At 38.3% G+C, this 144,179-nt stretch overlaps 2 protein-coding genes across 2 annotated transcripts; one reads left to right on the top strand and one right to left on the bottom strand.

The window, feature by feature from the left end:
* Positions 1-12,057: 12,057 nt before the first annotated feature.
* Positions 12,058-18,195, bottom strand: UTP23 (UTP23 small subunit processome component). The gene is made up of 3 exons (XM_082433237.1): positions 17,887-18,195; positions 13,900-14,074; positions 12,058-12,619 (listed from the first exon to the last, which is right to left on the bottom strand). The coding sequence occupies exons 1-3, from the start codon at positions 18,072-18,074 to the stop codon at positions 12,239-12,241; spliced, it is 744 nt and encodes a 247-aa protein (XP_082289363.1). The 5' UTR covers positions 18,075-18,195; the 3' UTR covers positions 12,058-12,238.
* Positions 18,196-31,943: 13,748 nt separating this feature from the next.
* On the top strand, positions 31,944-119,533 carry EIF3H (eukaryotic translation initiation factor 3 subunit H). The gene is made up of 8 exons (XM_082433227.1): positions 31,944-32,104; positions 53,105-53,261; positions 104,900-105,067; positions 106,600-106,699; positions 107,933-108,082; positions 115,303-115,423; positions 117,426-117,558; positions 119,309-119,533. The coding sequence occupies exons 1-8, from the start codon at positions 31,973-31,975 to the stop codon at positions 119,404-119,406; spliced, it is 1,059 nt and encodes a 352-aa protein (XP_082289353.1). The 5' UTR covers positions 31,944-31,972; the 3' UTR covers positions 119,407-119,533.
* The last annotated feature ends 24,646 nt before the right edge of the window (positions 119,534-144,179 follow it).

Here is a 144,179-nt window from a genome sequence, read left to right as displayed (position 1 = left end):
AAGGAAACTATGTGGGACTAAAAATAACTGCATGCATGCAGCAGTTAGGGCAAATTCTGGACAAAAGATAGAAAGAGACCAAAAAACCCAACTGCTACTTTTCAAGAGCTCGGAGCAAAACACGGGGTCAGCAGCAAAAGCAGGGTCCTGCGCATGCCCCCTGCACACACCACCACCTAAGGGGTGGGCAAAGCCCCTGAGCCACCCTCCAGCCCGACCCCTGGACACACCCCTACCCTCACCGCATATAAGGAACAAGCTTGCCCCCCCTCGGGGAGCAAGCAAGCAAGAGAACCTATTGTTTGATCTCGCTCCCCGCTGCTGCAGCAGGGGTCCCAATAAAGCCTTGCCTGAATTTCTCGTCTGGCCTCTGATCAATTTCTATTGCCTAAGGAGGCAAAGAACCCTGGTCAGTAACACACCTAATCATAAAACCCAGTGTTGAAATAAATTTCTAGGCCCAAGATGGAGTGGCTCCTCCCCAGGGTGCCACGTCAGCAAACCAAAGCTTAGATAATTTTTGTGTCCCTGTAAATGCTCTGCTTGACCAGAAACGCAGTATATCCAATCAGCCAAACCGCAACTCCAAGCCAACTCTGGGCTCTATACGTATTTCCTTGTTCCTTCTCACCCCAAACAAGGTCGACTAAGTGGTCCCAGCCAATCAGATGTTTTCCATTTTTCTCTTCCTTGTTCCTTATTCTTTATCCTATAAATGTTTTCTGCCTTTCACCCCATTTTGCAGTTCTCTAAAAGGGGACTGTCCACTTCATGAGGTGTTAAAGTTTGTTTGTATCACCTAAATTATTTTCTTTAAACGTTTAACACCAGAAACATAAAGCACAAAGGTTATATTTCCTAATATAATTAAACTGATTGCCCCAATGCTACTTTAATAAAAAATAATTCATATAACTCACTAAATACTTATGTGCCAGACACTCACTGAAGAACACTTGTGCCTGCATCATTTTGTTTCATCCTCAAAAACAAACGCCATAATTCCATATTCCCCTCCATATTTGTAGGGGATGGCTATGTTTTTATCTAACATTTGTTCCCCTTGGTTTGGCAATGTCACCAGAGTTTCCTTAGAAGACCCACTTCTCCCTTATACTTACTCCTTGTGCTTTCTCTGGCTCTAGCCTCAGACTCCGGTTCCCAGGTTGGACATTTGAAGTCTTGGTGACCTTCCCAGATTCCTGGTGGAGGCCTTCGTCTTGCTTTGGCGTTCTCTCCTCATCTAATGCGTGGTTCCTAAAGTTTACCATGGGTTAGGATCACCTGGAGAGCTTGTTACAGAGATTCTTAGACCCCACCCCCAGAGATTCTGATTGGTAGTTCTGGGGTAGGGCTCTTCAATTTTCATTTCTAACAAGCTCCCAGCTGATGCTGATTCTCCTGGTCTTAGGAGCCGAGAGTTTGTTAAAAATGCAGATTCTGAGCCCTACCCCAGACCTACTGAATCAGACTCTCTGAGATTAAGACCCAGAAATCTGAGTTCTAGTAAAATCTCCAAATGAGTCTTATGCACACCAGAGTTTGAGATCCACTGTTCCATTAAGTGCTTTTGAACCCTGATTTCATATTAGAATCACTTGGGGAGCTTTTAAAATATTCAGAAGCCCAGGCACCTCCCTTAGAGATTCTCATTTGATTTTCTGAAAGATCTCATGAGAAAACAATTTGCAACCAAGAGATGAGAAAGACTGCTCTGAATTGTGTTGTCCTTAGGAAGGAAGGTAGGACCTAGGCATGTACCTGCAGAAGTTGGCAGTGCAGGAAAAGAGAGAGAATGGGGGCAAGGGAACAAACATTTGTTTTCTTGGATCATTAAGTAGCCATCGAAAATACGAGTTTTATTGGCTGCATGGTATTCCATTGTAAGCTGTGCACTGTTTATCGAACATATACTAAGGGCCAGACACTATCTTATTTACAATCCATATTTACCCTATTTTACCCATTAAAAAAACTGAGGCTGAGAGAAGCCCCATTTGATTGGACCTAGAATTGCCTGACTCCCAAACCCAAGTTCTTTTTTACGCCAGAGGTTCTCAATCTGGCTGCACATTAGAAACACGTGAGGAACATTTAATTTACACAAATGCTTGGATCTCTCACCTGACTAAAGGAATCTAAATCTCTCGGGTGGGATTTGGGCATCTTTCATTGTTTTTACTATTCCCCATGATTCTGATGCACAGTCAGAGCTAAGAACCACTGCCCCGCAGCATTCTGCTTCTCGTCCTGATTGTGTATATACATATTTCTGAATTCCCTTTTCCTTTTCCAGTTTTAGCGAAGTCACTTTCTTCTGCTCCTTTTGTTACTTCTCCAAAGTCACCCCCAAAATCTCAGGTGGTCCAGAGTGTGTTTAGCCAGAACATGGTAGGGACCAGGTAACAATACATGATGAAAGGACATTACATCCAAAGAGACTAAAGTACTTTCTCACTGCAGTGAGAAATAATGAGGGATGGTACGAAATTGTCTTTTCAGGATGTCAGAGCAGAGTGTGTTTCAGTGCAAAAGATAATGACAGAGTAGGAAGGACACTGAATCAGACAGCACCTTTGAATGCGGTTAGATGAATGCTCCCTTACAATCGGCTTTTCTTTTGGTTGACAGAGATGGAAAAGAAAGATATAGTGTATCTCTGTCCTCTGGGAATTAGCGATGTCCTCTAAGAAACAGAGCTTCAGAATAGATGAATGGGCCCCATAGGTAGCCGTGCACTATAACCGCACTTTTTCTAACAAAGAATGTCTTATGTGCAACAAAGTGCGCACACTCAATGCGCCCCAGACACATACATTGTCACTTTAGAATAATTCATAACAGAGTGATGGGAAAAGTAGTCAATAACTTTTAGAGGTATATGAAATTAACAATATTTCAGTTAGGATACACGATATTTTGCCAAACATATTTCTAAATATTTCTTCCTTTTCACCAAAATGTTAGATTCTTTATTCTAACTACTGGTTATTTCCAAATGCCAAAGTGCTCAATGGAGCACTGTATGTGCTATAATGGCAAGTAAAGGTAGATGGGCCCTATTTTGTCACATGTAAAAGAAACAGCGTGATACTGACAGTCATGAGTCAGGAAGGCTAGAGACCCTGGAATACAGGTGATAATAATAGAATTCATTTCATCCAATTTGATTCATTCATTCATTCACTCACTCACTCACTCAACATTTAGTAAGCACCTAGGTGCCAGAAATGACATCAAGTACTGCTAGAAAACAAGGGTAAAATATGATCATTTTCTTTGAACTTCAACCAAAGAAAAGCCTAGGGATAGCTCTACGTGTCTAAATGCATTGTTTGAGGGAATGATGATGAGACATAAGAACCCGGAATTCTTCACGATCAGGGATGCTATCTACCTGCCCAGCTGTTTGGGCTCACCACCATTTTAAGGGACACCAATGTGGACAGCACATGCTAACAACAAACATGGCTCTTCTAAACGTCCATGCCACTCCTGGACAGTTTCCTTTCATGCCCTCCTCTTTCTGAATGTAGAAAACTCTCTTAAGTGCCAGTATGAACATTATTACATCATACAGCTAAACGGCACCATGCCCGTGTTGCTCACCATGTAAAATACTGACATTTGCTAATTCAGTTTTGGAGATTAAAAATATTTCATTACATGGGGATTGTCATTTTCACATCAGGTTGAACTAAATATCTTTGTACAATAATGTGCAAAGTGATGAGCATTTGGAAGATGTACCTTTTCAGCATTTACTACCTGTGGAAAGGTTTAGATAATCTGTAACATCTTGGCAACTAAAGGGCACGATGGCATCTTTCTGAATACGTCAGGGAGTGGACAGTGGGCATGAGCAAGCTGGCAGAGAGCCACTAGGGGTTAATTCACCGGAGAAAAAGAAATGAAATATCAGCACCCAGAGAGCTTGTCAGTAATTTTTTTTTCCTTTAAAGAAATTGGAAACAGTTCGTACATTTTCTTTTTTTCTTTAGCTGCCCCTTAAAAACATCTAGAGTGCAGAAGTATATTTTGTTCAATCCACTTGGTTGTATGACTAATTCATGAATAAGTATGTATTGTATACCTACGGTGTATATATACTTTAACAGCTTTATTGAGATATAATTTACATAACACAATTCACCCATTTAAAGTATACAGATTCAATCGTTTAATATATTCACATTATTGTACACCTAATCACCATAGTCAACTGTAGAATATTTCATTACTCTAAAAGAAACCTTGCACCCCTTACCCCCTATCCGCCTGTCATCTCTTCTAGCCCCTAGGTATCCACTTTCTGTCTCTATAGATTTGCCCATTTTAAACATTTCATATAAATGGAATCACACAATATATGATACTTTGTGACTGGTTTCTTTCACTTAGCGTATTTCCAAGATTCATTCATGTTGTAGTATGTATTGGTATTTCATTTCTTTTTATTGCCAGATAAATTATATGGGTATACCACATTTTATTTATCCATTCATCACTTAATGGATATTTGGATTGTCTCCACTTTTTGGTATTATAAATAATGCTGCTATGAATTTTTGTGTTCAGATTTTGTGTGGACATATGCTTTCATTTCTCTTGGGTATATACCTAGGAAAGGAATTGCTGGATAATACAGTAATTTTATGTTTAAGCATTTGAGGAACTGCCAGACTGTTTACCAAAGCAGCTGCACCATTTTACACTCCCACCAGCAATGTATGTGGGTTCCAATTTCTCTGCATCCTTGACAACACTTGTTATTTCTTGTCTATTTAATTATAACCCATCCTAGTGGGTATGAAATGGCATGTAATTTCCATTTGTCTTTTCATCTTCACAATAATTTTATTTGGGCGGTCTTTGTAGGGGAGAAAAAGGTTGTGAAAACTTCTTCTTTTATAATCTTTAAAGATTATGTTAATGCTTAGATGTGATTTTTTTGCCTGATCCCTTCTCACCTCTCTTTATAATAGTACCCCATTTTTTTCTTTGATAAGGACTATCCCTTATCCACTCTCAGTCTATATAATTTGAGTAGAGCTGACCTCCTCCCCCCTAGTGCCAGAATGAACACCTGAATCAGGCCTGGCTAATTGGAAACGTTGTATTAGAACAGGGCCTAGTCGGGGGCGGAAAACCACACCAGTCATGTGAAAGAGATAATGTAATATAAACATGTATTAATTAAGTATCAAGTTGTTAACCAGGACCCTAAATAGGTAGAAAGAGAACCCTAAAGCTCCTGGAGGTATAGCAACTGCAGGAAGCAGCTTCTGCCCTTAAAGCAAGGGGATAAAATGGAAGAGGTGAGAATTACTAAAACAGAAGTGTGGAGAAGCAGCCCTTGGAGTTGAAACCTCGGAGAAGGTAAACTCCAATCCATTGGTGCAGACGTCTCTCAGCTCAGAGGAGGGGCCCCATGCATCTGGTACCCACACACATCTCAGCAGAATGGGCTCCAGCCCCTTAGTGCTGGTGTCTGGCTCTCTGGTGGGGGGACAGGGGTGGATGCAATAAAGCTGTTTCTGCAAGTGTTGCAAATTGGATTCAGGGACCGTGTTAGTAAGAAACTGCAGCTGCTAGAGTGAAGAAGTGACACTCGCAAGAACCCCAAGCAGTCAGGGAGTCTACAGTAAGCTCACAGGAAGAAGCATGTCCTGTCTTCTTCCCTCCTCTTTCCAGGTCCTGCCTTAGTGCCCCTCAGTGGCAGAATCTACAAAAAAGCTGCCACCAGAGAATTGTGGTTTGCAGAGTTCCAGCTCCAGTGCCACAACGTAGAGCATAGAAAGGTGGGCTTGGAGCTGGCACAGTCCACCCCTTTGGCTACTCAGCATCCGTATGCACCCTTCTTTACACATTTAAACTTTCAAACAATTAACTCCCTGTTTCACCTAACATGATGCAACTGTCCTTCATACAAATGAAGGTATTCTCACACTCTTCACAAAATGAGAAGATGCAAAATCCTAATGGTCATTGTAGCTGTCTTTAGGTTATGTTAATTACCCCTCAATTTCAATCTCAGTCCCAGCTGAAATTCTGTTTCTGAAGACCAAATGGTAAAGTTAACCGCAGATAAAAAACACTTGTAGGCGGTGGGGGAGGGATGGACTGGGAGTTTGGGATTAGTAGATGCAAACTGTTATGTATAGAATGATAAACAACAAGGTCCTACTGTATAGCACAGGGAACTATATTCAATATACTGGGATAAACCATAGTGGAAAAGAATATAAAAAAGAATGTATATGTGTGTATAACAGAGTCACTTTGCTATACAGCAGGAATTAATACAACATTGTAAATCAACTATACTTCAAAAAAAAAATTTAAAAAATACTTGGGGCTTCCCTGGTGGCACAGTGGTTAAGAATCCGCCTGCCAATGCAGGGGACATGGGTTCGAGCCCTGGTCCGGGAAGATCCCACATGCTGTGGAGCAGCTAAGCCCGTGAGCCACAACTACTGAGCCCATGTGCTACAACTACTGAAGCCCGTGCACCTAGAGCCTGCACTCCACAACAAGAGAAGCCACTGCAATGAGAAGCCCGCGCACCGCAAGGAAGAGTAGTCCCCGCTCGCCGCAACTACAGAAAGCCTGCACGCAGCAACGAAGACCCAATGCAGCCAAAAAGAAAACAAAAAAAAAAACCACCTGTATAAAATAATTAGGGAAAGGAGGAGAAAAAAAGAAAATAGTATATATGTGTGAGTGTATGATTCTTTTACACATAACATATATTGTATATGTACATATAATGTATATGCACATATATTTATATATGTATAACATTTACATAATATATGTGTACATATGTGTACTATATATACATATATGCATATAGCTATAGATACATATACACATAACTAGGAAGAAAATATTCATAGCTGTTAGAGGCATAATTTATGTAATTGGTCACAAGGTCATATTTGATATTTTAAACTTTTCCATTATTGTATTAGTGGTATTGCTGCATAACAAATTACTGCAAAACTTAGTTGCTTACAACAACAAACATTTATCTCACATGGTTTCCATGGGTCAGGAATTCAGGAGTGACTTACCTGAGTGGTTCTGCCTCCCATGAAATCACAGTCAAGATGTTGGCTGGGTTGCAGTCATCAGAAGGCTTGAGCAGGGTTAGCGGATCCACTTCCAAGATGGCTCACTCACATTGCAAGTAAGATGATGTGGGCTGTTGGCAGTAGGCTTCCTTTCCTCTCCACGTGGAATTCTTCATAGAGCTACTTAAATAGCCTCATGACATGGGAGATGGCTTCCCCCAAGAACAAGTGATCCAAAAGAGAGCAAGATGGAAGCTACTTTTTTTTAGGACCTAGCTTCAGAAGGTACATGCCATCATTTCCATAGTATTAGTATTCTATTTGTTATATGGGTCAGCTCGATCAAGTGTGGAAGAGGACACACAAACTTATGAACACCAGGAGGTGAGAATTTGGGGGCACCATCTTGGAGGCTGGCTATTGCAACTATGTGTTCCATGTTTCTTTTGACATCAGCCAGAACCTCAATTTGTTCTTTAATTGGTGAGGCAACACAAACCTTCATTCCTGAAGTGTTTGAATACACCGTGGTTCTGCCTCTCTTTGTTTGTAGTAGTTTTTAATTAACATTTACTATCAGATATAGAATAAGAGGTATCTTAGAGACTCTCCTCAGTTCCAGAAATAGTCCTCCCTACTCTCATCCTGTAGCAGGAATCCAATTTGCTCTTTGAAATTGGGATCAATTATCCCAGCCAGTAGAGTAACTCTCTTCTTTGCCTGTTGGTTCAGAGGCATGAGAAAAAACCCACAAATGACCTGGTGGCAGTCTCATCTTCCAAATGAATGGAATTATTGTTGCACCCTTGGTAGGAGCATTTCACCCTTAGAAACAAGACCTCCAAGCCAGCAGAGCTCAAAGTTGTGTGGGGAGGAAGCAAAAATTCTCTGAGTGGGTAACAAAATGTAATAGTGAGAGGAGCTCCTCCCATTTCTATCCTTTAATTCCTGGACCCATGTATTCTAGGTACGGAAGAGACACACCATATATTGACCTCTGGTTTAAAGTTTATACTGCATCTTGTAAAAGAATATCCATCCTTTCAAGGTGTTGTCTCCAAACTGGCATTACTTACATAATGATGTATTATAGCAAGACCATTTAATACCACAAATTCCTTGATTAGAAGCAGTATTGGCAGAATACCATGATGGCAAACAGGCATTTTGTTAAGTGATACTGACAGAAGCATTATGGGAAAGAAAAGAAAACTCATATACAGAATAGGCTCTGTTCCATTAAGGATAAATTTCTATTCCCTCCGTGATGGAAAGGATCCAGTGTAATCAACCTGCCAGCAGGTGGCTGATGGGTTCCTTTCCCCTCCCCACCAGAATGGTGCCATACTGTGGGCTCAGTGTTGTTCTCAGCAGTAGTGATAACTAGGTCAGGTATGTTGTTGAAGCCCATGCATAGTCTCCATTCTGTCACCATAGCCACTTTTTTCATGGGCCCAGTGAACAAGCACTCAGTGGCGGGAAAAGACATCTAACTGACATCTATAGAAAGTGCCATTCTGTTCACCTGATTTTTGAGAGCCTCCTCTGCAGTGAATGCCTATTGATGGATTTTCACATGGGACACAATTATCTTCATACTTTGTGCCCATTCTAAAAGATCCATCTATATACTTCTTCACCAGACATCTTTCTCACAAATCTTCCAATCCTATTCTTTCCAAATCCCTAACTTGACTAACATGGTTGTAGTACTTGCACCTTCCTGCTCATCAGATTCAACCTGCGAAATCCCATCATTGTAGTGGGTCAGTGTGACATTGTGTGGAATATCAAGATGCTCATGATCTCCACATACTATACTATGGCTGAAGGCAAATGAGCTGACTTAGCATGAAACAAGACTGTAAAGGTATACTATTGACCCTGTCAAGGAAAAGCAAACTGATTTTTGGTGGTGGTCCTAGCAAATTGTTAAAAATTGAAGGAGAAAAAAAAAAAAAGGATTTTCCACATGAGGTGCCAGGAGCTGTGTTGATTTGTTCCAGCAAAGATATTACACCTGGAAGAGGTCCTGCAAATGAGTTACCCTCTGATTAACATTAAAATAATCTAGTCATGCTTCAAGATCCATCTGCCTTCTGCACAGACCAAATAGATGTGTTAAATGGAGATGAAATAAGACTCAACATTTCTGCATCATTCAAGTATTTGGTGATGGTAGTAATCCCTGCAATTCCTCCAAAGATGTCTTATTCTTTTGGTTTACTATCCTGGCAGGGAGAAATTCCAATAGCTTCCCTTTGACCCTTCATACCCTAATGACCCTTAGTTCATAAATGAGAGCGCTAATACAGGGACACAATCAGTTGCCTAGTATGTCTTTAAGTTACACATTCTGGAACTGGAGAAAAAACACAGGGTGGGCTCATGGACCTACTGTGATTCAAACTTGGCATGTAACTCAATTTATCACCTGACCACCATAAACCTCCATTTTGAAAGTTGGACCAGTTGCATTTTGAAACCCTAGCAGTCAGCATCAATTCAGAGTCAGGGTGTAGTAATCTCCAAAAGTTCTAGATATTTTTATTCCCCAAAGCACATTCACTCTAGAAAAAGGCCACAGGTCCCTTTGGGGAAGGCTTCGTGCGGACTTCAGTAGTTGTGGCTTGCGGGCTCTAGAGCGCAGGCTTAGTAGTTGTGGCGCACAGGCCTAGTTGCTCCGTGGCATGTGGGATCTTCCTGCACCAGGGCTCAAGCCCATGTCCCCTGCATTCTTAACCACTGCGCCACCAGGAAAGTCCTTGAATTTTATTTTTTATATTTTAACTTAAAAATTACTATTTTATAAAAGTGAGTTGACTTTTCCAGCTCTCCCATTTGGACTCTAATAATAGGCAATCAGATGGCACTGAATAAACATAAACCTTGTTTAAAAATACCTAAAATTTGTGCATTTGAGGATATTGAAACAAGTATCATCAGTGTACATTTTATTTGCTTTATCACTTCATCTACATTTGATTTGCTAATCTTAACTCGTCATTATTGACAAATGTTACTTCTCCTCACAAGAACTACAGAACTATATTCACTTTTTTCCAGTACCTTTGCTTTCCTTTTAAAAAAGTATTCCTACCATTAAGAATTTAAACCAGAATCATGAAATGACAATAAAAAACACTCATCTGGCTTGACAGGTAATATAGCCTGTGTGGTCCTCCTGGTGTAAAGCTAAAATTCCACTTTCCACCAAAAAAGCACCTCTGATTCAACTGAGAATGACATTTCTATAGGAATAAATTTGAATTTTCTCATATTTAAGAAAAGTTATTTATTTTAGCCTAAATAAGAACTTATTCATGAAGTACTTCATACATGATCATGATATTCTAAGGATACAGATTAGAACAACTATTTGAAGGTATCACAGGCAGCTCAAAGTCAGGAGCTACTGATCAATCTGACAACTTTATACTTCAAACTTACAGTGCAAAAATACTTTAATTTTGGCCTGAAGGATGATTAAACAATTGGGGAGGGGGCCGAAAAAGAAAAGCTTGATTATTCAATTCCTAATTGAATTAACCCTTTAGACATTTTTTTAAATTTTTATTTTATTTATTTTTGGCTGCATTGGGTCTTCGTTGCTGTGTGCAGGCTTTCTCTAGTTGCGGCGAGGGGGGCTACTCTTCGTTGCAGTGTGCGGGCTTCTCATTGCAGTGGCTTCTCTTATTGTGGAGCATGAGCTCTAGGCGAGCAGGCTTCAGTAGTTGTGGCACGTGGGCTCAGCAGGTGTTGCTCACGAGCTCTAGAGCGCAGGCTCAGTAGTTGTGGTGCATGGGCTTAGTTGCTCCGCAGCATGTGGGATCTTCCCTCACCAGGGATCGAACCTGTGTCCCCTACATTGGCAGGTGGATTCTTAACCACTGTGCCACCAGGTAAGCGCCCCCCTTTAGACATTTTTAAAGTAACATTTAAAGCCAACCTGAAAGAGTATTATTTTGGAATTTTTGCCATTTAAGATAACATTTACATCTAAAAGAAAATCATCTTCCAGAACTCAAAAAAAGTAAAGGGATGTTTTTTCCCCCCTAGGATCTTATAAAAAATTAAGAAGTTCTCAAGAAAAATTGAGAGAAATGATTTTTCAACAAAGAATTCTTTATCTTGCTAGATTATCAGTGCAACAAATATAGGTTTAGACACACTGGTTGAGCCTCAAAAAATGTACCTCCTACACACTCTACGCTCCACCACAGCAGAAGAGGAAATCAAGAACGAGCAGAATGAAGAATCTAGGCTACAGAAGTGACAAAGTAGATTCTCTGGATAAGGACAGGAAATGCCTGGGTGATAGCTGAGCAACATGCTTGGCAGAAAACCTTTCCACATTGGAGGACAGAGGGCTGGCTCCAGAAGTATTCCAGGGGTAAGAAATGACCCGATATTATATTGAAAATTATGAGATCCTTTCCAGAGTTACTGGAGAATATGGCAAGATCAAGTCAGATGCTAGAAGAAAATGAGGCCATTATTAACTTCTAGAATAACAAAAAAGTAACATAAAAACCAAATTCAACCATAGCATGCTACTTGGTTTAGTAGTAAACAGAGTTTGTAGTCATCAAAATGAAAATACTGAATTTGGGATGTATAAAGATTGAAATATTAATATATTAGAAAAATGGTGGAGTAAAATAAGTAAGCAAAATTTCTACTCTTTCTAGTAGGAAGTCAATAAATAACGGGCAGATCCAAAGGTAGCAGCAGATTCATATTATTTGGAAATATACAGGTAAATTCTACAACCACTACATGAGTTGAAAGAGAAAGTTTCCTCTGTGAATGTGAAAAAGGGATTATCTCTTTTTTGTCACAAGTGTTTTGGTACTATACGATTTTTTTTAAACTATCTGCATATAATGTTGGAGGGTGGGGGACAGCAGTAAGACAGAAAGGGACAACAGTTTACATTAAAAAACAACCTCCAAATTCTCTAAGAAAAGTAAACATGATCACACCTAAATCCATCCACTCTGGTTTTTTTTTTTTTTTTAACAAATAATTTTAAACAAAGGCTTGTGGGTCAATATTCATTTACAAAAATAAGTTTAGTCTTTTAACATAAGTACTTCCACAGTTTCAAAAAGAAATTCATTTTCATATTTGCATGTCTTTAAAAGTATTCAAAGGACTCATTATCCTGCATTCTGCTTTTCAGAAAGTACTTTTGAGGTAGATCTGTTTCGGATTCTTTTTCTTTTTCTTTTCTTTTCAGAGGCAGATGAGTTTGTATCCTGTGTTTTTTTCTTTTTCTTCAAACAGCTAAGAGGATTAGGGCCACTTATTTTCCTGCGCTTTTTTTTTCTTCTCTGTTCAGGGTCTTTTACTAAACCCTGTTCCTCTTTGAGTTGCTTGATACTTTGTTTCTCTTGCCCTGAGACAAGCTGACCTGACTCTACTGCTTTAGCAAATGCAATTGTTTTTGGAGAAGGTTTGTCCAAGACTATAGTGTTCTGAATAATGAACATGAGAGGAATTCCAGGCTTTTTCTTTACTTTCATAGACAAATTCTGATCCTATTAAAAACAAAAATAGAATTATTTAGTTCAAATATATCAATTAAATCAGATGCCTTAAAGAGATTCTAAGAACTTAAAGAGGGCTATACTGAAAATTAAAGAGATCACAGGTTTTACTTTTCAAATCAGTATGTCTTACTAATGGGAGTATATTTCATGATAAAGAAAAGAAGAGGGCTTCCCTGGTGGCGCAGTGGTTGAGAGTCTGCCTGCCAATGCAGGGGACACGGATTCGAGCCCTGGTCTGGGAGGATCCCACATGCCGCGGAGCAGCTGGGCCCACGAGCCACAATTACTGAGCCTGCGTGTCTGGAGCCCGTGCTCCGCAACAAGAGAGGCCGCGATAGTGAGAGGCCTGCGCACCGCGATGAAGAGTGGCCCCCGCTTGCCACAACTAGAGAAGGCCCTCGCACAGAAACGAAGACCCAACACAGCCATAAATAAATAATAAATAAATATTTTAAAAAAAAAAAGAAAGGAAGAAAAACATAAAAACTGAGCACAGTTAAGTGGCAACAATGTGAACTGGATTTATCAATATTTTATATTGATCAATATTCTAAGACCACAAATTTTCTAGGACCTCGAATTACAAACTAATACAAAGGTAAATATACTAGATGATGTCCCTCATTTCTACTCTGAGATATGTTTCAGAAAGGGTCAAGAATGCTCACAGAGATTGAAAGACTAGAAATAAAGTAGGAATTAGCTGACTCAGATTCTAGACTCAGCTCTGCTTCTAATTGTGTAATTTTATAATCCTACAAGCAAATTTAAGGAAATCTGTATGTATGCAAGCTTATTCATTAATATCGACCCCGAGAGTCTCTCCTCCCCTGCTTCCCAGTCTTTAAAAGCCTGAAACAGTTCCATACTGGTGGTAGAGTCTCAAACAATATGAAACACGACTTTCCAAGAAATAATATGAAATACGAGAACGTGAAAAAACATGCATAAACATAAAATGTAAAATCTTTGCTCTACTTACCTTCCCTTCAAGAGCCCTAAAACATATCATCACATCTGTCAATAACTTTTATTTTACAAAAGGAAACTTCAGTAATTTAGAAGAAAATCATTATGCTTAAGGTTCTCTCCTCAAATTCTCAAATGACAATTGCTTTTGTTGACTACAAATTAACTTGAAAGTGTGCATTTTAAAAAGTTGAAACACTTAAACCACTTCCACCTAATTTTTTCTAATGATAAATAGCTCCATATGGAGTATAAATAGAAATGATTAAGATTGACTCTGGTCTTAAAAGTGGTATCACCTGTGTTGCCACAAAATAATGGTGAGGATTCCCATCTTCAACCATGGAAAGCAGACATTCTGATCCACTCACTGAATTCTTGAAATGGGGACAGTTTCGAACCTGGCATTTTTGTGCAATCAGCTTTGCCCCATATAAGTCCTTTCCCAATGTTTCCAACTCTTTTAACACACACCTGAAAAAAAAAAAGTTATTAGCAGCTCACAATTATAATAGACGCATATCTGTTGTTCACATAAATTATAAAAAAAAATACTCAATTCTTCTTTTTAAGCTACAAACCATACATTAAGCATTTCACTATTAAAAGACCCGAAAAATGCATACACGAAGTAGAAGGAAAATATAAAAAGTTAACATGTACTGAGCATTTATGATGTGCAGGCAGCATACTAACTGCCTTTACATAAATTCTCGCTTATCTCACAACAGCCCTACAAAGTTGGGCAGCTTACTTTATTTATTTTTTTCTACTTTTATTCTATTTATTTTTATTAATTTTTCTTGGAGTATGGTTGCTTTACAATGTTGTGTTAGCTCCCACTGCACAACAAAAGGAATCAGCCACACACATACAGATATCCCCTCCCTTCTGGACTTCCCTCCCATTTAGGTTAGCACAGTGCATAAGGTAGAGTTCCCTGTGCTATACAGTATGAGGGCAGCTTACTGTAAAATTATCCTTATTTACAACACCTCATTCTGAGAGATTTCAAATAACAGGCCCAAATTCAAACAACTAACAAGAGGTAGAGTTGAAATGTGAATCTAAGTAGTTTGACGATAGATGCTTTGCACCAACCACAGTGCTACAGGCTTCTCCTTCAAGTGCAAATCGGTGCACCTTCGGAATCTTTTCAGCTTAGAAAAGTAAACATTCTCAAGTCACCAGCGTGTTTAAAAACAATCACAACTTTCTTTCACTTTGCATTTTCATATTAATATCAGGCAATGTTTTTCAAAGTGTCATCTATAAACTACCCCTATTGGAATGACACAGTGATATTAATTTCTAGCTCCTTTCTCATCCCCAAATCTGAACCTCTTGTGGAGTCAAACATTAGCATCTTAATAAGCTCCCCAGGTACTTCCTCTGTCCCACTTAAAAATTATGAGAACTACTGAGTCAAAGATTTCTTCAACCCTAGCCAGCCCTTGCCTGACTCTACCTTGCCTCACCGGCTTTATCACACCATTCGTTTTTGCTTTTTTTAAGAGATTTTGCTTTCTAAAGTCATCCATTTTGAACTCCATTTTGAGTTTCAGGCCTAAATTGCCAACTACTTATTGAATATTTCCTGTGGATGGCCCGCCATCAGCTCTTCGTCAAATTCACGATGTCTAAAATCAAACTACTTTCCTGCCTCCAGACTTCTCCAGGACTTGCTATCTTTTTGAATTTATTATCTTCTCAGATACTGTTTCGAAATCAGAAATCCTATTTAACCTTTGCTTCCTCACTCCTACCCCTGCCCCTACCCCATCAGTGGTAGTCCTATCTCAGCTGTTGGTATCTACCTCTGTAACGTCTCCTTGTGGAAGTTCCCACTTCTCCTCTCTTAGGTTCAGGCTCCCATTATTTCTTGACTAGACAACCACAGAACGGGTTTGCCTGTCTTCATTCTCTTGCTTCTCCAACTTACCCCTCACATAGCTGCAGTTATCTTTTCTAGAAGATACTTACCAGGTCTGATAGCATTTATCTCTTGATACACACCAAGAATTGACATATGCTTTAAAATAAACTAGCAGTAACTTATTCTTAAATGAATAAGAATGGCCATGTCGGGACTTCCCTGGCGGTCCAGTGGTTAAGAATCACTTACAATGCAGGGGATGCAGGTTCGATCCCTGGTCAGGGAACTAAGATCCCACATGCCACGGAGCAGCTAAGCCCACGAGCCACAACTAGAGAGAAGCCTGCGCGCTGCATCGAAAGATCCCACATGCCGCAACTAAGACCCACCCGAGGGAGCCAAAAAAAAAAAAAAAGAACGGCCATGTCAATAATTGCAAAGACTTGGTGATAGACATTTCGTTATACTATTCTATTTTTGTGTATGTATGAAATATTCCAGAAGTTAAAATAAATTCTCCAGGCGGAAAAATGCTGCAGAATATAATTTCATGCAGTACTTCTCAACCTTCTTTATATTACAGCCCTGTATTAAAAATGTTAGTATTTCTATGGCAGACAGGGGTAAGTGGACAAGGCTTGTAGCCAGAAGCAATCAACTCTGGGGCACAGACCATCTGAGGACTTGTCTGGTGGCTCTGAAGGAGATGGGGATCAAAACTTAGGGGGTGGGCTTCCCTGGTGGCACAGTGGTTGAGAATCTGCCTGCCAATGCAGGGGACACGGGTTCGAGCCCTGGTCTGGGAGGATCTCACATGACGCGGAGCAACTAGGCCCGTGAGCCACAATTACTGAGCCTGCGCGTCTGGAGCCTGTGCTCCGCAACAAGAGAGGCCACGATAGTGAGAGGCCCGCGCACCGCGATGAAGAGTGGCCCCCGCTTGCCACAACTAGAGAAAGCCCTCGCACAGAAACGAAGACCCAACACAGCCAAAAAAATAAAATAAATAAATAAATAAATACATAAACAAGTCAGGAGCTCTTTAAAAAAAAACCTAACCCATGAAGGATTAAAAAAAAAAAAAAAAAAACTTAGGGGGCATCTATGACCCATTTGAGGCTCTGCTTGAATGAAACCCACATGAAGTTCTGAAGATAGAAAGCTGTTCATGGAGTAGTGTTATGTGAGAAATGCAGGCCATTAATATCACATGCAGAGTAAGAGCCCATTCATGTGTGTGTGTGTGTGTGTGTGTGTAAAGAACTGGATGATACACCACATGCTAACAGTGGTAAGTCACTGGTGTGGTATTACGGGTCATTTAAATCTTCTCTGTTCACTTTTTAAAGGAAATATTCTACAAAGGAAAAAACAAAACAAAACTAAGTTTATGAATAGTAGTTCTTCATTATGCAGCCTCAACTTATCTTCTTCCCAGCTTATTTCCCAAATATACGCTGTGCTCTAATCTCTTTCCCTGGCATTTCACAACTCCACTCCACTCCTTTGTTCAAGAGGTCCCTACAAGTCACTTCCCTTTTCTTTCACTCAAAAAATGTCCTTCCCCTCAGAACTGAACCGTGACTGGGCTCAGAAGTTATCTCCTCTGTGGAACCTTCCTTGATTCCATCCTTCCTCCAATCAACCCCCCAAGATTCCATCTTAGGTGTTCCCACACTTTGAAGAAGTGAGGAAACTAGGGGTCAAAACACACCAATTAGAGGTTGATTTATGCACTTTGCTGGCCATACAGGCTGGGAGATCATCCTGTTCACCAAGTTATCCTCTGGCTAGAGCAGTGCTCGGCGTATGGCTGGTGCTCAATAAACACAGTTGAATAAACAAATGACCTTGCACAAAGTTCTTGAAACATCGAGTCCTGACTTATCTTTCTGGGAATCGAAGATATTACATCATGGGGCAGTTGTGAAGCTTGAAAAATTCTTAAACTGGGAAAAACTATGCAAACAACAAGCAATCACTTAGAGGATATAGGTCTGAGATACCAATAAATGCTCTACATATACTATACCTCGTCCGACTTCTAGCAAGTTTGTAAGTAGTTACGAGCTTTTTTCTACAAATGAGTAATCCAAGGCTCAGAGAGGTTAAGTAACTTGCCCGAAATCACAAAGCTGGTAGAACCGGGCCCAATACTGGAAACCAGGTCGAACGGCAAAGCACGTGTTCTTATCCTCCAGGATAAGATGAATACTCGCCGGACCTTATACTGTCTATCCACTTGGTAGATACTCGCCCACCCTCCTTAGCGGCCCCACTGAACTGTCAACTCCTCGTGGGCGGCACGCTTTGCCCCTCGAAGGCTCCCAAAGGATGCCTGCGAGCAGCGGCCTCCCCTCTACCGCACCCGCGGGGCCCCCGCGCCTCCACCCGGACCAGCCAAGCCCACCTGGTGGTGCACAGCTGAGTCTCCCCCATGAGGTAGCGGGGCAGCTGCTCCCGCAGCTGGATGCGGCCCCGCAAAGCCGCCTGACAGAAGGTGCCGTCCAGCAGGATCTGGTACGGCTCGCGGACCCCAAAATTGTTGCGGAAGAAGCCAAGATGCTTCTTGGCGTGTTTCTGCCTCGTGATCTTCATGCCTGGCTTTCCCGGAGCGAGCCACCGGACCAGAAAGCAGCAGCGAACTCCCTCGCCACACAACCCGCTATTGGCAAGACGGGCTTCTCCCGGAAATGAAGAACCCTTGGCCCCGGAAGCAAACGCCCCCATCTGTGGGCCTGGTTTACGTCACTCCCAAACGAGAGCGCGCTTTACCCGGTGCCCGCGCTTTAAGGGGCACGCCCTCGGGGGCGGAGCTTGCGCGTAAGTGGGAAAACGACTAAGTGCGCGATTAGAGGCGCACATGCGCAGTCATGGGCCAGGTTAAAAGAAATACACACTGCCTCTTGCACGTTACCTGGCACGGCATCTGAAAAATCCGCGGTATAATAATAGTGAAAATATTGAGCCTTAATATGTCCTAGGCACTGTTCTAGGTAATATACCTTATATTTTTCCCTTTAATGTTAATAATTCTCAAATGAGGGAAGAAAGCGACCAAAGTATATTGGGCGACTATGATTGGGCAGGTTTGTAGTGATTGCCTTCCTATAAAGAAGTTAAGCACGTTTACTAAGGGCACGTGGTTCTTTAGTGTCAGAACTATCACCGGAACTCAGGTCCCCTGCCTGAAGTTCAAATATTCTTGCACTCCCCCTCACCTCCCGCACACATTCCCGCCATAGGACCCCTCCCACTGAAAAGCCAAATGTCAGGGCAAAAAGTCCCCATCGTTTTGCATTTCCTCTTCTCCTGGAGACCATCCTAAATCACTCGCAAGGAGTGTTTCCGGAGGACTTATTCAAGAGCTTCGTTTTCCAAGAGTCAGTGTCCCTAAACTAGAGTGCTAATTCTGCCCCTCACCCAAGCCATTTGACCTTGAGCAACTCCCCAAGAAACCTGGGTTCAGCTTCCTCACTGTCAAATAGGTTGGCAGGACTAGATGACTTTTAAGAACGCTTTTTATGTCTATAGTCTCTGAGGTAGGAGAACGACATACTGGGCTACTAACAGGGAGGTACAAAGCTGACCGAAAGTTTAGAAATTACTTGGTCAACTTGATTAATGAAGAGAGTAAATCTGAAAATTTTGAGTTCACCCGTGGCTAACTGCCACATATCCACTTCAATTCTAGGCAAAATAATCAAAGAATGGGGAGTATGGAATTTTGCATTTTTTCTTCTGGCCTGGAATCTGTCCCAGATCTTGTTTTAGCTAAAGACTGAGAGAAAGAACCAATGCAGAAAAATAACTTACAAAGTGATCGAGGTGTGTTATTTGCATTTGGGGTTTTATTTGAAGATATAAGTTTATGAAATTGGAACCAAAATCTTCTATAATGTTAACTCTGTCTTGATTCACAGCACAACATCACTTAGATGACTGCTTTCATTTAACTGAAAATAAATTTAGGAATTGGAAGCCATGAAGAGTTATTGTAGGATTGGATTCATGGTTCTTGAGTATAATTGCTCATGACCTTCCAATCTGAATACTCTCTTTATCCCTGTGTGCCAACAGCCCACTCTGACTATAATCTCACCAAAGACAGAAAATATACTATCCCAGCCTTGCAAAACAGTTTTAAAAACAGGCTCACAGATTTATCTACCAGCTCCATCCTGTTAGCCACGTTTCACTACTAAGAAAAATGAGGTTCAGGACTAGGGATTTGAGTCATACTCTAGTTTTGTTTTTTTTTTTAATTTACTAGACTGTAGCATTTTTTTCAAACTCTATGTATATGACAGTGCTATTTACACAACTGACCCTTATTTCACCAATAAGAAGGCAGTCTATACTGCTGATTATCAAGTTTAAAACAGAATTTTCTGTTACAGCAGTGTTTCTCAAAACATGATCCTGGGACGTGCAGAAAAGTTCTTAGTGTGCTTGTTTAATATGCCCATTTCTGATGCAAAACAAGTACTGAGGGAGAGGAATACTAATCAGAGAGGAAGTGACATTTATTACAATATCCCCAAGTCATTTATTATGCATATTGGTGTTCCAGAAGGACTGTCTGCAGTAAAGCATCACTGTTTACCCAATGGGACATTTTCATTAAATGGTCCACTGAATACGTTTTGGCCTGATGCCAAATGACCTAGTATTGGAAAATCAATATTTGGCCACAACAAAGGCAGAAGCCAAATATTGCCATTATTGGAGAAACTATTTGGATATAAGTTTTAATCTGAAATTTTACTTTGAAAATTATTATAATATTATTAAAAATTTTTAATAGTCATTGAAAATTTTTTTGACCTTAGAGTACAGGAACAGTAATGTCTCAGTATTGCTAGCTGCTATTTTTTTCCTCAGGTCAGTACACTGGATATTTTCCAGGCCAAATAGACATTCAGTTGAGGTAGGGGATTAATTTATTTTTCTTTATTTTTTCATACTCTTCATATTCTTTATTACATCTGGATCAAATATAATTTATAATATGATGTTGTTGTACATGATTTTGAAGTTCTTTCTTCATGAAATTTTGATGAAGCCAAGTTGACCTGAAAATGATTTATTCCTGCAAGGTATGACTAATTCCCAAACAAGAATTTTCATGAAAGATTCATGTCCTAAATGGAATTAAATAGGTAAATATTAAATACAATTCATAAAGGTTATTTTGTTTAATTTCATAAATACTAGTATACCAAATAATTCAGCAAAGATATCTATTGTGATATTATTCTGCCTTATAGTCATATTTAAATATTTATAAATATTTGTTAACATCCATTAGCTCCAAAGGAATACAACGTTTTCCCTAACGTTATCCAGCTAACATATTCTTTAAATAAATAATTTCCTTAAATAAATAATTTAAAACAACTTAGGTAAACTGGTTTGTATTGAGGGCTTATTAGTCCTTCACTAAGATCCCCTAGGATAAACTCCATCTGGGACTTGCTTACTGTGAGTTTTTATATATAGGGGAAGGTGTTATGAAGGTTGGTTCTGGAGGCTGCCACATTTTTAAAAAACATCCTTACGGTTTTCAAATTACAAAAATAACACATGCCTGTTATAACAAGAGGAACAATGGAACAACACAGGACATTCATCTCCTCTTCCTTGACCAAATAACACATGTTAATCTACTGTGTAACTTCTGTAATTTTTTTAATATTCATATATGCATACATATGTAGAGATTTTTGTCACTCTATGTTATACAAAGATAGAATCATATTTTATCACTTCTGTACATTTTGCTTTTCTTACCCAACAATCTTTGTGGAAATCCTCTCCACACATACTCCAAGTCAATTGGCATAGTTCTTATTCATTATTTTTAATGGCTGCATGAAATTTCCCACAAAATCACCACATTTAACATAATGACTGTGACACAGACTGTAAATTGACGCTCAATATCTCTTCTCTTTAGTAATATGATCCTAATTTTATTCTGGACAATAGTGTGCCCAGAAAAGAGAATCCATTTCCCAGCCTTCTGTGCAGTGAGGTACAGTCATACGATTAAGTTTTAGCCAAGTGTATGTAAGTATAAGTGTTACAAGGGACTTCTGGGAAAGCTGCTTAAAGGAACTTGACTTAACTTGGTGACGGGCACTTTTGTGTTTTTCCATTGCCTTTCTAACCACTCCCTGGAATTTGGATGTGACGAAGGGAACCCTAGCAACGTATTTTAGACCAAGAAGTAAACTTGAGGATGGAGGCCATGTGCTAAGCTAGCAAAGTAGATAAGAGAAGCAGCCTGGGCCATCAATGACTATGAAACTACCTTTCCAAATCTAGACTTTCTACCTCTGGCCTTGTTTTACATGAGAAGAAAAATAAACTTCTATTTTAGTTTAAAAAAATTCTTTTCTTTTTTTTTCTTTTCATTTTTTGAGACTGTATTTTTTTTAGAGCAGTATTAGGTTTACAACAAAATTGAAGAGAAGATATGAGACTCCCCATGTAGCCCCTGACTCCACACATGCATAGCCTCCCCCATTATCAACATCACTCAGGACTTCCCTGGTGGTGCAGTGGTTAAGAATCCGCCTGCCAATGCAGGGGACGTGGGTCCGAGCCCTGGTCCGGGAAGATCCCATATGCCGTGGAGCTACTGAGCCCACATGCCACAATTACTGAAGCCCCTGCGCCTAGAGCCCATGCTCTGCAACAAGAGAAGCCACCGCAATGAGAAGCCCGCGCACCGCAATGAAGAGTAGCCCCCCGCTCTCTGCAACTAGAGTAAGCCCGTGTGCAGCAACGAAGACCCAATGCAGCCATAAATAAATAAATTTATAAAAAAAAAAAAAATCACTCACCAGAATGGTACATTTTTTTCAAACAAGAAGGAACCTACATTGATAAATTGTTTCTTTTATACGCAGCCAAACCCAATCTTAATTGACAGAGTATGTTAAAACTACTTGCCAGAATTAGAGAATTTTATATTGGCAGAGGTTTTTGATAAAAGTTTGATGTTGGTTAGTGTTTGCCAATACAATTACCCTTTCTTTGAACAGGTTCAAAATCCTAGTTTATAAGTTTTCTGTGAAAGGTAAAAGACTTTTTCAAAGTAAAATAAACTAAATCCTTTTTACATACTATAGAAGTTATCTTGACATTTGTTTCTTTTGAACGTATAAACAATTTGATTTGAACTGAGAATGTCAGTGGGATATATCTCCTGTTTGGAAAAGTTAGTTAAATATGAAGAACCCCAGCTGCTTGGGCAAGAAACATCAAGGAAATGTTAGTGTCACCCAGTTGTCAATCAAAGAAAGCGAGCAGAATTTCTGTCTGTCTGTCGGCCCAGCTAGTTAGTACCAGTGGGCTCTTCCTTAAATGACAAAGGAGAAACTGTCTCTTGGAAAAAAATTTCAAGGGATTGCTCTTTGTCAAGGATATTTCTAAACAAGACAGTGATCAGGAAGTAGTTCACCATTGGTTATCAGATGACTGTTGTCAGATGGCTGTAAAATGAGACTAGCAAATTTGCTTGCTAAATAGTTTATTTGAATGAAATGATACAGAGAACAAATACTGCCATGTGAGGTAAGTTGAAAGGAATTCATTATTTCACAATAGATCTGAATAGTGCTCTCCATTGGGATTTTACTACAAAATGTTCAGTGGCATTAATTGAAGTAGTAAAAACATACAATGGTAGAGAAAAAAGAAAAGTTAAGAAGTGGTAGCAATGTGCAAAATGTTTTACTTTGATACGTACATAACAAACTGCCCTTTGAAATTTAATTAAATCATAACTGAAACGGGTAGAGAAGTTCATACTGTATGGGGCCATTCATTTTTAACCTATCAAAGCATTTTTAGAAGATTAATGAATCCTTATAAAATTACTCTAAGTAAGCAAATATTATTACTGTTACTTAAAGGAGTTTAAAGATTGAGAATTATGTCAGATTATGGCATTAAACGAGTTCTTAAAAACACTATTTATTTATATTGAACAAAATGTTGAAGACAATCCTTTCACTCATGGTTTCGTATATATTTTTAAGCAGCAGGAGGACTTCAGGGCAGCAACTGAACTTCTGGTGGCAAGAAATTAAACAGGCTTTCAATAATTCAGTAGAATATTATTTCAATAATTCAGTAGAATATTATTTCAAAGTCTTGTATTTATAATTGAATTACACCAATACAAGGTATTAGTTACATGATATTATACCAAATAAAAGCCTCTCTTAGAATCTGTGCAAATGTTTTCAATGTGAGATCACTTTCTTTTAATATTAGTTGGTAAGTCATACATCAAAATACTGGGATGAGAAGATCAAATGTCATTTTAAAAATTATTATTATTTTAGCAAACATATAGAAAATACCCACATGCTGAGTCATAGGTATAAATGAATATTATTTTCTTTTTATTGGCTCTCTCTTTACCCTCTCTATTGTGACTTTTCATAATTTTGAACAAATCACTTAGTTCTTCAAAGTATAACCTCACATAGTATGTACGTACACAGAAGAAGACATATGACTTAAATTGATCCCAGACTAAAGAGAAAGACTTTTTCCCCATGGTTAGGGGGAGAGGTTTTCTTTTTCTTACAATAAACATGAAAAAAGAAGCACATTGTGTTCTTTGCTACTGGCAGCTATTTTGAGGTTATAGGGGTAGCCAGTCAGTTTGTGGACAGAACCAAAACACGGTAAAAGACAGTCAAGAACCGGAGTCTTTATGCTGCTTCATTTGGAGTCTGCCCCCTTCTAGACATTTAGTTATGTGATAGATACATTTCCTTCTTGTTTAAAATAACTTAAATTGTTTTTTGTTTACTTTTTTTTTGGTTGCTTGTAGCCCAAATCATCCTAACTGATGGAATATTTGTTAAATCTATGCAACAAAATGTACTTTTAAAGGGAAAATGATAATATTACCTGTATAATATTTTGCCTTAAAGAAGTTTAAGATGTTCTGCATATGTTCTTGTTTTATCCTAGACACCATTGTGAAGAGGCTGGGATGCAAAGTTAAGTGTTGCTGTTAGCTGCTTTCAACTATCTCCCAAAGGCATCTTTTCCATTCTAGTTAAATATTAAGGAAAGCGTTTAGTGTTTTAAGCCAAATGATTTCTTTTGGCCAAATGAATATTTGTGGACTTCTGAAGAGTTTATGAACTTAATTCAGAACTTTAGTTTTGCCCTATTTATATGTTGTTTCTTCTGGCTTTGCTTATGTCTAATTTTTGTGTCCCAGGCCTTGTTCATGAATTGTGATGGCACAGCATATTCTTTTGGAGGGGAGGAGATAGGACGGCTTTGGCCCTTTCCTCCCTTTTCTATAGAGTAGGGAGTTTCTGATCCCCTCCTTATGAGTGAATAGTATTGGAAGGTAGGCTTCCTGTTTCTCTCTATACCTGGTTACTTATGACTCCCTAAAAATGGAGTGACTAATCTGATGTTTGGGGAGATCCTGTCACCATGCCATAATGGTATCTCCTTCTCAAGGGGAAAAAAAGATCTTTGTGTTCCTTTCCTAGAAAATGATCTACAAAGAAGAGATAAGAACATACACCCCTTACAGGCTTTCATTGAAAATTTGATTGAAAATGGTGCTTCCTTGATTCCTTTGTTTCTAATGGGTACTAAAGCAGAACCATTCCTCGGTTGTATGTCATGAATGTGTGGTTACTTTCCAGATGGACAGTAAATAGAAAGGTCAGATGACTTTCTACCCTGTTCCTTCATACCAAGGCTAGAACCGATGCTAAGTTGGTCCTATAGAGGTTGCCTGCCAACCCTGAGCTCAACTCAGACTGTCAAGATGTCCAAAGGAACCTTGCCTTCCATAGAGGTATGGAAGAAGGCAACAACTGAATAGGAATAAACTGACATTAAAAAAAAAAAATCCTTTGGCTCATCTGAATACTGAATAGGAATAAAGTGACATTTTAAGAAATCCTTTGGCTCATCTTTGGTGTCTTGACTCTTCTATTTTATTGCATTGAAAGGGATTTAGGTAAATCTTAGCCAAGTGAGGGAAAACAGCTCTAGTACTGGCTGGGTCTAAGGCATGGACTGGTCACAGTCTGACATTCACTGGGCTGTGTTTTCCGAATGGGTTGAGTTACGATGCCACAAAAGCAGAACTAGTCAGACTGTTTATTTTTTCATTTTTTCACTCAGGCATGGCAGGCTAGCCTTTGCTTCCTGTCCTTATGCGGTAATCACCGTGGACAGGGCCCACAGCTTGCTTTGGAAGGCCTTACCATCCTCTCTCTTTTTGCCTCTGACTAAATTTGAAATATTTCCAGCAAATATAGAAGTATGCTAAAATCTTTAGTTCCAGTGACAGAGAAAATGAAAAACATATTATTGGGAATACAGGATAAATTTATTTTATCCAGTATATGAATATCCACAGTGAAATTAATAACCACAACATCAAAACTGCCTTTTGGAGGGCGACTAAAGTACAATATAATGGTTGTGAGCAATCTTCTTTGGGTGATCAAATGTATTCAGTATTCTGTTATTTAATATCTTCTGCATGTTTGCATGCTTACTTTGCTCTAGGATCTTGAAGAGGAAGTTTAGTTTATTGATTTGAGATATATCCTCTTTTATAATGTATACATTCAGCTATAAACTTTCCTCTCAGTACTAACGCAGCTGTGCCCCACAAATTTTGACATTTTATATTTTCATATTCATTCAGTTTACTGTGTGTGTTTTAAAATTTCTCTTAAGACTTCCTGTTTGATCCACGGGCTATTGGAAGCATGTTGAATAGTTTCCAAGTATTTGGAAAATTTTCTGTTACTTTTATATTTTGATTTCTAGTTTGAATCCATTGTGGTTGGTGAACATACTCTGAATGATTTCAGTTACTTTAAATTTGTCAAGGTTGGTTAATGACTCAGGATATGATCTCTGTGTTCCATGGGGATTGGACAAGAATGTGTATTTTGTTGCTGTTGGGTGGAATGTTTTATAAATATTGATTAGATCCTGTTGATTGATGGCATTGCTAAATTCCTTTATGTCCTTGCTGATTCTCTCTCTAGTTGTTCTATCAATTGTTAAGAGAGGAGAGTTGACATCTCTAATTATGACTGTGGGTGTGTCTATTTGTCCTTTGAGCTCTATGAGTTTTTTCTCAACATAAGTTCAGCTTTGTTGCTAGGACATACACATTTAGAATTGCTGTGTGTTTTTGGTGATAGACCATTTTATCATTATATATTTCCCACTGTCTCTGGTGATTATCTTAGCTCTGAATTCTCTTTTATCTGATATTAATACAGCCAGTCCTTCTTCTTTTGATTGATGTTTGCATGATACATTTTTCCATCATTTTACGTCAATGTGCCTATATCATTATATTTGAAATCAGTTTCTTTTAGACAGCCTATGGTTAGGTTGTTTTAATCCATTCTTCCAATAGTTGTATTTTAATAGGTGTATTTAGAACAGTTATATTAATCTAGTTATTGATATATTTAGGCTTAAGACTGCCATTTCATTTTTTTCCCCTATAATTCTGTTTTTATTTCTGTTTTCTTTTTATTGCATTCTTGTGGGTTATTTGAACATTCTTTAGAATTTCATATTGATTTATCTATGGTGTTTTTGAGTGTCTCCCTTTGTAAAGCATTTTTAGTGGTTCCTCTAGGTAGTATATTAGATAAAAATAACATCACAGTTTACTGTTAAGTCGTTTAACCAGTTCAAGTGACTTGTAGAAACCTGACCTTCCTATATGTCCCTTAAGCAGCCCTTACTTGCTTTAAGTGTTTCTTCTACGTATATTTAGAGCCACACTGGGTCATGCTACAATTTTTGCTCTAACTCTCAAAAATAATGTAGAAAATTCAAGAGGAGAAGGAAAGTCTATTGTAATTACTCATATTTTTGTTTACTGTGTTCTTTCTTCCTTATGATGTTCCAAGGTTTATTCTTTTATTGCTTCTTTTCTTTTTAGAGAACTTCTTTCAGTCATTCTTTTAGGGTAGGTCTGCTAGTAACAAATTGTTTTAGTTTCTCTTCATCCAAGAATGTTTTGATTTCCTTTTTATTCCTGAAGGATATTTTGGCTGGATATAGGTTTCTGGGTTGGTAATTCTTTCTTTTACCAGTTTGAAAATATTATGCAATTTCCTCTGGTCTCTGTGGTTTCTGATGAGAAATAATCTAATTGTTTTTCTCTTATATCAATATAAGGTGCTTTTTTTTTTTTTTTTTTTTGCTTTCAAGATTTTTCTTTGGTTTTCAGAAGTTTGACTGTAATATGTCTTGGTGTGAATTTCTTTGGATGTATCCTGTTTGGCATTCACTCAAGCTTCTTGAAACTGTAGGTTATGACTTTTCCCCTATTTGGGAAGTTTTTATTCATTATTTCTTCGAATACCTTTTAACCCCTGCTCTCTTTCTTTTGTCTTTGTGAGACGTCAATGACAGGATTGTTAGATATGTATTTTTTATAGTTCCAAAGACCTCTGAGTCTCTGTTCATTTTTTGTTCCAGTCTCCTTTTTTTAAGTTGTGGTAAAATATACATAACATAAAAATTTATATTTAAAACCCTTTTTTGAGTGAACAATTCAGTGCCATTAAGTATGTTCACATTGTTGTGCAACAATTACCACTGTCCATCTCCAGAACTGTTCCATTATCCCAAATTGAAACCCTGCATCCATTAAACAGTAACACCCTATTCCTCCCTCTTTCCAAGTCCTGGTAATTGCTATTCTACTTTTTTTTCTCTACAGATTTCACTATTCTAGGTGCCTGATATAAATGGAATCATACAATATTTGTTCTTTTGTGTCTGGCTTATTTCATTTAGCATACTGTTTTCAGGGTTCATCCTTGTTGAAAAGGTTCAGCATGTCTCTGACTTTCATTTCTTTTTAAGGCTGAATTATATACCCTTGTATGTAAATACCACATTTTATTTATTCATTCATCTGTTGAAGAACATTTGAGTTGCTTCCACCTTTTGGCTATTATGAATAATGCTGCTATGACACTGGTGTACAAATATCTGTCTGAGTCCTTGCTTTCAATACTTTTGGGTGTATTCCTAGAAGTGAAATTGGTAATTCTATGATAATTGTTCGAGGAACTGCCGTACTCTTTCTCACAGTGGCTGTGCCATTTTATATTCTGTTATGTACAGACTGGGTGATTTTTATCATTCTATCTCCAGTCCTCTGATTTTTTCCATTGTCCTTTCTTTTCTGCTGTTAAGCCCATCCATTGAGTTTTTTTATTTTTGGTTATTGTATTTTTTAAGTTCTAAATTTATGCTTCATTCTTATTTATATCTTTTATATCTTGGCTGAGACTTTGAATATCTTTTCTGACACTTTTCATTTGTTTCAAGTGTGTTCGTAATTGTTTGTTGAAACATTATATGGTGACTACTTTAAAATCCTTGTTGGATAATTCTAACATCTCTGTAATTCCAGTGCTGGCATCTATTTGTCTTTTTTCATTCAGTTTGAGATCTTCCTGGTTCTTGATGTGATGATGAGTGATTTTTTTTAATTGAGACATAGACTTTTGGGTATTTTGTTACAGAACTCTGGATCTTCTTTTTTTATTTTTTAAACTTTAAAAAAGTTGAAGTATAGTTGCTGTACAATATTATATAGGTTACAGGTATATAGTGATTCACAATTTTTAAAGGCTATACTCCATATATAGTATTATAAAATATTAGCTGTATTCCCCATGTTGTACAATATATCCTTGTAGCTTATTTAATAACTAATAGTTTGTACCTCTAATTCCCCCACCCCTATTGCTCCTTTCCCCTTCCCTCTCCACACTGGTAACCATTTGCCCTCGAAGTCCATCCATTTTGCTGCAAATGGCAAAAGTTCACTCTTTTTTATGGTCAAGTAGTACTCCATTATACATACATACCTCTCTTCCTTATCCATTCATCTGTTCTTGGACACTTAGGCTGCTTCCATATCTTGGCAGTTGTAAATAATGTTGCTGTGAACATTGGGTTGCATGTATCTTTTTGAATTAGTGTTTTTGTTTTTTTCGGGTATATACCCAGGAGTGGAATTGCTGCATCATATGGTAGCTCTATTTTTAGTTTTTTGAGAAGTCTTCATACTGTTTTCCACAGTGGCTGCACCAATTTACATTCCCACAAACAGTGTGTGCGGGTTCCCTTTTCTCCACATTCTCGCCAACATTTGTTATTTGTGCAGAACAATGGATCTTGAGACATACGTTTTAGCTGGTTTCCTCTGACACAGCTCTGGCAATGGAAGGAGGAGGGAGTCCTTCTTATCACTGCCCTAGGAGGGTACAAATAGAAGTTTCACGTTCAGCCTCCATTGATTCCCTTGGAGTTAGGACTAGCTCCTTGCTACTGCTGGAGGATGGGAGTTCCAGCTCCCACTACACGTGAACTTATACCTCCTGGATGGGAGGGGTAGTAATGCTTCATTACTGCTCTTCTTGTTTCCTTCACTGGCATTAGGAGTGGGTGGCCTCATTACCAGCTGTGGGGAAATCCTTAGTCTCCACTAGGCCTTCTTTGACATCACTCCATTGGGGGATGGAGTGGGTGCCTTATTACTGTCTGGTGGGGGTGAAAGTTCAAGCTCCCCACATGGTCTCTACTGGCAGTGTGCGGAGAACAGACTTTTGTTGGAGTTTTTAAATCTGTGCCTGTTGATATTTTCAGGTGACTGGATTTCAGCTCCAAGTCTGGGATATATGTGGCAAATAGAAACTGGGAAATCACCACTGTGTTGCTCCTTGGGTCCCCATGTCCCTAACCAGTCTTTCTCCTTCTCTTCACCTTGCAGAGTCTTCTTATGTTTCTTTTATATATAATAGCCTGGGATTTTGTTGTACTTATAGGGAGGAATAGGAAAAAATATTTCTACTTCATCTTCCCAAAGGAAGTCTGGATTTTGAATACATTTTTAATATGGAGCCTACAGAAGTTTCCAATGAATCAGGGGTAGGGTGTGAAGGAAACAGAGGAGTCAAAGATGGCCCCAAGGGCTTTGTTCTTATCAACTAGAAGAATAACACTGTCATCAAATGACAGGGGGAAGACTGTGGGAAGAACATTTTTTTCGAGGGGAGGTGGTATTTGGAGCTCAATTTTTGAAAGGTTAAGTTGGAGGTGCTTGTGGGACATTTAAGTGGAGATGTTGAATAGACAGATGGATATGCTGGTGTGGAGTTCAGTGGAGAGGTCTGGGGAAATATAAATTTGGGAATCATCAGCATTGCATGATGAGCCTTGAGATAGGGAGTAAAGATAAGGGAATGAAGATGTACAAGGACTGAACACTGCTGCTGTTCTTAAATTAAATTAATTAAAATAAATTAAAATTTAATTTTAATTTTAAAATTAGGGAAGGGTAAAGAAATCAGCAATGGTGACTGAGAAGAAAGGATCATTCAGTGAGATAGGAAGGAAACTAGGAATCCAAGTGAAGGAATGTCATTGCTTCTAGACCCTTTCTAGTTAGGGTGATCATATTGATTTCCTATTTAAAATTCTACTTCATTCTCGCTCTCTTTCTCTCTCTCTGTATTTGTATCTTTTGGCTCTGGGCTATTTCATGCAGAGGGCCCACATACACTGTCTTTGTTCAGATTACAAGAACCCATGTAGTGTGTTTAGCATACATGACTGGAAAATCTTAGTGGGATATTTAAAAGGACAAAAATTGCAAAGAAATTTTAAACAAACTGCAATATGGCTCACCACTAATTAACAGAATGACGTTAGACAAATCACGTCTCAATTTCCTAACATGGGAGTTTGTATAGCTCTTCATAGTTTCCAAGATTGGAAATGGGGATTAATTTAAAAAATTAGAAGTGAAAGCATTTTTTACGAATGGGACGCTACATAAATGCGAGCTATAATGCAGTTATGATCAACTGCCTTGTGGAGACGGACTAAACATAAAGTGCAAAACATTTTAAAAAGTCCATTTTGGGGGCTTCCCTGGTGGCGCAGTGGTTGAGAATCTGCCTGCCAATGCAGGGGACACGGGTTCGAGCCCTGGTCTGGGAGGATCCCACATGCCGCGGAGCAACTGGGCCCGCGAGCCACAACCACTGAGCCTGCGCGTCTGGAGCCTGTGCTCCGCAACAAGAGAGGACGCGATAGTGAGAGGTCCGCGCACCGCGATGAAGAGTGGCCCCCGCTTGCCGCAACTAGAGAAAGCCCTCGCACAGAAACGAAAACCCAACACAGCTAAAAAAAAAAATCCATTTTTGCCTTTCTGAAAGCTTTCCGTAAGTCGCAAACGCACAACGCGCATGTGCAGAGAATTCTATTGCCGAAGAAGGTGACTGGACGTGAGGAAGGAGGCGGGGCCTCCCCCGGCCTTTCCTAAGAGCTCCGCCTCTCGAACGCCAGACTGCGTCTGACGTTACGTGAAGCTTGTACTTCCGCTTCCGGTTACTCACGTTTCTCTCTTTTCCTGTCCGGCTGGAAAGATGGCGTCCCGCAAAGAAGGCACCGGCTCTGCTGCCACCTCTTCCAGCTCCACCACCGGCGCTGCAGGGAAAGGCAAAGGCAAAGGGGGGTCCGGAGATTCAGCCGTGAAGCAAGTGCAGATAGATGGCTTGGTGAGTGGGGTTCCGTCTCCCCAGGCCCACGTGGGGAGCTCAGTTCCCAGCCCGGTTCCGCCAGACGTGCTTCCCGGCAGCCTCCCCTCTGGGCTTGCTGAGGCTGGGCCAAGGTTTTTCCCTAAAACCTTTCTTTATCTTCACTTTCTGCTCGGGAGACGCGGCCGCCTTCTCTGCCATCTGATGGGGGAGGTGAGGGCTGAGAAAGGGGACCTAGGCTAGGGTGTGTGTGTGGCAGATTCTTGGGGTCTTGTTTTGAGGTGCCTGGGAGAGGGTATTTGGAGAATGATTCTTCTGGGAGACAAGTAGGTGACGGAGGTGTCGAAAAGGATCTAGGACTCTAGGGCTTTTGGAAGGGTAGAGTAAACTTTATTGCTTCCCTGCTGGGATCTGACATCTGTAACTTCACAAGTGGAGATTTACTTTGTAGCCACTTTTGAGCCTGTGGTTCAGCGCTTACCTGAAACCGCGTAGTTGGAATAAATATCTTTTTTTTTTTTTGAATAAATATCTTTTATGTTGGCTTCTCCTTTCCCTATCTGTGAACATTGGAGTGCCTCAGGATTTGGGTTTAGGCTTCCTTCCACCTGGTCTCTGTTTGACAAAGTAGATGAAAGCACAACTCTGGAGTCAGACTGCTTGGCTTGGAATCCAGCTCTAAAATTACCTGAATGACATTGGGCATGTTACTTAATCTCTTTGTGCTTGGTAAATTAAATGATAAAACGTGTTACCATTTAATTTTAGCTGCTGCTGTTATGATTTGTAGAAGTTACAGTGGTAGACTTTCTTTAAGGCCCCTTTTCAAAGCTTTAAATATTATTTGTATTTTGATAACTCCTAGATTTATATTTCTTGCCAGACTTGGTTCTTGAATGCCACTCTTATATATCCAACTGCCTGCTTGCTATCACTGTTTGGATATCTCATAGATACTTAAAGCTTAACGTGTCCAAAATAAAATTATTGACTCTCCCTCTCCTTTTTCTCTCCCACTCATTAATCTTACCTCAGTCTCTCCCATCTTAATAAATGGAACTACTATCTCTCCATTTGAAAAAGTCAAAAGCTAGGGATTAATGTATGCATGTTCTTTTTTATATCCTCAGCATACAGTCCCTCAGCAAATTCTGTTTGTTTCACCTTCAAAATGTATCAAATTCATCTGCTTCTCATCTCTATGCCTCCAACCACATCTACTTACAATAAAATACAGACTTCTTATACAGACTTCAGGGTCCTGCTACTCTTGTTTCTTTCTTCAAACTCACCTCATACTTTCTTCTAGGCTTCAGTCACAATGAGCTTTCAGGGTTTTGTTTTCTCGGCCTGAAATACTCTCTCAAATATTTTTCCTTCTCCGTGGCTTCTTTTGAGCCTTTAGGTATTGGCTTAAATGTCAGCATCTCAAGAAAGGCCTTGCCTAACAACCCGATAAAAAATAGCCCCATCCCCATCACTCTTCATACATCACCTTTATTTCCTTCGTAGTATTTTCTACTGCCTGTAATTGTCTTGTTTGCTTTCTTGTTTGTCTCCCCCACTAGAATGTAAGCTACTGAGGGCAGGCAGGGATTATGGTTTTTCACCTGTTCCCAAAACTGAACAGGTTAATTGACATAGATAGGATAAACTGATGAATTTTGTACTGCTCCTGTTTCATGTCCCAATATCTTCTTTTATAAAGATTATATTAATGGCATCTTGACTTGTTTTCTTAGCCTGCATACTTTTATTAAAACATTCACTTAATGTGAACGTTCAGACCTTGTTAACTTTCCTCTTGAAATGGTTTTTTTTTTTCCCTCCTGGCCACGTTGCACAGCATGTGGGATCTTAGTTCCCCTGACTAGGGATTGAACCTGTGCCCCCTGCAGTGGGAGCTCAGAGTCTTAACCACTGGACTGCCAGGGAAGTCCCTTGAAATGTTTTTAGTGACTTTGCAATGAATTCAAGGCCCACCAAGATGTTGTCCTTGCTTTTGTGTTCACATTTATTTGCTACTATTTCCAAGCTTCTACGTAGGAACGGTTCACTCCAGCCACACAGGACAAATTTGGTTAGCCTCATGTTTAATCACATTTGTTTCCAGTGTCTTGGTAATGGCCAAGGCCAATTTTTCTTCTTTTTTTCTTGAGCCTTTCCTTTCTAAGCTTTAGTCCTGTTTCATCAATTTTTTCTGTATCTTTAATGTTACCTTTCTCTTAACATGTGACCATTGTCAGACTTTCCCATATTAAAATGTTCAGCCCTGTCTCCTTTTGCTTAGTACTTTGTGTTCATTTTTAGTCCCCACTTTTTTCCTTGAAGTCAGTGGTTAAAGAATTTGTCTATATTCGTGGTCTTCCATTCTTTTTTTAACTCACTGCTACTAGAATCTGCCATCACCAAGTCCCTGACTTAGTTTTTAAAAAGGTCATTGATAACATTATCAAAGAACTGTAAAAAAAAAAAAAAAATCAGGATATATTATACATGCAAAATAGTGTCTGTAGTACATAATTTAAATAATCACAAAGTAAACATCCACTTACCTGGCATTTAACTTGAGAAATAGAACATTATGAGTATCTTTGAAGCCCCTTCCCCTGTTTCATCCTTTTCTCCCATCCCTTCTTCGAAACCTATAATCACTGTTGTGAGCTTTGTTTCAGTGATTTCTTAGTTTTCTCTATAGCTTCGCCACACAGAGTATTCCCAGTTTGTTTAGTTTGTTCTGTTTATATGAATAAAAAATGAAATACTAATTAAATCATAGTATATGTTCGCCTGTGTCTTGAATCATATGTATGCGTATCTCATACCATGATTTTGAGATTATTCTGTTCTAGAGTGAGGAGCTGTAATTCATTCATTTTCATTACTATATAGCATTTCATTGTATGACTAGAACATAATTTTCCTCATCTAAATGTTAATGGACAGTTAGATGGCTTGTTTTCGTTGTGTGAAATGATATCTCTCAATAATCTTAATTGTGCATTTCAGTAGGCTTGTCAGTGTGTCTTTAGTTGTACGTTGTGCAGAGTCAGTGCTCAGTATATGCTTGTAGAACGGATGAGTGAGTCTTCATTGTAGTCAAGTGGTCTCATTGTTCCTAGAGAAGATCAAGCTAATTCTTCCTATTGGACTTTTCATGTAAAACCCACCTTGTTCCCCCTAAACCAGGCTGAATCTTACCTTTCTTATGTACATTACACTTCTGATACTCAAAGTATGGTCCAAGGACCAGCAAGACAAGCAGAATTGGCCTCGCCTGGTAGCTTGTTAGAAATGCAGAAATACAGTATTTCAGAATTTTTCCTGATCTACTGTTGCAGGTAATTTATAGCATATTAATGTTTGAGTAGTACCGCTCTGGGCCACATCAGTCTCTTCCTTTCTCTGAACTTCTTGTGGTGACAGCTTGTGTTGCTCATCTTAGCGTGTAATCATATGCTGTGAATGAAAGGTTTACTGTATATTAAGGAGAGTCAGGAGGAGTACTAGTAGGTATCCCTAAGTAAGGTAGTTTACCTGCCTTAGGTAGGCAAACCTAAGTCCATCTGACTTTTTCATCTCAGGTTGCTTCCAAGGTTTGGATAACCTTGCAGACATCCTGGGCATTGTTTCTTTCCCTTAAGGCGAGAAAGCTTGTTGAAATCCATTTCCTTTTTTAAAAAAACTTAATGACAGTGCTTGCTTCCTGTGTTTATGGCATATACACCACTGGTGACGAGCTATATTAGTGTTGTTCCTTGTAGCTTTGTGGGGATGATTGAAGGAGCTTAGCATACGTGGTATTTCACATGGAGATGATTTAATAAATAGCATTTCTGGACCTTAGTTTCTTCTGCTTTAATGTGAGGATAAGGCATGGCCTTCCTCCTGTAATAAATAAAAGCTTAACATATAAAATTTCCGACTGATGTTTAATCATTGTCAATAACAGTTTTAGTAGCTGGGATTGATTTTAATAGTTGGTATTAGTTACAGTGGGATTCCAAACTGGATGCCTGACCAAGTAAATGGAATATAATGAGAAATTTAAACTGTAGTTGTTGCAGTCTAGATGAAATGGCATGTATCACTTCGCAAATGCCTGCTTCGACATTAAAAGGTGTGGGCACAGTAAGTCTTTTACATCAGATTACTGGTTTTTTATCTTTTGCTTTCTTGTCACCTTTGGCTTCAACTAGCTCCTGTATAATTAGAAGTTCTGATCTTATTATCCAGGATTTCATAAGTTTATGCAGATATTTTAAGCCTTGGCAACCTTTTTCTGGGCCTTTAGCACCAATATTGGGGAGAAAAGCCTCTGTAAATCATTAGGCTTTGAAGAGGGTGTTTGCCAGTTCTTATTTTTGTGGTCGGATACTCTCACTTTTTACTTTACCAAGTCTCCTTTAGATGGTTTTTTAGATAAAAGTTCCTGATTTCAGCACTACATGAAAACTTGGTTGCATTTGCGTTTCTCTGGGAAATTAGTTCATAATTTTGTTTTTGTAAAATATTTAAATTACGGTACTTGGATATTATTTCATTTGGCAGGGTATGGGAAAATATACTTAAAGAGAAAATAACTTTATCTTTTCCCCCTGCAAACTACTGTTTGTAGAAGATTGTTCCATAAAATGGTTATCTCCTGTAAAGATTAGACTTGATAGCAAAGTATAGTATAATTTACATATCCATCTATTTGATGACAAACTGTACTTGTTTCATCAAAACTGAAGGGCTGAAGTGCGTACTGGTATATACCAGAGCCGTATTCTGGAGTTTTATTGATGTTGGTACCAAGCCCAAGCATACAAGAAAAAAAAAATGGATTTAGCAAAATAGTGGTAACTCAGTATTAACTTACTCAAAATATAAAACTTTTTTACTCTTTGAGTCTGCATATCAACTGTATTTTAGCATAAAATTTTAAGGATTTATTTTCCTCCCAAATAGTACCTAAATGCCACAGGTGTTCATTGTATCTTGATGATTAATACGAAGCATTTTTTTTTCTCAATACCTTTACCTTCTATCCCTGTCCCCAACTAGTTTCATTTGATATAAGTAGCAAATGTTTATCTATGGGATAGCAGTAATGTGCTAAAATTGGATGTTTTAGAAAACAAAAAATGGTATACATTCATAGTAAGAAAACTTTGGAGAAATATAAAAAACACAAAGGAAATTAGTTTATAAGCTCATAACTTGAGGGTGGGTACACTATTAAGAGTTCGGAATTTTCTTTTCTAGCGTTTCTCCAATGCTTTAATAAATATCTGTAGTTGAAGTTAATGGGTTAAAGGTGGTTGTGCACATTTTAAAGCATATTAAGCATGTTGTCAAACTGCTCTCCAGAACAGTTGTATAGTTCAGTGTGCTTTCCCACTTACAGAGTATAGAGTGCTGTTTCTTGATACCATTGCCACCTGAAAGTTATGGTTTCTAAAAATCTTAGCCTTTATTTTTAAAATTAAGTATGCCTGTTAGTATGCTTGTTACAGTGATTCATCAATTCAGTAAACATTTCCTGTCTGGTAGTGATAACACTCACAGATCTGCCCAAGTCACCCAGTCTTCTGGTATTATCTTTGATTGTTCCTTAGGGTTTCCCTTGGATTCTCTTAAAGTCACTTACTTAGTAGCTGTGGTCCTAGAATGCAGAAACTCCTTGGAAAAATCCTCATTACACAAAATAAAATCAAACTTTACAGCCTGACTTTTAAGATCCTCTTTACCTTTTGTTTGTAGTCTGCAAATGAGAGCGTGTAGATATACTGTTTTCAAGTTTGGTTTAAGGGTAGCCTTTAAAACAAAACCAACATCTTTTTCTTTTGGGTAGAAGAAAACCCATTTTAGATTTTGTACAGAAATGCATAACCTTCAGTTTTGTTCTGAAGGACCTCTTGAGGATAAAGAAGGTGAATAATCACCTCCTCCTGGGATTATTGTGGTATAGTTTTTATGCTGGAAAGTTCAAGTGCTTTTAATTTATTAAACCTGTTTAATTAAACACAGCCATTTCTCTGGGTACGCATGGTACACAAATCAAAACGCAAAAAAGAGTAGGTAGTGAAAAGAAACTGTCACTTTCATTCCTATCTTCAACCACCCTCTTCTCAGGGGCAGTCATAGTTACTCTTTTTGAATGTTTCCTTCTGGACCTATTTTGGCAAGTATTGCCTCCTGTTAAGGAAGCAGAAACAAACTGTAATCGAAGCACCTAAAAATCACCTTAAGGCCTTCTAATTAAGCAGTGGTTCATGCTGCTGAATATAATAAACAAACTGTGTTGGGAAGCAGACAGCTCATAACAGCTTTGAAATTTTGTTTGTTTTGTGTTAGAGGGGAAATGAATTTTGTTCCAGCTAAGACTTTTAGTTTAGGAAAATTATCTTCTAGCTATATGTGGGAAAATTTGCTTATTGGTTATGTATATTGAGTTGGTAAAGTAAAAATTTAATATTATCAGTTAAATATCCTTTTCAGTTAACATTGAATTGAAATTATACATTTGTATGTTTGATTGCATCATTGTACTTTCTGATGACTAATTTTTATGATGAGAGCAGAGCTACTCTGTTGAATTTCTTGAGGCTGCGTTGTCCTTCTTCCCCTTTCCCCAACAATTAATAGTTGATTTAACTTTAAAACTGTGGACCATCAGTGAGCATTAGATTCAAGAGAATAATTATGAAATACGGTCTTTCAACTGCAATATTATAGAAGCAATATTGGTTAAGTGTATTGGAACATTGTAACTAATCCCATATGTGTCAGGAGCAAAATATCTTTTTTTTTTTTTTTATTGAAGTTACTTGAATTTCTTTCACATCAAAACTTAACAGCAGTGATTGAAATCCTATTTATTATTTGACTCAGCCAGTTATGAAATGGAACCCCATCCCACTTGAGCCATAAAATGTGTTAAATTTAAGACTAATGCTGCTTTCTGTTTTTTGAATTTACATTTTGGCAGTAACTACCTTCTTTGTTCAGTGTTAGAAAAAATGATCCAGGCTTAAGCAAATAAGAAAACTGCCAAGTTCACAGATCAGTCAGTGAGAGAAGCCAGAATTAAATGAAAGTCTAGATATTGACTTTACAGAATATGCTAAGGGGAGAGTCTGTGGCATTACAGGTTCTTTGAGACTAAAGTTCTTCTACAGTAATAGCTGTTCTTTGACGGTGATTGATGTGAGAAGTTCAGGCTGTGGACCTTACTTCCCAGAATCTACAAAACTGGAATAAAGCCAGCTAGGAATCATGCATCCTGTCTGACCTCTTCTGTCTGGCTAGCAACTGGTGCAGTTTGGGCTTTACCTTTTTATTTCAGACTTTTAAGAAACTCTTGTAGTGGATCTAGTCTTTATTTTTAGCAAGGATAATGATGTTTTTAAGGAAACTTACATCAATCCATCCATACACATATACACAATATTTTGAATAAATCAGTTAATCAATTTACTCACACTCTTTACTTTTTAATGCAGATTAAAAAAATCTTGTCCTGAAACCCTGTGGTACTGGTTGTTATAAGAGATAGCTCTAGGTACAGATGCCTGATAAGTCTTAACAAAAATGGAAATTTGGCGTTAGGTGGCTGATTTTTAATAAGTCATATTTATATCTTATAAGACTGAAAAAAATCTCTGAGGAATAGACTCTGAACATTCTGAGGAGACAAGGGTAAGTGCCATGAGGGTATCTGGCATAGTCTAGTCACTCACTAAATTTTTGTGGGATAGATAGATGGATGGATGAATGAAAGAGATTAGGTAAAATATTTATTGTAAAATAGTAGTTGTAATAGTAGCTAACGTTTATTGAGGCTTTACTAGGCACAGTGTGATAGGTACTTTGGGTGGGTTATTTTTTAATCCTTGTTAACTATGCTGTGAGAATAGGTACTGACTGATTTATCTCCATAGGAGATAGGTGGTAAGGTAACCTGCTTAAGCTGGCGCTCAAGCTTAATTTTGAATTCTAGTGCCCAGACTAAACTATGCTATATGGTTTTCCTGTTTGTACAGACCAGAGGTTCACATTTGTGTGTACTTGTAAGAATTAATTTTAAGCTTTTACTAAAGTTTTCTCTCTCACTTGAACATTATTTTTTTTCCACAAAAATAAAGATTAATTCTAGAGTTACTGTGTACTAGACAACAAATGGAAGACAGCAAATCAAGGTTTGCATGTTGGGGCTTCAGCTGGGCTCACTCATTCGATACATGATTTACTGTCTTACCTCTGTCTTACAGAGCATGTGATTCAAAGTGGAGTTCTGCTACTGGAATGAGTTTGTTTTTACCCTTCCTAAAAATACAGAGTTCAGAATAGAATCAAAACTAAGAGAATAGTGGTCTGAGCCCAGCAAGTGCCTGTCCTCTCCTGTAGCAAGTGGGGGTTGGGGGGAAGCTATGGGTTTGATAGCTACACAGTTTAGAGTTCACATCTATTGAGATAATGTTATATTTTGAGAGACTTCGTTATCAGTGACATAAATAAGGAAGTGTTTGATTATAAACTCTCAATGTTCCACTCCTGGAGTTGGGAGAGAACGGTACCTGCCTAACGTTACAGGTTCTATAAACCAGTGCTGATTAAGTTTGAACTGTTATTGGTCTGCCTGAGACAAGCACGGGATTCAGACTGAGTCTTTAGAAACTTTGACAGCAGTTTAATATTGCTTTGTAGCCAAGCGTGTGACCTCTGGGCTTGTGTTCTCTATGTCTTTAAAAATATGTTTTCACTTTCTAGTAAGTAATTTTTATTCTTTGACTAAAATATTGGTCTGTGGTGGGCGGGAGGAAAATGAGTTCTTTGCTGCTTGTAGTTTGAGAAGTACTGTTACAAATGATTTTTATGCCTATTTTAGATAATAGCATCTTCCTATAACCAGAGTCTAATAATATTTAGTAGAACCTACCTAAAATAATATTGTGGTCACTAAATACCACTAATTTTACTTTTTTTATTATCAGGTTTAATGGTAAAACATTTTAATAATGTCAACATTTCTTACCTGTGAACTCTAACAAGATGAACAAATAGATTCAGTGTTTGTTTTCCCTAGGTGCACAGTGCAGGTTGCAACCTCAGAGCAGTCCTTACGAGCTCAGCTTTATAAAAGAAGGTTAAAAATGATAGATGGTATAGTTCTAACAATTTGGAACTACTTAGGTCCCAAATCATTTAAACTGGGCTTTCAACAGATCCTTTTTATGTGTAGTACAGAGACAGTGGGAAACCTGCTGCTTTTCCTGGTGAAGATTTATTGCCATAAGTTTGCACAAAGTTTGAATTGATATTTTGCTGATTTATAATTGGCTTAGGTTAGGCTTCTCTTAAACAGATCTCTCTGCTTGTTGAAAACCAGTCTATGTATCTAGAAGTTACCTCTTTCACCTTAATGGTGTGTACGTATGCATATTTTCTGGTAATTTTTGTATGTGTGCAGCGACATCTGTGAATTGAGTTGAAGAGTGACCGTATCAACAAGAGATTAGAATTTAAAGTCAGCAGGTGCTCAGGCTTATAGTGTGTGGATTTTTTCTTTTTCTTTTCCTTTCAGAGCCACTTAACCATGCTTCATTCAGTCCATATTTTTTTTTAATGTACCCCAAAGAACATGCTAAAATCAAGATATAGTATGTCCACACCATTCTGTCAACTCAGGAGCACTGTCAAAAAAGGAATTTAAATTAGTTTGTTCTTCTTTGTGCAACTCCATACAGTAAATTGCAGTGATTGCTGTATTTTAAAATAATTTCCCTTAATTTTTTCTTTATTTGATGTTTTTTGAATTAAAAGCAAATACATGCTTATTAAGACTAAGTAAATAATACAAAGATTTATAGAAGAAAAGGTATGTCCTTCCACACCATTCTTGTTCATACAAACATAAATGCATAACTGCATGTATGTAATACATTTTTATTAGTACTTTTTAAAACTCTTTCTAACCCTTTGTGTGTCATGGGCCTCTGGGAATCTGGCAAATGCCATGGACCTTTTTTCCAAGAAAATGCCCTTAAGTATGTAGACACAAAATATTGCATTTGATTTTAAGAGGTTCTTAGATCTCTTCAAGTTCATTTGTGACCTTCAGGTTTGAATGTTTGCTTTTAGGGTTTATAGACTTGGAGGAGTATACTTGTTAATGTAGAATTTTGGGTAGTGTGGATTCTTTTTTTAGCCATGTCTTTTTTTTGGGGGTGTGTGTTTGTTTGTAAACATGTAAACATCCAATTTCTGGTGAATTAGTTTTACATAAACAGATTTTTCTAGGTAACTGAAATTGTCTATTAATTACCTAATTAATTTCATTAAATTCTAAAGTACTTTAAAAGAAAAATTCTGAATGTTATACTTTGACTTCTAAAATAATACAGATTTGTTTTTGATTTATTTTGATTTATTTTTGATTACTTAGGCTTATTATAAACTTGAGTTATTTTGAACTTGAGTTTATATATACACATATAAAATATAAATAATGTCAGAATATAGCAGTGGTTCTTAATCTAGTTCCTTGGGCCTTATAGCATTTCAGGGGATCTTTGAACTCTGAAATTGGGGATAAAATTTGGAGTGGGTACATATGAATTGTTTCTTCATCATGTAGACATTTTAAAAGTACATACAGTTTTTTTAAAGTTAAGGTATTATTTATACACAATAAAACCCACTCATTTTAAATGTACAGTTTGATGAACTTTAGTAGTTGTAAATAATTATATAATGGGAACCACAATTATATAGTTATTTGTGACCGTCTGCTCTCGGTATCCTCCCCCTCACCTTGGCCCCAAGGCAACCACTTATCAGCTGTGGTTTTGCCTTTTCTAGAATTCCAAATAAAGGAAGTCATATAGTACATAGCATTTTGTTGACTTCTTTCACTCAGTATAATGTTTTTGAGATTCCCTGTTGTTGTATTGATACTTTGTTCCTTTTTAGTGCTGAGTAGTATTCCATAGAATGGATGGCCTATTGCAGTTGTTTATCCACCTGTGTTTGGTAGACTTTTGGGTTGCTTCCAGGTTTTGGCTCTTATGAATAGTGCTACTGTGAACGTTTGTGAACATATTTTTGTGTGAATATGTTTTTATTCTTCTTGGGTAAATTCTGAGGAGTAGGAATTTGGATCATGTAGTAAGTTTATATTTAACTATACGATATTGCAATTACTGTTTTCTCTCTTTCCACCAACAATTTTCATGGAGCTCTAGCTTTTTGGAAAGGTCTTAGTTTCCACTTCCTTGAGTCAAACAAGTCAACACCCCATCTGCTGACCCAGGACAGAGATTGGGCTGCAGACCAGTTCCTTACCCTTGGGGATTGTATCTAGGTCTGATGTACCTTTGGATACTGCTGTGTTAACTCACAGGGTTAATGCTCTGGTCTGTGAGTTTTCTCTTCTAGCTTGGTTGACTGTCTAGTTAAGCTTTTCAGAAATGCAGCTTATTCATCATTTCTCCATGCACACAGGAGTAGAGGGGGTTGAGGTACTTCGTATTCGTATATTGCAAGGCCTGAAAGTTCCAGATTCAGTTCTTAAATTACTTTTTAACTTTGAACTTCATTAGAGTTGCTACCTTGATTAGAAGAACTTTGGGTGGTAACTTCGTAGATGTACGTTTACCAGGTAAAGATTAACCTTGACAGTGGTATTAGAAATATTGCTGATTATAAAAGCCATGGCAAACCTTTCCTGAAAGGATTTTATTAACATATTGTTTCATAATTCATCAACAAAAATGATATGAAATTGTTAGTTTTGAATTATGTAATAGTATCTTAGGATGTAACTGAGTCTGCTAGGAGATTGGGTTTATTATTTATATACCAGAGCTTTTGGTAAAAACATGAGAGTGTACTACTACTCCCACCCTACTGTTCATCCCTCTTTAGGCCTTTTTGTTCCCTTAAAATACAACTTGTATATTTTATGAAAAGCAAATATTAGTATTTTTTTGAACTAGTGTTTAAAACCCATAGTTGGCAAATATTCACTTCACCCAGCTCTTCGTAGGGCTGACTGCTTGTTCTTCAGCTCTCTGCTCAGGGGTCATATCAGAGAGGCCTTTTCCAGATCAACCTAACTAACAGCACATTTCTCTATTTTCTTCATGGTGCTTTTAACAATGTATAAGCACGTTAATTAATTGTCATTCTAGAATAGTGGTTCTTAAACTGTGAGAATCCCCAACACTCTTTTAGAGGCTGTCCGAGATCTAAACTATTTTCGTAATAATAACTACAAACATTATTTGTCACTTTTACCCTCATTCTTTCATGAGTGTTTAATGGAGGTTTTCAGATGCTACATGATGTGTTATGTAAAAGACTGAATGCAGAAGCAGATAGGGGAATCCAGTTGTCTTTTATTAAGCTAGACATTAATAGGATTTACAAAACTATAAAACAGTGTCATTCTCCTATCCTGGTTAAAATTTATTTATTTATTTATTTTTTTAACATCTTTATTGAAGTATAATTGCCTTACAATGGTGTGTTAGCTTCTGCTTTATAACAAAGTGAATCAGTTATACATATACAATATGTTCCCATTTCTCTTCCCTCTTGCATCTCCCTCCCTCCCACCCTCCCCATCCCATCCCTCTAGGTGGTCACAAAGCACCGAGCTGATCTCCCTGTGCTATGCGGCTGCTTCCCACTAGTTATCTATTTTACATTTGGTAGTGTATATATGTCCATGACACTCTCTTACCCTGTCACATCTCACCCCACCCCCTCCCCATATCCTCAAGTCCATTCTCTAGTAGGTCTGTGTTTTTATTCCCGTCTTGCCACTAGGTTCTTCATGGCCTTTTTTTTTTTTTTTTTTTCCCCTTAGATTCCGTATATATGTGTTAGCATACTGTATTTGTTTTTCTCTTTCTGACTTACTTCACTCTGTATGACAGACTCTAACTCCATCCACCTCATTACAAATACCTCCATTTCATTTCTTTTTATGGCTGAGTAATATTCCATTGTATATATGTGCCACATCTTCTTTATCCATTCATCTGTCGATGGACATTTAGATTGCTTCCATGTCCTGGCTATTGTAAATAGAGCTGCAATGAACATTTTGGTACATGACTCTTTTTGACCTATGGTTTTCTCAGGGTATATGCCCAGTAGTGGGATTGCTGGGTCGTATGGTAGTTCTATTTGTAGTTTTTTTAAGGAACCTCCATACTGTTCTCCATAGTGGCTGTATCAATTTACATTCCCACCAACAGTGCAAGAGTGTTCCCTTTCCTCCACACCCTCTCCAGCATTTATTGTTTCTAGATTTTTTGATGATGGCCATTCTGACCGGTGTGAGATGATATCTCATTGTAGTTTTGATTTGCATTTCTCTAATGATTAATGATGTTGAGCATTCTTTCATGTGTCTGTAGGCCATCTGTATATCTTCTTTGGAGAAATGTCTATTTAGGTCTTCGGCCCATTTTTGGATTGGGTTGTTCGTTTTTTTGTTATTGAGCTGCATGAGCTGCTTGTAAATCTTGGAGATTAATCCTTTGTCAGTTGCTTCATTTGCAAATATTTTCTCCCATTCTGATGGTTGTCTTTTGGTCTTGTTTATGGATTCCTTTGCTGTGCAAAAGCTTTTAAGTTTCATTAGGTCCCATTTGTTTATTTGTGTTCTTATTTCCATTTCTCTGGGAGCTGGGTCAAAAAGAATCTTGCTGTGATGTATGTCATAGAGTGTTCTGCCTATGTTTTCCTCTAAGAGTTTGATAGTGTCTGCCCTTACACTTAGGTCTTTAATCCATTTTGAGTTTATTTTTGTGCATGGTGTCAGGGAGTGTTCTATTTTCATACTTTTACATGTACCTGTCCAATTTTCCCAGCACCACTTATTGAAGAGGCTGTCTTTTCTCCACTGTATATGCTTGCCTCCTTTATCAAAAATAAGGTGCCCATATGTGTGTGGGTTTATCTCTGGGCTTTCTATCCTGTTCCATTGATCTGTATTTCTGTTTTTGTGCCAGTACCAAACTGTCTTGATTACTGAAGCTTTGTAATATAGTCTGAAGTCAGGGAGCCTGATTCCCCCAGCTCCATTTTTTGTTCTCAAGATTGCTTTGGCTATTCGGGGTCTTTTGTGTTTCCATACAAATTGTGAAATTTTTTGTTCTAGTTCTGTGAAAAATGCCAGTGGTAGTTTGATAGGGATTGCATTGAATCTGTAGATTGCTTTGGGTAGTAGAGTCATTTTCACAATGTTGATTCTTCCAATCCAGGAACATGGTATATCTCTCCATCTATTTGTATCATCTTTAATTTCTTTCATCAGTGTCTTATAATTTTCTGCATACAGGTCTTTTGTCTCCTTAGGTAGGTTTATTCCTAGATATTTTATTCTTTTTGTTGCAATGGTAAATGGGAGTGTTTTCTTAATTTCACTTTCAGATTTTTCGTCATTAGTGTATAGAAATGCAAGAGATTTCTGTGCATTAATTTTGTATCCTGCTACTTTACCAAATTCATTGATTAGCTCTAGGAGTTTTCTGGTAGCATCTTTAGGATTCTCTATGTATAGTATCATGTCATCTGCAAATAGTGACAGCTTTACTTCTTCTTTTCCGATTTGGATTCCTTTTATTTCTTTGTCTTCTCTGATTGCTGTGGCTAACACTTCCAAAACTATGTTGAATAATAGTGGTGAGAGTGGGCAACCTTGTCTTGTTCCTGATCTTAGTGGAAATGGTTTCAGTTTTTCACCATTGAGGACAATGTTGGCTGTGGGTTTGTCATTAAAATTTATTTTTGAAAAGGTAAATGTTTTACAGAAATGTGAAACAATGTCATTTTTGTATCCTGATTAAGTTTTTTGTTTTGGAAAGTAGTTATTTTTCATAAAAATGTAATTTAAGTTAGTTTGTGATGCATTTATTGTTTTAAGTGAATAAGGTATTTTGAACATTTTTTGGTTTGAATTTTCATATGTAAATATCAATATAAAAGTTCTTTGAGGTCCACAGTAGTTTTTAAGAGTGTTAAAAGGGCCCTTTGATCAAAATATGTGAGAACTGATGTTCTAAAATATAAGCCCCATGAAAGTAAAGGCCTTATGTATTTGATTTAGTTTCATATTCACAGGGCCTGGCATTGCTATAACTGGCCTGTAGAAGTCACTCAGCAAATATCTGGGTGAATGGATTAATGAGTGAATGAAAGAAACTGAAAAGAACAGAATTCTGGTGATTCTGTGCAGGACTTCCAAGTTTTTCTGTAGTAATGGGTCTTTGTAGACATCATATTTGATAGAAAATTACTCCAATTCATCAGAAAGCATAATCTTTATTTTGGTCAGATTTAAATTGTTTCCTGGTATGGAACTGAAAGTTTCTGATGTGATTTTGATTAGAGATTCTGCTAAGTGTTCCTTTCCAGGAAGGATGGAAGATTTAACCCATCATGCTTATTAATTAACTCGAAGTTTAGGTTGATTGACTTCTGGTATAATTAATTTATTTAGATATTTTAGATTATTATTTATATTTTATCCTATAGTATTGAGAATACTTTCTGTCTTGGAAGTTAAACTCTTTGTTGCTTTTAGCCTTTTGTTCAAAGTTAGGTTTTCATTTTTTTTTTAAATGCCAGACACTTAAAGAAATAGTATTTTGTTCATTGGAGATTAGAAATAGTCTGCTTTGCTTTTTCTAATTGTCTGCACTGAATAGTAAACAATAGTAGGAAAAAATGGTTCCTCTAGGGTACTTTCAGCAGACAGGAAGTCTGTTTACTGTCTTGCAGGTTGGGATTCTTTGGCAAGATTTGCCCATCCTGAGAACATGCAAACTTCAGAAAGCTAGGAGATGGTTCTAGAGACTGCTGACCTATTCCAAGAGCAGTACTTACTGTGCAGGGCATATCAAGGAGGTTAATAAGCATTTAGACTCAGAATATGACAATGTTAGGGAGGTGTAGAAGAATTTGGTAATTTCAGATTCGCTGGCCAGTTTGTTTCTGTCCCGTAAGGCATAATTTGTAGAAGAATCTTCACTTACCTGCTAATTTATAGGATCAAGGAACCTGGTCGGCACTAGTTCATAAGTAGTCATAAATATGGGGTCAAGCTATAAAGGGTAAGTTTTACTCTGCTATAGACATGTGAATACTTCTCAGATGAACTGCTCACATTACCTTTCCTCTCATTTTTTTATTGTAGGGATCCTTCCAAGTAGGGCTTGAGCTTCTCTTTATGCTTTTATAAATAAAAGGTTCATTCTTGGGTCTGTATTTCTCAGTGTACTCACTTTTTAGCAACACAGGGAGTCTTAAAACAGGAAAGAAAACTTGTGGTTTAACCAGTTGAGTGCATTGCAATCACCTGAGAAGTTAGAACAAAAGGACTTCCCTGGTGGCGCAGTGGTTGAGAGTCCGCCTGCCAGTGCAGGGGACACGGGTTCAAGCCCTGGTCTGGGAAGGTCCCACATGCCGCGGGGCAACTAAGCCCATGTACCACAACCACTGAGCCCGTATGCCACAACTACTGAGCCCGTGTGCCTAGAGCCCGTGCTCTGCAACAAGAGAAGCCACCTCAATGAGAAGCCCATGCACTGCAACAAAGAGTAGCCCCTGCTCCCCGCAACTAGAGAAAGCCTGCACACAGCAACGAAGACCCAACACAGCCAAAAACAAAAAAAACAAAAAAACCCCACCTCATTAAAAAAAATCAACAAAAAACTGAACAAAAAAGGAAGGCTGGTCCATACCACCTCATTAAAAGTTAGAATGAAGTAGGATGTTAGAATCACCTGGAGAATCTAAAAACAAAAATAGAAACCAAAACCAAAAAAAAAAAAAAAAAAGCCCACAAAACCCCAAACCCAAAAAACCAGTATAGGAACCCCAACTCAGGTTAACTAACTCTGATTTTCAGGGATTGGGTTTCAGGCATCAGTATTTTAAAAATACTGATGGCTGTCATATGTAGCTAGGGTGAAGACCTCTCTTCATTTATTTAAAAAAGCTCTCCAGGTCATTTTGATACGCTAAGAACATTTGTGATGCTTATAAACAAAATATAATAGAGGGGTATGTTTTTGTTTTGGGGAGCTATGAAGCTTTCCATGTACCTTGCTTTCAAGAGTCAGGACAGATAGCATGACATCAATAAACAGGATTAATTAAGAGTATATCAGCAGTGTTTTATGGACAGAAGCATATGATTGGTTGGAGGGAGAGAAAAATGAAAGGCCAGTGAGCATGACTGAAACAGGACATGTGTGGTGGAACGTTCCCATCTTGTGGCTTGTGAGGATAGTGCTGCTAAAGATAAAGAGCTGAATCGCATTCTTACAATCAGTGGCAGTTTCCTGTTCATGCTACTTCTTGTTGTCAGGGCACAAAAAATGTGACCACCAGTACCATTCCCTCAGTCTTTTTGCTGCAGGTCCCTGTAAATCCTTCACTGAACTTTTCTTACTCCATGCAGAAACCCTGCGTCTACAACTTAGTTACAGAGACTTCTTCCAGAGCTGTTGCCCCTGCATTCTGTTTCAACCTTGTTATGAAAAACATATTTGGAGCCTAAAGTTACTCAGTTACTGTGAAGTAAGTAATTAAACATACCTTGGTGTCAGAAGTCAATCTCACTTTCCTGATTTAATAAATCTATGTAAGATTATCTGTTTCCTCCTCTGTAAAATGGGAAAATAATATTACTGACTTTGTAGAGTGATTGTGAGGATTAAATGAGTAATTGCATGTGAGGCACTTGGTGGAGTGCTTGACATAAGTGATTGATAAATGTTTACCATTCATTCCTTTAGCAAATATATTTTGAGTATTTTTTATGTGCTAGTACCTGTGTTGGGTGTTGAAGATGTGGTGAGTAAAAGCATCCCTTCATTTTTACGAGGACATTTAAGAGGGGAGGCCATGAGCAGTACATGGATTCTTACTTATAAATACCAATAATATGTGGAATATTTTTCTATATACAGTTAAGTTCTTGGTTATTTGGGTAGAATATCAGAAGCCTGTATGTCCGTAGGTTCCCTCTGCTCAAGAGTTTCCTTTTGACATCTAAATGAGCCTACTCTGAAGTTTGTAATGCAATTCCAGTACATTATTTTTTGAACTAAAAATTGAGATTTTAATGTGTATATAGGAAATAGGAAGGCTATAAAATGTCAAAGTGAAGAATGAGTTTGCTTAGTTTTGATAAAGTTGTTTTTTTCTGAATGTTTTATTTCATCAGATTTTATTAAATTGGCAAGATCATTTTAGTGATCACCAGGCCTTTTCTAAAGGCTTCTATTTTGGACAGCCATAAATGCTAGAGAGAATTCATCTTTAAAATTGAAATACTCTTTCCTGAAACTGTCACCTGTGGTCCTTAGTTTGCCTTTCAAAGTAAGACGCATCCTCTAGTGCTTCACTATTTGGAAAGTGCTCTTTGTGAGTGTCCCTAGCGTGGAGAGAGATTTGAATTCATTGAACTGGTTCTCATCACAGAGTTTTAAACTCTCTCTCTTATAATTAGCCCTTTTGGGGTATACTTATTCATGTTGATTGTGTTTAGCCGATGGTTAAACCGCTGTGCTTTTCCCGTTGCTTGGTTGAATACTGTTAATGGTAAATTTTCTCTTGATTGTCATAGAGAACTGGCTGTAACAGGTCAGCATGCTAGAAAGAGTGAGATAATCATTTCTTTTGCTTGGAGCGCTGTGCTTCTGTGGAGCTGTATAAATTGCGTTGATTCTTGGGGCAAGCATATCAGGCTGTTATGCTGTTTGGTTACATTGCTCCCAACCCCTTTACAGTTCACTTTGGTAAGAGTGAAGGCAGTGTTTCAATATAAGATATTTTTAAACTATGCTAATTTGTTTTTAAACATAATTATTTTTTCTCACCTCTATTTTCTTTATAAAAGGAAATAAGGTTATTGTGGCCTGACTTTTTGTGAAATTATGCTGGGCCCTAGTCATCAATACTCCTTTTTGCACACACAGGAACCAGCTGTTAGGAATCAGTTCTAGGATTTGTGCAAAGATCTACGTTAAGTTCAGATACCTTCTAGCATCTCTCATTTACTTTGATTTCAACTGTGGTTCAGTGATCTCATTAATAGGGTTAAGTATCCAGGAAACTAGGTAAACTACACAAGTTGGTAGGTGTATTTGTGATAACTCTTTATCAGTTTTATTTATCCCTTCTTAGTCATTCATGTTTCTTCTGTTCTTTAAGTGTGTGAAATGATTGTTCTTGGCAGAGAGTCAAGTTGAATAGGAATTAAACAGTTCTGTTTTCTTTTTATTGATAAAGTCAGTAATATTGATGATTTATTGAGCATTTATTACATGGCAGACCCTGTGTGAAGTATTTACTGTACATTTTCTCATTTTTAATAGTGTCAATAATGCTATGAAGTAGCTCCATTTTGCAAGTCAGAAGTCTAAGACTTAGGAAGATTAAATAGCTTTCCCAAGGTCACAGCTAATAAATGCTAGAGCTGTAAATCATTCCTATTCCTGCATGACCCCTTAAGCCCATTTTGTGCCTTTCAAGAAGTGGAGAGGTCTTTTATACAGGAATGTGTAAGGTTTGTACACTCTCGCCACTTCACAGCATTGAAGTAGTACACCAGCTAGTACTGCCAGTCCTACATTAAGCTCTTTTCCCTGCTGACAGCTTGCTGTTCTTAGGAGGTCTGGATCTTACACTGGTGTAAAGTCTTTTTGGGTCTGTTCATCACAGAGTCTTTGCTTCATATCTGTTCCTAACTCATGGTTTTAATTATTAAGTTACTGATATGAAAGTCATCTCCTTGTTAAAGTATGCACAAGAGCTTTGGAGTTTGACTTGGTTTAAATCTTGGTTCTACCATTTCCTGGATGTGTGATCTTTAGTCATTTGCTTCTCTCTGCTTCAGTTTTCTTATTTGTAAAATGAGTATAATAATGCCTTTTCCCGAAGGTAGTTGTGAGAATTACGTGATTGATAATACATGTAAAATAATTAGAATATTGCCTGGCACATGATGTTCAATAATTGTAACCTGTGTTACTCACTGGTTACCAATGATTTATTTCTGTCAATAATATACTTGTTTTAAATGAAACGCTAACCAGTAAGATACTCATTATCATTTTGTTGTTAGACTTATTTTTTCCCTCTGAGGACTTTCCGTTATATTTTAGACTGTATTGCCCTTTAGTCTTCAGGCCATGGGCTTGTACTTAATAATAGACTACTATTAATAAATACTATGTGCCAAGCACTATTCAAAGCCCATTAATGTATTACCAATCTCATGTTGTAGGAATTATTATTAATCATTACTGTTACTGTGAACTTTTAAATTAATTGCCTGTTCAATGATATTACCTCTTTATCTTTATGGAAATATTAAAGGAGAGAGTAATAGTAAGAGCTGACTAATCCATTAGAGATTATTTGGTGTATCCTTCTGGTTGAGAAAAATTAGGTAGTGCTAGAGACTGGGTTCTCTTTGTGTTCTCTGTTACCAAGCAGATTCTTCTTAGATACATGTTCCCATTGTTGCTTCCTCTGATTAATTAGATGCTCTGTTCAGGAACCATCTTGAGGTGTTGAGAATTTGTCAGAGGGTTCTGCTTTTAGGTGTTCAGATAATTGAGGTCTTTATCTCTGTGTTTTAATGATACTTTTATCATCTGTGGCAGGAAATTATCTTACTATTAACAAAGGTTAACAGGATCACTTTGTAATGATCTCAGGTTGAGGTGATGTTTGATTTGACTGAAGGAACTCTTGGATGGCAGACCTTTAGGGAGCCTTGACTTGAAGGTTGTGAGTGCTATACATGGACATTTTTGACATGTCTTCAAATTCCAAGAGTTTCAGATGTACATTTAGACTATGTAAGACTCTATTATTTATGTAAGGGTAAAGGAAATGATTTGTAAGGAATTTGGTTAGGCAAGTTTTATTTTTTCTTTGAAATAAAGGAAGTGTAAACTATAAGATGGTATTTAAGCTTCTTTCTGTTTTTTTTTCTTTTAGGTGGTATTAAAGATTATCAAACATTACCAAGAAGAAGGACAGGGAACTGAGGTGGTTCAAGGAGTGCTTTTGGGCCTTGTTGTAGAAGATCGGCTTGAAATTACCAACTGCTTTCCTTTCCCCCAGCACACTGAAGATGATGCTGACTTTGATGAAGGTAAGGGTACTCGTCTTACTGTGTCTTTGCAGTGTGCACAAATGGTTATTAATCCAATGTTCACCATAACCTTGGATAATCTGTTATTGGGAGTCTATCAGGGTAGCCTAGTTCTGAGTTTCTTGAAAAAAAAATTATACAAATTCTCTGAAATGAAGATTTATTATCAAAAACTTCACTAGTTTGGCCTTTACTTATTTGGAATTTGTGATTCTGATAATTTGGATAGGAGCTGTGCTGATGTTAACTTTCCCATTATGAAATCAGCTTGCCAAATACATTGTGAAGGACAGGGATTGTCATTGTGTCCAACACCCATTTCCTGCTATAGTATTTGGCTTACTGTTTAAGAAAAGATGAGTTGAGCTATCTACCTCAGAAAGACGGCACTCCTTAAGCATTTCAGGAGCATTTTATTTTTGTGCTACAGGTGTAATTGCTTTGTTAGCAAAGGCTAATAGTAGTTAAAAGCTCATCCCAAATGCCAAGGTCAGCATCCTAAAGGATTTAAAAAAAAATGTAGTTGAAAATAATTTCTCACTTGTCTGAACTCTCAGAACTCATTTTGTACATACCTTTTTTTTTAATGGCAGTTAAGACAAATAACATTTATCAGCTTAATTATTTTTAAGTGTACAATAGTGTTAACTTTATGCCACTTGTTGTGCAGCAGATCTCTAGAACTTCCATTTTGCAAAAACTTAAACTCCATATCCATTGACCACTCCTCCCCTTTTTGCCCTCCCCGAACCCCTAGCAGCCACCATTCTACTTTCTGTTTCTAAGAGGTTGACTGCTTTAGATACCACTTATAAGTGGAATCGTGCAATATTTGTCTTTTTGTGACTGGCTTATTTCACTTAGCTTAAGGTCCTTAAATCTCATTCATGTTGTAGCATATGGCAGGAGTTCCTTCATTTTTAAGGCTGAATAATACTCCCTTGTATGTATATACTATACTTTCTTTTTCCATTCATTCATTGATGGATATTTAGATGGTTTTTACCTCTTGGCTACTGTGAATAATGCTGCAAATGTCTCTTCAAGATCTTATTTTCAGTTCTCTTGGATATATAATCTTGTCAGAAGTGGGATTTGCTGGATTGTGTGATAATTCTGTATGTAATTTTTTTTGTAGAACTTTCATAGTGTTTTCCACAGTGACTACACCAGTTGACATTCTCACCAACAGTGCATGAGGGGTCCTTTTTCTCGATCTTCTTGCCAACACTTGTTATTTGTTGTCTTATTGATGATAGCCATTCCGACATGTGTGAGGCGATCTTTCATTGTGGTTTTGATTTACATTTCCTTGATATTAGTGATGTTGAGCATCTCTTCATATGCTTGTTGGCCATTTTTATGTTTTCTTTAGAAGGAGAAATATCTATTCAAGTCCTTTGCTAATTTTTTAGGATTTCTTTTGTTGTTGTTGCTCAGCTGAAGGAGTTCTTTATATATTCTGGATATTAACTCCTTCTCGTATATATGGTTTGTAGATGTTTTGTTCCTTTCACTCTCTTGTTTCCTTTGTTGCGCAGAAGCTTTAATATAATTTGACTTATCTATTTTTGGTTTTGTTGCCTTTGCTTTTGGTGTAACATCCAAGAAACCATTGCCAAGACCAATGTTATGAAGGTTCTTCCCTGTATTTTCTTCTAGGAGTTTTATGCCAGTGCCGTACTCTTTTGATTATTGTTGCTTTGTAATATGTTTTGGAATCAAGAAGTGTGAGGTCTCCAACTTTATTTTTCTTTCTCAAGATTATTTTGGCTATTTAGGGTCCTTTGGGATTCCATACAAATTTTAGATGGTTTTTTCCTATTTCTGCAAAAAAAAAAAATGCCATTGGGATTTTGATAGGGATTGCATTGAATCTGTAGATCACATTGGGTAGTATGGACATTTTAACAATATTAAATCTTCTAGTCCATGAATACAGGCTGGATGTCTTTCCATTTATGTGTGTCGTCTTTACTTTCTTTCAGCAGTGTTTTGTAGTTTTCAGTGTACAAGTGTTGCGCCGCATTGGTTGAGTTTGTTCCTAAGTATTTCATTCTTTTTGGTGCTATTGTAAATGAGATTGTCTTTTAAGTTTCTTTTTATCATTAATTTTCTATATAACTTTTAATTGATCAACTTTAACTTTGATAAAATGTTATCTCATTTGACTTCACATCCTTATAGTACCTTGAACATTTAATAACACAAAGTATATTCTTACTGAGGTTAATACCTTGATATTTCAGTTTGGTCTGCACATCTTTTTTGCATTAAGATAATACTTCTAGAAACTAACCAAGGCTGTTTTATTTTAGGCACTTAAGTATTTGCATTATTAAAAAACTTTCATGTAATATGCATTTTATTTTGTTTTATTTTAAGCCAGTCAGGGTCTCCTTGTTTCATTTGAACTACTGTAATATTAATATTAAATGTGTGTAATACTCACATAGGATTATGGTTGGGATTTCTCTTCAGTCTGTTTTGGCAGTATTAAGTTATCTCTATTCCCATATTCACCAGCCTATCTGGAGATACTTAATTATAATTCAGTAATAACTATTTTAGATCTGGAAGACAAGGGAGAAGACCAGGGATTGTTAGCACAATTTCTTTGATTTACAAGTTAGGAGCCTGAGAGGTTCATTTGAAGTGACTTACTCAGTTTCCTTGTTAGTGGCACAGTTGGGAGCAGAATCCATTCCTGAACAGTTTGCGTTGTCACGTGGCTTTCTCGGGTAATTAATTTTGTTTTATAAAATTCTCAATTTAGAATATGAGCAAGAAATAGCTGTTCAGTGCAAATATGGTAGATGAACAAAGCAAAATGTCTGACTAATTTTAGATCTTGATCATTGGAAGCTAACTTTTTTTTCCTGTTTTTTTAAAAAAAATTTTTTTTTATTATTAGTCATCCATTTTATACATATCAGTGTATACATGTCAATCCCAATCGCCCAATTCATCACAGCACCACCCCCCCCCCCCCCCCCCGCTGCCGCTTTCCCCCCTTGGTGTCCATATGTTTGTTCTCTACATCTGTGTCTCAATTTCTGCCCTGCAAACCGGTTCATCTATACCATTTTTCTAGGTTCCACATATATGTGTTAATATACGATATTTGTTTTTCTCTTTCTGACTTAGTTTACTCTGTTTGATAGTCTCTAGATCCATCCACATCTCTACAAATGACACAATTTCGTTCCTTTTTATGGCTGAGTAGTATTCCATTGTGTATATGTACCACATCTTCTTTATCCATTCGTCTGTCGATGGGCATTTAGGTTGCTTCCATGACCTGGCTATTGTAAATAGTGCTGCAATGAACATTGGGGTGCATGTGTCTTTTGGAATTATGGTTTTCTCTGGGTATATGCCCAGTAGTGGGATTGCTGGGTCATATGGTAATTCTATTTTTAGTTTTTTAAGGAACCTCCATACTGTTCTCCATGGAAGCTGACTTCTTTTATGGACTTGAGATAATTGGCCTTTGTACCTTTTCATTAACATGTGCTTTAAGAAGCTCATTAAAAAATGGTTTAATAACACCAAGATTAGAACAGACTTCAATTTAATGTTAAATAATAAAAAAAATTACAGGGCATTGTTTGCTGTATATTATATGTGCATTTCCTATAATCATTTACTCTACATAGTTGAAGGTTTTATCAGTCCCATTTTCCAGATTAGGAAACTGAGGCCAGCTTGTCCAGAATCATTTAACTGGCAATTGGTAGAATAGGGATTGAGATCTTTGGGTTCCTGGTCCCAAATCCCATGATTTTCCCACTAAAATGGTGTTGATTTTAGAAATTTAATGAAGTAGAAGCTAGTGATTAAAGGGTGTTGAGTGCAGAGCATCATCATTCTATATCATAAATTTGTTTTTGGGAAAAACAACTGAATTTGAATTAGATTTTCTTGGTTTGCCTTTGGAAGCTAGTAGGTTTTGCCATTTTTCTTATGTATGTGAATAATCTAAGGCAATGCTCTGTATTTCTTCATAGCCTCCTGTAGTAGTTTTAAATTTTAGGTTCTCTCACTTAATCCATTTATTTAAGTTTTTTCGATGTGAACCATTTTTTAAAGTCTTTATTGAATTTGTTACAATATTGCTTCTGTTTTATGTTTCGGTGTTTTGGTGGAGAGGAATTTGGGATCTTAGCTCCCCGACCAGGGATTGAACCCGCACCCCCTGTATTGGAAGGCGAAGTCTTAACCTCTGGACCGCCAGGGAAGTCCCCATTTATTTATCTTAATGGGCATTGGTATGCAGTCACCATTAGATGTTTATCAAACCTTGATAAAAGCTAAATTTTCCCATTATAGTCGTGCATGTTGATTATTTTAAATCGTGCTAAAGTAAAGGCCTGTTGTTTTGCTTACTGCTATTCTGGTATTATATGCTTGCTAAAACTAGTATTTATTCAGGGAAGGATCTTTTCCTCTGCTTTTCACCCTATGGAAGTAAAATACTCACCGAACATTTAATAAGTTTAGTGATTATGTATTTCGAGTTGTGTTAGGTTGGTTTTTTTTGGTTTGTGTGTTTTTGTGCCTCGTGTAAAGTTGAGATTTCTAATCTGTGGTCCAAAAGAGAGATGTTTTAAATTAGGGCCTGGCAAATTTTGATCTGTGGGCCTGCTTTTGCGTATAAAGTTTTATTGAAACACTCTCATGCCCATTCACTTATGTATTTTCTGTGGCTGTGTTCCTGCTACAGTGGCTTAGTTGAGTAGTTGTGACAGAGACCATATGGGCACCGAGCCTGAATTTTTTTTTTTTTTTTTTAACTGTCTGGTTCTTTAAGAAAGTTTGACTACTTCTTTTTTATATATAACTTTTTCTTGTTATTTTCCTGCTCTCAAAAGTTAAAGATAGCTCCTTCTTTTCATCATAAATTGATGGCTTTTTGTTTGTTACTTATTTCTTCTAGATGTTGCCCTTGACATTGACTCTCATCCAGAATGTATTATGGGCACTGTAATGAAAATGCTGGTATTATCAGGTGTTTGTTTCTCTGATGCACCTGGAAGGTATCAGAATGGTATTCACTTAAATTTTAATGCATTTTTCTTTTCAAAAAAATCCCACATATTATTGATATTTGTGGGAACTGTCTGTGGATAACAGGGAAGAAAGGCTTTCAATTAATGGTTGTAGACTTGTGACCAGATATTGTGGAAAGGTAGTGGTATGAGGCCTGAAAACCCGGGTGGAAATTTCAGCTCTATACTTAGGATCTGTGTGACGCCGAATAATTCACTTCTGAACCTGTTTTTTATCTGACTCACTAATGTTTTTCATCAAGCACGTATTAATTGCTTATATACTGAACATTGGGAACATAGCTGAAGGATAATTTCCTTATGAGATTAACTTTCTGAGTAGTGCTACCATGGATGATGTTACAATAAGCTGATACAGAAAACAAGAAACAGTTGTGGCATGAAGTTTCTCTTGTTTCTTTCCATGAATTCACATTTTTTTTTTTGCATATGTGATAACTTCTCCTTTGAGTGGTTTAAATCTCGATAAACTTTTATGTTACAGAATTTACTTTCTAGAGAGATAATATGCTCATATTAGAGAATATATGATATTTAAAAAATTAAGTAGAAAAACTCATATTAAAATTCCCATTAGGGGGCACTATTATCAAGCTTAGGAGAACTGGAGACTAATTTGTTTTCTCAGACATGCAACCCGAGGCTTGCTGAAAGGGAAAAATATTTTCATCCGATAAGATTCAGATACTGTTTTATACAACTGAATTCCTTAAATATGTTATAAAGTGCAGTGAATTAAACACAGATCCAATAACTCACTGTCTTGTTTTTCAGCAGACTAAATCAATATAATATTGTAGGTGACACAAGAAGCTTACTTTATTCTGCATCAGAGCCAAATCCATAATTTTCATATTTGGAATAGACAATTTTTAAAATTTTGCTCCTTTAAGTCAGTCACAAAGGATGATCCTTGGCCTTCAAATAAGTTTCTTTCAGAAATGAAGCATGAAGACTGTATTGTGCTACTAAAATGCAGTTAGGGGAATGAAGTGATGCCTAACTGAGACAGTATTGACGTGTGCAGCATGTGTAATTACTGAAGTAATTCCACACAGTGAAGTGATATGTACACACACATAGCTCTTAACCTCTCTGTTTATTTTCAGGTACTTGAAAATTATTTTCTTAAACTCAAGTTTAGTGTTAGAGCAGGAAACACTACTAAAGACTGTGTTATACGCTATCATTTTATCATTAAGCTACCAACAGAAGAGCAGTAAGTAGTATCGTCTTAAACAGACTCTTCAAAGGCTAAAATAAGAATTGGCAAAAATGTAATTAAAATAAATGTAATCACAGTAATTTTTCATGGCATAGGTGTTATTTTTCTGTCACTGGGTTCGGAGAGAGTGGGTTTGTATAGTTATATTACTTGCAATACTTTCTGCATAGGTAAGCTATATTTTACACTGGAGAAAGTCTCTGCTTAATTACTTGCTTCCTGAAGTCTCGCCTTCCTTCTCCTTAGTTTGCTTGCAGCCCACACCGAGTGCAAAACTGCTTTAACCCTAGCTGATGATCACTATTTCGGCTTTGTATTGCTTTTGAGTTCAGGGAAGGGTTGAGTCAGAATGGAGAAAGCTTTTCATGTTTTTTCAGACAGATGGGGACATTTTGTAAAAAGACATGATGTTTACTTATTATTTTGTATTATCTTCCATCTGTATGAACAGTCATTGATCACTGTGGTCTGTTTGACAGATTTCGTTCTTTTAAAAATCCTGTTTTATTGCTTTTTTCCCCCCCAAAGAGCTTTTCTTGGTGGAAATATTGGAAATATTATATATAGATAGTTTTGAAGTGTGTTTTGAAACTTACTGGAGAAGCAGGAGCATGTATACTTTGTGACCTCAGATCATCAAGTGGAGGTATGATAATGTTTCAGATATCAGAAAAAAAATTCCTTTTCAGCTTTTATCCAGCAAATTGCATTGAGTAGGTGGTGAAAAAAAATTACATTGAGTGGGTGGTGAAAAAGATACAGATATGAAATCCTAGTTACTGCTTTGAAAGATTTTAAGTGGGAGAGACAAGTGTGTAAATAAAGAATTGTGAAACAGAATTAATCTAAGTCTAATGTGAGGAAGGGAAAAAATGATGGCAACACTCAGATATGAGCTACTAATTCCTTTTGGAGGATGACATCACAGGGGAGGTAAAGTTTGAGTTTGTAGGTGGTTATTAGTTGCATTTTAAGTAATTTTTAAGGAAGTTATGTCTTGTGAGTTTGTTCCAATTATTCACATTTCTGGGCCCTCATAAATACCACAAGCATCTCTAGAATTTAATATATATTCATTTTGGCATATTTATTGTTCAGAGCTAATTATGTTCCTTGATAATATTTTTCAGATTTTGTTGCTGATTTTATATTAGGTGGAGAAGTTGTTTTTGACATCTAGGCTCTTTCGATACGTAAAAAGATGCGTGACAATAATAATTGAGTGCCTTGTTTATAGAAACTCAGGACCCATGCTGCAGTTAGCTCTATTTAAAATATTTAATAAATATTTAAATAGGATACTTAATACATTTTAAATATTTATTAACCTATTTCATATATATTTCATTTTAAATGAAACATTTTATAGTCAGGTAACTAGAGAGAATCTGTACACTGAATTATGGCACAGTTCTCCAGGGTACTGATGTCTTTGTTGTTTTTCATGGTAGTATTTTGAAAATGTTAAACCATTCACATTGAGTGAGTTATCACTGAATATTCAGGGTAATGAACTTTAAATTATTGCTTAAATTATTTTGCTCACTCAGAAAGCTATAGTTTGAGATTTGAAACTAACTTAAAAACCTTAACCTTACTTTATATGTTTAGTTTTTGGCTTATTAGGGTGATTAGAATATGAGAAGTAGAATCCAGATATAAAGCATCAGTCCTGATTATTTTTATGCCTTTTTTGTTCTCTCAGTTTGGGTGTCTCAAGATTTTAAATACAAGAGTAGGAACAAAGTCTGACTTCATTTTAAAAGCTTGAAAAATATTTTTGTGTTTATTGCATGTTTTAAAATTTAGGGTTTTTCCCCCTTTTAAATGAGAAACTCCTGTGCATGGAAGGATATACTATTGAAAATGTGGTCAAGGTAAAAGATTTTTCTGCTTTAAGAAATTAAAGTGCTTTACACTGTACCCTCCCTCGGTCCCTAAAGCGTAAGTGCTATGGTTTGGAAAGAAGCCAAGTAAAACCTGTTCAAATTTTGTCCAGACTTAAAGTAATACTTTAAGATTTGAAAATTACAGGTGGATACAATACTTAAATAGTATTTAAAATTCCTAAGTTTCCCAGGTCTAAAAATGTAATCCTTAAATTACTATTCCCAGTGGTTTAAATTTTAATTAAATAAAAATTGCCTTACTTTTGAACCACAGCGACATTAGGTATAGATATTTGAATTTATTACTAAACTTTAAGGTAGTAACCATTAGAAATGAACTGTTTTGGCACTAATTAAAATGTCAGAAAGCCACAGCTACAGTGTGTAATCAAAGATCCTTGCTATTTCTGTTTTTCCAAAAATGGTCCTAACCATCACAGTTCAAGCTAGCTTCCTGTCTTGCCCTGGAGAAATGCTACCTGGCTTCACCCCCCCAATTAAATACATTACCTGATCTGCAAGTTTTATAGATTGATAGATTACTTACAGTTAGATTTGACGTTTCGGTGCTAATACTGAGTTTTGCAAACTGCCCTTTAATATAGAGTGATATCTTAGTCATGCCAGTGAAGCGTTCTGTTTGTTTTGTTTTCATCTCTCTAGGTGAAATTTTCATAGCTCTTGAAACTTTTATCTGTTTGAGGTTACTCTTCAAGGCTTACCTATTATCCGTTTCGGACAGGTGTTTTCATACCTTTATCCCTTTTCAACATGAGGATTATTTGCTACCTTTTTTTTAAATTGGTAATTTTTACTCAGTACATTTTGGATGCTTTCTGATACATTTGAGAACAAAGACAATATTTATTTTGACTTAAGTAACAATATAACGGCATAGGTTTATAATGCAACCCTACATCTCCCCCCTTCTTCACCCCGTACATCTTCACCGTTTGTTTTCTCTAATATGTAACCTACAGACATTTTAATATACAGACAGCCTTTCTTCCCTCCTTGATCGGTGAGAGGATCACAAAATTACTCCAGTGGTCTTTGCAGAAATGTATCTGTCTTGTTGCTGTTTTGTAGAATTGGATAGGTGAGGACCTTGTGGACATGGTTTTTGGCGGCAGGCTACTAGTCCCACAAGCAACAACAGTGGTTGTTACGAGTCAGGCAGCAGAGTCCTAGTTAGGGAACTTTGGACTTGGGGCACGTGTCAGGAACCCCAGCAGGCAGCAAAGGCAGCAGTCACTCCACAAATAACAGTTGTCCTCACGCTACTGTAGCTTCCAGGCTCCTCTGTTCTCGCTTTACCTTCTCCTTTTCTTTTCTTTCTTTATTCCTTTGTTATTCATTCATCAAGTCAGTATTTCAGTGGGAACTTTGTGCCAGGCATTTCCACTGGCCATTTTGTGCCTGTATCTGCTAAGGATATTTTCTGAAGTGTTCGTTGAAGAACTTAGCTGTTCTGAGCAATGTGTTTGACTTGAAGCATGGGGAGATTTGTTAGCACATTACGTTAGTGAAACCAGATTATTGTATAAAGTGAAGATTATGTTGCTATTCAGGTGCAAGTGTCTAGAAACATTTTTGTGTAGTTGGAGAATGACTTGGGTTTATAAACATGTGTCTGCAAGCCTACACATCTCCAAGTTTGCGATTCAGAGTGATTCCATTATTTCGTAACTTAATTTGGTTCCTAAAGATTTGTAAACTCATCATGTTTTTCATTTTCATATTAGAAATATTTTATTTTTATTTTTGATCTCACTTGGTAGGGACTCCTGAACCTTTAGATGAAAATTTCTCTGTCAGTAATTTAATCTGTAATCAAATGTACTCAGTTTTAAAAGTCTATTAGCAAGACTTTGGTGAGGTGAATTATTTCTTCTAAATTTTGAAATTTCTTGTTTTCCTCTTCATAACACTCTTATCACCACTCCTACCTTGAAAACACAGATAAAACAAAACATTAAAAAGATTCATTACTAGAAGAGAGTGAAGGGTTGTATGAAGAGTGGTGATATAACACCTTTATGGGTATTAGCCATTTTCCCTGGTGAATGAATGAGGAATGGGATGGTATAGACATACTGTGAAATGTTAAAATCACGGTAAGCATGTCTGGGTTGCTTCCCTGCTCCTTTAGGAGATGTTTTACATGATGAACCGTGAGAATGATGTTTTGCTATAATCCAGATTTGTATTTCGTTCTTGTCTCCTCATCCTATGGGCAGCCTGATAAAAAATAGGTAGTAGCCAATTCCATATATATGGAAATGGTGTGTGTACACATTTACCATTATATCTGTTAGTTGAGAAAAAATTTTAAATCATTTTTATACAGCTCTTGCAAACTTTCTGAAAGGCATAAAAGGAAGGGAATTTAGATTGAGTTCTGGTAAAGTTCTGGTTTATTACTGATTGTAATCATTTGTCTCTAGCCTCAATTTTCACATTTGCAGAGTGGATCACAGTAGGAACTTTTGTGATTCTTTTTGCACGTGGTAAACTGAAGCCCAAAGAGGCCCAAGTTTAAAATGAGTGGCTAATCCAGAACTAGAAATTCCAACGTGCCCATCTAATATGTAATTCACCACAGTTTAGGAGGGTTGTCAGTAATGCCAGTATTTTGTTGAAAGCACTGTGAGTGATACAGATGCATGCAATTGTGACTTGTAGGCATGATGTATTTACTTAAAAGTGACTTCTTGTTGTTATCATTTACTGTCAGCACAGCTGGAATCAAATGTTTGTTCAATTAAACACTAGATTCAGAAAGTTTCTTAAGTTTCTGCCTGTATACTAGGTATTAAATTAAAATGAAGGGCAATTCTAGCCTTTAGGTCAACAGAAAATTAGTGGTAGTTGAATATATACAGTCACCTCCGGCACTCTTAAGACCATTTCAGTGCTGAAAGAATGGAGAAACTAATTGAAAGTATAAATTGATCTGGGTGGGTTAAGGGAGGAAAAACACGTTCTTATTAAATGCTGTTGAATGCAATTACAAACAATAGGTTGAATAGATGGTTTAATTTGACTTAGGAGATCAGCCTCTGACTGATGACACAGGAAGACTTTCTAGAATACATTGCTTTGCAGATGACTTAGACAATACTGATAAAGCTTGTCATGTGAATTTCCTTCTTTACTGAGTACACAGTATGCTTAAGTGATATGTTGTGCAATGCTTCCAATCTGCTGTGACTGCCATCTGCGCGAGCAGAGTGAGAGAGAAGAGAACGTGGAAAGGAAATGGATCAGTTAGTAAGTTGTAAGGAATCTGTGTGAACACTGGGTGCCACTCATGAAACACGAAGCAGTGAGTGATTTTCCTTTGTAACCAGTACAACCAGCTGTCTGTAAACTGGAGGCTTGCGATGCATTCAGCTCTCAACTTCCCCTTTTGGATGTTGTGGTACCTATGCTTGAGACCAACTAGAAAATCCAGGGATAGCAACCATGATCATGCCAGCCTCTTATTATTTTTCTCTTTTTTTTTTTTTTGATAAAATCTTTTTGCTGCTTCAGTGTTTGACACCATTGTTGAGGTAGATTTAATAATGCTAGCTAGCATTTTTATGTTGCCTAAATGGAATCTTTTTGGAAACAAATTATGCCATAAAACAAGTTTCCTGAGAAACAATTAAGTACTTTAAAAAAGGTCAGTAAGACCTATAGATGGGAAAATTGCTTCAAAATCTTAAAAGTTGTAACCAACAGGGAACCAACCATATGAATGATGGAGAAGTTGTGTATGGGTAAGAGGAGCTGACTGGCAGAATCTATCCTGTATACCTTTGTCAGTGAGTAAATCTCTTATTTGACTTTGAGGCTTATAACTTGTAAAACAGTTCTTTGTGTGTGCATATGGTTACCTTTTTGATGTAAACATATGCGCTCTTATGAAACTGTTAATCATGAGTCATCTGGTACCTCCTTAGGAATTAACATAACCTTATATAGATGACTAATAATACAAAGCCACTGTGGTTTCTGTGGTTTTACCAACCATGGCTCTAGTTCTAAAACATTTAAAATGAGACTTGCTCCCTCTTTAAAAATTTTTTTGGACAAAGAGATGTCTTATCAGAAAACTGCAGTAACTTAAGCAGATCCATAACTGGAGGGAATTAATAACAGAAAGTTTTTGTTGACACCAGGAAGTAGATTAAATAGTGCAATTGTGGTAATGAGTACCGTATATGATAAGCTTGAGCCACCTGGGTTTTATTAGGCTGCTTGATACTTTGATCACAATATTATTTCAAGGCTTGTCTATTTAAATTGCTAAGGTTTCTTGTCATCTTTGTGATTTAGACCATAATTTCTTTCACTGCAAAGAGATTTTTTTAAAAGAAAGGCTCTGGCCAAGCTGAGATTCTGGGGAGGTGCAAGTTCAACAGCTAAGCGAACCTTAGAACGAGAAAACCTTTTAAACAAAATTAAAAGCTTGAAAGTGCAGCAGTTGAGTATCAAGTTCATCCGACCTTGCTTCTCTTTAGTTTTTTGCTTGGATCATAATTACGCTTTTGTTTATCCTGTGGTAGTGGAGCACTATAATGCTGTTTGGTGTAATTCAATTAATTATTGTTTGATATAAATACATCCATTTAAAATGTATATTTCATGTCTTGAGAATGTAGTAACTAACTGCTATCGGTTTCCCTTCAGTTGGTATTAAGTGGTTTTGATGAGCATCTTTGAGAATTTATGGAAAGATTTTTAACTACTTCACCCATAATGAATGAATTATACTAATCACAGAATTTAATTTGTTTGATAAATTGTCGTGCTTTGTCTTTGAACTTGAAATTTTAAACTTTAGCTAGTCTATTAATATAGATCAATGAAATTTTTAGTCATCAAAATCAACAGACTTTCCTTCCACTAATTTTAGAAATAGTCTTTCACAGGTATTTAATAGTATCTTTGTTGTGGAGTTAAGCAAATGTTTCGGCTTAGGAAAATAAATATTCATTTGGACTAGTAAATGGAGGACAGGAAAGATTTTAATAACTTAAGATATTGTTGTCCTTAGCATGATAGTAATAATAATCATTATTAAAAGTGCTGTTTTGAAAATTTACATGTAAAATGCTTTGTACATTTATTGATGTGCTGATTAATTTTCACTGTCTTGATTTTTGAGCACTCTTACAACTATTGTAGTTTGGCTTGAAGTTTCCATGTCCCAGTGTAACTTTTAAGCCTGGTGAAGGGCACTTAAAAATATAATGGTCTTCTTTTAATATACCTGATTTGCCCTTGGTACTGAAAGACGTATGGAAGTGATAATCAACAGCCTTTTTGTTTTCCCTGATAAGACAAAGGAGAAAAGTGTTAAAAATAGGAAGAGATTCGAGCATTGGAAAGATTGCTTACCAAGAGTTTGTAACTTTCTGTTTTTAGAAAGTAGGGTAGTACTTTTAAGTTTTAGAGGTTTGTGACTCATTGAGGAAAGGTGAACTCATACAAAATGAAGAGGCATAGATTTAGGGACAAGCATGTGATACAAACATAGGAAAGTGAGGTCTGTCACTTAGAGCAAAGACTTAGTTTGGGGAAATGGTCTGAAATAATAATAGATAGGGTCAGATTATGGAAGACAGAGTGCTTGAAAACGAGGCTTAGACTTGAAACAGTTGTGTTTCATTCTGGGTTCCCCAGCAGAGGTGTAAGGGTATAAAATCAATATTTTTTTGTCTAGAGGCAGGAAAAACAGATGGATAATGAAGGTTTGAATGAAATGTGAGCAGTAGCATTAAGAATGAAAAGGTGAATACTAGAGAGATGGAAGAAACTGTAAAAGGTTGAGCTCAAGGTTATACACATATTTTGAGGGCTTGACTTCATGTGTCAAATAGCTTTAATACCTGACATATTCTAGAAGAATTAAATCCTGTTTGTCATCCCTTTTCCTCTTGAATAATTTGTAAAAAGCACCCCCGTTCTGTGATAATGGTATGTATGACAGAGCAGGTGGGTACAGTAAATGTGAGCTGTTGATAAACGGCAGGGCAATATGAGCTTTACTAAAATATTAAATATTTAAGATTTTTCAATTCAGGGAGCTTTCGGGGCCATTTTGAAAAGTACACGCATTGTTTGGAATAGTCAATATGATATAGATGTGGATTGATATTTTTAGGGCTGTCTTAAGGAGAGAGGATTGATCTTTATTATAAAGCTCCAAAGGGCAGAACTAAGATCTTCTAAAAATAGAAATAAAGAGTAAAGTAGATTTACTTCACTCTTCCAACAGAACTGTCCATTCATGGGATGGAATTCTTTAGACAGTTGTGTCCTGTCTTGAGAATAGTTTTTACAAGTTGGTGAATTCATTCATTCATTTAAAAGATATTTACTGAGTGCCAGCTACCGCAGGAACTTTGCCAGATATTGAGGGATAACATAATGAACACGTTGAGGAGAGAGACATAAGACAGTTAACCAGATAAAATAATTACAAATTGTGTTAAGTAGTGTGGAAGAAATAAACAGATGCTTTAGCGGGTGGTGCCCCACCTTAAATGGGTCCCTTCAGAGTCCCTGATACTGAGGTGTATTCAGCTGTGTGAGAGCCAGGAGTAGAGGAAAACGAAGTGTGAAGGCCCTCCCTGAGGTGGGAATGAGCTTGCCATTGTTTAGCAACTTTTAGAAAGCTAGGCCGTCTGAATAAATCTTTCTGAGTGAGAAACAAGGGGCTGTGTCATTCAGAGCCTTATAGGAATTTAGGTTTTGTTTAGTAAGCAGCAAGAGGCTACTGAACTGAAGGGTTTTAAGTTAAATGGTTGAGTTAATGACTGTCATGTTCTTTATAATTCTGTGACTTAATCTAAGACTTATTTTTCTTCTTGGTGGTGTATTTGAAATATTTATGAAAACTCAGCTTGGTGATTGAATGCATTGGTGATAGTGTTTATTCCAAGGAAGTTTATCTGTGGCTACTAGATAACTTTTATAAACAAATTTGTCTGGAGTTTTTATTTTTTATTAACTTTTTTATTTTGGAAAAATTTGGGGTGTACTGAAAAGTTGCAAAGATAGTTCAGAGAGTTTTCCTATAGCCCTCAACCCGGCTTCCTCTAATGTTATCATCTTACATTCCTGTGGTACATAAGTGTAACTAAGAAACCAACCTTGGTACATTACTGTTAACTAAACTCCAGACTTTATCCAGATTTCACCAGTTTTTCCATTAATGTCCTTTGCTTTTCTGGGATCCAGTCCAGGATACCACATCACATTGCTTTTAGTTGTTGTGTCCCCCTAGTCCCCTCTGGTCTGTGGCCATTTCTCAGTCTTTCCTTGTTTTTCATGATATGGGTAGTTTTGAGGAGTACTGATTAAGTGTTTTGTAGAATATCCCTCAGTTTGGGTTTGTCAGATATTTTTTCATGATTAGACTGGAGTTTTGAAGGGTAAACCCACAACGGTGAGTGCTCTTCTTATTACATCCTGTTGGAGGGTAGAATGTTATCCACATGACATCACTAGTGATGCTAACTTTGGTCACATGGGTAAGGTGGTGTCTGATATCCTTTTTGAATTATCACTCTGTCTTGGAAGTCTTTATAATTTACGGAAACATTAGGACATTGATGTTTTGGTTGAAAAAGTAGAGTTTCTCTCTTGGAAGAAACAACTCAACTTTTCTCCTTATACTGTCTATTCCTAATAGTGTAATAGCTAAACAACATGGGTAGAGTTATGTCTTATGTGCCTTAATATGTAACTTTTCACAGTTTAGATGAACTTTTTTTTTTACTTTTATGCTATACCATCTCAGACATACTATTGGGTATCTAAATTCATTCAGGCCAGTTGGGATTGACAGAATATGAATTAGATGTTGGAGAACATTCATTGTAGCTCATCAGCACTTCAATATCAGGAATATTTGATGCAGGAATTAACATTTCCCCTGTGTGATCCTACGCAATAGTTATTGGCAATAGTTTGTATCCACTTCAAAATGCCTTTTGTACAAAGGAACTCGCCAAACTTTTACATTTGGTGTGAACACAACTTTGTCCACTGACATAGAGAGATGTCATGAGAGCCGACATAGAATATACTACCACTGTGAGAGCTAGACAGTGTTACACAGTCTATGAAATTATTTGAGAGATGAAGAAAAAAGGCTTGAAATAATTAAAAACCAGCCTTAAATAGCTTGTGTTTTCTTTGGGATGTTTGAAACATATCCACTTTTAAACTACTAAATTTTGAGCTTTCCAGTTAAGAAAATAAGAAAGGATGTACAGCCATCCTTTGGTATCCATGGGGGATTGGTGCTAGGGCCTCCACAGTGAATACCAAAATCCACGGATGCTCAAGTTTTTTATCTTATATATTCTTATTTTGGAACCTTCTGGAATTTTTTCCCCCCTTCCCTGAATACTGTCAATCTGTAGTTGATCGAATCCACAGATGTGGAACACGGGGGATATGGAAGCCTGCCTGTATTGAAATTTTAGGGACATTCCTTTGATTTCCGTTTTCTGCAGTTCTTAAACTTTTGTTTGATTATTGACTCCAAGTATCTCTTCATATTTGTTGACTAACCTTATTACTCTTCTGTGTATGGGGAAAAAAGCAATTGTACATCAAGATTTTACTATTATTAGTAAAATAGGTATTTCCCCTAGCTATTAGTAGGAAGAAATTGTCTTTTTTCTCTTTTTAACTGGGAAAGATCACTAAAAAGTAAAAATCTTGAAAGTTAGCCACGGGGAGGCAGTAGTCTTTGAATGTTGTCACCATCATCACCATCATCATTATTGTTGTATTGGTAATGATAACATTACAACCTCAGTTGTAATGGCTAACATTTATTGAGCACCTACCAAGTGCCAAAAATTGTGTTGCGCATTTGGTATGCATTAAATATAATCCCCATGGCTACTTTATGAAGTCAGTACTGTACTATTCCCAGGCAATACTTGGTTATATACAAATGGCTCGTATAGGAAATGATTTCAGCAGAGGAAGTCACTTCAGCACTAGGTTGGAACTAGTGGAATTTGCACTAGATCCTGAAGATGTGTGGTTCCTGCTTCTCTCTCTGACATGTCCTTCGACATTACCCTCAATTTTCCCCCTAATATGCCAGCTGTGCTAAACCACTTGTTTTCTACCCAAACCAAGATCTGTCTTGTTCCTGGTTAGTGGATTATTCTGTTCTCTTAATTTGAAATAATTTTAGATTTACAGAAATTGCAGAGAGTTCTGGTATACCCTTCACCAGGTTTCCCTTACTGTTAACATCTTATATAACCATAACATCTTACATAACCATGATGTTGTCAAAACTAAGAATTGGGGCCATTAACTAAAGTACAGATTTTATCTAGATTTCTCCAGTTTTCCTACTTATGTTCTTTTTCTGTTCCAAGGTTCAATCCAGGATACCATGTTGTATTTAGTTGTCATGTTTCTTTAGTCTCCTGCAGTCTGTGCCTTTTCCTTGTTTTTCCTGACTGTGACATTTTGAAAAGTACTAGTATCAGGTCTTTTGTCTGCTGTCTGTCAGTTTGGGTTTGTCTGATGCTTTCTCGTGGTTAGATTGAGGTTGTGGAATTTGGGGAAGAATACAAAAGAAGTGCCTTTCTCATCACATCATACAGGGGGTACATCATCTCAACATGTTTTAGTACTGGTGATACTAACCTTGGCCGCTCAGTTTAGGGGGTGACTGCCAGGTTTCTCCACTGAATATTTACTATTTTTCCCTAGAAGTGAGTTACTACTCAAGAGGAGGGGAGTTAAGTTCCACCTCCTGGTGGGACAAGTAGCAAAGAATTTTTGGAGGTAAGTGAAAAACACCCCAGTAATTAATAAATATTATGAAGACTATCAAGATTAATCTTAATTATCTTTTTCAATTATTCACTTTTATTAGACTGGATGTTTATTGAGCTCAGGAACTAAGACTGATGTATTATTTCTCTTGTATGTAGAACAGTGGCATATGGTAAATGCTCAATAAAATATTTGTTGAATGGCTAGAACCAAAAAAAGGAGATTGTAAATTGCACACAAAGCTAAATTAGTTAAACTTGATCCTTTAGGTAGCGGAATAGTATTAACAGTGTTTGAATAATGTGACAAAAAATTTTACTGTTTTAGTTTCCTTCGTTTTAATTTTGTTTGTGATTGAAGAATAGATTCTTCCCTAATTTTAACATATTTAGAAAAAGTAGTTTTTTTTTCTTAGCTTTGAAGGAGAACTGATTAGAATGAAGAAATTTAACAAAATAAATTTAGGCCAGAAGTCTTATTATATGATAGTTGGTTGAATGTTTTGAGCATACTCTATATTTAGAAGGGTGGATTTAACTTGGGAAAGCCTATAATTTCTAAGTAAATTAGCAGTGATAGAAAAATCCCATCCCATTGCTCAAAAAAGGTGTTTAAAAGTTACAAATGTTATGTTTAACCTAGCTTTTGCAATATAAATGGACTCTCTGAACCCCAAGCATGCTAAATTTAACTTCCATATTGGATGCCGGTTTTACTTATGGATGCTTCTGGCTTCCCTTCAAACTGTATAAATCTTTTTTTTTTTTTTTAAGAGTGTCAGTTGATCCACTAAAAACAGGAACAATAAACCATACTTGCATTTGACCATTGGTGTTTTTGCTAAGTAGTGACTAACAAGTGAAGAGGAGTTTTCTTTAAGAAGATGTTGAAGACTTCAGGAGATTGATGATTGGTTAATCAGTTGGATAATCTTTTGTTTCAGCTGCTGTTGCCACCATCCCACTAAGGATGAGTTTTGTTACCTGCTTTTTTCCGTAGATGGTTAAGCAGTCTTGCTCCAATGCCAGATTATCGTTGGCTACTTGAGACTGTTAAAATACTGTCTTCTCTTTCATTATTTCCATTAAAAAAAAACTACACTGTCATTTGCCATTGATCTTAAGGGCCCTTGCCATTCGAAGAGAATAATCAGAGCACCTATGTGTTCATTTAAATAAACTGTTAAGGAAAAAGTTTGTTGAGCTTAGAGGAGTCAAATGTCAAGTGTTTTACTGATGACGAAAATTGTTGGGAAATTGAATTATGAAATGGATGGAAATGTAAGCAAATGTTATCAAATCAATTTTTTTTCTTTTTTTTTTAATTAACTTATTTATTTTTGGCTGTGTTGGGTCTTCGTTTCTGTGTGAGGGCTTTCTCTAGTTGCGGCAAGCGGGGGCCACTCTTTATCGCGGTGCGCGGGCCACTCACTATCGTGGCCTCTCTTGTTGCCGAGCACAGGCTCCAGACGCACAGGCTCAGTAGTTGTGGCTCATGGGCCCAGTTGCTCCAGAGGCATGTGGGATCTTCCCAGACCAGGTCTCGAACCCGTGTCCCCTGCATTGGCAGGCAGATTCTCAACCACTGCGCCACCAGGGAAGCCCTATCAAATCAATTTTAATTAATAAAATGGGACCTGTAACTCAGTGAGTTTTGGCATACACATGCAAATAAATGTATATATGTCTGTGTGTAAAATTGATATGTATAAATTCCTAACAGCCCCATTGCTGTCCCTTGTTAAGATGAGCCACTGATACTAACAATGTCTTGCATCTCAGTAGAAAAAAATCATAAACAATGAAATTTAGGGGTTGGCAGCATTAAAGAATTGGCGTTCACATGAGAGATTAGGATTTCTAAGAATGGAGAAAGAGGTTGATTGCGGGGAGAGGTTTTAAAATAGAGGCTGTTACATGAGCAAGGTACTGATAGATAGATGCGGAGTATGGTAAAAGTCCTTCAGCTTCAGTTTCTTCATCTGTAAAATGGAGACAGTCAATACCTACAACATAGATTTATATTAGTTTTGATCATTCTGTTCAAGAGTTTGGCCTTTGTACCATTGACAGTGGGCAACTATGAAAGCTTTTTGTATTATGACAGTGTTCAGATCTGTTTTAAGACCAGTCTGAGCACTGGTGGTGGGAATGAGAGAAGGGGTAGATACGAGAAATTTGATGTCTTCTGAGTAAAGGAGTGATTCGCATTAGTGAGTGACAGCTAACTTGACTTGTAGACTAGACTTAATATGATGATCTAGAAAATTGCAGCTTAAATTCTGTTTTGCATTAAATGTATAAGAAATGTATAGGTTTACTTTTTTGAATATTCAGCCATGTCAAATTTATTTTATATCACATTGATCAACTTGTTAACGCTAAATGTAAAAATTCCTGCAGTTATAATTATTTTGCATGTGAAACAATAGCTACCTAATAGCCAAGCCATGATAATAGCTCTCTAGTGTAGTGGTCCAGGGGTGGGCTCTTGCTGCGATTGAATGTGATCTGATCTGTACCATGGTGATAGCATCTACCTGTAGGGTTGTTCTGGGGATTAAGTAAGAATGCATGTAAAACATTAAAACAGTACCTGACTCACGGTAAACACTTAACGAGTGTTAGGTATTGTTATTTTTCACAAAAGCATAACTTTGGGTACATTTGGGGTAAAATTTTGAGTTCATTGTAGCTTGGAGGCATATGAAATATGTAGGGTCTGTCTTCTACTGGAGCATAATTTAACTTAATCAGTTGAGATTATGTTTATCACATTTCAAGATCAAGCCTTATTGAGTAGTCTAATTTGCATTGTATAATTCAAACTAATCAGGGCAAGTTGAAATTTAGAAGATTTTTAAACAGTGTGATATTTAATAGGAATAAATAAAGGTTTAGGCCCTGAGGGAAGAAACATAAACCTTTAGTACTAATTCAGTGTGAGGAGGACAGGCTCAGCTAGAGGTTCCTGGTAAAGTGGGTAAAAAAATGTTGTAACATAATGCAGAGGGAGCCTCACCTCTTGGTAGTGGCTTTAAGCAGTAGGGAAAGTGGCTCGAGTACAGACTCAGAGGGCTGTGGCCATCCTAATTCCATTTTAATTCACAAGCTCACTGGTGGAGTGAACTCCACTTTGTTCCCAGTCTGTAGCAGAACAGAGGAGGAGAGTGAGCAAATTTGCCAGCCTTTGGGTTGGTGAAGGCAACAATAGGTCTTCAGTGTCCATATGTATGCAAATAGGCATGCATTAAAAAAAAAAAAAAAAGCTTTTCTAAAATCCTAAAACTCAATCCTTTTTTCATTTTTTCTTTTAAAAAAATTTCATCCAGGCCCAGTATTTCCTTAGGGGTGATCTGGAACCCCTTGGAAAAGCCACAGTGAGACTTATTACGTCTGTGCCCTTATTGTAATGATCGTAGTGTAATACCGGCAGGCTTGGTGTCCTAGCCTTTTTTATTTGACTGCATGTACTGCCTTAACTGTTTTCATTTTATTTTGTTTTCTTAAAAAAAAATTTTTGTTTTGTTTTTGTGCTTTTCATTCTGTTTTTGGAGCAAGAGTGTTCTGCCTTACATATTTTGTAGTCAGACTTACACTTCATCAATTTTACCCTCGAATTATTTTGATTGTTTTTTCTCAAGGAGACTAAGCATGATACAAGGATTAAATATATGAGTATGTAGTAGAAGTTCAATATCATGCTAACAGCACCTCCCCCCTCACCCGTATTTTAAGTATTCTGAAGCCCTAGTCATTGAACCCTGTGTTTTAGGCAGAAATAACAAATTATTTCAGAAACAATTTGTGTAGTGCTTTGGGATCTGATTCTTGATGTAGTCATGAAATATGCTTATCTTTTATCAAGCCTTAATTATTATTCATGATTATTAATTTTAGGGCTAGAAAAATTTGAGTAGTATGAGGAAAAATCTTATTTCCAAGTATTTTGGGGGATTTTCCAAGTATTTAGGGATACTTTGAAAGTATGCTATTTAAAAAAATTTTCAGTTTATTCATATATCCTTACATGTCTATATATTCCATGGTTTCCTGTTTTATTCAACAGGTTACTATATGTTGCTATCACTTTATTTTGATGTTCATTTTATCCCGTTTGATCAGTAGGTTATCATTCAAGGTAGCTGTGTCCTTCAGCAATGTCTCCATCAATTGGTTGAGCATTTTATTGCTTTGTGGCATAATATGATGTTCGAGGCTCATTTTGTACTTTCCCTGTCACAGGTCTGGAATCAGTCATTTCTCAAAGGAGCCCCATATCCTCGTAGAGAAGAATGGTATCTAGAAGAGAGAACTGGGCATTGAGTGTACTCATTGCTATTGGAGTATAGCAATGGGCCTTTTGAGGCTGACAGATCTAGGGAATGTATGTATTTAAGTACACAAATAACACACAGAAAACACATTCACATCTGTACTTCTATATTTATCTATATTGAAAACCATGAGTTCACACTGAAATGGCTAACTCCAGTGTACTGCAACAGAGTTTATTTTAGGTTTCTCCCTTTCCATATTTATAACTCCCTTCTCTGACAGTAAAAACACTGGCCTTTGCTATTCTTAATATGTTTACTTATTTGGTTAATTTCTCCCTTGTGTAACTCAGCTATCTCTGCTGTCACACCTTTTCCCATGCCCATGTCCTCCTTACCTTGCTCAGGCTCTGACTCCACCTTCCATCCCCTTCTCCCATGTGACCTTCTTCACCCCGCTTGGGCTCTGATACCCTATGCCAGACCACGTGTCCCTGGGTTGCCCTGCATTCCTCACCCTGCTTAGATGCTGACCCTCTTTACTTTGCTCCCCGTGCCCCCAACTTTACTGAGTCTCTGACTCCCCATGCCACCTACTGCCTTGTGAGGTCGCCTTTCTTACTCTGTTTAGTATTGGACACCTGCTCACCTGCTTGGGCTGTGACACTCTGCTCTGGACCGTTGCATCCCGCCCCCCCTGCCCCCCGCTGCCCCTCCAGGCTGTGAACTTTTTTTTTTTTAATTAATTACCTGTGCACAGTAAGGTTGACCCTAGTTTTTAAGACCTTTGCATTAGATGGGATTTTCTTATTGCTGTTTTGTATTTAAAGACAGTATGGGCATGGATATGGGATAAATAGAGGATGCATGGAGAGAAACTTTTGTTTTCTTATTCCCTGTTACTGTGTTGCAATACACCTTCATGAGTCAGTTTTATCTCATGCTTCCTTCTTTGAAGGGTTAAACTAACTATCAGCATCACGTAGTATCTCTGTCTGATCTGAACGTGATTTAGTTTTAGGGGAATTTTTAAGGAGAGGTTGTAGAACTACTTCTCAAGAATAATTTATATATAGGTCAAAGATTTCAACAAAACAAAAAAATGAAATCATGAAAGAACTAAAAGAAAATGTAAGTGAATTATTTAATATGCAGTCTTAGATTAGGTAAGACCTTTCTGTGTATGTTACAGAACCCAGAAGGCATAAAATGAATGGTTGATAATTCAAAGAATAAAAATACAAACATATATATGGCAAAGCGAAAGAAAGTATTTGCAATTCAGCACTGACAAAAGGCTAATTTCTTAATTATATAAAAATTGTTTTTACAGATCAAATGGGAGGAGAAAAGAAAACAACAGACCACTAGAAAAAGTGGACCAAAGGTGCCAGGCAGTTCATAGGAAAAGATAAACAAATCAACCTTTCATAATGAAAGAAATGCAATTTAAAATGTATAAGAAAATACTAGTTTTCAGCCTTCAGATTTGGAAAGATTAAAAAATTTTATCGCACACTGCACTGAATTTGATAGACACCGTGTAGGGAGCAGATACACTCATGTATTACTGACGAGAGTTTAACCTGGCACAAACTGTACGAAGAGAAGTTTGGCGGTATCAAAAATGGAAATGTTTGCTCACAGTTCTTTACCTTCCAGTTTCACTTGCAGGAATTTGATTTGCACATCTCCTTACCATGTATGTGAAGTGATGTATGTACAAGGATATTTATTACAGGATGTTTAATATCAAAAGGTTGAAATAACTTAATGCCTGCCAGTAAGGGAATGATTAAAATATGGTGCATCCATTCAGCAGGATGCCACACGTTTGTACAAAAATATGAAAAGCTTTATGAACAAGTGTGGAGAACCCCTCAGATATATTTTTAAGGGAGTACGTTTTTCAGTTGTTTATTTTTTGAGCATGCTACTATTTTGTTGAAAATACGTGAATTTATGTATTTTTATGTGTAACAGACTTGTATACGCTAAGACTACCTCTTTAAGGATACATCTATAAACCAGAAAGAGTGGTGATGTCAGAGGGCGTAGGAGTGAGAGGGAGACCTTATTTTCAACTCATTAAGCATATTATTATGGAGAGTGTTTGTAAATAAACATCTCAGTGCCACTATATAAGATGAATATACAGTGAGGGTAGCAGGAAAAGGATTTCTTTTTTGAAAGACAGATAATACTTTTCCTGAGTCTTCCTTAATTGTGGTGTGGAATCCTGTCTTGATTCTTAGTCATTTATTATGCCAATACATTCTCTAAATGTTTTGCCTAAGTTCCACTTAGGTTTGATTTTAAGGCAATACTTACTTTTAGTAGAAGATAATAAGCAAGGTGGTCTTTTCTGTAAACCAAAATTTAATTGGTCTTTACTGCATTGATGATTTTTTTTTTTTTGGTATAAGCGAGGTCCTGAAAAAATGCATAGTTTATATGTTTGTAAATCTAACAGTCTTTTCAAATGCACTGAGAATTTGCCATTAAGAGGAATCTTGGGTGAGTTTTATAAAGCGACTGGTTCTTTCCTCTAGTTTCTTTCAGTTTGTTTCATATCATTGACGTCATGGTAAACTTTTACTGGATTTTGAGAGCCTTTCAGAGTGCTTGCGAAATTATGTGTATATCCTTCTGTGCTTATCCCTGTAGTCTATTAGATTTAGTTCAGTCCAGTCAGTAAAGAGGGTGGTGCCGCCGTGGGATGCTAGGGAGTATTTCTTAGGAGGTTGTTAACTTGGAACACAAGACCTTATCTGCCAGTGTAAAAAAGTGAGCATTGGGAAGCGGGAATTTCATATTTGTGATTTCACTAGCTATGAGAAAAACCTCTGTTCCAAGAGGAATACTATAAAAAGTAATTTTGTCTAATCTACCAAACCTTAAAATTGAAAATAGGGACTTTGTACATCCCCCTCCTCATTTTTTTTTTAAATAGAAGGGCATTTCTTTTGTAGGCTTTAAAAAATTTATTTCTTTTTAATAGAGGTTCCTGTGGTGGTGTTTTGAAACAAAGTTAAAATTTTCATGACTGAAGAGTACATATAGAGTGACAGGCAAGAATTGCAAGATTATTTAGTACATGTTAAACAACCAAGACAAAGAACACTTGCGTACATTATTTGGAGTGTCCTTGGGGCTTTGTAAGCGCACCCCTCCCCCCTCCCCCTCCCCAAATGCTAGGTTTGTAGGGGGTGGGGGAGTGATGGTCAAACCCAAAAGGTGCCATTTGGCCTTGAACTGGAGTCTGCTCTTAGCACTGTTAGCAGCATTTTTTTCAAAGTGTAGAGTATGTATGTGTATCGTGGATGCAGTGGACACATGGGTTGTTATTTATAAATGGAAAATGAAGGTTTTTCTTGGATTTCTTAATAGTTTAAGCAGTGTTTGCTGTCATTAGGAGCTGCCATCAGGCTTAGTAATGTAATAAACTATGTTTGCACTAAGGCTGTTTATTAAATGCACCTTTGATCTAAGAACACTAGGAAGCAATGTTTACCAGAACAGTGAGCGTTGGGGTTGAGTGTATTCTCAGAGATACAACACTGTCACTAATTTTGGTGAAAATTCTATGGATTAGCCATGATACGTGTTCATGTTGCTCTCACATTTTATTTGATTGTCAGAGCCTTTCATATGTTGAGTATAATGGCTTTCTTCTTAGTCACTTGGTTAATTTAGCAAATATACTTAAAGCATTTTCTACCTGTGTTTTAAATTTTCTCTTTATTTAAAATGAATACACAGAACAGAACTAATCTTTGAATATTTGCTGTATCAATTATATTAGACATTTTTATTTTACATGCTGAGAATGATAAGCAAAGTAGGTTATAATTAGATCCCAGTGTAAGTCAACCTAGAAATGGTAGTTGGGATCAAAAAGTAATGTTAACAGCAATCTGAAGGATTAATAAATCCAGTATAACCTTTCCTGGGCTTCAGTGTCTGCAACCTTTCAGTGAGTTGCCTTAGCTCAGCTAGAACTTATTTTCAAATTTCTTAGCCCCCATCCCGCCCCGCATTTCCAACAAGTGCTATTGTGCTGGGGTTGAGAGAGAAAGGAGGAGAGGAGCTATTTTTCTTTTTAATTTTATTGCCCTCTATCTGATTGTTTCAGGTTGCTGTATTTTCAGAAATAGACAAGTGACTTCGGTAGTTAGTGTTAGTGGTCCATCAGAGAACTGTCAGCTCCAAGTCATAGGCCAGCTCTTTGCTTTTGCTTAAGGCCAAATAGTAGGGAAAAAAAACATAAAGAAGCAGGGCCAGTGAGATGAAGGTCCTGGGCTTGGTATCTTCTAAGAACAAGTATGACTGACTTTTAGTAATAATTGTGAAAGTAGAAGTGATTTTCAGCAGTTATTAAAGTGATAGTGATTATTTTGGGTAGAAATATATTCTCATTTGTGGGAGGAGTAGATATGGCATTAAGATATCAGACCCCTTCGATTTTCTGGGATATGTTCATGTTTTTTTTTAAAATAAATTTATTTTATTTATTTATTTTTGGCTGTTTTGGGTCCTCTTTGCTGTGCGCGGGCTTTCTCTAGTTGCGGCAAGCAGGGGCCACTCTTCGCTGCAGTGTGCGGGCTTCTCAATGTGGTGGCTTCTCTTGTTGCGGAGCACGGGCTCTAGGCGTACGGGCTTCAGTAGTTGTGGCATGCAGGCTTCAGTAGTCGTGGCTCGCGGGCTCTAGAGCGCAGGCTCAGTAGTTGTGGTGCAGGGGCTTAGTTGCTCCGTGGCATGTGGGATCTTCCCGGACCAGGGCTCGAACCCGTGTCCCCTGCATTGGCAGGCGGTTTCTTAACCACTGCATCACCAGGGAATATATACACTTTCCTATTGGTGAGATTCATTTCACCTGTAATAGTTTAATTAAAATACAGAAAATTTGACTTTTCAATGTGATAGGGCCTCTGACTACATTTGAGTTTTTAAGAATATATACAGTTTTAAAACCCTGCAAAAAGGCCCCAGATTAAACAAATGTCTCCTGCCCCTTCTAACTTAAAAAAAAAAAAAAAAATTAAGAGCCAAGTAGAAAATACTTCATAAACCTTATCAAATGGCTGAGTCAGTTTCTCTTGAATTCCTACATCTATTTACAGGAGAAGTAAATAAAACAAACACAATTTGTTGAATAATTATAAAGCAAGCATCCACATAACCGCTACTTTAGTCAAGAAATAGAACATGGATAGCACCACAGAATCTCCCTGATCATAACTTCCCTGCATTCCCCCTAGAAGTAACTAGTATTCTGACTTTTCTGAAGCTTTATCTTTTATAGTTTTACCAGGTATGTTTTTATGCATTATGAATTTAATTTTATCTGTTTTTGAACTTTATAAATGTAATGACAGTATATGTTTTCTTTATGTCTTGCTTGTTTTACTCAGCATTATATTTCTGAGGTTCATCCTCTGTAGTGCATTCATTTTTTTATTGCTGTATTCTATTTGAATATATCCCATTTTATTTATTCATTCTGTCCTCAATGGACATTTGAATTGTTTCCAATTTTTATGTGAAATTTCTAGGTTTTTAAAAGTGCTGTATATGTCAAAACATTTTGTATGCTAAAAAGTTGGCCATTTATGACTCCTTCTTAAGTTATGAATACCAGAGAGATTAGACACCATTCTGTGTTTAGCACTCGTACTTGAGCATATTCAGAAGAAGGCATTTCACTACTGTCTAATATATTTGTGGTGAGTTTGACAGTAGGTGCTTGTTGCAAAGTTTTTGGAACTTTTCCCTTGGTATTCAAATGTTTCTTTAGTTTTTCTGTGTTATATGAATATCATATAGATAAAAGTGAGGGAAATTATGAGTTAAATTGGGCTGACTAAATATGGTATTTATCTTTATTTTTTATTACTTTGCATTGACAGTAACATTTTGTTGTGTTGCATTTAAGCTGTGGTCGGAATGTGTCTCTTGACCTTCTGAAGTACTATATTTTTAACTAACCTTAGCTTGTATTTTATAAGTATACGTAGGCAGTAGTCGGACCTGATTCATTCTAGCTTAGTGTCTTGGGCATTTTAGGTTTCTTACTTGAATGAATGATTGCTTTTGTGACCAAGTTTTTATTACAAGTATCTTTAAAAGGAATCATGAAGTATATAAATAACTTAGCAGCCCTCATTGTTAGAGGTTTTTGTAAATTTAGGTGGTTTTCAGTATATTCGAAAATTATTCCAGAAATGAAAGCAGTCATGGGAAAAGCAGTTTGGAAATGATGCTGTTTTAAAACCCTGTAAAAATGCCCCCAGATTAAACAAATGTCTCTTGGCCCTTCTCTTAAAAGGAAAAAAAGAAAAAATTAAGAGCCAAGTAGAAAATACTTCATAAGCCTATCAAATGGCTGAATCAGTTTCTCTTGAAGTCCTACATCTATTTTTCTTTAGATAATATAGTAACAAATTATGTAATCATAAATTATCGCAGTTATTTATTTGGAAACTTTCAGGTTGCACTTTTGATTTGTGAATTTTGTTATACCACTTGGTGATGTGTGTTTCTTTTGCTGGAGCACCAAGGTTGGAGCAGGCACGATGTGGATTTCTAGTCCTTTTCTTGAATGTGTAAACTTTGTTGATTCCTACTAATTGAAATTGTTTTGCAGTATTCCTTTAATGTGGTACACAACCTAAAATGCCTTTTGGAATTTTGATGTTTTCTTGGTGGCTCATTTAAGCTTTTTGCACGAGCTAATTTTAATGTTACCGTGTAAACTTGCTGAGCATATTCCATTTTTCATGTTAACTGCTCAGTTTGTCTACATTACCTAACTTCAGGCTTTCATTATCATCTCTTGCCTGAATTATTGTGGTAGCCTTTTAACAGGTTTCCTTGCCCAAGTCTTTTCCTTTTTAGTCCATTCTCCCCTCCAAAGTGATGCCTTAAAAAAAAAAACAGAAGTCTCAGAGTGTCACTTTCCTACTTAAAACCCTTTTCTGGCACCTCTGTACCTGCACAGTAAAGTCCACGTCTCCCTGGCCTATGACGCTTTGAGATTTGGCTCAGGCAGATGGTTTCCACCTTCTTTCTTATTCTTTTTCCTGTGCACGTTATATAGTATGAGATTGTTTTATAGAGTTCCCTAAAAATTTGGAGTCTCTTACACTTCTGTGCCTTGCATGGTGGTTTCCTCAGGCTCGACTCCGGCTCTTACTTTTTCTGTCTGGCAAGCTCTTACCCATCCTTCAAAACGTAGCGCAGGTTTTGAACCTCTGTAAAGCCTTTCCTAATGCCCCTATCCCCATAGTCCCCTTTGTGTTAACTCTGCAACCCATATACCTTGAATTTATCGCATGGTATTGCTAATGTGGCTTTCTTACCTACTCTGAACTGCTTGAAGGCAAGGATTGTGTCTTGATTCAAGGCTGGCTGTCAACTTTTACCTTAGTGCCTAGAAAAAGAGATAGGTGCTCAGGACATGCTGGCAGAAGTCATCTGGAACTGGAGTTGAGACTCACTCTGTAATGACATTTGAAAATCTTTTCACATCTTCCTATTTTTAGCATAATATGGATGATTTGAGCCCATTTGGTCACTCATCTTTTATTTTCCAGGATATGTAGACTGTATTATCCTTTCTGATTAGTAGGTAGTCAAGATATTTACAGAACCATCACAGATTATATAAAATTCCCTCCATAGGGCTTATCATTGACTTTGAACTTGGTGTAAAATCAATTCCTGATGTGATGCTAAATGTTTTATATTTTAAGTAACACGGTTTTAATTCAGAATATGGGAACCCCAGATAAGCTTCATAAATAACACTTGTGAACTCTTCCCTAAGGCATTTGTGATTAGTTGTTTAGTCCAGTAGAGAAGCGGCAGAAATGGGAAGTTGAGTATTCATTTTCTTCATTGATGACTTCCTGTGTTTAATAGTAGGATTAGTCTGTAATTGTGTTCTCTTTTCTACTGTCAGTAAAGTTTATTGTATTGAAATGCTGTATAAAATCCGTGTCTCTTTCATGGATACTAATGGAAGTAGCTGATAGTGTGAGGTGATGGAAGCATTTGATTTCTAAACACTTTTCAGTTTGCATTTGATTTCTGTTACTCGAGGGGACTGATCCTTCACAGCTGTTAGAAAATGTAAGTGGGTTCCTCTCCTGCTGTACAGATCTTTCCTTGTTTGGGAACCTTTGATGGCACAGTAGGGGCTTTTAAAAGTGTCACAAATGTAAGGCAATTTATACTGTAGTAAGCATAGAATTTTGTTGTTGCTGTTTATGGCAGAAAATTGAAAGTTAAAAGTAAATGGAGGAGAAAGGTTGCTGAGCATGGTGTGCTTGTGAAAGCAGCCTTTTTTGAATTAATAATGTCATCTCTCCTGGTCACCTGGGCTTTCTCTCAGTTTTCCTCTCCTCTTTCTTCTACTCCAGATTCTCTTATTGGTGAATTGAAAAATAAAAGCAGAATAGACTGATGAATCACAGACAAGAAATAGCGTACATTTTGTCTTGATTAATGTCCTAGGTTAATATACTTGGGGGAAGGGACTCAATCAGCCATCCCATGGTAGAAGCAGTCTATTGAATAGGTCCGTGTTTTGAACTGAAGGATTTACTTATTACAGAAATAGTTCTCCAAGTACTCTGTGAGGCCCAGTTGTTAGAACATTGCTGAGAAAAAGAAAGCACTCTGTGGTTGGAGAAGATGCCTCTTTAGTACCTTTTTATTCTCCATTAGGCTTTTACCACTTAGCATGGAGATTACAGCCATCACATTGGAATACTAACCTTAGCAACAGATGTGATCCTGAAGCATGTTACTCATTTCACCAGATGTTCCATTTCTCTTTAGGGCAAACTTCTGGTTAGTTTCTTGTATCAACCACTATAAGAAATCAGAATTTGAAGTTTATTTTAGGCAGACTATGGTTGTTTATAAATAAGAGAAAAGGCACAGTCTTTTATAACCTGAAAGACTGAGTGATTTGCATAATATCAAATAAATTGTGCTGCAGCTACATTTTACATTTTGTAATTGATATTGCCTGTATATTCTGTTTGAAAAGGTTTGGGAAATATGTATTTCAACAATATACTTATTTCTTATGAAATAAACAGTAAAGTAGTAGTCTTTGTTGATTGTGCAACAACTATTTATGATTTACATACTCCTTCCAAAAAAGCATTTGAAGCAGATATGAGTTTCTTGCTAATTTGACAATTTAAAACATTTTATAATTGAACAAATTGTGGATATTCTTAATCATAACATCTGCAGGATGTTGATTTATAAAAACAATAAAATGTTTTCATGCTATGCATACTTCCTGTAGTGTATGCTTACAGTTCAAAAGAATTATTTTCTTATCTGTTTCCTTCAATCTTTGAATTTTAGCACTAGTCATAATTCTGAGTCTGGAAAAGATTTCACGATATTCCAGATTTCTGTGTTTTTCCTTCCCATCAATAATGGTTTAGCAGTTTTATGTAACATTAGAAGCATTACTTTGTAAAAGTAGCAGTATCGAGGAATGCATCATCTTGTTTCTTTTGAATAATATGAATATAATAGCTGCAATGTAATTGAAAAATGTGTATTAATTGAAGAAAGGGAGGAATCCTGGCATCTTTTCTTTTGGAAACTGCTTTTTTCGTGTTCATTCTACATCTTCACTGTAGGGGGGGATCCAGCAAGAACAGTTTTATAGTGCGTTTCAGAAGATACACTCTCCCTTCTTCCTACTTTCAATCAAATATTTTGGTAAAAGCCCTCATGTCTGCAGGACTTCCATCTGGTGAGAACTTGATCCTTTCTGCCCAGTTTCATCTTGGCTCTCTCCAGTGGTTGTAGCATAATAGCTTCTCTTTGAGATTAAAACACAGAACAAAGACAGGCTCTTTTTATTAATAGTCAAATGAAAGGCTGCAGATTTGTGAATAGTCCTTTCTCCAGATAGAGAATTATTAGAGACAGGTCTTATTTTCTTCTTTTAAACTCTGTATTCTAAAATTGCACTACTATAATGGACAGTTCTTACACTTTCCTTGTCTGTAAAATGGGGATAATAGTACCTACACCATAGAACTGTTGGGAGGATTATCATAAATACATGTGAGGTGTGTAGGCTAATAATCAATGTAGGCTATTATTATTCATCTTGTGGCTTAAAAAAATAAAGCTGGCTAAAATTAAAAAGAATTCAATGTATATAACCTGCCTGGGTTCTATAAATCACTGAATACTGCTATGACCAGAGCATTTACAAAACAGCATCTTCATGATAACCAGATTTTTTATTTTTTGCTTCTGCCCAATTTTGGTATTGTTTTCTTATAGTCCTTTTTATGAATATTAATATCAACCTTTTTTATTCAAAAATTGTTATGATTTAAATAAAGTTTTAGCTTATGTCATCCATCCCTATGCACACACACCATTGCCAAATTGAGAAATTTAAATAGAAGTTGTTATAGACTGAATGTTTGTGTCCCTCCAAAGTCCGTATGTTGAAACCCTAACCCCCAATGTGATGGTACTTAGAGATGGGGCCTTTGGGAGGTAACCAGCGTTAGATGAAACCATGAGGATGGGACTTTGGTCTGATAGGATTAGAGTCCTTCTAGGAAGAGATACCAAGAGCTTGCTCGCCTTCTTTCTTCACTCTGTGAAGGCATCAGGGAGAAGGCTGGCAAGCCAGGAAGAGAGCTCTCACCAGGAACTGAATGAGCCAGCACTTTGATCTTGGACTTCCCAGCCTTCAGAACTATGAGGAAGTAAACTTCTCTGGTATTTTGTTATGGCAGCCCAAGGGAAGCTCAAAATTGGAGTAGTTAGGTAGGAAGTAAGCTGATCTCTCTCTTACTGAAGGGATACATTCATCATATAGGGCATTGTGACAATGAAAAGGCATTCTGTTTAATGTCTGGGGTATGGCTCTGTCTGTTCTTATTCCTGATACAGCAGATGTCTATTGAAATTTTTGTTTTATGACACCATCTGTAAAATGTTATTGTTTGTGGATGGTAGGTATTCTGAGATGTTTTGACCTTAAACAATCATGTGAGTTTAGTTGATTTTCTCTGGACAGGCACTTAATGTAGTAGTCATAATTCAGCATCAGATGATTATCATCTAAGCAGAGGTCTCAGGAAAAGTTCATGCACCACAACCATAGCAAACAACATATCACAACATTTCATTTTTATATATTCTCTTGATTAGGTTGTTGAATAGAAGTAACAGGCAATTGGAAGCTAAGACTTTTACCTCCAAGAAATCAAATATTTCCTGCTCAATTGGCTTCATACCAACCTACATGTCCTTAATAAAATTCCATTTTAATTTTGTAGGAAAGGTAAATTTATTAGGTACAGACCAAGCACTTAGAATAGTTTTTACTTTTTACCTATTGTGAGTAATTTCACCAGAGTATGCATCTTCTACCCTCTTGAAATGTGACCTGTAAAATGTTTTGTGAGGGCATTTGAACCATGCTGCCTCTGAAGACAGGAATATCTTTTTAAAGAGTTTTTCATTTGGTTTTGAGAAGTCCTGGAGAAAGGACAGTAACATTGCCTAATCTAAAGAAAAGTAAAACAGAAGAGAGATGCTTAGAGAGAGAGGCATTGTAGCACTGAAAGCAAATATCATGGATATTTGCTAATTACTGTTGGTAACTTAACTTTATATGGCCTCACATGAGACACTGTTCACTTAACTTATGCTTTTGACCTCTTTGTTTTGACCCGATTGCCAAGCTTCCTTTTCCCAGTGAAATGCTTGAGGAAGCAGTCTTCTCATCTTTCCATTGCTTTCTTACTCAACAGCTTTCAACTGATTTTAATTGTGAGTTTTGCTGAGAGCTTAGTGTGGCTTGATCTCTTCAGTGTAATGGACAGTTCTGTAGCAAATGGACCCTACTTTTATGCTCTTTGATCTGAATATAGCCTTTGACATTATGAATTTGTCTCCTGGACCTTCTGCTGCAGTTTCATAGGAGCATCTGGTTTACCTCTTGAAATGCTTCTGTTACTGAACTTCTCAATTTCTTGCATCTCTTTTTTGCTTTTTCTCTTCCTATCTTATCTATATCTTTAAACTTAACTATCATTTTTGCGAGCATGTGAATTTTGTTATGAATTAGAGAACAGAATGTACTCTGTTTGAACTTTTAGCCCTTGTTAAGTTTTTCTTTTTTAAATAAGCTTTTTGAATTATAAAAAATTAATAGAACAATATTTCAGAGAATTTGGAAAAGAGGAAAAATTATCCATCTTGTATCTTTAACATAATGATGGTTAATAATTTGGTATATTTCCTTCTAAGTATGCTTTAACATTTTAAATTTTAGAGTGCTTTTACCTTTTGTATCTGTTTCATATTATGTTGCATATTATTGTGTTTTTGAATGCTTTTCACCATTGTTAAAGCTGTATTGTGAACTTCTGAAGGCATAAATGTATCACAATTAACTTCTTCCTGTTGTCAGACGTATTAGACAATTTCTAGTTTTTTGTTATAAACAGTTTTTGATGATCACTTAAAAACATACCCCTCCCTCCAGTTATGAATTATAACCTTTTTGCTGATTTCCAGCAGAGGAATCAGAGTTAAAGGACATAAATGTTTTTATGGTGTATTGAAAAGAATGTGGGCTTGGTAGCTGGGAACATCTAGCTTTGAGCCATGGTGGTCACTTACCTATTATGTGGGCAATTTACTCATGTAACAAATGGAAAAAGTAATATCTTCCTTACATATGAAGTATAGGGAGTATCTGATTTATTGATTGAAATATAGGTGCTCAGTAAGTAGAAGCTTTTCTTAGAGCCAGCATTTTTCCTTAAAGTTTGTTGCTCTCAGTAGTATATGAGAGTATCATTTAAGTGTGACCATATACTTTACCACACAAATTGGGAAACTTTAGTTCCAAACCAATGCCAAGTAATGTGGGCTTTGGACAAATATAAACTGGAGCCCAGCCACACTTGGAACATATGTCACCCTGCAATTAAACCACATCTTCACCATCATTGTGCATATTTTTTTAAAGTTACATATTTCTCAGGTGAAAATTGACATATTTTGGTTCAAATTTATTTGATTACAAATAATGTTGAATTATAGTCTGCCCAATGGAGTAAAATTCTCCATTTAAACATAATCTTAAATATTATCTTTATTTTCCCACAATATGCTCTTCTGAAAAAGACATAAGTAAATTAGCTACGTAATGTCGATTCACTCTTTCTAAATATAGAGACAGTCTTCTACAGTGCTCATTGAGGTTTCTAATCCAGTGTTTGCAGTGTTCCAGATTGCTTTCAGGATTTTTTTTCTCTTTCCTTGATATTAATTACTCTGGATAAACTTGCATTTATTATTATTCCTTTTGTATATCATAAGGAAAGCTATCATAGGATTCATCTGAGTTTTTTTTTTTTTTTTTTTAAGAAGGACTTACTAAAGCACCACTTGTACCAGGCAGTGTACTTGGTGCTGAGGACACAGTGGTTTTATTGTGAAAATGTCAACACAACAAGGTGATTATAGTGTAGTGGAATAATCTTATAAAAGCAGGAGCACGGTACACAAAGTAAGGGCACTTAGCCTGGACTAGGGAACCTGGAAAGTTTCCAGAAAGAAGGGGTTTCTGAGCTAAGACCTGAAAGATGAGTAATACATGTCTAGCCTTTCCCTTGTCTGCCATGTATATTAGTACTGCTGTATTAATTCAGGCTTGTGGTCTACCCACCCTCCGGTCTTTCTATAATTAGTGTTAGTAAATAGTATCGTATCAGGAGACAAGTTATAAGAAAGCATGATCGCCATAATTGGCCCCCAGCTTGCAGATCTCAACTGCACATGTATTTGTTAATAGTTTTTCTAAACCAATTGAAAGTCCTTCATGTCCCTGGCCTATATCACAGTTTGATAGTAGTGAATTTTATATTGAAACACTTAAAATATGAACATTAAAAAAATTTATCCTTCACTTTCTGCCTTCAAATTTTGGTGTTTTCAGAGGAAAAGGCATTGAAACAATTGTGTTCATATACATTTTACATATTGAAGTGTAAGCTTGATTATGGCTTTCCTGGAAGACTTCTCTACATTCCTAGTAATTGTTAAGTTCTTAAAGCTTGTATGTGTGCTCTAAAGGATAGTGAGTTGGTCAGTGTGTCTCGGATGATAGTTAATATGGTAGTTTGTTTTGGTTACCACTTTTACATCATTTACATATTTTTGTCGAATTTGGATTTTTCATTCTTATTATTGTATTGTAATTCCATCTCAAAAATGGGGGGGGTAATGGTTCATTCAATCGTAAAAATAGTAACAAAATCACTGTGTCTCAGAATAATATGTGATAATGGAACAAGGTTCCCGTGCCTACGTCAGTGTTCTGAGGAGAGTTGGGGCTTGCTCCTCAGGGAACATTGGCGGTGTTTGGAGACATTCTGTCTGTTATCGCTTTGGGGAGCACCGCTGGCATCCAGTGTGTGGAAGCCAGAGGTACTGTGCAGTACGCTACAACACACAGGACAGCCACACGACGAAGAACTATCTGGCCCAGAATGTCCGCAGAAACTCTGGCCTCAGTGGAATGTGGATCTGTATATGCTGGGAATGAGAATCTAAGAATGTGATGATTTATACAAGCAATAAAAGAAAAGTGAATAAGAATCACTGTGGCACATGCCTCGAAAGTAGTTTTTATGGACTTCTTGAATAATTTGCCCCTAGTCCCCAAAGTTTTTGGTTATTTAAGAAACTTTGTCAAGTGGTGGCACAGTGCCACCAAAACATTTGTGTGATTTAAAAGTACAATGACAATTTTTATAAATCCATAAAGTTTTTCCAGGACAAATGTAATACTTTCCAAAGAACTATTTCCAAAAATAATGAATCTTGTTGCTAAAGATGGACAAGAGTCCCAACTACGAGAGCATCATTCAAAGTAGCACTTTTTTTTTTTTTTTTTTAAATAACACAAGTAGAAGTTGCACTATTGCAGATAACCTTGTAAAAGCAGCTGTAAAGTTAGTGACAAATGCTTTGTTTGGAGAGAAAGCAGAGTACCTCTATCCTTTCCTTTACAAAACTACTGTTAGTTAATATTTCGTAGTTTCAATCACATAGAAGATGCAAAAGCACTTCCTATTAAATGTGTATGTTACTAGCTAACTCAGCTTCACTGTTGATGTGCACAAAAGCATTCATCCTTAGCATATATGTGATTCTTGTATGAAGGAAAAGTGCCAGGCGATTTTTTGTTCATCATGGAAAATCCATGATTCAAGAGAAGAGTTTTTATTTAACAACTGTTTTGTGAGTTATATAGACTAGAAAAAGTACTGTTAGAGTACAGTTGTATTTCTGGCAAGAAAAAAGCATTGCTGCCACAGTGCCTGCCCACACACTACTTTATTTACAGGGAACAGCTTCATTGGCTCTAGAATTCTCCTCCCCTCCTCTCCTTTTTTTTGCACCTGAACATCTGTGAAATTGGGATGTACTTTTTAATCCATGGTGTTTTATGATTAAAGTTACTAGCTCTCTTTCCTTTCTTACGCTTTAGTGGAGTTTTAGACTTGATGAAATAATGCTATTATGCTTTTCAATCTTAATTTAGTGTGGAAGAAAATAGTGAAGATAATAAAATTGAAATTTCAATCTTTCAATACTTATCTTTAGAATATGTTCAATGAAAAATGTGTGGGAAGAGATTAAATCTGACCCTGCCTCTCTAACCTGCCTGTGAGGAGAAAGATACCTGTATGAATCTTTGACGTGAGAGTAGAGGTTACATTTTTATACCTTCTTTATAACACAGTCAATGACAGTAAAAGCTATTTTCATTCCTTCCTTCAAATAATTTGCTAAAGTGGCATGTTTTAGCTAAACATGTAGTATCTTGAGTAGCTTTATAGTATTAATTTTGAGTAAAAATACCACAGTTTTTAACATTGAGATTATGATACTGGGATGAGGAAAGTGTCCCCACTTTACTAAGCCTGGATAATTTTAATTTATTAGAGGAAGAAATTGATGAGATTGCTAGGCATATTAAACTGCATCTAAATAGTGCAGCAGGATATGAATAGCTCCAGAGCTTAATGAAATCAAGGGTTAGAATCTAGTCTGTTTCATTCATATATGCAGCATCATCTGACAGGAACGAAATGCTGGCTGCTTCTCCTGATGAGACCTACAAGTCTGAGTAAGGAGCTGCTGATTTAGGAGAAATAGAACGAGAAAAGAACCTTCTCAGATATATAACCTGTAATCCAAGTCACCCATCTCCAGGCTGTATATTTAAACCCTGGAGGTAAATGCAAATCATCTCTGTCACTGATACACAGCAGTTTTGTTTCGTTTTTAATTTTATTAAAACTTCTATTTATATAATTAAAATTAGAATAGCTTTTTAAAAACTTGAAATCAGTGGTTTTCATGAGTGCAAATGTCCATTAAACGTTCTGCAGATGATTCAAGTGTGAGAGAGGTTGTTCCAGTTGCTTGTTTGTCTGAACTAAGGTTGTGTTGGGAGGAAAATCTAGTGATGTTTTTTGAACCTCTGCCCCCTCCTTCAGGGATTAGCCTCAGGCCTGTTTGCTGTGTGAGGGACCCACTTATGCTCCGTAGTCTAGAACTCTTGTCACTTCTTAAACTGTGATCCTTGTTATACTTCTCCCCTTCTTCTGGCCATTCTTGTTGTTAGGGTTTCTAGACCATAGTTTTTAGTGAAACTGACTTTGTCCCCCATTTATCTCTGGAATATTAGCACCTGAAGGCACAATAGAGATAGTTGATTCCAATTTCAAAACCTAGCAAAGAAACACATGAATTTTTATTCGTGGGGGATTTTTATCTGGTCCCTGCCTTAACTCTTTTTTTTTTTTTTAATAAATTTATTTATTTATTTATTTATTTATGGCCGTGTTGGGTCTTCGTTTCTGTGCGAGGGCTTTCTCTAGTTGCGGCGAGCGGGGGCCACTCTTCATCGCAGTGCGCGGGCCTCTCTCACTGTCGCGGCCTCTCTTGTTGCGGAGCACAGGCTCCAGACGCGCAGGCTCAGTAGTTGTCCTGCCTTAACTCTTTTAAAAAATGTCAGTTTTCTCACAATGGTCATCATTGCCATTTTACTACTGTTTATTATGATCACCATGACCATGTGATAAGCATTAATCCAAATCATTTTTTCATTTGAGATACATTAAAAATTAGATGATTTTAAAACTGTATTTTTAAGGGCAGTTTGGTTATTTGGAGGTTTTCCTCTGCTTTATTTTATTGTATTTAATGGCAAAGCCAAACATGCCATTCAGGTCTGCTGTTTTCTCAGCCTGCAACTATTCTTCTGTGCTGTATTATTTTGCAAAGTAAGAAGCCAGGCCTTTGATTCCCAAGCTTGATTTCCTGGTTGTTATTAACAGAGATAGTTTGTTCATTTTAAAGGCCCAGAGAACTATATGTGATTATCCAGATATTTTCTTCAGGGAACATTAAGCATTTGAGTAGACCCAGGAATGCTGGCTGTCACCCTGCTCCTCTCTACTAGAATGTCAGCTGCAGGAACCTTTTCTGTCTTTGCCCTGTTGCTGGACAGCACCTAAAAGTCCAGCACATTATAGCTTGAAATAAATACTTGCTGTGTGAATGTATGAAGGGGTGAATGTATGAAGGGATGAATGTATGAATTTGCTGTTCAAGATTTTTCTTCCCCAGACTATAAGGAGGAAGCCTCTGTAAGCTGTTTGTATTGCCTTTATCTGACCATCAAAATCTATTCTGCAAGGAAGAGATATATATCCTTCGGGGATAAAAGAGGGTTTTTTGTTGTTGTTAAGGTGATATTACCTGGTTTGAAAATGCTTTGAAAGATTGCAAATGGCACCTTTTTTCAAGGCTTGGCATACCCAGCTCGCTCTGTATCTGGACACTGCATTGAGGGACAGTTTTTTTTGGCGGTTTGAGTGGGGGGTGAACAATCTGAAACAAGTTCAGGGAAAGTAAAACAAAGATAGCCTTTTCCTAGATAGTTATTTATGCTTCCCTAGATATTTATTTATTTATAGTTGTGCAGTGTATTTCTGTCAGTGCAGCCCATAGAGGTTAATTCTATTTCAAACATCTGGCAGGATCCTGCCTGCCAATTGCGGAAGAGAATTATTTGGTCTGTTTTGTAGCCTTCCAGCATCTTTCTGTAATACTTTTCTTGCCTTTCAATGATTTTTACTTCTTGCCTGTACGCTGTTTCATCTTCCTCTCTAATCCAAGAGGTCCGCCATAGAAAAGCATCCTTAGGAACCTCAGATTACATAATGACAACTGATTAGACAAGTCTCAGTAATGGCTTCTAGAGATCTCTGTGTAAAAACTCCAAAAGGTAACAGGCTTACTGAGTTGCTTGAAGATGGTTTTTAGTGTGTGACTATAGAACTGTATTTCAAGGAACGTTTGTAACATAGCAGGATAAAATTTGTGCTAAGTGTATTTTTATAACATAACATTTTTGCTAGAGCTTTCCCCCAAAATGTGTATTCTTCTCAAATGGAGGAAGGTTACCTCTCTGTTGGGATCACCACTCCTTGCCTTTAGAACAGTCTTAGCTTACTAGCTCCGGTCATATCACCTGGTGGGTAAAGGAGTGTATTTTCTCTTGGGAATTACTAATCTAAATCACAGAGTTGTTTAGATGAAGCCTCCATCCAGCTTCCCACATGATGGACTTCCTGGTCTTGGTAGGACAAGGGTAAAAGTGACAATCTGTTGGGTGTCCTGCTGGGGTTTCCTTGGGACCTTCGGCCTGTCATTTTTACTCTCCCTGAATGGTGTGTCTTTGGTGATCTCAGTGCTGTCTGTGCTACTGTTTGGCTGCCCCTGAACTGAATTGATTACTGCTTCACATCTTGCCTCCTTTCCACCTTCCCCCTACATGTGCACAGAGGAGTGGAAGTTCCCTGAGAGCCAAGACCACATTTGGCTTGTTCTCCATTGCATCTCAGTGCTTGTTACTCTTTTTTGGATCTTAGCCCCTTTGAGAATTTAGTGGAAGCTTTACACCCTCTCTCCACAAAAGTGCATATTTGTATGGTTTTGGGAAAAAGAGATTGTAACAGGAAAAGTAACACGGCCTCATTAAAAACAAGCCACAAGGATCAAGCCTCAGATTTACTGTGGTGGCTATGAGGGCTTCTGCTTGTTCATTTTCTCAGCATAGACCTCTTTATTCCTTACCCCATAAAAATAAGTTTGCGTGAAGCTGAGTGTGTAGGGGAAGAGATGGGGGCAAGAAAGGGTTGGATGGAGAGTGTGGTTACAAGTACTTCTGTTTCTATGATATAAATAATCCATAGGAAATTATTTGCTCTTCCTCACCTTTTCTTTTCTTTAACTCCTGTCACTTTCCATTCTTGCCAGCTTTCCCTTCTTTGCGTTGCAGTTAAGGATACTCTTAAAAGATTCGTGTCCTTCAAGCTTTCTTCTTATAGCATCTTTAATACTGATTTTCTAATCCAAATTGTCCTGATGTTTGAAGGTAAAGGGCACTGTCTTTGGACAGTTGAGGCTGCAGGAGTGGATCACCCTACCATGTGATAGGTGGCACGTTAGAAAGCGGTTTGCTGTATTGAACTGAGCTGAGCTCCGTCACTTGCGTGGGCAGTATTTCCAGTAACCTTTACTCAGTCAGTGCCTTGTGTAAGGTGGCACTGCTGCTCACTTTTCCTTCCCATTTCCCCCCGTATTCTCAGCACGGTTTCTAAAGTCACCTGTTGGGGAGGGGGCAGGGAGCTTATTTCCTTTATTTGGAAGTTACAGATGCAATCAGGAGACAGAAACTTATATAGCACAATGCAATTATATTGTTATATACCCAGTAATAACAGAACACCCAAGATTACCTTTTCTCGAAATCTAATTTCTGTAGCTTCTCTCTTTATTGACTCTGTTCTTTATTGTACTGAAAATAATTAGCTTATAGTTTTAGTATCTAAGAAGTATTTTTTCCTTTTGTAATCCTTTTTCATGGTAGACTGTTTTTTGATCATATTCATATTTGTACATAAACTTTCCTTTGACTCAGATAAATACCATAACCTCTAGATTATAAATACCATTTCTGAATGATAGGTGATGGTGGAAACCCACTGAGCTCTTCTTGAGGTCATTCAGTGCACCAAGCTCTTGTTGCTAAGGCTTTCATTTATCCTCTTTACTACTTCATGAAGTCGATACTGTTTTTATTCCCATCTTACAATGGCAGACACCTAGGCTGAGACAATTTGTCATAGGTCACACAACTAATATATGTTAAAGATGGTGTCTTAGTCAGCTTGGGCTGCCCTGACAAAATACCATAGACTGGATGGTTTAAACAACTGGATGGTTTAAACAACAGGAACTTATTTTTCAGTTTTGGAGACTGGAAGTTCAAGATCAAGGTGCCAGCAGGGTTGATGTCTAGTGAAGGCCGTCTCCTTGGGTTGTGGCTACCTTCTCACTGTGCCTTCACACAGCCTGATGACCCAGTACTGCCTATGGATGGAGAGAGGAAGCAAGCTCTGAGGTGTCTCTACTTATAAAGGCACATACTCCATTGTGAGGGCCCTACTGTCATGACCTCAACTAAAACTAATTACTTCCCAAAGACCCTGTCCCCAGATACCATCACATTGAGGGTTAAGCTTTTAACCTATGAATTTGGGGTGGGTCACAGTTCAGTCCATAGCAGATGGTATTCAGACCAGGTTGGCTACTTCAGATTCGGAATAGTCTGGTACCATATTCTGTTCTCTGCTCCCACAGTTTAGGAGCTCTGGTATCCAGATTATTTGGTGACCATGTTAAATGTAATAAGTTGGCCAGCAAAAGAAAATGCTGTTGATACTTGTGTACGTACTCCTTTAATATTGTATGTATTGCACACTTCTTTTGCTGAAAACCATGGAAAATAAAGGTAAGAATAAATAAGAAAACAAAAATCATCTATGATCCCACTCCCCGGAGAACTGTTGCCATTACCATTTTAGCATATTTCTTTCTAGTTTTTCTCTTTCGGAGGAGGGCGCAACCTAGGTTACTCACATATTCTGCTTTTTTTCCTCCTCTTGGCATCTCACGAGCATTTTCCCAGTTAAAATTTTTAGAAACATTCTAAATGATTTTTGCCTTGGAGAAAACAGATTTGAGAGCTACTAAGAAAGTAGAGGACTATATGAGCTGAGTGTGGGAGAAGGTGGACAAGATTGATGACTCAGGGCCTCTCACTGAGGGAGAAAACATAGAATTAGTAGGCATGGAGGGTGGGATTGATAAAGTCAGTGTATACTTTTACCGAAAAATGCTCGTTAAGCAAACAGCCATCTGGACTGGAGGTAAGTTTTTTAAATTGCCATCATCATATGGTTGGAAGTTGAAACCACCATTTTCTAGGTGGGGAAGTTAAGGTTCAGAGAGAGAAGTAAATGCGTTAATTGACCACCAGCTCCTATTGAAGAGGGGGTACCTTTAAAGCTCATGTCACTGTAACTTTTATCAGGCTCCCAGCACAGGAGATACTCAGTAAATGGTTTCAGAATGAACAGTATTGCTCGTATACTGCAAACAGTACTTCCAAAAAATGATCATTTGTTCTGTATTTTGAATATTTAGTGCTCACTACTGATGCATCCCATTCTGTGTTTTGAACAGCCTGAGTTTGATAGGTAGTTTCTTACAGGATGAAGCTATTAATTCATTTTCGTAGCCGTTTCTTCTTTTATTCCCCTGCTGCTGCTGCTGCTGCTGCTTGTAACTTGTACAAACTGTTTTCTGTGTTATGACTCATGAGCCATTCTCTCCTTGTTTTACTTTAAAAACCTAGATTTATAAAAAAGGTATATCAGTTGTGATTGTTCTATTAGAGAAATGCTTTTGCTTCTCAAAAAACTGTACAATAGTTTTCCTGTGAAACCCCACATGAAAATTTCATTTTAGGCTTAAGAACGAGATAAAAGTCTTACTTACTTTGGGATCTTATGTTTTTCTCCCTTTGGATAATATAAATTACCATGTTTCCCTTTTTGATTTGACTGCCAGAGCCCAGAACTAAATTTGTGTGTTTTAACCAAAATATCTATGGCTTGCTTCACTTTGTTCAGGTCTCTGCCTCACCTTCAGTTTCCACCTTCTTTAATCTAATTTGTAATTTCCCTAGATGTGATTTTACTGGTTATGCTTTTTAATGCAAGCTACTTCATGTCCTTTGTGAACATGGTAAGATGGAGATGGATTGATTTATCTATCTATAATTTCCTAATAATTGTGACCATTCTCTAGTACATTAACAACAATTAGGTTTTTGAAATATTTCTTTTAGTACCTAACTTTGTGCCAGCATTAAACAAGTACTTGATATATAGCTGTAAATATGACAGGGACGTTACCTGTCCTCATGAAAGAGCATGAAATACATATTTTTCTAAACCCAGAGATTCTCATTTGGTCTTCTAACATACTGTGCTCCTAATTGTAGCAAGTGGTAGCAGTGGTCAGTAGGTTATTCTTTAAGTGAGAATTCTTCATGGTGATAGGTAAGGAAAGGGGGTCTATATCCCCTTGCTCCCATCAAAGTGAATTTACTTTGTTTGTGTAAACAGATCTCAAATGACATACAATTAACTTAGTTGCTGTTCTGTGTCATTCACTTACGTGCATCTGTTTTCATGACCAAGGACATAAATGTATATATATTTTAAAAATTCTCGTAACCTCAGAGAAATAGGATTTCTTGGCTGTGTTTCATGATTTGGTTAAGAAGATACAATATGAATTTGTTGCAGGATATACACAGTATTTTCTGTGAAGAATCCAGTTTATTTCATAGGAGACTTCTTGAGATACATTAAAACCTCTAAAAAACCCTGATTTCCAATAATTTTCAAAGCTCTTACTAGTTTTAAAAGATAAGGTAGCACACACATCCTCTTCCTTTATTCCCAGCTTGGCATACAGAAGAAATTACTTGTCAGAATTCATAAACACTTTAAAGAAGAAATTAAACCACCCAGGACAAATGAACACTTTAAAAAATATTTCTGGTAAGATTAAGAAAGGCAGTATTTTTGTTATTTCTTTTTAAATAGAACAGGTTAATATCTAGGTAGAGTAGAATTTATATTGGACTCTATATTTCTCTATATTGTGAGAAATTGAACTCTTACCATAGTTCTTAAGCAGTCCCAGCGTGGCCTTAATAACAGGTGTATTAATTGCGGAGGGTGGGGGGGAAAGGATGAATACGTAATGCAGACTGGGTGAAGAGAATATGGAAGTTTTAAGAAATACGTACTCTGTAGTTCTCTCTACCCAAAGTAGACTCTTATTTAATTCTTTTTTCAAATGCACATTCTGTTTGCTTAAATCTACATCTGCTCCTAGCTTTGAGCATTGCCTGAAACGTATGTGTGGCTTGGCAGAAAATCTGATATGAAGAGGAAAGCACAGAATAGCTTGTCTTATTAAACGATGAGGCAGAGCCTTCACAGTTCATACCCTGTCCGCGCTCACCGTGTCTCATGGTGCTGCTGGGAAAGAGGGTTGTGATAATTTTCTTAAAAGCCCTCCTTAGATTAGCCCTAATGCTACAACAGATATATTTTGATGTATTCCACTTTCCTGTCATGTTTGTTGTTATCATTGATTTGTTTCAGAGTTGTGGGGTTTTGTTTGTTTGTTTGCTTTTAAAGCCGTTTGCATCTCTTGGTTGAGCTTAGTTTGTTTCTTTGTTTCAAAGAGCATGTACAACTACATCTGGTCTCTCTTTGTTCCTTTTCTTGATCTGTTTGTGCAGGTCATCTTTGATCTGGTCCAGTGCTTAGTTTCAAATAGTAACATAGAATGCAGTGTTTTAGGAGTTTGATTACATGTTTGTGATAATTTCAACTTTGACATTTAAAAATCTTTGAAGGTGTTTTTATCGCTTAAAATCTTACTGGTAGTGCTAAATTACTAGTTAATTTAGTGATCAAACATGCACAAGCTGTGGTTTCTGAAAACCTAGAAATTGTGTATTTCTGCTGTATCTCTATTATGCTTTATTGATTCAGAAATAATTCACTCTACACTTTACTAATAAAGAAGAGATGAGATTCTGTAAATGGATGGTTACCTGGGCTTCGGAGTCAGAAAGTCTAAAGTCCACTTGAGTCCTGCCACTTTACAAGCTGTGGTAAACAGCTTTTCTAAAAGGATTTCAATAATCGTGATTAGCTCATTAGAGTTATTGTGAGGAATAAAGTCAGATAACATATGTAGACCACTTAGCAGGAAGTGTGACATAATAAGTGCTCACTAAGTGCTAGTTTCTTTCCTGGTGCTTAGTCTTGTCCTTTTCCTCCAGGCTATATCTATGTATATTTTTAATAAGATTTTATTATAATATATTTTTAAATTATTTGGATTTATTTGATACAATATTAAGTAGTCAAATAAGACAATAGATCCATTGAATTGTTTTTAATTTTTAAAATTTAAATTAGTTTGTTACTTGGTCCTTTAATTGTTCCCCAATAAGACATCTATAACCACCCCCCCCCCCACCCCCGCCCCACCCGCCCAACAGTCTGCCAGACAGATAGTTTTGGAGTATGCTTCAGCTTCAGTTTTCTACTTTCAGCTCATCCCAGCCTGGCCAACTGTGGTAATTCTTTGTTCCAGTTTTTTGGCAATAAATTGCATTTCATGAGGGCTCAATTAAAATAATAAAATAAAGATGGTTTTTAAAATGAAGGTGAGGAATTGGAGGTGAAAAGAATGCTGATTAATTATTGTGCTGAACTGAAAAGCTTCGAATTCATTGTCCTTCCCGGTGATCTTAAGCGGAACTCATATCTCAAACTCTTGTTCGGTTGTTTGCCAGTGTGTGAGTCCAGATACAGCATTTAAATATAAGGCAGCATATTATTTTCAGTGTTTTCATATTTGGAGATAAAACGAGAGAAAGCCCAACAAATGTGGTGGATTTTTGTAAGGAATAGTTATTGGGCAGTCTGCCTCAGTTAAGCCTGTTTAGCTCTAGGCAGTTTAAAATTGACTGTTTTGCAAAGAGGGTATCTGGAAAAAGTGAATGTGAATACACTGGTGCCAGATTGCGGGCAGTTACTCGGTGTTGTAAACCAGGCTCTCCTTTGCTTGCGAGCGGCTTAAGCAATGAAGGCAATTGTAGAGTTTGAAGAGATTTATAAAACTTCACCTCATTTTTATAATCCTTCCAAATTTTGTAGCACCACCTCAATTGCATCTAAGTGTAGCTTTTGTATTAGTAATTTGAGTTGGCTTGGTAGTAACTACCAATTTGTCTTTGAAATTCATTTGCTGTGCACTGTTTCTCCTCAGTCAGTCGGCAGGGGGTTTGCTTTTTAAACTAACAACGTTTAAAATGTTCTTTCCTAAACTTCTCACTACACAATTCTGAGCCTTTCTATTGAATATTATCATATTTTAAAGTAATCCCCCTCTCCCCAAAAGTTTTCCCTTGCTATTCATCTTTGGAAAATTCTCCAGAAATATTTAGCCATTAACTCAGAAGTTAATATCGTTGGTTGAAATTGCCACTTGGGCTTCTGTTAAATACGAGAACTTTAGAACAAAAATGAAAGTGTCTCTAACCCTGAGCCAACTCCGCAGAGTTGCCAATAAATGCTTGTCTCTTATTTCATTGATCTGCATTAACTCAACTATAGGGAGGTGTGGCACTTTATATCAAGGAACTTTGGTTTTCTTTTCCTTCTCCTTTCTCTTTTGTTTCTTTTGCTGTAATTCTCTTCCTTCTGAGAGATAGGAGTGAACCTTATCTGTCTAGCCACATCTTTTCTACCCTTCTTTTTAAAACTCCAGTGGCGGGTGGTGGCGGGGAGAGGGTAAGTGAGGATGGCTGGGAATGAGAAGGAAATAGCACCAGCCCCTACTCACCAGAGCCTGCGGGCTGGGACACACGTCCTCACAGTCCTTTCCAGATAGCACAAGCCCTTCCCCTTTCTGTTTACCCAGTGTCCTAGCTAAACTGGGTCTCTTGTTTGTGCCTCACCTGCCCACCCCCGGTATCCCTCCCCTCCACCTCCAGCATAACTCCTGAGAGGGACTAGACTAGCAGAGCCACTAAAGCAGTGGCATTTGCCTGGGAGATTAGAATCTGGAATGATCGTTCCTTATTTCCTGTGTAAAGTTTACTGGCATGTCACTGTATCACGACTTTTTTTTCCTTGTCAGAGGGTAAATGGGTGTCAGCTGGTGTGGCAGCTCAGCTCAGTTGATTAATGGGTGTGTTGGGAGCACAGTTTTGAGACAGTTTAGTGGGACAGTCTGCTGTGCATTTCTTATCCCCACTTAGGTTTACCGGGAAGCTTTTGTAGGGTTTGATTTTGTACTTTTTGAGAACTTGGATTGGAGGAGGAGGAAAAACTGTGAAAGGAGACAAGGGTCACATGTCTGTGTTAACATAAGAACAAGGACATAGACCTAAAAGACTGCAGAGATCAAAATTCACTTGGCTGTTTCTGAGTTGTCTCTTGCTTGCATATAATAGAACAAATATGACTTCTTTAAAAAAATTTTTTTTTATTAAATCGAAGTAACCTCTTTAAACTGTGCATTTATTGGAGCCTCATATGTGTAGTTCCAGCGAGGCCTGGACCTCAGTGCACCCCAACTTCACTTTGGAGCTCTAGCACCCTTACCCTCACCTTTTCAAGGATCACTTGTAGTCTTTTTAGATCCTTTCTTGCTCTGATACCTCCAAGAGGACATTCATTTAAAAAAAAAAAAAAAAGTTGTGTTTCTTAATTTAAAAAATTGGGGTGGTAAGTCTAAACCTAGATGAAGAATGACCTGAAATTTCACATATGTTTTTTTGTGTGTAATAGTGAAATTCCAGTTCATTGTAGATTTTCAAAAGCAATTTTATTAACTCACCTGTCATTGCTTTTAACCCTTAAATTTGTATTTTCATCCTATGAAAACTCTTATGACCTTAAAAATAAATTTTTATTAAAGCCTCGTAAAATCTTGTATGTCATGATTTTCTAAGCTGTGGAAGAGGAAAATAGAAGTGCTCCCCCCACCTCCAACCTCGCCCATAATATAGAGGTTTATTTCTTCATCCCTCAATCCCCAGAAATAAATACATTGGCAATTATTACAATGGTAACTCCGAGGGCGACAGGCTTCATTCATAGGCTTAGTATTTAGTCTCTTCTCTAGCTGAGAGAAACACTTCATTTTCCTCCTTATCGTTAACCAAGGGGCTGTAAGATGGGTAAGACTCTGGATGAAGAAGGAATCTGGAGGTTTGCTACTGATTGTAAAGTTTTCTACTTCATGCATCCTGAAAATGCTATTATAAAATCTGTTGTATTCAGGCTGTTTGACTTAGTAAGATTACAGAATATTTTTCATAGGAAAGCACTTTTATTTTAATTATTAATGCATGCTACCTGCTTTAGTTTATAGAAAAATCATTACTTATAATTAGCATATCCAGTGAACAGTGTGGAATCGTAGCATTTTGACTGGCATGAGCTCTCAGATCTTTTTGGAGATGGGAAAACTGAGCATCAGAGAAGGACAGCAAGATTCCCCACGGCAGAAATCTCAGAGCCGACATGAGAACCTAGATCCGGGTCTAGGATTCCGGGTCTTTTCTTCTTTTCTACTATTGCCAGTTGGTAGACTCTGTCTTCTGCTTATATTACAGCTAAATTGTACATTGACAGATGTTTTAGAAGTACCAATTTTAAAAAACTCATCCTATAAAATCGTGTTTGTACTGTCAGTTGCTTGGTAATTGCTCCCCGTCTCCTCTTTCCTATCCCTTTAAAATAAATATTAAATTTAGTTCTGCCTCCTGTTTTACTGGTGATATTAGAATTTTTCATTCATAAGTTACATTTGATTAAATTTTACTAGCCAAATCAGTGATTTTACTTTAAAAGAGTTATGAAATTTTAAAGCAGAAAGAGACAATAGCGGTGGTTCTATCCCAGTTTTATGTGGTTGATAGGAATCTGTTAAACTGGCTAGGAAGAGGGGTATCTTGTATGCTAGAGAGCGAAAAATTAAGATAAAAGATAATTGATTCAAGATTACCGTGTTAATTTTATACTGCTTCTTCTTGAGGCCATCATGTTGTATATAAAAAGAAAACTTCAAAAAACACATAATTCTTGAGTAGTTGATGAGTTGGCTGCCATCTTTTATCATAAGAAATATAACCTTCCTTGGAATAAGCAGATTTATACTTTCTTTACCTAGTAACACGTGTTGAAAAGACCGTGTCCATCTGGGGAAGTTTCTTTTATACTTTATGATCCTGAATTTTGTTTGCTTTGTAAAACCGTAGTGCTATAACCAAGGAAATGACAGACATTTAACTTTACTTTTGCTAAAACCTGATTAAGAGTTTTGAAAATGAAATGGTTAGATTTTGAGTTAAGCAAATATGTTTACTCAACACAGTCATGCATTTTTATTATAATAGAAATAGCTTGAATATTATGTTAACTATAAAATTTTCTCCTGTTTTACATATTTGCTACTCATTATTGGCCTATATTGCTTTTTAGAATACATTATTTATTATAGTGTCTGCACCCATTTTTCTAGTAATACGGCTTTGAGTTAATAATATACATTATAGTCATTAATTTGACATGTAAAAGTCATCCAACTGTTTCATTCTATACATGGCGATTAAAATATAACTATTCTAATGAAAAAAAATACTGGTGATTACTTAACACAAAGGAACACACAGACAAGAAAAAAGAATTCTTTTCTAAATTTAGCACATGCAGCAGGGGGCACCAGTTGAAGGCAAAAATGAATTCTTATATTTTTAATCAGCTACAGCTTGTATCCTGTTCATACTTAAATAATGTGGTAGTTAATTGTTTTCCTGTTGGTTTTCTTGATGGTTTTAACTTCTCAGTTCTAAAAGCTGTGTTGAAGACATCGATAACTACTCTCAACTTATTAATTCAAACATAACTTCTTAAAACCAACCAATTTAGTAATTACACAAATTTTTTCCTTAAAAGTGGAGACACATTTAATAAATAATTACTTGTTTGGAATAAGGCATTATTATTACATTTTTAATACTGTTTCTACAAAATGTGCTTTTGTTGATGAGAAAAGGAATGCCCTAATGATATGAAAGCTTAATTTGTTTTCTTTACACGTGAAGCGAATGAATTTAAAATCTGAAAACCTGTTCCCTTTAGCTAATAAATAGTTGTGTAGAAATTTGTTTCCAGAAGGGCTTGTTTTTAATCTGGGTAATGTAATTACATAGTTTTTCTTTTGTCCCCCTCGTCCCCATCCTCTAGTCCAATATCAGATGGAAATGATGCGGAGCCTTCGCCACGTAAACATCGACCATCTCCACGTGGGCTGGTACCAGTCCACATACTACGGCTCGTTCGTCACCCGGGCGCTTCTGGATTCTCAGTTCAGTTACCAGCATGCCATTGAAGAATCTGTCGTTCTCATTTACGGTTAGTAGGAGTTTCCTTTATTATTCTTTTCTTCCCTTAATATTATTACTACTACTACTATTTTTGCTTTCTGTCTTTTCGCCTCTTAAGAGCAGCCTGGCAGGCCTTCTCAAGTAAATACCAAGCCTGTTTCTGCAGCAGCCTCAGCAGCAGCTAAGTCTAGACAGGGTTTCCTTCTTTCTGTTTATTTTTCTTGCTATCAGAGCCCTGATGTGTACATTTTGGAATGCTGGAGTAGCTGCTTCATTTTTATTCCTCCATCTCCCCTCCCTCATTTGAAGGGGCTGGTGGAACTAGACCAGATGTCTAACAAACCCCGATTGCTAGAGTGTCTGGCTCTGTACGTGACTGACCAATCATAACACAGTGTGCCAAGTTTTTTTTTATACCTCTGACAGCAGCGTACAAAACCTGGACTGTTTCTTAGCACAAAGATTTTTTTCTTTTCGGCCTATTTAATGGTGTTTCCTCCAGCTCTCCAGACCAGATGTTCTGTGCTGTATCAGAACTGTAGGCAATTTAACAGCTTTATAGCCTTCCCCTCCCCAAACACTCACAGTTTGCCATATCTGGCAGACTTGCATATAGTTTCCAGCTGAGAAGTAAATGTAACGTCCTGAGTATCTGTCAGAAAAAATACTAATGAATACGATCAATCTTATGAGCTGCCCCCAAATTGTTTCAGTATGTTAACAATTGGATTACAGTAAAGAACAAGTTGTTAAAGTGTACTTATACTGGCTGGAAACATTGCATCATCAGACCTTGATGAATTTTCCACTTGTTTCCATCTATTTTGGTTTTCATTTTATCACCTATTGCTAAAAGTTTCACTGTGTTAAGTTTCAGGCAACATGAATGTTAACACAGGTTTTAGGCGAATATTGGCATGCCGGAGCCGTTATCATGCAGCAAGTGCTAAGCTCCCTTACTCGCGGAGTGTTTAAGCAGTTAGCTTTGACAAAATTAGTTTCTCTAAAACTAAAGAGACACTTGTGATTGCACTTTGACTTTAGTGGTTTTGTTTTTAGAATCTGCTTTAACTAAAAAATTTGAACAGTGATTGTTAGGATGGATAAATTTTGGAAGGGCTGTTCATTTAAATTAGTGGACTAAGAACTACACAGTGCGTCCAGTGAATTTTCATGTTTAATATTCATTAGTATTTTCCTTCTAATTATACAAGATGTATGTAAGATGTATAGAACATATGCTATATTTAATTCTTGTCAAGATTGCTGGTTCTAGCTGAGGAATAGATTTGAAAATAACTGTGTTTTTTATCTTCTGTTTATACTTTCGGGAGGAAGTTATTCTGCCTATTATAAGTAGTAGGATGATAGGTTCCTGCATTTTCACTTACTGTTTGCTATGCTGGTTTGAATCTGCTTCAAACTGTGTTCTGATTATTTATTTTGATCTTCGTTTTGCAAAGACTATGATAATTAACAGAATGTGCCCAGAACCAGTGTCATTTGGGCACTGGTAGCGACAGAATTCTTAGTAATTTCTTTTTCTTTTCCTTATTTGAGATCCCATAAAAACTGCCCAAGGGTCTCTCTCACTAAAGGCATACAGACTGACTCCTAAACTGATGGAAGTTTGTAAAGAGAAGGATTTTTCTCCCGAAGCGTAAGTGTTTGGGGGCTTCCTATAAGGCATGTGTTAAGGATCGGGTGTTTTTCTTTTAAGATATTAGTTTGCCACATGTATTGAATCCTCGGTGGTGGTGTGGTAATGCTTTTGCCATGTGGACGGTAGAAGTTTCTGCATGGCTGAGTGCCACTTGATTTCTCCCTTTCCATGTTTAAACTGTTCTTTATGGAATGTCTCATCTGTTGTTCTCAGCATGGGTGAATTCAGTTAGAGTGGGGATTAATTAGCTACTGGATTTGAAGAAATATATGATTAAATAAAGGGAGATGGGATGAGTGAGTGTTCAGTGGCTGTCAGATTGTAAGTTCTGTGTCAGAACAGTTGTGAGCTGTTTGTCTTATTTTCTGACCTCCTGTTTCATTGGGGGGGGGCGGTGTGTGGAAAGATACAAATATTTTTTAGGGTTCAGTAAGGAATGTGGATTTTTTGGATATTTTATGGGTGACAGGTATGCAAAGAATTAATTGAAAAAGCTGTTTTGTGATCCTACATAATGGCATTGGAATATTTACATTAAAATTTTAAAAATTCAGAATTCTTTCATTTTCTGTTAATTATAGGAATTTTTATTTCTTATTAAAGTTAGTGCTTTTGACTTCATGTAGGACAGACAGTTCATTACTAGTTTACCATTTGGCTCCTAAAGAAGTTAAGATGCAAAGAATTTAAAAAGAAAAGCTAACTCATGAACAATTCCTGGGCATGGTAGTTATAACTAAACTATGAGGAGTTGCGTTCTTGCTGTGTTCTCAGCCACTGCGTGTGGAGTAACGTGTGAGTGTCCTGCTACTTGTTAATCTCTCGAGTTCAGTTGGCTTTTAAAGTGAACTTTCCAAAAACTAGAGTATTTCTCTTTTCTAGCTATTTTAAATGTTTTAGATGTAGATTATATAGCATGATTTCCTATGGCATTTACATTTTCGTATCTGAAATTTTGAAGATACCTGATTGTGAAGAAACAATAGTTTCTTTTGCTAAGAGTCTTATTTTCTAGTCTTAGAGCTCCAACTCGGATCATTTTCAGAGTTGTTCAAATCACTCGACTTATGCTTGACTCGGTAAAACTCTAGTTTCTCTCCCTTTTTAAAAGAGTGCTAATGAGACAAACAAAAATCCTGAAGAGGGCCTGTAATTAGGGAAAATGTATGAAATAATCACTAACACTTACTTCTGACCACCAGACTAACGTATTTTTAACATGCTTCACAGATTGAAAAAGGGAAGTATCACCTTTGAGCACATGTTTGAAGAAGTGCCGATTGTAATTAAAAATTCACATCTGATCAACGTCCTAATGTGGGAGCTTGAGAAGAAGTCAGCTGTAGCAGATAAACATGAATTGCTCAGTCTTGCCAGCAGGTAAGCGGCCCTGTCTAATGAAAAGTCCCTTTTTTAATCACTTTCTGCAAAAGAGTCTTTTACTTAGACTTTAACCTGTGAAACAAGAAGAAAATCACTTAAGCACATTTTGAGGTTCTTAAGACATAGTAACAACATGTAGAACTTGTCCAGCTCTGCTAAAATCCCAGGAAGAACACCATAGTTATTGATAAAGTGAGATGGTGTTTGAATACTAATAGCTCCTGTTATTGTAGGAACCCTCTGCTGCCTTTTCTGTGTCATTTTTGCTTTGAGATGGTACATGCCCACAGGGGAGGGGTGTTTTGATTTGGCTCAGCTTTATTTATTGTACAGTGTCCTTAGAGGCTATGGTATTATGTCTGGATCTTTAATAACGCTTGGGAGAAAACCAAAAATGCTTCTCTGTTTTACTGTGGCATTTGCCCTTGTTCAGATGTAGACTCTTTTAGCAGTAAACTTTCCATTTGAATTTTCAACCAAAATTAGAATTTTCTGAACCTGACACTGGCTTTTGCTATCTTAGACAGTGGTGACATCATTTGCTTCATCGTGACTGCTTTAGCTATCATCTAGTTGCTAAGATATTATTTATTATATTGATAAAATGCTGACTGAGGTGTTCTAAAACAGATTATTTCCTTTATGGAATTAATGTTTCATTTCCCCTCATTTATTGCTTTTAACAGAAATATGAACAGAGTCATGTGTATAGCTCCTCTTAAATTCCCTTTAAGCTTGATGTTAGTGATTGTTTTGTGGCAGGAGAAGGCTAATAGCAAGTAGGTAATCGATCAGTATGCATTTGCTGAATGGCTTAGAAAAACAAGGTGTGTTTTCATAAAGCAACCAGTTTGGAACAGAAGCTCAGTTATTTATCAGGTTTCTAGTTATCCCAGATAGAAGCTAGTACAAAAGAATACGCAGGCTTTGTACTTCTTCAATATAAGACAAGTAGGGATAAACCCAGAAGGACCAGTGTACCCAGTGTTCTTCTCCATGCACTGGGATGGGTGGGACTGTGGTTGAAGTGCCACCTTCATTGCATGAATTCATCACAGCGGCCACTAGAAAGTCTTAACAGGGGAAGGAGATGGAAACTGGATGGTAAATGGAGTGCTCAGTAATACAGCCAGGCTGCAAGGGTCATTTGGCACTAAAGAGTGAGTGTACTGTTTGACTGCAAACGTATGTTCACAATAGTCCTTTAATTTGTCTCTTTTAGAAGGTCATATTTTTCTTCATTGCTTTCACAAACACACTCGGCACACCTGTATTTAAAGCATTGAGCTAAGAACCTTTTTCAGCATGCAATTTGATGTGTTAAGTATATAGTTATATAATAATTTTAAATTTACTATGTGAAAGCTTTTGCTTACATATTATTTATGTCTTCACCTTTCCCCAAGCTTCCTTTATTGAGGATACAAAACAAATACAGCCCTTCTCTGCTTTCCCATTACCAATGAGCTGGTCTGTAATGTCTGTTTGTCCAAAGCAGCATTTAGAATAGCCAAGAAAATGTTCCCAGTTCGCCATAGCAACTAAGATCTGGACAAATATTTTATTATAGTTTTTATCTTCTGTATTTTATGTGAAATAGGAAGAGAAGACGTTTGCTTTCCATGTGAAGTTATTTAAAAGGGTAAATTGGTGTTCCTGTTGGGAGGAAAAAAAAAAGAAGAAGCAACCCTGAAGCCGTGCTTATACTAATGGACTGTTACATTGGCACAAATTGATAGTACTAATTTAAAAGACTGAAGTGTAACCTTTGTACCTCTCAAATTTTAATTTCTAACATTAGTAGCATGATGATGCTAATCATCATTTGCCATAAAATTTTTTTCTAAGAAACCGCATCAGAAATCATTTTGAAGTAGCTCCTTAAACATTTTGCTTGGTCTTGCTTATCACAACGCATATGCATGTTCCAGTTCTTTGATTTACCTGATAAATTTGCTTTATGCTATGAATAAAACATATTGTATTCCCTTTCATTTAAAAAATTCTAATTCTTAATTTTAATTTTATTAGATGGAAGTTCTGGTAATGGTTATTTCATAACAGCCTTTATTAATTTTTAAAAATCTGTTACACAAGCCTTTGGCTTTTCACACATGCAAAAACAATTCTGTTCTTATTTCCTCTTTAAGAAAGTAAACTAAGGGTGGGCATCACACATGAAGGAAAGTAAGGACAAATTGATACTGTAGCCAGAGCAGACTTATCACTGCACCTCTCGGTTCACATCTGTTTAAGTTATCTGTTTTCAGTTCTTTGTTTCCTTGGCAATAAAAGAAAAGACTATATTATTGAAACTGCCAACAATAACTCCCTGTTTCACTATTCTCGTTGAACTGGTACTGAAAAGATCCCCATAAAATTGCTCTTGGTAGTGGACCTGATTTCCTATGAGTGTTATCTGTGAAATAGTTCTGTATTATTGTTAATTCCTTTTGCCCTTCAAGACCTGTACTGTGCAGATTTTCACGTATTTCGTATTGGTTAGATTTCTGAAGAGCACTGTAGCAACAGAAATGTTATGAAATGTTTAAATTCCACACACCTGCGCTTGTGCTCTTTCACTATAATTACGTATACCTACAACACGTAATGTTAGTACTTTCCATTAAAGACGCTTTTTAGTAGAGAGGGAAGTTCTCTTCTAGTAGCACCTTTCTCATTGCTAAAATCAGTGTAGTCAGTCTCCAAGATGTAAGGTCTGGAAAAAATAATAGATCTTTCTCTGCAATGGCAGTTAACTCTTCTTAATGGCTTTCTCCAGTGTCACTGCTCTCTCCTTGACCACCCAGTCAAGGATTGGTGATGATCTTTCCCTTCTGTGAATTTCTTTTGCACTTAAGAACATAAATGACTTATTTAACAAGTAATCATGTAGTTAATTACAGTATTTCTTGTATTTAATATAGTTCTTTGGGCCTCAGTTCTTCCACTGGTGAAAATGAGGGATCAGTGTCTCCCCTGAGGCCTCATCCAGGTCTCTCTTTTTCTGCACCCTCTCTCCTTGGGTATCTCCAGTTCCTCTCTGTACTGGTTCTTTTCTGTTACATTTATTGACTGGATTTTCCCATTAATTTTTTTTTTTTTTTAATGCTCGACAGTTGAGAGAAATTGAAAGGATAATAAGTAATACAGTGAACACCCATAAACATTTACCTGTATTCACCAGGTGTATGTGTTGCTACATTTGCACCTGTTCTCGTTCTCTCTCCAGACGTAAATGGGTACTTTCTTTCCTGAACCATTTGAAAGTAAATTGCAGACGTGGCACTTAACCCCTAAATACTTGAACATGCATCTCCTAAGAGTAAGTAAGGACATTTAAACTTGTGTAAAGTCACCGTCATCTTAAACAACAAAGTTACAAAAAAAACACCTTTTGACCTCGTGCCGTTATTATCCATCTCCTTTAACCTTTTACTTCATTTTCTCCCTTTTTTTTTTTTTACAGTCAGACTCCTTCATAGGATTTTCTATATGTCGCTGTCTGTATTTACTCACTTTCCACTTACCCTAAGCACTTAGTATTCCATCTGTTCTGTGTTGTTAGCGTTCTCGCTGAAGTTGCAAAAGATGACTTTATCACGATACTGCTGGATGTTATACAGTGTTGAAAATTTAATATGTTGATAATAACTTCTTCCTGAAATACTTTCTTTGTAGTTTAGGATACTACCACTGGGTTACTTCTCATTCTCCCCAGTCAACCTTCTTCTGCTCATCCCTAAATATCAGTGTTCCTTGGGGTCTGTCTTCCTGTGTGTGATTCCTGTGGTGATTTCATCTTATTCCTTGTCTTTTGCTACCTTAGGTCAGGGCCTCATTATTTCTTTTCCTGATTACTTTCACAGTCTCCTAACTTCCTGCTTCTAACCTTTTCCTCTTTCATTGCAGTGATCTTGCTAAATGCAAATTGTATGATCATATTACTCCTTTGCTTAAAATTTTTGGCTGAGTCCCCATTGCCCTTGGAGTAGCATCCAAACTTATAGCCCAACTTCCAAGAGTCTTTGCACTGTGACTGTTTGCCTCTTCAGTTTCATTGCTCTCTTTTTTCCCAGTCTTGCCCTTCTCCCGTGCTTCTGATGGACTGGGTTACTTGCAGTTCTTCAGATGTATCATGCTTTTCATGCCAGTGTCTCTGACCATGCTACCTACACACAGTATCTGCAGTGTCCCTATGCATCTTCCTTGTCTCCAACTCCCATCTTCAGCTCCTTCAGAAACTCAAAATTCAACTGTCACGTAATCTGGAAAGTCTCATCTGATCCTACCAAACTATCTTTTATGCTTCTGTTCTGTTATAGAATCTACTACCACTGTGTTGCATTTCTTTTTGTGTTCCTTGCTTCTCACTAGAATGCTTTGAGTGCAACAATGTCTTATATAGTATCTTATAACAGAGTGACTGGAAAAGTAAGTATGTACTCAGTAATGTGTGTTGAAAGAATGCATGTGAGAGGACACAGTATTGTTAAATTTCAGCCCTGAAGTTACTTGGAAAGCATTGTAACTAAATAATCAGTGGATCTGGACATTTGATTAGCTATTGGGGGAAAAAAAAATCATTTTAATTCCCGATCTTGCACCATCAGCTCAAATTATGGATGAGTTAAAATCAGACTATTAAGAAATTGGAAAAGAACAGAAAAGTGAATACTTAATCTGATGTCCAAAGAAGAAATATTTAAAAGTGAAAAATGGTTCACAAAATTACAATGGAATAAGATAAATATGAAATAAAATTTAATTTGAAAAAAGCACTTGATTCTTCAGTTAAGTCATTAGACCAAGCTGCTGGATCGAGGTAAGATAGATAGTGCCAGACCTGGGATTAAAAGATAAATTTATCTACACACACACACACACACACACACACACACACACACACACCAGATCTATGCTCTTTCTGTTATTTAAGATAAAGAGCCAAAGCTTCAGGTTACAGATGGAATCCATGTTCTAACTGGATTTACTTTTAGTCATTCCCAATATTCCCAGTCTGTTTCTTCCTCAGCCTTTTCTTTCTATGTAAGTGCCGTAACCAACCGTTCAGCTGCTCAAGCCAGGAAACTGGGAGTCGCCCTTGATTCCTGTCTCAGTTCTGCCCACTTTTCTCCATGTTCACTGCCACTGGGCTGTTCCAAGCCGCCACTACTTCTCTCTGCAATGCCACAGTAGATTGTGTGTGTGTGTGTGTGTGTGTGCGTGTGTGTTTGTGCGCGTGCGGGCAGTTTTAAAATAAAATTCATGTAAAATAAGATCTACCATTTTAACCATTTTTAAAGAATACAGTTCAGTGGTTTTTAATACATTTGCAATATTGTGCAATCATTACCACTAATTTTGAAACATTTTCATCACCCCAAGCAGAAACCCCATGCCTCTAAGTAGTCACTTCTCCTCCCCTCATCCCCTTGCAGCCAGTAGTTACTTTCTGTCTCTGTGGATTTGTCTCTTCTGGACGTTTCCTATAAATGGAACCATGTTGTAAGTGGCCTTTTGTGTCTGGCTTCTTTCACTTAGTATAATGTATTTAAGTTTCATTCATATATCAGTACTTTGTTCTTTTTATAACTCAGTAGTATTTCATTGTATGGACAAAGCACAGTTTGTTTATCCATTCATCCTTTTCGGGTTTTTCCCCCAATTTCTGTCTGTTTTGAATAACGCAGCTATTAACATACATGTACAAGTTTTTTTGTGTAAGCATAAGTTTTCAGTTCTCTTGAGTATATACCTAGGAGTAGAATTGCTGGGTTATATGGTAACCCTATGTTTAACTTTTTGAGGAACCACCAAACTTCTCCACAGTGGCCGCACCATTTTACATTCTCCCCACAGTGTACGAGTATTCTAATTTCTCCACATTCTTGCCAGCACTCCACAGTGGACTCTTAACCGTCTCCTAGTTGCTACCCTCCGGTGTATTCTCTGCATAACAGCCAGTCTAAATCGTTTTAAAATTTAAGGCAAAACATGTCACCAGGGTTCATGTCAGAGTCGCGGGTTCTCATTCACACTAAGTGACCGTGTGGTTGGGGTGTTGTGTGAGGCAGCTAATGGCTCCTCGAACGTGCTTGTCTGGCCTCCCTAGCCTGTCTCTGTGCTCCTCCCATGCCAGGCCTCCTCTTTTTTCCTGTCTAGTTCTTACCCACCTCAGGCCTTCAGCACTTGGGCTTTCTTTCACCTAGAATACTTTCTGCATGGCTGATTCCTTCTAATCTTGTGCTTTCAGCCTGTCACCTTTTAAAAGAGATATTCTGACCACACTAGCTAAGTGTCTTATCTCCCCTCTTCCCTCCTCCCCTCTCCCCATCAATTGTAAGCTCAGTGAAGACCGAGACCAGGAATGTCTCATTCACTAGTGTCTCCTTATTTGCTAACACTGAGGCTGGAACATAATAGGTGTTTAGTAGATACCTGTGTGGAATGAATGAATGAGTACTATTTGTCAGCTAGTTATTTTTAGAGTACGTATATGTGTAGTGGGCCTTAACATGGTAGGAGATAGTTGTGGGCAGAAATCAGTGAATATGGTGGGTGTCGTACTAACCATTAGCATCACTTTGTAAGAAGATTTTGGTAAGTAAGCTGCAGTAGAAATTTATGGAGAGGAAAAGAAAGATGAATGACTGTACTTCAGATTCTGGGAAGGGCAGAGGGGAAGGAGCCCTCTTTCTTCCTTTGGCCTTGCAGAATAAATACTATTGTTACTCTTTCAGAACCTGCTGGGTAGAGAAATCATGTGCCAGAAGTCTCAGTCTGTTTGCCGGTTCTTCCTTTCTGTGGCTACTGATTTGAATGCTCTGGAGCACAATCGGGGAGAGCGGAGGTGGGGCTCAGGAAACGGATTCAGGAGTACTGAGCCTAGGTTAAACTTGATTGTTCAGAAAGTACCCATTTTAGATACCCTGCTAGATATGTTTAACTCTTTCTACTCTGACATGTGTATGCTCTGACACTAAGAAATTGAGCTATTTCAGATACCCTTGTAGTTAATAGTTGTGGGTTCGATATGGAAAGTTTAATAACAAGCTGACTCCCATTCTCTCCTCTGCCTTTGCTTTCCTGTATGTGTGTGCTTTCATTTTTTTTAGCAAATGGCAGATCAGTTTAATATCTCAAAACTACTTAGAGCAGTGGCAGAGCTATAACTTTCAAGTATGACATGTCAGTATACTTACTTTATATTTCAGCAGTCATTTGGGGAAGACCCTCCAGTTGCTGATGGACAGAGTGGATGAAATGAGCCAAGATATAGTTAAATATAACACATACATGAGGAACACGAGTAAACAGCAGCAGCAGAAACATCAGGTTGGTATTATGGGAAAATTCAACAAACATAGAATTCCTTTCGAAGTATGGTGCTTCAAGAGTCATCTTCAAAATGATCTAAATTATCTTTGATAAAGCATTGACCCTTAGCTAGTAACTCTATCATGTTTTAAAAGATTATTCTTTATATAGTATGTTCCTAATATATTATTTACAAGTTGTACTTAAAAATACCTATCTTGAAGAGAGCTGGTAGATTAAGCTCAGATTGTAATGCCAAGGTTATGCAAAAAAGAGATACATTTATTGAGAAAATCAGAGGCAGAGAGATTCTAGAGGGTCACAGCTCATTTCTTTACTAACTATAATTGGTTTGCTAGTGGCTCATTGCAGTACAGTTATCAGTCTTCAGTTCATTTAAAAAACTGAGCAGTTGTGATTAAGAGCAAGCAATTTTGATAGGAAATAATAGACCAACTGCTGTGAAATAGATAGTATAATACAGATTTACCTGGAATTACCTGGATATTCTCATATGCACATCCACACTGCTCTGGCCATTTAATCTTAATCTTTATTAGTGTTGCCTGAAGGCCACATGATTTTCACAGTTCCTGGAATACTGTTTTGGACTATATTGCTCTGAAATGTTCTTAGCCTTTGATTCATAGATAAGTTGATTCCAGAATGTACATACATGTGAGTGTTTGATTACTCTGTTCATTAAAATGTACTTTAAACTAGATGTTGGTAACTGTAGGATTTTAAGCACAACTAAGTGGTTCTGAGAATATCATATTTAAAAAATTAATTTAATACCAATGTTCGTATATTTAGTGAAATTTAAAATACTGTGTTTCTACACACATAGAATTTTTAAAACACATATAAATCTATAAACTATCTTATTTTTAAATGAAAAGATGGTGGTGAAGATGGTGATGGTGAAAATCTCTTATAAACTGGGGAGAATAAAACCAGGTTGATTCCATTTCCCTGCTGGTTCTTCCTGTAGGTAAAAGACCCAACTGGAGGATCAAATTGAAAATCTGTCACCAATGAAACAGTTGATTCTGGAAACCAATCTTAGGAGATATTTTTTAGAATTCTAGTATGTCATAAATTTTTGCATTTGACATTTATTTCTACCATTCATAACCCTCTTTAGATTTGTCTCACTTCTACTCTCATACCCCATAATGAGTAGAAATTTTTGCAAAGCAAGTTAACTTCCCTTATCTAAGGGCTTAAAATTTTTACTAGCCTACCCTGGTTTCCCATTACCTGACCTTTTAAGGCTGTGTGTGGGATATTATTTCCTCTGCTATCGTAAGCAATCCACAGCTATTAGCGTCTTGATTGTAGTTTGAACTATAAGTTTATAGTTGATATATACCTTTATATATAACCCCACTTTCTCTGCATTGAGTCGTAAGAATCCAGAGTTTGAAAGTTTTTGAAGCATTATCTGAGCTAATATTCATTCTTCGGTGTAGAGCTAAAGCACAGATGATTATCTGTTGTTAGGAATTGATAGTATTTACTGTTACAATAATAACAGGAATGGTGACGTTATAATAGTAACATCATCAGTATTATTGTTACTTTGGTCAATAAGGATAAAGCTGAAAAAATTCCCCAATACGGTATTTCATTACTTAGTTGTTCAAGTTAAGATGAATCATACTTGTAGTGCTGTTTACCCAGTTGTCATAATTGGTCAAGTTACTCCCTTTCGCTCATGAATCTTGAGCTTCTTTGCCTGTAAGCCCCATGTTTCTCACATAACCAGTTTTGTTTTTCTGAATCATTAGTTATATAATCTTAGAGCTCAGAGTGACACTAGAGTTTACAACAAGGAAGTTTTCTTTGACTGTTACCATATTTAGCCTCTTAGAAGCAAGAGTTATGAAGGGTTACATTTATAAAACCGAGATTGGAGTTCAAAACAGTGGAATTTTGCTGATCACATAAGTGAGGGAGGTCTTTTTTCTCCCCAGGTAGAGAAAAATAACCCAATCATTTCCTCTCTGAATTTTAGTATCAGCAGCGTCGCCAGCAGGAGAATATGCAGCGCCAGAGTCGAGGAGAACCCCCGCTCCCCGAGGAGGATCTGTCCAAACTCTTCAAACCACATCAACCCCCTGCCAGGATGGATTCTCTGCTCATTGCAGGTATAGTTAGCCAGTGCAGAGCATGGCTGGTTTTCTTTATTCTTTAGGAAGCAGAAGACAGTGAGAGATTCACAGGGTAAGACATCTAAAAGTTAGTGTATTTTAAATGGTTAAATGATGAACTTGAATCTAGCACCTGTAATTTCTGAAATTTAAGAATTTGTCAGTCTTTGTTATTTCTAAGGTCCTTTCAGTGCTTCACTCTGTGTTTATCTAAACAAACACTTTTGAGATGGGGTTATATAAACTTTCTAAAATGGGAGGGTTTTGTGTGAGTCATCTTTCATGGAAACCAAGAAAAAGTGTTTATCATCTCATAATGCAAAAGGCCATTGAGTTCAAACCCTTTACTTTTGATGTTCTAGCCTAGCCTTGAGCCCAATGTGTAAGTGGGTGTTTGAATTGAACTGAAGTTTTTGATTCAAAGAGCTATTTCCCTTACTTTGACTTGTATTGTAGCAACATGAATGTAACTCTCCATGGACTTTCTCTGGGGGTAAACATTTAACACTGCCTTAAGGTAGTAGAGCCATTGTGTCCTATGCTAGGACTTGATTTTGAATATATAACATTCATGCCCTTATTTAGCTATAATCACCTTATTTCTGTATGAATGTTGTTGAATACTGTTTGATTCAGTCAGCCAGTTGTCTGAGAGATTTGTTAGAATGAAAATCCAACTCAGAGAAAAGCTGGTCTTCTGCAGTTTCTCCATTCTGTTGATATATTTTTAGTGTGGGGGAAATTCCAAATTCCTTAAAGCTTTCTGGTACCTGTATAAATGAGATTCGGGAAACTGAGACACATTACTTACTTAAGGGCCACTTCAAGCAGAATTGTATTTCTTATACTCTCAAGAAATGTGTAACTGTTGCATCAGATTAGATCATTTGTTTTAAGACTAATGCAGTGGTGGAGCCCTTTCCTCACATGGGCTCCTTGCTCATGCTCTGTCTGGGCTCTGGGGGTGCAGGAGGAGGCTATTGATATTTCTGGAGCACAGACTGAAAACTACGGTAGTTAACGTCCGGGTCAGGTGGGTCTGGTTAGTTTACAGTTCTGTGATTTGGTGTCTCCTTTCTACCTGGCTAAGAAGAGCCAGTGCTGTTTTCTCACTTGTCTTAGTTACAGTGTTGGTCTGGTCTGCACAGTCAGTACGTTTTGATTGACAGCTAATATGTGCTTAACTGCTGGTAATCTTTTTAAAAGTTGTCGTTTTTCTTCATTATCCATGTAACCAAGAGTGGAAGATAGCTTATTTAAAAAAAAAAACAAAAACAACAAAACTTATATTCTTTATTATTCCTTATGAACGAATAGACTTCTTAACTCTTTTAAAAAAATTTTTATTGAAGTATAGTTGCCATACAATATTATATGTTACAGGGTTACAATTTAGTGAATCACAGTTTTTTAAGGTTATACTCCATTTATAGCTATTATAAAATACTGGCTATATTCCCTGTGTTGTACAATGTAGCCTTGTAGCTTATTTTATACCTAATAGTTCGTGCCTCTTATTATTCCCTACCCCCATATTACCCCTCCCCGCTTCCCTCTCCCCACTGGTAACCACTAGTTTGTTCTCTATATCTGTGTCTGCTTCGTTTTTGTTTTTGATTCAAAACATAACAAAATAAAACTCTGATGATGCTGTATTATGCTGATTTTCTTGTTTGACTAGTATTCTGGGTCATTTTACAGTTTGTGGAACATTATGACTCTCTTTCTCACTTTCCCAAATGCACAGGCCAGATTAACACTTACTGCCAGAACATCAAGGAGTTCACTGCTCAAAACTTAGGCAAACTCTTCATGGCCCAGGCTCTTCAAGAATACAACAACTAAGAAAAGGAAGTTTCCAGAAAAGGAATTAACATGGACTCTTGAGATCACATTGGGGCAGTTCTCGGAAGAAACACACTTGCATATTGAAAAGTCTTTTCTAGCAAATAATAAAATAATAAGAAAACAATCTCGACTGCTTGCTCATTTGGTTTTAGACATATTATATTTAGCTTCTTATTTTTGTTTAGCTTATACCTATGTATTTCCAAAGATAAAGCAGGCTTGACCAGAAGCATCCCCAGGCTCAGACCTACAGACTCCGTCACCTTTGTCACACCTCTGTGGTGCCACATTTCAGCCACCGGATCCAGTGCCGCTTGTCCCGATGCCTGGCCCAGAGACCCTGGTGCCTACTATGAGTTCTGGTACTTCTTTGCTCCCAGGTGAGCGCCCCTGAAGCCCCAGGCTTTCTGTGCTTGCCCTGGCACCCCTGGTCCCCAGGCCTAGAACCGCTTGGCGTGCTTCCCGTGGGTCCGCCTTTTCATTTCTTCAGGTGGTGGTTGCCCAGTCCCCATGCTCATAGGCCATTCATCGGGCACAAGAATTAAAAAAAAAATCATTTCGCCAAAGGACCATGTTTTTGTATGAAAATGAAATTGATTCGGTGTGTGTGTGTGTATTTTCTTTTTAATTGAGGACTTCATGTTTATTTCTTTTATACCATGAAATATAATTATGCTAATAACAAGTTTTAGGAGTGGGGAAAGAAGAATTGGGAGACAAGTGCTACACTGGGGGGAAAAGACTATTTTAATAATTTTGTATTTGAAAGAAAAAAAAATCCTGCCGTTTGTCTAACACCAAAATCAGTGAGATTTACCAGCCAGCGGAGGTGTGCCTATGAGACTCTTACGGATGGTTTTCCCTTTGAAGACACGGCTCCTAGGAAGATGATCAAAGGAATGGGTGGTGGGTAAGAAGAGTTGAGAAATCCTTTTTTTTGCAGTAACATTGTTTTCAAGGCAAGACTGGGGCTCTGGGATCAGTCAGCTGGATCGCACCCCGGCTCTTTTCCCTTTAGTGGGCCCCGAGACACGTTGTGCCTCCCTGTCCTCGTGCAGAGGAGGTGAGAGAAGGAGACCAGTGTAGGGTGCTGTGGGCGCTAACAGAGTCCACGGGGAGCAGTGGTTGGTGTCGAGCAGCCTCAGAGTGAGCTGTGACGAAGGGCGCGCCCTGGGCCCTCCGGTCAGGATTTTGGGTTGTTAGAAGGTTTTTGCTTTTAAAAAGATCTGGCCCTCGAACATCCTAGAATTCAAGTCCTTGCTCACATGTAATTAATTTTCCTAGGATAAATTCCTAGAAGCGGACTTACTGGTCAAAGGGTATATATAATTCTAAGGCTTTTAATTGCTATATTGCCTTCAAGAAAGGTGATACTGATTTGCACTCCCACCCATGGTGAGTCCTTATTAGAGTGAACACATTTGAGTGTGATTGTGTTAGGCAGAGGGGCTATATTCATAAACAAAGCTGGTCATGGTCCCTGCCTTTGTGGATGGTATACTCTTGGTTCATTTCCCTGCATTCTAGTTGCCTAGATTTGGAATTTTGTTGTGGATAAACAAAGCGCCCTTGAAGTATGAAAGAGCAAACTAAAAGGAAGGAAGGAAAGTCAGTTCAAACATAATCTTATATATTGTTTTCCTCATGGTATATGTTTAATTTAACAGGATTCAATTGTATTTTAAAAGATGTGGCTCTTTCTGAATTCTGTGTGACTGTTTAGGTCCTCATAACTCAGTAATATGTGAGTACACACTTAACAGAAGATTTCAGTAGTTTCTGAGTTAGGAATTACTGTAGTGGGAAAAACTGTTTAGGAAAACATGTCAATGGAAATTAAATCTCCACAGTATGTAGTGTTAGGGAATAGCTTCTGTTCGGCATTTGATTTGAGTGCTATATTCTGACAGTCTTCAGGAACAAATACACGTGGTTCATCTTCTATAAATATTTGCAGTTTCTTCAAGTTGAAATGAGAAAAGCTCATAAACTGAGTACCAAGTCTGATAAGTCATTCACTTACCCAAGAACAAAAAGAACAGAAAAAACTAGCATGTTAACCTAATGGAAAATTAAATGTTACAAAGTAAGAAAAGTAAAACCTAATTGATATTTAACCCCATAATCATGGATAATACTTTATAAGTTTCTAGATAATGTAACATTATTTTTAATTGAAAATACCTGAGAGAATGAATCTTTAGCCTCCCCAAAATACCTTATTCTTTTAATATGGAGGTAAACTAAAGGAACTTTTTTCTCCATTTTTTGAAGCTTGGAAATGGAGATGTGGTTATCTAATGTTAACGTCATTAATGGAGCTCAGTGTAATTTCTCATTTACAGCATCTAAATATTTAAGTTTTAGTGTCTTCTAAAATGTTACTACACTGTTCACAGTATGTTTTTACAACATTCTTTGGAAAACCTATGTCAGCTTTACTTTCAAACAATGCTGGCATTGAGCTCTGGTGTGGATATCAGAATGTTATGAAAGAATTTTTTATTTAAGTTGTAAATTCCATCTTATAGTAAACATTTCTCATTCAAATTAAATATATAATATACCATTTATCAGTTTTCTCTTTTCATTAGGCATCTTTTTCTTTGATAGTTCTGTCATAGAGATGGGCTGATAATACTCAAATTGGGTCAGAGCAAATGCCTGTAAGGGCTTATTTTAGCAAATGACTCATGTACCCATCTATAGAAAGCACGATCAAGTCGTCATTGGCAACAGAGGATTCCTTCTTTATTTGGCATGTGTGGAAGTGGGGGGGACAGTGGTTAGTAGATAAGTAATGAAGGGAAGGATGAAGATCTGAGTCTGTTAATATTGACAAAGATGAGAGAAAAACAGTAGATGGTTTCTGCCTCCCACAGCCTAAGAATGTGCAGTGGAGGAGTTCAAACCTGCTTGTTGGGCAGTGACTCCCAAATTGGAGTCTGAACCTCTTTGAATGGATTGGAACAGGGGTTGATCTGACTCCAAGTTACTTGAGATAGGGAAGGAGGAATGGGGAGCCAGGGCTATTGGGAAATTACCGTTTGCTGGAGCAAACAGCTGTGGCCTAATACCCGTTGCCTTCAGCTTCCTTTTTACATAGATACACACTCCCTGTAATGCACCTTAATTAAGCCTGCTTGGCTCTGCAGCATAACCCAGAATGGCTATACTGAACCCTCAGTAGTGATTTTTAGGAATACAGTTCCCGGATGCGGAATGGTTTCCAAGAGCCACCACCCCCAGCTTGGGGAGTTTGGGTCATTCTGTAGGGGCTTGGTCTGTCCTAGATATTTCTTTAAATACCTATATCCTCCTTGTTCTCAGAGGCTAAGTTCTCATATGAATTGTCATATGATCAGTTTATTAGAATCACAATTTGATTTGGTGGGATTGATTTTGAGGTCAATTGCATTTTCTTAAAACTATGAGTTAGGCAACCCATTTTCAATCCTTTCATTGAATCAATGGCTAGCAGACTACCAAAGATTGGATGCAGTCTCAGAGTCTTACTAACTTAAAGTATTCCGTGGAACCTTCAGGAGTTGAGTGGATAGTAGGTGGGGTGCTGAATCCATGCTCACTCCTAGGACTTGTTGGAAGTCCTTTTCAGTAGGTTGCAGATATACATTTAGTTTCCATGTGCATTCTTCCCTACTCCAAAAAGAAGTATAGGAGAATTGTAATTGACGGATGCTGTACTGTAAAGAAATGTAAAAATGATTTTTCTCTTCTTTTAATCCAAAAATTACTGTTTTTACATTTGGACAAAAGTGAAGGACTCTAGCACTTCGTAAGACCCTTAATGCAGGGTGGCCAATTTCCAAGTGTCCTTATTTACAGTCAGGTTGATTACAGTAGGAAAATACTGCTTCTAGCATTTGTGTCAACCTCAAGACATAAACCCAGGTGTCATTTCTATTTCCTTCAGTCATATTTTTTTTCATTGACCCTTCTCCAGGGCACAGACATTTCTGGCATCTTCCATCTTCCTTTGTGGACCTGGAGGCAAAGGATTTGTTTAACTTTCAGCAGTGTTTACTGCTTCTGACAGTAAATGGTCCTTGCCTTTTCTTCTTGGACTGGAGTCTCTTTTTGCCAATGTTTTACTTTGTATGTATTGGAAACAGTTCTTGTTTTGTCAGATCCCCTGGGTAATCTTTCCCCGCCTTTGTTTATCTGTCATTTGGCTTTCACTTGCTTAACTCATTCTTAGATTCAGTCTGCTTATGATTCTTTAGTTTTGATTCTTACCCTTCTCCATTTTGAGGCTTTTAAGTTGCATTTCATTCTTCTTAAACAGTTGCAAAGATTTTAATTTTTTCCCTGATGGAATCACGAATCTCTGAATGTCATAATTGTCCAGTCAAGCAGGCAAGTGTCCCAGTAACCTCATCTCCTGATCAAAATGGTGAGGGTCTATTATTTTTCTCTTTGATGCATGCAGCCACCATTACTACTAATGAAAGGTGGGAAACTAGACCTCTAATGAGATACAGAGAGGAATTACGGCTGATGACTTCTAGCCCACTGTACTATAACAGAAATGCACTCTCAGGAGGCAGTGGGCCAAAGAAATACAAAATGCATATGCTGCCTACATACAATATCTAGTCTGGTCTTGATGGGTGGTATTATTTTGGCTTGTAGTCCCTCTGATATTCCATACCTGCGGAAGGGGACTCCTGTTACGGAGGCGAAAGACCCAGATACTTGGAAAAGAAAGTGAATAGACTAATTGCACTGCATTTGAAACAGCTCTTTGAAGAACGATTTCCTACATTAACACGTTGTTTTACAGTTCACCAAGTACTTGCTCGTGTATTTTCTCATTTGAGATTGGAAAGGAGTATGGATGTGTTATGAAGCCAGTGTGTTTGGTACTTGGTAATTCCTGCTCAGGGATGATGAAACCAAACTTCAAAAAGGTGTGATTAACTAAAGCTCCCACGCTGCTAGGTGGCAGGACCAAGACTGGATGGAGCTCAGGCCTTGATTTCTCTTAAGAGTACTCGGCACAATCTCCCTCCTTAACACGACTCTAGGAAAATAGTTCTCAGTTCAGCACGGCTTCCCATTTGTATGAAAGCTTCACTTCTGTGGTGAGCCACTCTCTCCCCTCCTCCCACCAATTTTGGCGAACTGTGTTGCGCCCTAATTCAGCCCACCCCCTAAATTCATAGGATCCCAGTGGTGAGCCCCCAACCTCCATGTTTATAATTAGGGAGGGTGGACACCTCACCCAATTAGTGACCCTTTTCTGATGAATAAGAATTGAGATTAAGGGATTCCAGTGTCCATTTGGGCTCATTTGTTGCCAAGAGAATATCTAACCTTGTTAACCATTTTGTAATATAGGGCTGAGTAGCAGAGAAGAGTTTAGGGGAAGAAGCAAGAGAGGTAAAAAGGTGGAAGAATGCTTCCAAGTTCCTTTAACACTTGGATTTTCTGTTTCCAGTCCCTTTCTGAGGCCTGTTTGTGTTCCTGCCCTTGGGTCTTAGAAAAACACTTTTGACTCTTCTTAATAACACTGCCTTTTTTCCCCTTCAAATTTGAGTTGGTTTCTGTTGCTTTTAACCTCAAAAATGCCTAATCCAACTCATGTATATACTAAGGCTTATTTGCTATTAGGCCTGAATGGGTTAGAGAAGGTACAGCCTTACAAGGCAATAGAAGAATCAAAGTTGTTTTGCAAATACATTAATGACATTTTAGAGCAGGAGGGAACCCAGCCTGAGTTATTGGCCACCATACACACTTTTTTTTTTTAATTTTTTTTTTTACTTTTTATTTTATATTGGAGTACAGTTGATTAACAATGTTGTGTTAGTTTCAGGTGTACAACAAAGTGATTCAGTTATACATATACATGTATCTATTCTTTTTCAAATTCTTTGCCCAGTTAGGTTGTTACAGAATATTGAGCAAAGTTCCCTGTGCTATACAGTAGGTCCCTGTTGGTTATCCATTTAAATATAGCAGTGGCACCACACACACTCTTATTTACCGATGAGGAAACAGCCTTCAAGAGCTATAAATATTGTTTCCAAAATAGCCTAGATCATTCACTCTTCTTTTGTGTTATTCTGTGTCTCAGCATTTCTTCAAGAGCTTGAGTGTTACCCCTTCATGCTGAACCTTTCTGTTTTTGAGATGCTCTCCGATGCCCCCTGGAGTTGAGGTGTGTTCTCAGAAGCATTTGGAGCACAAAGGTCACACTCTCGAGTAAGAACAAGATGTTAGGGGCTAATTAAAAACCTTTTGTAATTTATCTCCTCGTCACCCTGACTGTTCCAGCTAGGAAGAGGATGGAAGAGGTGAGCTTTTGCTGCTTTGCTGGAGATTGGTGGTGTAAACAGGTGGCCGGGTATTCTAAATTCGGTCTGAGATGAAAACATTTCAAGCAAACAAAATTAAGTTCGATTCTTTTGACAGTGAAATATTTCTTTAGAGATGCAGATGTCAGTTTTATCAAAGTACAAATCAGCATTGGAAAAAAGGATACTTGATGGGGTGTGTGTATGTGTGTGTTTAAAAGATCCTCCTGACAAAACATGTTGGAATGCTGTGACTCACCTTCGCCTCTGCCTTCGAAACTTAGGATGAAATGACCTGTGGAGTGCTTCCCCTCCCCTTCCCAAACTTAGGGGAGGGGGGACCTGGAGCAGTTTGTTAGGAACAAAGACATTTGCATTTGTGATGTTCATGTCATTCTGCTCATGCGTCTGTGAATTCACAAATGTACAGAAATTCAGAAATCATCTGGGGTAGGAGAAGGAGAAAGGGGAGGTGTTGATTTTGCGTTTTGACAAAGCCCTGATGTGGCAAATCTCAGATGACAATCTCCCGTCTGGTGTGGATGGACGGTAGCGACTGGGGGGTGCTCTGCTGAAAGTGATTAGAGGCTGGCCATGTAAATCCTCCCTGGATTCTGAATAGATGTAGTGTGAGCGGTAAATCATTGCTCCCAATTTAAGCACCCTTGGGCCACAAGATGATTTTTCTCCTGATGCTCTTATGTAGTAGATGCTTGTCTCTCACTGCTTCTAGGAAGAAAAGTCAAACAACCAACCAATTAAGAGCAGCATTTTTCCTTAAAAAGAATTGAGTGTCGCTTAACTCTGTCAGTTCAGTGCTTCTGAGTCTCTTTACATCTAACTTGGCAAGTGGGTTTTAGCTTTGCAAATGGAACATCGCTGTGGGATGAAAGTAGAATCACAAACTTACACTTTCTAAATGGTAACTGTTGTGTGTTTTCCTCCGTACTATACGTATTAATGTTGGAGCACCTTCTGGTGGTCGTTCAGCAGGCAGATGAGTCACACGGGGTGCTGAACCCTGGGACTGGAATTGCAGGCAGTCCTGACCCTAAGGGACTTACCCATGGGCAGTGGTTCTCTTAAGTGTGGCCCCTGGTGGAGCATCACCTGTGAGCTTGTCAGAAACGCAAATTCTTGGGCCTCCGCCCAGATTTACAGAATCAGGAGTTTTGAGGGTGGAGCCTAACCGGTGCTTTAACAAGTGCCCAGGTGTTTCAGAGGCTTGTGAAAGATTGCTCTGGAACAGTGGCACCTGAATCTGGCTGTGTGTCATTATTGCCTGGGGAGTTTAAAGTCAGGTCTGAAATAGGCCTGGGAATCTTTTTCTTTTCTTAAGCTGATTTTGAGAGGACAGAATACAATAAATTATTTTAGAGTAGTCACCTCTATTAGAGGTTAAGAGTAATAGTCATGTCAAGTCCTGGAGAAGGATTCCAGACAGAGCATAAAGCCAGGGCTGCAGGCATGCCTGGCCAACACCAGCACAGAGGAAGAGGTGGGAGAGAAGGGGAAGGAGGCAGTGGGAGGAGGAAGAGGAAGAGGGACGGAGAAGGCGAAGGGTGGAGGGATCCACGCATCCAGAGAGCCTTGTATGCAGGCACCAGGGAGCCTTCTCTTGAGAGTCACCAGCATTTCAAGGCAGGTGCGCAGGGAGCCTGAGACAATAGCTATAGCGGGGCTTTGTTTACCTGACTGCTGATGGCAGCGGCCACCTAGAGGCAGCAGTGTTAACACTGCAGAGAAAGGAAACCGGCGTGTGCCACTTAACATCCTTGAACCGAGCGAAGGCAGAGTGACATGAGTTCTGTTTTGAAATCTCTTTGAATCCCGGCAGCAGGAAGGAGAGGGAGTTCTGACATTTTGCCTTCTACCTTCACCCTTAACTCCCCCTAATTAGGGTCAAGGAGTCAGAGTTTTAAAAAACAGAGACGATTCAAACATATATTATTTTTCTAGCAGAAATGTAATTGCTGAACACCATCCCCGTAGTTAATGGTGAAAAGCACGTGGATGTTAGAAAAAAGATAATCACACTGTATGCTGTCTCCGTGGTCAATCTAAATCATGCGCAATTCTCTTTGAGCTGATAGCTCCCAAATATGACGCATTACATCTTTTGAGAGGTTTCTTGTATATTTGGGCACCATTGGTAGAGTGTTACACCAGAGTATGAGAGAGATTCAGCATTCGGTGATGGGATTTCTTCTTCAGCACCTTTATAAAATTGGCAGGGAGAGTGCATTTTTAGCAACCGCATATTCTCGGGTGCAAAGAATCTTTTTGGGATGGAGAGTGCGTGACCTGCGTGGGGAAGGCATATCTGCATACCTGAGGCCATCGAAACAAATCATTGGAGGCATTGAGAATAGAGTTCTCATCTTGCTTGCTGTCAATATCCCTTTCTTCCCCTCTGTTTCAATTCTTTTTTTGCAGTGTTTTCTGAAATTGCCTTTTTTTTTTTTTCAAAGAAAAGCATATAGAAATTTAGATTTAATTTGTCACAGCTTGCATTTAAAACACTGGAAAAATGAGAAGTAATTGAAAGATAACAGTAGCATCTGCCTAACCAGTTGTTTCAAAATATGGCAATAAAATATTAAACTCGAGGCTTGCTATTTTTGTGCCCTGATGTCTGTCATTGGTTATGATAGATTTCTAACCTCCCCACCAAATTAATATTTTAGGAGGGGGCAGGGGAAGATGCATATGACAATTATGGACTTACATTATTCCTAAAGAAAATTTGTAATAAATGAGGCCCTGACTGTAAACTTTATATATACCCTCCATTATTTTGTTTTAAAAAGGAGGGAAAAAAATAAACCCGCTAAGCGTATATATACCACGTTGTTTAATTGACCCGGACTAAAAGGCAATCTCAGATTTTGGGTACTGCCATTGGAAAAAAGCTTGCGACTGATTCGGCACATAAATTCTATGAAGAATTTGGATTTAGAGGGAGAGCAAGCAGTTTTGATGGAAGATGCAGTTTATTTGCATTACAAATGGGAGGAATGGGATGTTAAAGTGTATTAAATGAACATCCAACGCCACACAAGCATGGAGCTTCATTATTCCTGTAAATGGAATTAGCCAGCAGCAACAGCAAGAACTATTCAGGTTATCTTAGTGAAATTGGAGTTCCATTTGCCAGTGGAGCAAGGGGCAGTGTGTCTCAAATTGCGCATGCCCAGAACAGTTGTGTGGGCATTCTGGGGAGGCAGGAGGTGGCTGCAGCCAGGGAACTGAGGATGACAGTGCCTGTGAAGTGTCGCAGGCTCTTTGATGGGGATGGAGGGAGTGGAGGTGTTTCCCAAGATGTGTTTTGCCAAGGAAGACTAGTTTTGTGCGATATTCGTAGGTGCTACCTGGGGGAGGCAGGGAACCCCAGAACTTTTCTGGTCAAATAAATTTGAAAAAGGCTTGCTTAAACAGCCTTAGACTAGTTTTTTACTTCAATATTAGCACAACCTTTAATACACAAAGTGAAGTGTAAAGTTGTTTTTTTTAAACATCTTTATTGGAGTATAATTGCTTTACAATGGTGTGTTAGTTTCTGCTTTACAACAAAGTGAATCAGTTATACATATACATATGTTCCCATATCTCTTCCCTCTTGTGTCTCCCTCCCTCCCGCCCTCCCTATCTCACCCCTCTAGGTGGTCACAAAGCACCGAGCTGATCTCCCTGTGCTATGCGGCTGCTTCCCACTAGCTATCTATTTTACGTTTGGTAGTGTATATATGTCCATGCCACTCTCTCACTTTGCCACAGCTTACCCTTCCCCCTCCCCTAAGTGTAAAGTTTTAAGAAGGGGCAGTGTAGCTAGTGGCTGCCCTAGGCAGAGAGCTGGTTAGTATCTGAGCACTTTCACTTAACTGAGTGCGGATGGGCCAGTTGCCCCTGTGTTCTCATTTTCAAAATGGAGATAATAGTATTAGCTTGACCTACCTGAAATTGCCAGTATTTGACCTACAAAAAAATAGCAATTTCTTATTGCTTAGTCCAGTGCTATTAGCACAATATGTCTTTGTACAATAATGCATACCTCATAGGATTGTTGGGAGAATTAAATAGGATAATGTGGGTATAAAAATTAGTAGAAACCTCACTTAAAATAGAGTCAGGAGGCCAGAAGAGGGCGCTCTCACATCCTATGCTCTTAGCCAAGCCCTAAGATGGCAGAGCCCAACAGAAGGAAGAAAGGCTTCTTGCCTGGCAAGAGCTCAGCCAATAAGAGACTGTCACAGCTCAGCCAGTGAAAAGCCGCTATACTCTGAACTCTCAATTGCCCCAACGGACTCTGTTCACTACTGCCCTCCCAACTTCCTTTTCCCTTTTTAAAAAGTGTTCTCCTCTCCCTGCTATGTGGGGACTTGCACACAGCTTACTATGGTTGCAGAATTGCAATTCCCTGTTGATCCCAAATAAACCCATTTTTGCTGGACAAATAACTGGCGGTCTCTTTGCTTTAGGTCAGCATGGGTGCAGCTCTCTGCACTCCTAGGAGCAAGCATTCCTGAAGGGCCAGTTGGTTGTGTGGGCTATGTGACTGAATCAGTGTGGCCACAGAGCTCCAGGACTGACGGGATTCCAGGCGAAGTTTGCTAGAGAGCAGAGGTCAGCAAGCTTTTGTCTGTAAAGGGCTAGATAGTAGATATTTTAGGCTTTGTGGGCCATGTGATCTCTACGGCAACTACTCAACTCTGGGGCTGTTGTAGTGGGAAAACAGCGTCAGACAATATGGAAAGGAATAGGTGTGGCTGTGTCCCAATAAAACTTTATTTACAAAAATCAGGCGATGGCTTGGATTTTGCTCCAGGGCTGTAGTTTTCTGACCCTTACTTTAGACAAAGAAAAGCAGTGGGTTGTAAAAGCAAGAAGACAGAATTGGGTATTTGGAGACCTGATCTGCTACTGGCTGTGTCAAGGTGACTTCTCTGAGCCTTCGTTGAGCCTTTATCAAGTATTTTCTGCCCTAATAAGCTCATAGACTGCGGACAGCATGGAAGGAGAGCCATAAAGGCAGTCTAAAACCTATGCAAACATATAGTATTAGTTTTCTAGGGGGATTATCTGTGCATTTATTCAAAACCTTTTTTAGTATCCTCTGTGAATCAGCACTTTGGAGATATCGTGGTAAGTAAGACAGATGTTGTCTATGTCCATATGGAACACACATTCCCTTGGGGGTATTTATTTCTTGAGTGTTGTTACATGATTTAAATGGAAAGTGGTGATGTAAAAATTATTGATTCCTCTACTTTTTATAGAAGACCCTTTGTCCTGAGTTGAAGAGACTGAGCTAAATGAGAAGGTGAGTTCTTCAAATATAACCTAGTCCAGAGGAGAAGAGATTGCCTTTTCCCAAGAGACATACTAAATAGGACTTAGGATGAAGTCAGGCTTCGTTGGTATTTGAGCTTTAGCTACAGTCCTGTGTATAAGAATACTATATTCTGTTTATACAGCTGACTCCACTTCCAGCCACAGATGTTTCCGGCACCTGGTTAATTTCTCCAGGAAAGGCCAATGCTCATTAAGACTCCCAAGTCCCAGAGCTAAGTTTTATGAGTGGGGAAACTGAGGTACTGAAACTGGTTATGGGATTGGCTCAGATCACGGACGTAGGACTCTGGCCAACACAACTGGCGGGTCCTAGGAATGGAACCAAGGTGTCTCTCCCGGGGACTACCTGACTCTCCAAAGCGGCTGCGACTTCTCAGACCCCCGACTCCAATTAGGCTTAAGAAGCATTAGAGGGACCTGAGACCCTGCTGGGAGAGAACCCATTTTCACAAAAGAGAGACTTGAATCAGGAAACCAGATGCTGCTTCAGGGCGAAAGAAGTTTGGCAGCATCAGAGCTGTGAGTCGGAAGGCTGCAGTCAGTCAAAGACAAGCGGCGCAATGTGGAAACAGGGTCTCTTTTCTTTCTTTCATGAGCTGGTTTCTTCCGTCCCTTGAGTGGCCTGTATTGAGGTTGTCTCTCCGGAGAAGTATCCTGGAACCAAATAGATTCCCATCTAGATGGTTGTGATATCATTTGTCTCTTGCAGTCTTACTGAACAGTAGTAACCAACTGGGGGCACAGCAGAACCTCCAGAAGTGTCCCAGCAGGGCTAGAGGAGTGGGAGTGTTAGGTTTAGTTTGAATACAGTTTTTAATGTTATGGTTTAATTTTGTATTTGGGGAAATTAAAATAAAAAGGGAATCTGTTGGTTTTGTAACTTGCCCATCTTGGCACTTGCCAAAAGGGAAGCTCAATCAAATTTTCTTGGTCACTTGGGATAACTAGTCAGTCTAAAAATTGTTGGGAGATACGGAGATTTTAATGTTTATCAAAGGAAGGCTGAAATAAAAGTAGACTCTTTCTTAGTTGCCTGGCTAAAACAACAAGCTCAGAGTAAGGGGATTCTGGACACAGTCACAGCGATAATGTGAAGACTAAAAATAATAAAATGCCTTGTCTTTGGAAGGGCTGATGCCAGCTTTCATCACGGACAAGAAAGGTTAGCAAGTGGGCTTTGCACTGTGGATAGAAAGCCAGCTGATTTGGTTTTGCCAGAACTGGTGAGAGCCGGGAGTGTCAGTGCAAGAGCATGTCTATCACTGTGACCTCAGGTCCCAGAAGCCCGACTCCAGCAAGAAAGTCACAGATATTCCCTGGTGATGCGAGGTCCAAGCTAAGCAGGACCCCAACAACTCAGGATGCAGAGGTCAGACAGTCCCTGGCAGGGTTCAAAAGGCTTATCAGCTCCTTCTTTGAAAGGCTAGAAGGAGGAACAAGACGTCAGGAACAGAACTTGTATTTCTGTATTGAATACAATACTTTTAAGCCATCAAGATTTGAGGGTTTTTATCACCACAGCAAAACTTTATCCTGATTAGCCTCAGTGTTCTCATCTGTAAAATGGGAGTAAGATCAACCCTGTACTGCGATTGTGAGAAGGCAATAAATTAATGCTTAGAAATTGTGTGGTCAATGCCTAACACATACAAGGTGCTCAGTAAAATGTAGTGTTGGTGCTGATGTTGATAACAGCTTTTTTCTCCAGCCATGGGTATGGTCACTCTCACAATACAAAGGCTCTGAGGAATGGGGTACTGGTATCAATTCTATAGGGCATATTCCTGTTGTTGTTTTCGCAGCGGATGAAGTAGATATGCTCTGATTCATCTACACTCTCTCAACTGATCTTCACCATGTCTGCGAGCATGTATTCATTTTACACATATATTTGAGCACCTGTTATATATACACCAGGCCTTGTTCCAGGCCCTGGGGAAACAGTGGGGAATAAGCAGGAATTACTGCCTGTGTCATTACGAGTCCTCCAGGTCCTTAGGAAGCAGATGCCCTTCGAGAGAGAAAGAGGAGGGAGCTGGAGGGGTGGGGAGAAACTTCCGATGGGCTTGTGAAGGAGAGAGGGCAGGGAGGAGCACAGGGTAGCAAGAGTCTCAGACTGCAGCCCGATTCTGAGAAAGTTTTGGCCAGGTGAACAGGGAGCCCTTGAAGTGAAGTTGTCTGTCGGAGGAGTCCCACATCTGGCAGGAACGACCTGCATTTCGTGCTGACCTTGATCAGTGGCTGGGAACAGCCTATGGGAAGTGAGGCCTTGGTGCAACACCATGGTGGATGCAGAAGAGCACAGCGGCTGGGGCCAGCGGTCACTCACCCTCCCTGCAGCAGGAGACCTGAGGGGCTACCGCACTGCCTTCCTGGCATGGACAATCTGGAGGGGGAGACAGGCATTAAACAAATAGTCACGTAAGCAATCAGTGAATTGCAATTGTGATTAGAGCCATGGAGGAGAAGTATAGGAGACCACAGGGTGGTATCACAGAGAGCCCGCTGTTATGAAAGTCGGGAAGGCTTCCTGGAGGAAGGGATTTCATGGGGCTGAGGGTGGAAAGACAAACAGTAGTTGGCCAGGTAAAGAGGGGCTAGAAGAGTATTCCAGAGAGAGTGAGAGGCTGGGGCTATGCACCTTCGGCAGGGGGGGCGGGAGAGAGAGAGGGAGAGAATAGAAAAGAGAGAAGGGTAGAGATAGCAGAGATGATGTCTGACAAATTGTCATAGAAATTCTGGGGGTTTAAAAAAGAATTATTGCTATTCCTTCTTCATGTTCTCTCCTTTGGGATTCAATGGTTCCATTTTTTTTCCAGGAAAAAGACCCCCACTCCCACCCCAAGCATGCATTCTAAGGAGACCCAACTCAGACCTCGTACATAAAGTATCAAAGAAGTCTGGGTTTATCTGCTTCTCGGGGGGCATTGAGACATGCAGGTCTTATTGATGAGACTTTATCAAATTCTTGATACCAAGGGCCTCTCGGTGTTAGGAGAAGTCCCAATCATCTCTACTGTATTAAAAAATGATGAAATGCCAAAACAGGTTGTAAAATTAGTCTTGCGAGTGTATCTCAAGGACACACTATGACACGCTAATGTTTGGAGACTGACAGCAAGAGTCCAAGCGTGAGGCCGATGGCATCTTATCCACCCAACCCTGCTACCTCCTAGCCACAGGCCCTGTTGAGTCCTCGGTGTGTGGGTGGCTCTGTGTAGATGGCGGAGGATGGCTCGTGTACACTGACCAACAGGTTTGTGCAGAGCGGTGTTGAGTGAGAGGGACCAGGAGATCGTCCAGATTTCTTTTGAGCCTTTTTCTGAAATCCATGGCTTTTCTTAAACTCCTCAAACCTTAGCTGATTTCTAAAATAGGCTAATGTCCTTAAACCCTGTTTCCCTTCATCTGTTCACCCCAGCTGGACCCTCTGACCCTGATAATCAAGGGCACCTGACATTAGAGCATCTCAGATGATTCCTGGCCTCTCGGGACAGGAGGACCCACCTTGAGTTCTGATGTTGTTTGTTTCCATTTAGTTCCCGTGATCCTGTTGAAGGCTGTTGTCTTGTCCTCTTCTGCCTTAAATATATTAGCAATACGTATAAATCTCAGCAGCTTTCCTCTGGAGGAAAATAACATTTCTAATACTAAAAGAAATCAGTTCTGCATGGTGAAGCGTTCAATTCCGTTTTCTGCCCGTCTGTGCACCTGAAGAATGTTTCTTATTAGATTAGAATTTGTCTTAGGCTGTATTAGCATCTAGTGTTTTATCTGCTCTTTTCTGTGGGGAAGACTCCCTCCCACACACCCTCCGTAGCTCATTTCCAAGTCTGTATGTCTCATGTGCATCTGCTGTTGCTTTACCAAGGCCTGAGTAGTTGCTGACAGTGATTGGCAGAAAATCATTTCCAAGAATATAAAAAAAACAAACAAACAAATGAAAAGAATGAGAAAGAAAGAGCTGAGGAAAGAGGGAGAAAAGTGTATCAACTGGAGAACTTTTGCTGAAGGATGACAAAGAACAAATAGGCCTCTGCTTGCTTCATATGATTGATTGTACGGATCAAAATGTTGGCCCTCTGAGTTACAGCTACCAGCTGGTATTTGCTGTATCACCCATATGACACCCTTACTTGGAACCGATAAATCCTGTATTCAAAGTGCCGATCGGGGAGTTTCTTGCTTGCATTTTTCAGCCCCTACTGTTCTTGGCTTTTAAGCACAAGAATTCGGGGTTTGTAAAGGGAGGAAGGGTGGATATGGGGACACCATTGTTTCCATTGCATGCCCAACCATGTCAGCTGTGGTTAGTCAAGATTTAGGAGTTAGACACAATTTACGAGTCAGAATGCCTAGGTCCAGAGACAGTGGGAGGGTCAGCTTTCGCCTTCTAATCATTGTGTTGTCTCTCCTCTCCTTCCCACTATCATTCCTTTTGGGAGAGAAACCTTAGGTAGTGTCTATACAGCGTTCGAGAACCCATGTGGAAAATGTAAGCCCCAGAGAATAATAATCCTACAGGTGCTACAGGTAGATGACTTTTGTGACATGATCTTTCTAAAATGGAGCCCTGAAAATGGTCCTCCCCCTGCTACAGATGCTTCTGTGTTGGCCTTTATTGCTCCCTGGATACACCCCACCTTGAGCTCTGACGTTGCCACCGGCAATTTGATGGGCAAGGAGTTTGGTGAACTAGCCCCCGCAATACCCTCTAGCATCCTCTGGTGCAGCTTCCTTCACACACACCTTATGTGCCATAAGAAATGTCAAGCAAGGTCCCACCAGGAAAATAGAAACCCTTGTGAATTCTTAAAACAGAGGGGACTGAATGCAGGGAATTGATCAGACAGGCAAAAAAGAGCTGAGAAGCCATCAAGGGATGATGTGGCCACCCAGAGATTAGCCAGCAGAGAGTCATAGGTGTAGGGACAAAGGCCACAGACGGGGCCTCGGTCACCTGGCAGAAGCAGGGACTACATGGGCCTGTCCAGCAGGAGCCACTGATGAGACAGAGCTGTCTGAGTCAGGGAAGAAGGGGGAGAAATATCCTGGCTTTTTCTTTCTCTTTCCTTCCTATCTTAGTCTGCTCAGTCTGCCGTAATGGAAATACCACAGCCTGGGTGGCTGAAACAACAGACATTTATTTTCACAGTCCTGGAGGCTAAAAGTCCAAGAGCAAGGTGCTGTCAGGGTTGGTTCCTGATGAGGCCTCTCTTTCTGGCTTGCAAACTGCTGCCTTCCTGCAGTGTGTTCACATGGTCTTTCCTCTGTGTGTGCAGAGAGAGAGAGCACACTCTGGTGTCCCTTCCCCTTCTTATAAGGACTCCAGTCCTATCAGATTAGGGTCCTACCCTTTCGATCTCACTTCACCATAATTACCTCCTTAAAGGCCCCACCTCCAAGTACAGTCACATTGGGAGTAAGGGTTGAACATATGAATTTTGAGGGGACATAATACAGTCCATTACATTTCCTATCTCCTACCAGCACCTCCATGGGCCAAGTCAATGGCTGATGTGGGAACCTGGGAAATGCAGCCCATTGGGGCCAGGGGCTGTGTGATATAGGACAAAGCATCAGATCAGTGTATGTGTGGTGTTGTACATGAGTAGTGGGTTTATGCTCAGAACTGGGGTTCCATTTGAAGAGAAATGGGAGAATGGATTACAGTTGGGCAACCAACAGTGTCCGCCTCAGAGTGATATTTAATCTCTTTATGCTTCTGGAACTAATGATGTTTCTTGCCTTGTTCATGGTTTCTCTTTGCCTGGAACTTTCCCTACCCCCCTTTTCTCTTTACTAGCCCTTTGCCTGGCCAAGTTCTCATCCTCAGTGCCATCTCCTCTATAGCTTATAGGTTTTCATTTATTTGACAAATATTTATTAAGTACTAGGCAGTGTTCTAGGCTCTGGTGACATCAGAGTCAACAAGGTTCCTGCCTTCATGCAGCTTACATTCTATTGGCAGGGGGGAGCAATACATAATAAATGAGTAAAGACATAGTATTTCAGATGGGAATAAATAAAGGGGAAAAATCAATCAGGGTAAGGAAGACAGGGAGTGCCATAGGTACAGGTAGTGTGTTGATTTGATGCTAGATTGGCCAAGGAAACCTCAGAAATAAGTAGTGTCTAAGCAGAGACGTTAAGAACAGGAGTCATGAGAGTTTCAGAAAGCTGAATAATGGCCCCCCAATTATATTCACACCCTAATCCCCAGAACCTGGGACTATGCTGCCTTACCTGGTGGAAGGGACTTTGCAGATGTCATTAATGATTTGAGATGGGGAGATTATCTTGAGTTCTTTTGGTGGACCCAAGGTCATCACAAGGATTTTTATAAAAGGGAAGCAAAAAGGTCACAGTCAGTCGTAGGAGATGTGACAACCAAAGCAAGAAGTTGGAGTGATGTGAGGAAGGACCAGGAGTGAAGGAATGCAGGTGGCCTTCAGGAGCTGGTAGAGATAAGGAGACAGATTCTCTTCTGAAGCTTCCAGAAGGAATGAAGCCCTGCTGATTCCTTGATTTTAGATTTCCAGCCACCAGAACAGTAAGAGAATGCATTTATGTTGTGTTAAGCTGCTAAGTCTATAGAAGTTTGTTACAGCAGCAACAGGAAACTCATACGGTAGTCACTGGGGGAAGAGTATTGCCAACAGAGGAACAGAAGGTGAAAATGCCCTGTCGTAGGAAGGTACCTGGTGTGTTGTTCCAGTTATTGATTATTTCCACAGTTAAAAAATTCACTTACATTAAATCCTTTATCAAACACTTGTCACAAGGTAAGCACTTTTCTTCATTCCTCACTCCCCACTCCCCACACTTCCTGGGCCTACCTCACTGTTAAAATTGCTTGTTTCTGTTTCTCCTCCTTGGGTGATAAACTCCTTGAGTGCAGGGGCCTTAAGTTTTTCATTGCTTTGTCCTCAGGGCTGACATAGAGTAAATACTTAAAAAACTGCTGCATTTTAAAAGTTGAAGACTCTTCAGGAAACTTCCCTCCATTCAGATAAACCCATATGACCATATGATGGCCCATAGAGTAATACGGTAATACTCCTTGGGTATTATCTACCCATTGTGGTCTGAATATTTGTGGATTAGACAAAGAAAGTTATGATAGGGGCACAGACTGACTGTTCTCAAGGTTTTCAGAACTCTCAGCTGGGATATGACATATTTGATCAGGTTCCCTCTTCATCCATGGGGGAGGGTAGGCCTGTTCTTTGTGTGAGGGGTGTTAATGGGGTCACTCATTAATGGTGATGGGGTGGAGGGGACCACTATGTCTGGTGAGGGGAGACTTAGGCCCTGAAGGTCATCACCTCATTAAAGATTTTGCTGCTTAGTTCCTGTGTAATCCTTTCTGAGCCCAGCTGCTATGGTAACTGGGGAAGTTATCAAAATCCTCCTGTAGGTCTGAGGATGCACCCTCCCCGCCATGCATCTCCTTGGGGTGGTCTTTGGCTCTTGTCTGCCTCCCAGCTCAAGCACAAGCCTCACCAGCTGGGGAGAGGCACTTTCATCAGAACCCTTGGAAACTCTTCAGGGGGACTGTATGCTGATTTTCAGGCTGTCTGCTCACAGCATCTTCATTACTTCACACTCTAAATACTTGAAACTGCCATTGGGTCACCCTTAGCTCCCTGCAATTAACCATTGGCTTTGAAAATCAAGCTGTGCTCAGCATTTCAGTGATGACTACAGATGCAGGGAAGGAGGTTGAGGCTCTCCAGTAAGACAGTTGTTATTGGAGGAGGGAGAGGAAGGGAAGGCATCAGAAGGAAGATGAGTGTCTGGGTGTGGGTGCAGGGGACAGCAGGGTGCTGGGGAGAGGGAAGGGGAACAGGAGAGAAAGTCTAGAAGTGTAGGGGAGGGCAGGGGATGGTCTGAACACTGGTCATGGGGACAGGGCAGGAAGAAAGGGCTCACAGGGAGTGGGGAAGTGCAATGAGGACTTGGCAAAGGTGTGCTGGGCATATGTGTACACATCGGTTTGTGTGTTGCGGCAGCACTTAGAGATGGAGGAAGGCTGGGAGGATGTTTATAGAGCACCAGAAGCAGAGTGAGGGCCTCTACATTTGTTATCTCTTAGATTTCACTCCAAATGTGTACGTGGCAGGCATTATTCTCATTTTTTTTTTGGCTGCGCCGCATGGCATGTGGGATCTTAGTTCCCCAACCAGGGATCGAACCTGTGCCCTCTGCAGTGGAAGCATGGAGTCTTAACCACTGGACCGCCAGGGAAGTCCCCATTATTCTCAGTTTTACAGATGAGGAAATGAAGGCTCAGAAAGGTTAAGCAACTGACCAAGAGGGCACATGGCTAGGTTGTAAACGGCAAGTGAGGATTCAAACCCAACTCTTTCTGAGTGTAGACCCGTGGCCCACTCGACTATTTATCATACATTTAAAAAGCTAACAAACGGGGCTTCCCTGGTGGCGCAGTGGTTGAGAGTCTGCCTGCCAATGCAGGGGACACGGGTTCGAGACCTGGTCTGGGAAGATCGCACATGCCGCGGAGCAACTGGGCCCGTGAGCCACAATTACTGAGCCTGCGCGTCTGGAGCCTGTGCTCCTTAACAAGAGAGGCCGCGATAGTGAGAGGACTGCGCACCGCGATGAAGAGTGGCCCCCGCTTGCCACAACTAGAGAAAGCCCTCGCACAGAAACGAAGACCCAACACAGCCATAAATAAATAAATCAATTAAAAAAAAAAAAAAAGCTAACAAACGTTGGGCAGTGGATCTGCCCCTTGGAGTTTCAGAGCCCTGAATAGGCTAATTCATGCTGCAGTGACAAATGATACTATCTCAGTGACCTACAAGCCAATGGTTTATCTTGCACTCATGCTTCGTGTCCATTGTGGATGGCTTCAGTCCATGACTCAGACTGATAGAACAACCTTTACCTTGAAAGTCGTGTTGCTTGTAGTGAAAGAAAAACAGAATATGGCAAACTCTCAGCTGGCTCTTAAAGTCTCTGCTTGGAAGTGGAACACATCTCCTTTGCTCATGTTTCTCTGGCAAAATCAAGTGGCACTGCCAAGGCTGCTGCCAATGGGACAGGGATGAAAGTCTTCCCCCAGGGAGGGCATTAAATGCTTTTGAATATCAATATATCTGAACACAGGCAACAAAGAGTTTTCTGTGGGACTTCACCATTCCCTGAGACCATCTGGCCTTGGGTGTGGCTGGTGCATGGCTGGTTGCAGGTGGTCTACACCAGGACAGGCACGGTAGATGGGAAGAGAGGCAGAAAGACTGTCTTAAGACCAGGAGCTGTGTTACCATGGCGTTACCTAACCCCTTGATCCTGTTTCTTCATTGGTAAAGTGGAGGTAATAATATCGTGCTCTCAGGGTTGTTGAGGATCAAGGGAGATTGTAGATACAGGGCTGCATGTATCAAGCGGTCAATAAATATTGTGTTTCTCAACCAGCCATTCATCCCGGCTCAGCAAGGACTAAACAAGGGAAGAGGTCACATTTTGAAGGTGAAGGAGTTTGGCAGATACACAGGTGATTGAAAGTCCTTACAGGCAAGGAGATGAAACTGAAAGGAATGAACAATTAGAGGATCCAACAGTGGAATCGGTAGCCAGTGGATAAAGTGTTGATTGTAAGCGGTCATTGCTGATGCAGCAGAGCTGGTTGTGCGTGGCTTCCTCCGAAAGGCTTGTTAGAATTGAATAGTGGCTCATCTGCCTGAATTTCTAGAGGCAGACTTCCCTGAAAGGCTGGTGAATGGACAGCACATGACTGGAAGATCCGTGCAAGGTGGAGCCTTCTTTCAAACAGTCACCTCTTTGAGGACAATCTTGAAGCAGAAATAAAACGCTAAGAGACAATGGGAACTTGTTTGTTAATCCCTCACTCAGAGGAGAGCCCTGGGATTCACTATTTTTTGCAACGCCGTGGATGATCCCAGCATTACAAGGGGCTCACTTGTGCATATATTTGGCAGTTTCATGGAGCTTCTTTCACAAAATTCTTAGAACCCAAATGAATCAAGCTACTCAGAAACTCATATTTTATAAAGGCAAGAACTGGCTTACTTATCTGTTGCTATTTTGCAAAGTTGTTGATGTATTTTCCCTTGGCTGGCAAGATTTTCTGGCATCCATTGGTCAAGAGTTTTGGATAACCAGCCTCACTCCACCATCCTTCAAGATGCTGTCATCAGGAGGCCTTCCTACCACCCATTACTAGATGTGTTCTCCTTTATTTTTGAGGCTGTGGAGCAATTTGTCTGGACTTTTCTGGGGGTGACCTTGAAAAAGCTGCTTACTCTCTTTTTATCTTATTTTTTTAATTATAAAGTGGGCATAATTGGTAGTACCTAGGATTGTTGTAGGAATGGAATGAGGTTATCTTTAAGTTCTCAGTGCAGTGTCTGGCACAGAGTAAAACCTCAGTAACTGCTTTCTTCTCCCTCTCCCTCCACTTGCTCTCCCCCTCCCTCCCTCCCTCCACCTCTTCTTTCTCCTTCATTATTATTATTTCTCCTTCCCCTCCCCTGCCACTGCCTTTCTCCTCTTCTCCTTCTTCTTCTCCCTCTCCTCCTCCCCTTCCTCCTCCTTCATCTTTTTCTTCTCCTCCTACTTCTCCTTGTGTTCTTCCTCCTCTTCTTCTTTCCTCCCATTTTTCTTTTTCTCCTTACTATTGTTTATTTTTAGAGTTTGGTAAACATTACTCCATATCAAGCTTCTTTGTGGTTTCTTCTAATATTCTCTGCTCTAAACATGACAGGTACCAGTCAGGGTCTCAGTAAGAAACAGATCACATAATCATATCGTGTAGATTGAGGAGTCTTTAATAAAGAAACTGTTTATAAAGGCTTGGGAAGGATGTAGGGCAACCACAAGGAGTGTTGCAAATCTCTGAACCGAGTAGCAGTAGATACTGGTCAAACCCCTAGGTCTGGAGGGGCAAAGAGAGTGTATCGGTTGATTTTTGCTGTGGTAATAGACAACCTCAGTATCTCAGTAGCTTATGGCAACAAACATTCATTCCTTGTGCATGTTACCTGAAGGGTGTAGGCTGTTGGTGATTCTGCTTGACTCTGCTGGCCTCGGCTGGGTTCACTGGGGCTCAGCTGGGCTTAGCTAGGCTTGGGTGACCTCCATATAGCTTCTCATTTGAGAACCCAGGCTGACAGTAGTCTTTCACTGAGACTATTCTCATGATGGAAGGCAGAATAAGAAGGGCAGAGCCAAACCATGCAAGAACACATATAATGCTTCTGCTCTGATGAGATGAACGTCATACCTGCTTATGTTCCATTGACCAAAGCAAGGCAAGTGGCCAAGTCCAATAAAATCAGCAGGGTGAGGGTTATACTCGTGAGAGTGAAAATGAAAATTTGTGAACAAATGATACTGTCGATCACGGGGAGGGAGTGATTACTGGAAACCGGAGACAGAGAGAGAGAGCTATGAGGAGACAGCTGCCTGACAGGAGCGGTGACTGCATCGAGGGAGCAGTCAGCCATGGAGCACAGAAGAGGGAAATGGGGGAATAAATGCCTCCCTCCCTGCAATCTCTGGCCAGTTCTTCCTGTGTCTGTACCCAACTAGAAACCAAAGGCAAGAACGTTTATTCTGTATCTTTGCTGGTCAGTTTCCTGGGACAGACAGCAGGGTGGAAAACATTAGAGAGTAAATCTGGGGAAGCAAATGGAAGATGATTTGGTTCTTACTCAAGGGCACCATGATCTGATTCATGGTAAGAATATTAACATTGCAGAAAATGTACCACAAGCATTTCTTAAAAACCAGCAACTCCTCATTCCTGAATGACTTAGGAGGAATTCCAGGCTGGTGGTTCATAAAGTTAAAATGGGGGAAAAAATTAAGAAGGCAATAAATCTTCTAGGAGATTATGCTATAAATCTAGGGGAAAACCCTTCTGGGTGACGTAAGGCATAACCTTTAACAGCTAATAGTCTAAAAACTGTTTGCATCTGACCATTCTGAGTCCCTAAGTGGTTTCCATTCCAACAATGTCATTTATCTTGTGATATTTACTTTCTTGTGGTAAGTTGCAAATTTTTTTTCCTCCTCAGTGCGTCTGTGATAAAATAAACTCGCCTGAGTGAGATGAATGCCAGCCTATTAACAAATGTCACTTAGAAGGGGATGGAGCTAAGCTGGCCCAGCAAGAGATGTAAGAGGTTTGTATTCCTCAACACCAATCTGGAGGAGATGATCATCTCCACATTTATGTGTTCTTACAGCCATGTGATGTAAGAATTCTAAATTCTGAAAGATTCTTGAGCATGATGGTGAAACAGGGCAAGGGATCTTTGCAATGCCCTGTATCTTTCTGTTAACCTTTCTCTCCTCAAATTTTCCTCCAATTCTTCCAGAATATGGTACTCTCATGCTTCCCCTGGTTGTCAAGATAGCCTAGACTCCAGGACCTGGATTTCCCCATCAGGTCTGCTTTCTGTAGAGAGAGAAGGATGCTCAGGATCTTCTGCCCATATTCTCACCTCTTCCCAATAAGGGTGCAGAATTCTGCCTGTCCTCGCATTGTTCTCTCCACCCATTTTTTAGCTGCCTTTTTCTCACTGCAATACAAGAGAAAGAGCTATGACTCCGGGTGGTCAGGTCCTGAGATATCGATGGAACTCATTGTTCATTCTCTCTCTGTCTGATTCCCATGTGTATGATAAGTTCTCCTATGGGTCCTGCCCCCAGGTAGTAACCACACCCAAGGACCCCTGTTACAGGTTGGCCATCCTCATTCATTTGGCTGCTCAGGTCAGAAGCTTGGGGTCTGCTCACAGATCCCACCGTCTCTGTTGGAATGGGAAGAAGCCTAAACTTCATGCACCTCCTCCATTGACCTTAGAAGCCACTTTATTGGAGTGTCAGAGGCTTGTTCTGTTTTTAAAAGAATAATGTTTTGTTTTTATTTGATAGTTGTTGCTGTGTGAATGCTTTCTTAGCCAACAACTCCAGAGGAGAGGGGCAGTTGGGAGTAAGATTTGTGTACCAAACCTGATCCCAAACCTAAGCCCTTTCCTTAGGCTTAATTTCATTCCCCCTTTCCATCCCTACAAAATGTAGTTGAGTGGATACCAAACACAG

The sequence above is a fragment of the Balaenoptera physalus genome (genome assembly GCF_965194825.1).
Source record: "Balaenoptera physalus genome assembly, chromosome: 17".
NCBI classification, from domain to species: Eukaryota; Metazoa; Chordata; class Mammalia; order Artiodactyla; family Balaenopteridae; genus Balaenoptera; species Balaenoptera physalus.
Note: the sequence above shows the minus strand (reverse complement) of the source record. Positions and strands in the feature narration are given on the sequence as shown.

Coding starts and splice junctions, on each gene's coding strand:
- UTP23 (XM_082433237.1), bottom strand. CDS start 18,074: ATGAAGATCACGAGGCAGAAACACGCCAAGAAGCATCTTGGCTTCTTC. Junction 14,075..17,886: donor ACTCAGCTGTGCACCACCAG/GTGGGCTTGGCT, acceptor TTTTTTTTTCAG/GTGTGTGTTAAAAGAGTTGG. Junction 12,620..13,899: donor ATTATTTTGTGGCAACACAG/GTGATACCACTT, acceptor TGTTTTTAATAG/GATCAGAATTTGTCTATGAA.
- EIF3H (XM_082433227.1), top strand. CDS start 31,973: ATGGCGTCCCGCAAAGAAGGCACCGGCTCTGCTGCCACCTCTTCCAGC. Junction 108,083..115,302: donor TTGCTCAGTCTTGCCAGCAG/GTAAGCGGCCCT, acceptor TTTATATTTCAG/CAGTCATTTGGGGAAGACCC. Junction 115,424..117,425: donor AGCAGCAGCAGAAACATCAG/GTTGGTATTATG, acceptor TCTGAATTTTAG/TATCAGCAGCGTCGCCAGCA.